Below are 143,201 nucleotides of genomic sequence, written 5' to 3'. Positions count from 1 at the left end.
AACGCAGAGCAGGCACAACAAAGGATCTGGCTGACAGCGCCGGGAAAAAAGAATAAGAGAGGGCCCAGGAAATGGCAACGCCGCATCTCAAGTCAGCCTTCCTGAAATCCGATAGGTAACAAAGACCAAGCCAGCGCTCCTGAGATGAGAACAAACACCAGGGATTGTATTTTAAACACACAAAGTGTGTAAAGGTCGATTATATCTCTATATCCTCTTGATACTCAACTTTCCTTTAATTTAAAAAAAAAAAAAGACGATTCTGGCCATCAAGGTGTGCTTCCTGGATAAACATTCCCACCCTTTAGCTACTACTAACGCACTTGCCAATTATTTTCATTTCACGGAGTTAAACATTAAGTGCTGTGCTTCTCACATTTTATACTCCTCTTTTAAAATAGCAGCTCCCCTAGCAGGCTGCAGCTGAAACCGGCCTCTTAGGCTTCTCTCTGCTTCACTCAAACCTGACAATCTTCGCTTCTCTTGAGAAGAAAACTCTGCGGAACAAAGTCAGGCCTACTCTCTTCCTGCACTATATGCAGTCTCTTTATCTTTCTTGAAAAGGAGAAAAGTGATAAGGGCATGAACTTTTCTCTTAAAAAAAAAAAAGAAAACCCCTTTCTTCTCTGGCCCAGAAATCCAAAAGTATATAATGATTTCTCTTTTCCATACATACTTCTCCATAAAGCTCTAACAACGTTGCCCCTTTCTTCCACCAGAACGTTGCTTCTTCAGTGAGTTACTTCCCTCTCTGCCTTTTTGTTGGTGGTGTTACTGTCCTCTCTGAGTTGCTGCTGATCCCCTCGTAAAGCGAGCAGCAAAAGTTAATATGCTGGGGGTTCACAGTGAGGGCTCAGTAGAAACTGAGAAACAAGCATATGTCTTGCAGATAAGCTTCTTGTCCTTCTCAGGTTCTGTAGAACCTTGGTATGTCCTTTGCTTCCATAAGAAAAGCTAGGTACAGAATTCAAGTAAGATCTGTAGCATTCATGGAGAAGGCAATGGCACCCCACTCCAGTACTCTTGCCTGGAAAATCCCATGGATGGAGGAGCCTGGTAGGCTGCAGTCCATGGGGTCGCTAAGTTGGACATGACTGAGCAACTTCACTTTCACTTTTCACTTTCACGCATTGGAGAAGGAAATGGCAACCCACTCCAATGTTCTTGCCTGGAGAATCCCAGGGACGGCGAGCCTGGTGGGCTGCCATCTATGGGACCTCACAGAGTCGGACATGACTGAAGCGACTTAGCAGCAGCAGCAGCAGCAGCTGTAGCATTCATGAATGGATTCCTCCAATACTTGATGCTAAGTTGCTTCAGTCATGTCGGACTCTTTGCGACCCTATGGACAGTAGCCTGCCAGGCTCCTCTGTCCATGGGATTTTCCAAACAAGAATACTGGAGTGGGTTGCCATTTCCTTCTACACCAACATTTGATAGATTGCCAGAAAGAGGTATTGCTTTAAAAGAGAAAGTTTTTCACACCCAGAAATAATAAAAATCACAAACAACTAGTCTTGTGTCTGCATGGAACACAGGAAGGAGGAAGGAAGAGACAAAAAGAAGTCTGATGCCTCCCTTTAGAAAGCTCTCCAAAACCCCATCCAATGACCTCTGCTTACATCTCCCTTGTGAAGACTGGGACATATGTCTTTATCCCTAGCCACAAGGAAGGCTGAGAAGGTGATTCTTTTACTCTGGGAATATTGCCACTCTAAACAAAAGCCAGGGTTCATTAGTGAGGAAGAAGAACAAATACTGAGTAGGAGACTGTCAGTTTTGGCTACCCCTGGGGTAAATCCACTCAGTTTCCCGAGTTTCAACTTTCTCTTTTGTAAAATGACTGATGTTGAACTAAACGGTCTCTAACCTACCTCTTCGTGGTCTTAGTGCTAATAATATCTCCCATTTAAGGATCCCTTTGCCACCTGGCAGCACTAGCTGCTCCTCTTTTCCCCGAAAAATACTGCTGTTATAAAAGATCTGTCCACCCAATCACTTGCTACTAGGAAATACTTCAGGCACAATATGCTTAACAGTTGCCTGAATTCCGCCTACAAGACCAAGATGGGACTGGGGGCAAGGGTCTTAGAATCAGCTGCTGTAGAGGCAGGGAGTGAAACTGTCCATGAGAGTCTAGATAGGTGTCCACAAGTTGAACACTGAGCATTTACGTATTCAGATGCTTGGTGGTATTTACCGCTCTTTATTTAGTCCGTGTGTGACCAGCACTATGGAGCATTAAGAACTTTTCAAAGATGTGCTGTGTGCTTAGTCGCTCAGTCGTGTCTGACTCTGTGTGACCCCATGGACTATAGCCCACCCGGCTGAACCCAGGTCTCCTGCATTGCAGGCAGATTCATTACCATCTGAGCCATCAGGGAAGCCCTTTCACAGATGAGGGGCATACAAAGTGAAAACAGCATTAACACTTCCCGACGTTCTCTGTACGGACTTCTAAGACACAGGGTCAGGCACCCAACAAAACTTGCTTTATTATTTCTCTTACTTCTAAGAAGACAGTAAGATTAGTATACAAAGTAATATCTAACTTCATTCCCCAGAGAAACCAAAATTAAGAAAAAATTGAATTCACATTTTTCGAAAATAATAAAGGTAACAAGGCAGGTGCTGCTTCACCTAAAAGGAAGGTATTTAATAGAGGGATTACGTGATGTGTGAATTTTTCACACTGAGAAGTCTGGCAATATCGAGGAGTCCCTCGCTGTGGGAAATCTAATTGCCAGTTTCCATCTAATGGACATAACTTTTCACTATAAAGGCTTGACTGCCATGTGGATTACTGAAATAATTGTAACCTATAGAGAGCCACGGGCTTCCCAGGTGGCACTAGTAGTAAAGAACCTGCCTGCCAGTTCAGGAGACATAAGAGACACAGGTTTGGTCCTTGGGTTGGGAAGATCCCCTGGAGCCAGGCATGGTAACCCACTCCAGTGTTCTTGCCTGGAGAATCCTGAAGCAACTTAGCACGTGTAGAGAGCCACAACTTTTAGCTTCGTTTTCACCCAAGACACCCTATTTTCTTTTCCTTGTAGTACACAACATAATACAATTGTTTTAACAAATAATACAAAAAATACCCATTCCAATTTTTTTATGGCTGTGGACACAAATAAATAATTGTACAAGTTTAGAAGCTGAAATCTATGATGATGAATGTTTAGCAGTTTAAGACTTAGAGACTGGAATTAGGGATATAAACATATCTTGGCTTTAATAAACTTGCATATTTACTTCAGCAGTCTTTGAGTATAAACATATTATAAAATATAGCTTTCTGACACAAATGCATCAAGCACCTATACCCAGAAAGGTCATTTAAAAAACAATTTTTAACAGCTTTATGGAGGTATAATTTACATACCATAAAACCCACCAATTATAAGGGTATAATTTAGTAATTTTTATTAAATTATGGAGTTATTCAGGTATCTCATAGTCTATTTCTAAAACATAGGAATAGCTCTCCATTTATTGAGATTTTCTCTAATTTCTCTAGCTGTGCTCTATAGCTGTTAGTGTTCAGATATATTGCACTGCTTTTGTTAAATGCATTGCAAAGTATCTTATTATTGTGAAAGAAATTGATTTCTTAATTTCATTTGGGGTTATTTGTTTGTACATAGAAATGCAACTAATAATTGCATGGTAGACTGTATTTTGCAATATTGTAAAATTCATTAATTCATAATTAGAAAAAGTTTTCCTTTTTCCTTTCCAGTTTTTATACCTTGATTTTTCTTGCCTTATCGCTCTAGTTAGAACCTCTATTATAATACTGAATAAAAGTGGCAAGAATTGACATCCCTGCCAATTCCTAATGGTAGGGGAGAAGCACTCTATCTTAACCATAAATATTGGTTTAGCTGCATTCCATAAATTTTAGGATACTGTGGGTTTGTTTTACTCATTTAGAAACAATCTTGGATTTCCCTGGTGGTCAGTGGTTAAGAATTCGCTTGCCAAGGCAGGGGACATGGGTTTGATCCCTGGTCTGGAAGATCCCACATGCCATGGGCACTAAGCCTGTGTGCCACAACCGCTGAAGCCCCCTCGCCCTAGAGCCCTGCTCCCCAAGAAGAGGGAGCACCCCGCTGAGAGGCCCCGGGCACCGCAGCAAAGGGTTGCCCGTCACCAAGACTAGAGAAAGCCTGTGCACAGTAACGAGCACCCATCTCAGGCAAAAGTAAAAATACATACATGTTTTTAGAGAAATGTTTTTTAATTGCCCCTTTTTCACAGGCTATTTAGAAATATATTGCTTAATTTCCAAATTATTCCAAATTTCTAAATAATTTAGATTTCCCATATTTCTTTCTGTTGATTTCTCATCTAATTTGAACAAAAATCATTTAAAAAAATGATTTCAGTGTTTTTTAAATATATTAAGGCTGAGGAGAAATTGGAAACCTAGTATATAGCTGGCGGAAGTAGAAAACGATGCAGTGAGAAACAGTTCAGTGGTCCCTCGAAAAGTTAAACATAAAATTACCAGCAATTCCACCTCTCAGAAGAACTGAAAGCAGGACTCAGGAGATACTTGCTTGCACACAAGTACTCACTGCTGCATTTTTAACAGTAACCAAATGATATAAACAACCCAAATGTTGATCAACATATGACTGGATAAACAAAATATAGTATAATAGATACATATAATGAAATATTATTTGTCTATAATATGGAAGGAACTTCTGATATATGTTTACAATATGGACAGACCTTAAAGACATTAGGCTAAGTGAAATAAGCTCAACACAGAAGGACAAATACTGTGTAATTTCACTTATACAAAATGTCTACAATAAACAAATTCATAGGAACAGAAAGTAGATTGAAAAATTAGGTGCCTGGCTCTTGGGTTGTAGTTTACAGTCTCCTAAAATATTATGTTTTGGGTAATATTCCATTTAAGCTAAAAAGGCAAGTGCATTCCGCTGTTGGGTAGAGAATTCCGTGTCTCAGATCTTCGTTCTTCCTCTCTTCCTCCTTTACTGTATTCTTTTGTGGTTAATATTTTTTTAATGAACCTATTTCATTCTTCTGTTGATTTTTAACAATTCCTATTTCTTAATAGTTACTTTAAGAGTTATGACATAAACATTACCTGTCACAATCTACTTTAGGTTAACAGTGACTTAATACCAGTAAAATATAGCAGCTTAAGAAGGTAGTTCCAATTCTCCCCCCCAATTGCCATATATATTATGTATGTATAACACCTATGTATGTTATAAACTCAAGAATACATCCTTATAATTAGCACTTTACACAGTCTAACATTGCAGTCTAAGATTGCTAAAGAAATTGAGTTTAAAAACATATGCACACAATTTGTTTACTCACAATTCATCATTTCTGGTACTCATCATTTTCTGCTATCTGTAGTCATTTCCTTTCATTCTGAAAAACTCCTTTAGTATATTTGCAAGACAGTGTGATAGCAATGAATTTCTTCAATCATTTAATCTGTAAATCCAAAATAATCACAATAAAAGTACTCTCAGGATTTTCCAGGAATTTGCCAAGTTAATTATAAAATTAATTCAAAAGAGAAACACACAAGATTTTAGTCAAGACAATTTATAAAAGAACAATGCTGTAGCAAATACAAAAACGAAGCCATAATAATTAGAACAACTGGTATAAGAATAGTAAGTAGATCAATAAGACAGAATAGAAAAATCTAGATTAAAATTTGTGATTAGATTTTACATGATTTATATTTATTTTCTAAGTAATACAGGCGATACTTCAAATCAGTGCTGAAAGGGTGGAGAGCAAGGTGATGGAACAGGAGGATGCAGAGCTCACCTGCCCCTGCGGACACATCAAAAATACAGTTACATGTGGAACAATTCACACTGAAACTAACTGGAGACTGGCAAGAAGACGGCCATACAACCAAGGCGGTTTGAAAGATACATGCAGCACAATCAGGTGGGAAAGGAAGGGAAACAGTCAGGTTGGGACCTGCGGTCCTGGGAGAGTGTCAGAGGCAAACGGGTGGAGATTCGCCCTGGAAGTGAGTCATTCAGGCACAAACTGGCACCCTAGCCCTGAGGTCCAACATGGGGAGGACAAGCCCCTGTGCTGGTGGGGCTAACAGGAGGCCTGCAGAAAGCCAGGACTCCACTTGTGATGAGGACATGGTCACCAGCCTGCTCCCGAAGCAAGGCAGAGACGGTGGATCGAGACGGCACACCGCTGCCCCCCAGCCTGCCCCAGCCTGAGACAGGTGAGAGCTTCAGCGGCTTGCATCACAACCAGCTCTACACCGGGCTGGGGGCTGCCAAGGCTCAGGGAGAAGGCTCAGCAGAGAGACCACATGTGACTCAGGCCTGATGTGACATCCGAGCAGGGCAGGGGCAGCCGTCACTGGTTCTTCCATAGGCAGCACGTCGGAAAGCAGCCTGGGTCTCTGACCCCAGCCAGACTGCTACAGGCCATGCCCCAACTCACGCCAAGGGCCCACACCAGCCCTCCTTGTCCAGCACTGCCTCCCCATAGGGTGAGGGGAATGGTGCCGGGGTGGGCAGGAGAACACACTAACAGGGGATGAAACCAGCTCAGACCCAGTCCTCAAGGCTTCAGCTCCAGTAACCTGGGACCCAAGCCGGCCCCTGACTGGGTGATGATGGCCACGGGAAAGACAGGAAGACCTAGCTCACACCAGGCTCCAGCCCGAACCCCTCCAACTCAAGCGCACCTCCTACCAAGCCGACAGCTGCCAGCACAACCCTGGGGAAGATGTGACTCAGGACCACAGCAGATTCAGCTCTCTTGCCAAAGCCACTGGGCACTCACCAAATGAGGATGCTCCCATATAAGGACACTCCTTCAAGACCACAATGGGTAACTGTCTCACATAATTTCAGAGAGACAAAGTCAAACAAAATGAGAAGGCAGAGGAATCTGTCCCAATTGAAAGAGAAAAAGAAAACCCCTTTGGGAAAAAAATGAAATAAACAATTTACCAGGCAAAGAATTCAAAGAATTAGTAATATCAATGTTAACTGAGGTACATTTTTCATGAAAGAAAAATATCTCTTTAGTAGAAGCCACTGATCTCATTCTAGAGGGCTCCATTCTTATGACCTAATCACCTCCCAAGGAAATCAGTCCTGGGTATTCATTGGAGGGACTGATGTTGAAGCTGAAACTCCAATACTTTGGCCACCTGATGCAAAGAGCTGACTCATTTGAAAAGACCCTGATGCTGGGAAAGATTGAAGGCAGGAGGAGAAGGGGACCACAGAGGATGAGATGGTTGGAAGGCATCATCGACTCAATGGACATGGGTTTGGGTGGACTCCAGGAGTTGGTGATGGACAGGGAGGCCTGACGTGCTGCGGTTTGTGGGGTTGCAAAGAGTTGGACACGACTGAGCGACTGAACTGAACTGAATCACCTCCCAAAGATCTTACCTTCTAATACCATCACAATAGGGGTTGGGATTTCCACATAAGCGCTCTGGAGGGAACACTCACATTCGGTCTAAGGCTGAAGGCTGTCTGTCTGTCTTGTTTCTGGTCACACTGTTGAGCTCTGTTATTATTTCTAATAGTTTGCTAGTTGGGTCTCCTGGAATAAAAAAAAAACATTATATTATCTGAATACACATAGCTCACTTTTCCTATTCTTTGCCAATAGAGAATTTTTTACCCATTTTGTTACACTTTTCATTATAATGTTGGCTAGCAGAAATTTAAGTCATTCTGGACTTATTTCTGATTTTAATGGAAACCTTCCAAATAGTTCATCTTTGTAGTTGAGGATTTGGGGGGTTAAGCATTAGAGGTTAATAATATCCTTGATTGGGGTAAGAAAGTTTTTTCTATTCCTACTATGCTAAAAAGAATTTTTTATTAGATATACATGTTGAAATTAATTGAATTCTTTCATGAGGCATCTGTTTACATGACTGTAGGCTTTCCATTTTTAATCTAGTAACAGAGTGAATTATGTTAATTTTTTTCCAGTGTCGAATCTCTTCTGGGATAAGTCCTGCTTGGTTATGATATATAAATCTATCAATACATTACTGATGTACCAACATGTTCTTCAGCATTTTTGCTTCAATGTCCATATTTGTCTCATTTGATCACTTTCTGGGGGCCTAGGATTCTTCCTGTTCCTTGTATGCGCCCTGAGTCAGTAGCACATTTGAAGTCATTTCCATTTTTAGCTTAGTAGCTTTTCTCTGTTAACATTATTCCATCTGCTTTGCATATGTCTCAGGATCCCTTATAATAATTTCTGGCCGGCCCAGTGTATCAATTCCTGTTTCCTAGTACTGCTATGAATTTTTTAAAAAGCAAAGCAGATCTGTCGTTTCCAGGAACCTGAAATGGAAGGAACAGAGGTCTTTGCATGGCTCTGTTTTCCATCTTCCTCAAAATCCAAGGTTGATGCCATTTTAGACTCTTGCTGGAATCTAATAATTTCGAGTATTCTCTGATCAGTTTAACTATCACCAGAAGCTAAACACATCTACCTAGTAACATTTTCTTCTCTTTCTAATGTGGTTTTTGGTTAAATTCCATAAAATGTTAGCTGTTAGGAATAAAGGTAGTCATACATTGGCCAAAGTTTTCTGTTACAGAGATAAGTCACAATTTGCCTTCCCCAGAAGACTTTTAAACACTCAGTTGGGACAAATTCTTAGACTTCCTTAGAATGAACCGGCTTGATCAGCTACCAATCTTTTTTCCCTTCTGCATCAGAATAAGGATTTTTTTCCCCCCCAAATGAAATGTTAGTTACCTCAGCAACATTAAGAAGAGCTTTCTTTTTAAGTCCCCTTTCCCTTGAGGTGAAAAGGATATTGTATTTTCTAACAGTTTCTTTTCTTCAGAAGTCTATCACAGATAATCTTTGGCCCAAATTGGGTAGCAAACTGCTTTGGGGTTGTTTGTTGAAAGACAGAGGATAAATTCTTGTCTCAGAGTTTCCCAGACTACGAAGTTGGAACTGTGTGCACATATCCTAAATTCATCCTCAGTCTCGGAGGACACAGTTGTTTCTCAAGCAAGTAAGACTGGGCCCAGAAGGAAGCCTGGAATGGCCAGTTCCAGCTATCTTAGGAGCCTGAGGTCCCATCAACCAAGCTGCCGAGCATAGAGACTTGAATGCCTGCATTCCGTGTCCATTCACTGAGTCCCAATAAGTATACCAACAACATTCATTCATTCATTCATCAAATATGACTGACCACCTACTGTGCGACCAGCAGTGTTCTGGCAGTGCAGATTCAGCAGTGAACAAGATAAGCAAGACTCTTAAAATATAAATGCCCTTTCAATACCATGCTGTGCTTTAGAAACTTCAATTTTGTATTAGACTTTTTGATGCTGAAGGTAATATGATCTGGCGGGGAGGGCAGAACTTTTTTTTCCTGCAAGGTACACTGTGAAATGATACACCGTTTCTTTCCTAGGAAATGGGATATGCAAAGAGGTCACTGGTTTGTTTGTCATTAGATATGGTAGAACTATATTAGATAACCAGGCTTCTTGCAACTAAGGTCCTGAAAACTAACCCCACACCCTCTCCCCAGCCCATTCACACTGGGACATAATTCTTTGGGGGATGGATGACACCTTCTATAAGTACGGGGAAGGTAGGGTTAAGAGAGGAAGCTGCCTCTGATCAATACAGCTGCGGCATCATCGTAAATAATTTAACCACATACTCCATTTTTGGTTTCTTTGCCCTTCTCCTCTCATCATGCCTGCTTGTGTTACTGCCACATAAGTTTGCTCTTTGCAAGGCTGAAGATTCTTCCCACAGGACCTCAGTCATTCTCTGGGGGCAAAGGTCCACTTTGTATTATTTCTTCTGCCTCACAGGTTAGCATCAGTGTTTTTTAACCATCCTGAAGAATCTTGAGTCCATTGATGCTTTGAGATGTTACAAGCCAGGGATAAAGGAAATTACTTAGTGCTGTAATAAACGGGCTGGCTCTAGACCATCCTCCTCTAATTCCTTGTCTATGGTAGAGGGTTGTTTCTTTTGTGAGAATCATGGGAGGGAAGACATGGGAGGAAGGAGAAGGGGTCATTTTCAGGATTCAGATCTGGTATCAGTTTTAGCAGCAGTGAGTGAGGAGATGGGGTTGTATTCAAAGAAAGAAATTAGTGTAAGATTATCACATAGCAGAATTCATTGGCTTTGGTAAAAGCGATACGTGTGTCTATTGTTTTCTTTTGCGACAAAACATATTTTTAAAACTATGTTTGTTTCTTCTTGTGCCACTGTAACATATTTTAAAAATCTTCTTGTGCCACTGTTCCTCAACAAAGAACACAGATCATATCTCCATTAATTTGAAGTTAAAAATGTCAACATCAATGTCGGCCACCAATTTACTGGTTAATCCAAGTACTGATATTTGATAGGGCTTCAAGTAGTGGTGTTCTATTATAGAGGGGAGAAATATCTGGGGAGAGATTTACAGAGTAGAAAAATGGTACGAAAGAGGCTCTAAACATCATGCTATAAAACCAACATTGACTTTGAGCAGTAGGAAGGACAAGCTTTTGGTCAAGAAGCAGGCACATTTTCACTTACAATTAGCCAGCCAAGGCAGAGGTGAGCTATGGAGTATGTTCAAAATTTTAAAAATAGCACCTTTGTCTGAATAAGATTAAGGGCACATGGGAAAATGCATGAAACTTCTATTTATTAACCTACTTGCTGCTCTTTGGTAGCTCCCGCATTTACTCCCTTCTCAGGGAACACTCGGGGAAGGAAACGGCACCCCACTCCAGTGTTCTTGCCTTGAGAATCCCAGGGACTGGGGAGCCTGGTGGGCTGCCGTCTATGGGGTCGCAGAGAGTCGGACACGACTGAAGTGACCTAGCAGCGGGGAACACTCTCCTTCCGAGTTTGGCTATCCTTGCCACCTCACCTCTCCTCACTGACTCTACTTCATCTGCTTCTTATCTGAATCCAGAATTGAAATGCAGGGACCTGTGTCTTCTGTGAGGTGAAATAGATGACGCCCTCTTTTAAGGACTCCCCTCTCCTAACGCTCGCAGGTCGTCAGCCGCTCGCGAAGCTCCCAGGAGCGCCAAGGTTCCTCGCTGACCGCTGCCGCCTCCTGTACTCTGGCAGAGGAAAGTGAGGACGTCCAGGTTGGCTGGTTTGGCCAGTGTCAGAAGGTAATTACAATTAGTAACGAACTGAGAGTAAACCACAGTACCCCAACCTCGGGCTCTGACTCCGAACTCTCTCTTCATCTACCGAGCTGTGCACAATTTTGGATTCTATCAGGGGAAACATTATTATGACATTTCCCGTTACAAAGGATTCTACTATGATCTTCTTTGTAACATATTTCTGGAACACAGTGACACTAAAAGTATTTCCTTAGAGATGCAGCAATACAGCTACATTAATATAAATTTAAAAATATATACATGTGCTGCAAATGTTATCCATTTTAGAGTGCCCTCAGCTTGCTAGAGGGAAGTGTTGTATTTCACAAAGCCATTTCATATTATATTTACTGTTAAATAGGAAAATTGTTAATATTTATCTTCTAGCACTTTTCTAGTACAATATTCATCTTCTTTGCCATATAGCAAAACATGCATTGTGAATCATTACATATAAGGGTACTAGAAGATAAATATTAACAATTTTCCTATTTAAGAGTAAACAATATAATATGAAATGGCTTTGTGAAATACAACACTTCCCCCTAGCAAGCTGAGGGAACTCTAAAAAAAATAGATAACATTTGCAGCACATCAGTTAGAATTGGACATGGAACAACAGATTGGTTCCAAACAGGAAAAGGAGTACGTCAAGGCTGTATACTGTCACCCTGCTTATTTAACTTATATGCAGAGTACATCATGAGAAACACTGGGCTGGAGGAAGCAAAAGCTGGAATCAAGACTGCCGGGAGAAATATCAATAACCTCAGATATGCAGATGACACCACCCTTATGGCAGAAAGTGAAGAGGAACTAAAAAGCCTCTTGATGAAAGTGAAAGAGGAGAGTGAAAAAGTTGGCCTAAAGCTCAACATTCAGAAAACGAAGATCATGGCATCTGGTCCCATCACTTCATGGGAAATAGATGGGGAAACAGTAGAAACAGTGTCAGACTTTATTTTTTGGGGCTCCAAAATCACTGTAGATGGTGACTGCAGCCATGAAATTAAAAGAGGCTTACTCCTTAGAAGGAAAGTTATGACCAACCTAGATAGCATATTCAAAAGCAGAGACATTACTTTGCCAACAAAGGTCCATCTAGTCAGGCTATGGTTTTTCCTGTGGTCATGTATGGATGTGAGAGTCGGACTGTGAAGAAAGCTGAGCACCGAAGAATTGATGCTTTTGAACTGTGGTGTTGGAGAAGACTCTTGAGAGTCCCTTGGACTGCAAGGAGATCCAACCAGTCCATTCTAAAGGAGATCAGTCCTGAATGTTCATTGGAAGGACTGATGCTAAAGCTAAAACTCCAATACTTTGGCCACCTCATGCGAAGAGTTGACTCATTGGAAAAGACTCTGATGCTGGGAGGGACTGGGGGCAGGAGGAGAAGGGGACGACAGAGGATGAGATGGCTGGATGGCATCACGGACTCGATGGACGTGAGTCTGAGTGAACTCCGGGAGTTGGTGATGGACAGGGAGGCCTGGTGTGCTGCGATTCATGGGGTCACAAAAAGCCGGACACGACTGAGCGACTGAACTGAACTGAATGTGTACCTAGTTGAAATATTTGCATCTCATTCCAGAAGGAGTTTTGTTTCTTTTTTCGATATATCAAATTTGGTTTCCTTGTATGAAAAGAAATTTAACTGTAAAAGTACTGATTGAGTAACAAACTCCATAATTAATAATTACCCCATTATTTTGTTAACAGAGATAAAAATGACTATCATATATAAAGTATCCAACACCTAATAAGCCCACAAGTATATATTCAATGAATGAATGACTATATCTACTTTATCTCTGGAGAAACTGAGGTCAAAAGAAAGGTTTTTAGCTATAATTACGTATAACTCAGGAAATTCTCTGAAAATATGATTCAAATATTCTTTGCCTATATTTCCTTAAAAGATAAAGAAAGTTCTAATAATGGACATTTCCTCTTTGAAAGGGAAACCTGGGAGTAATGTTTTGCAGATAAAAAGCCTCAGATTAAAATTTCAGAATAAAAATAAGAAAATTATTTGATCTAAAATACCACTTCTGTGTTTCTTTTAATTATAAAAGTCTGAAAAAATAGTTTAAATACTATGAATTTACAGAGTCTCATCAATTATAACTTGAAATTGTGGATAAGAAAAACCTGGAAACCTTAGTAAAGTTATAACTTTTTAAAAAGTTGCATACACCATCTTGTTCGTATATTCCAAATGACTATTGCAAGTGGGAAATAAAACCAGAAATATAGCCATATAGTTACCTGCTATCAGCCCCACAGTTCTAATCTGAAAAGCTGTATTTTATGGCTGTTTTGCTGTTTAGTTGCTAAGTCATGTCTGACTCTTCTGAGATCCTATGGACTGTAGCCCACCAGGCTCCTCTTCCATGGGATTTTCCAGGCAAGAATACTGGAGTGGGCTGCTATTCTCCAGGGGATCTTCCCAACCCAGGAATGGAACCTGCGTCTCCTGCTTGGCAGACTTACCACTGTGCCACCTGCGAAGCCCGCATTTTGGGGCACTTAAGTCTCAAATTTATTTTTTCCTCCTTCTTTGTTATAGAACCTTGATCAATACACCCAGCATAGAGAAATAAAAACAAAACCCCAGTGGTCTTTGCAGCTAGAGGTAGTCAATGAGATGTCACCGGAAGTTGTTAGGTGCGGCTTCCAGGGAAGCCCTCTGCCCTCTCCTTTCTTCTCTCCTAACTGAAACACAGTTCTGATGCCTGGCACTCCAACATCCACCTCGGACTCCCGAGGACACCCTGAGGATAGAAGTCATTTATTAGGACGACTAGAGAAGAAAAAGAGATGAGTCCCGTTCTCTAGGAATCCTGGGGCTTCCGTTCTAGCCTTAGACAACCTACCCCACCACCCCCACCCCCGTCTTCTTTTACTGAAGAGAAAATTAAACTCTAACTTGTTTAAACTATGTTTTTTGGAGAAGGAAATGGCAACCCACCTCAGTACTCTTGCCTGGAAAATTCCATGGACAGAGGAGCCTGGTGGGTTATAGTCCATGGGGTTGCAAAGAGTCAGACAGGACTGAGCAACTTCACTTTCTTTCCTTTTTGAGTTTTCTGTTACATGCAACGAAATATAGTCCCAACTGATAGAACCACATCATAGCTATTTGGCCTTTAGTTGTTCATTTAACTTTCCTGTATCTCAGTTTACTCATCTGTAAAAATGGGCACAATAACAGTACTGGTTCAGAGAATTGTTATAAGGATTAAATGAGCTAATACATGTACAGTGACTAGAATTGTAACCAGAGCAGGCTGAATGCTCAAAGAATCCTGTCTGTCACTATTCTGCACTTGTACCATCCGTAATAGCATACTTGGAGTTTAAATGTGAAAGGAGAGTGTGTGTGAAGAGGCAAACTCATAGAATTTGTTTCTTGCTGCGTCCTTCAGAGTCAGAGACCTGGGCAAAGGGCCTAACAGAACCCTGATAATACAATAATGCATGCTTCTCCATTAAAATCACTTTAGAGATTCGCAAACACCTTCAGATAACCACGTTCCTCTAGGCCTTACCAGAGCGCTGAGATGAAGGTGAATGCTGAGGCTCGTTTGTGTTGGCAGGTCATGAGCTGACAGGCCCAGTAGCTGGAGCCCAAGTTCGCCGTTCCAGTGAGAGCCACCTGGCTGGTTCCATTCCACGGCCTTAGACTGTGCAGTGTACTTAACCCTGGTTAATTGCCCTCTGAGCAGGATTCCAAGTTTCAGTCGTGTGGGAGAAGACACGTGGGTGTGTAACTCAGCCATGCTGGAGAAACTGTCTGCCTTCTCCACCTGCAAGCAGGTGCACGTGGGTTGTAACAGGCTTTAAGTGATTTCCGGAATCTTTTTCAGAAATCTGACTTTTTTCCCATCTGGCTTATTTAGAAGGCTTCTGAGCCTGAGTTTATTTTAACTTTAGAGTGCCTCTCAGATTAGCTTCACTCCAATTTTAATATAAAAATGATGACAGTTGATATGTACTGAGGCACTCACTCTGAGTCAGCACCATTGTAAGTGCTAACTCATATCATCCCATTTGATCCCCACAAAACTCTGTAAGGCAGTTATTACCCTATCCACTATATCCAGAGAAGGCTGCCCTAAGCCACAAACAGTGGGGTGACTTGCCCAGCATCCGTGGGAGAAGCAGCGGCAGAGTAAGGAGAGAGCCCACGCTCTTAGCCTGCACACGGTATCTGTCTTGGTCATGAACTCTCTACTTCTGCCTCGACTCTTCAAGCCTCAGGTGGGCGGAGGTGTGATTCTTTGACCTAGTGCCTTTAATTGTAGTTCTATTTTTATGACTTGTAATTCCACTCTTCCTTTACTCACAAAGGATGATAAAATCTTTCAGGCAAGATCAAATACCAGGACCGTACTGTTTTTTGTGCTGGGGGCTTGTTGTCTTCGGTTGGTCCTTTATCTGAGTTCACTATCAAAAGCCCACAGGAACTTCTGGTCTGTGGCTCCAAGGCCACTTCTCTGGGGACACTTTTTCTAAGAGTCCATTCCTGCTAGTGATATCCAATTGAGGAGAATGATGTCTTGTAACATGTGCAAGAATATGGCCTATTTCCTTGATACTAACTGGCATTGTCAATGTATTAACAGCGTTCTGGCAGAGGCAGGGGGAGATAGGAAGTAAAAGCTTTTAAAAAGCAGAAAGCTATAAAAATGTATTTTACTTCTGTGATCTTCCTCCCCAAACCCATTGTTGTTGTTTAGTTGCTGAGTCATGTCCGACTCTTTTGTGACCCCACAGACTGTACCCCACCAGGCTCCTCTGTCCATGGGGATTCTCCAGGCAAGAATACTGGAGTGGGTTGCCATTTCCTTCTCCAAAGGATCCTCCCAACCTGAGGATTAAACTCGTGTCTCCTGCACTGGCAGGAAGATTCTTAACCAGTGAGCCACCAGAGAAGCCCCCCAAACCCCATAACCCCATCTAACAATGAGAAAAACATCAGACAAATCCCAACTGAATACATTCTACAAAATACCTGACCAGTACTCAGAACTGTCCAGGTTATGAAGAAAAGTCTGAAAAACTGTTACAGTCAAGAGAAGACATGATAACTAAATGTAATGTGGTATCCTGAATGGGATCCTGAGACAAAAAAAGAACACCAAGCAAAACCTAAGGAAAATCTGAATAGAGTTAATAATAAGAAGAATGCATTAATATTGGTTAAGTAATTGTAGCCAATATACCCTGCTAATGTAAGGGGTTAATAATATGGAAAACTGCATGAGGAGTGTTTGGGGACTCTCTGGACCATCTTTGCATTTTTCTGTAAATCTAAGACGTCTAAAAATGAAAAGCTTGTTAACTTGGAGCAAACATGGGCAATATCATCAAGTCCTAGCACACATGTGAGAATCTGCTGGGGTGGCTGACATACTGTTCTTTCATTTACAGAACTCAACACCCCTGTGGTCTGAAGAGCTGCGGGTAATTTATGAAGAGAGGCACCTTCGTTTTCATTATTTGGAGCTATCCATGAGGCACATTTTATGATCCCCGTGTTATGCAATCATGAGATCTTGCACAGGCATGGCTTGCTAAAGGTCACTGGGATGGGAGCCGAGCTGGGTGCGGAGCCCTGACTGCTAACCTCTCCTGGTACCCCTGCAGGCTAGGCGGGGAGACTGACGTCAACTAGCACCCACCAGTACTGGCCTTAAGCTGAATGATGTGCTCCCTGCTCAAAGGCTGCATGGTGCAGGTGGGGAAACAGAAATGTATCAACAGTTATTTTCAACACAAGAGCTAAGTGCCAAGGCAGAGAAGCGAAGAGCATGGAGGGAGTTGAGAGGAAGGCTTCCCCAGGAAGGAGGTGGCTATTTAGTCCTAGAAAACAAAATCTCAGCCTGAAGTGCAGGTGAGGCCTGCCTGGGGGAAATGTGTTTCTCGGTTCGTTAGGGGTCCTGCTGCGTCTGGCCTCTCAGCCCTCTTCAGGCCTCCTCTTAGGGTCACGTGGAGGCAGGGGTGGGACTGCAGCACTGAAGCCCGCTTTCTGGAAAGGCAGTGATCTTACAGTCAGTGACCCAGACCCCGTGAGAGCATGGAAGGGCTCCGACAGACACGAATAGCAAAACAGCAAAAGAAGCTACTGTCCAATTTGCTTGGCTTCCTCCTGTGTCTCTGAAGTATAAATGGAAAAGGGAAATCGTGCAGGATTTTCTGGACTGTGAGGTATGTTGGCACTCCCAGGAGAGTGTCGACAGCCTGAATTTTCTGTTTGTGCCTTTAGTGATTAGCTAGTCAGGACCACACAGACCAATGCGATTTTCTTACACCCTTTGCCAGCAGGGCACAGGCAGGTCTTCGTAGGCTGGGAACCTCTCCTTGGGCCGTTTCCTCCCTGTGGGAGATGCAAAGTCATGGTAACTCTGTGCTCCTCTCGGCCGTGGTCTGAGGTACTGCACAAAACCCATTTTGCAAATGCAAGAGATTTTTTTCTTTGTAATAGTGAGTCTCTGATTTAAAGAAGCAGTTCCCTAAATGGGAGGTCTCAAATCAGTTGTCTCTGCTAGTTTTATTCTATGTATTTTTGAAATTATTTGCTCCCTTCCCTCGTTCTCTGAACGTGGCAAGCAGCCAGCAAGTGGGCCCCTCTTCCATCCCTCCTTGGAGCCTTCTGCCACCACCAGCCCCTCTTGTGTGTCCTAGAAGTTCCTGCTCCCAAAGACAATGCCGCATCTTACCCCGAGAGAGCTAATACCCTTCCCTTCATGCTCATTTCCCTAAACCCAGAAGAGGAAAGAAACTCTATTTGCTGGCGCTGGCGCCGGTGTGGTCTCACGGGCTGTACTTCTTCGGTAAATTACCCCAATAATTGTTCAGCCTTTGGGGGAAATTGGTCTTTTATGACATCTTCTTTTTATGAGTCTTCCTAACAGTAAAATTTCTTTCACACCCAGAGCTGGATTTTAAAAATGGTGCATTTAAAAGGCTGGCTAAGGATGTACGTGGGGATATATACATAAATTTACAATACCCGGGGAAAAAAAAGGATACAATTTGAGAATGTGATTTTTAAAGTGAATGAAGACCAGCTAGGAATCAGGATTTTTTTTTTAGCATCTTTAAAGAAAAGTTAGTAATCAGTATATAGAGTTACACTGTTGAAAAATAAGCACTGAATGGTGGTTTACTAGACAGTAGTCATATCAGAAGATGTGTTCATCTATAACTTATTTGATATGATTTAATTTCTCTTGTAACAACTTTGTTACAGTTAAAATATATTAAATCATAAAAAGAGCATAACTGTACATCTGGCCTGAAGGATAAGAAATGGGGTACGTGCTAGCCTGCATTTCATGAAAACCAGCCACAAACAGAATTATTTTGAAATGACTTCTAAATATTATAGACATTACTGTTTTAGGGAAATAGCTTTCTTGTAAAAATGGCCAACAGGATTCACTGATTGATTTATCCAGTGAGCATGACTGTCACACCTACCACTATCCAAAGATGAGTAAACAAAGCTGCTGACACTGAGCATTCGCAGTCTGCTTGAGTAAACAGGTAATTACTGTCCGATCTGGGAAGTTCTTTAGCAGAGGCACATAATCAGAACTAGGGAGCAACAGGGCGGAAGCAAAAGTCTGAAACAGGCCAGCATCTTGCTCTGCCCAATTTAGCTGGGCGGGTGAAACCTGACTTTTAAGTTGACGGTTGAAGGGAGAGGAAGAGTTCAGAAGGGCAGATAAAGGGCGTCCTAGGCTGAGAGGCAGTCTATGCAAAGGAAAGAACAGAGAGAGCAGGGTGCCCTCTGGTATGAGGGGAGAGAAGGGAAGGATCAAGGCAGTGCTGCAAAGCGAGGCAGGCTTAGCTCACCAGGGCCTTATCCCGCTTGCTAAGGAGGCACACGGCTACCCCAGGGACTCCAGCCCTCAGACTTCAATGCTCACAAGACGTACTGGGGAGCTCGCTGAAACACACGCTGATTGCATGGGTCTGAGTGTCAGCTTTTCCAACAAGCACCAGGTGATGCTGCCGCTGCAGTATTTTTCAGGCCTCACTTGGGTAGCAAATAATCACCAATTCCAGTAGCTGGAATGGATCCCCTGTGTGCTAAGATATGCTACCGTTAATCCTTTGAGAACAAGGGTCTAGGGTAGGACGGGGGCCAACAGCCTGGTGGGTTACAGTCCACGGGGTTGAAGAGAGTCGCACATGACCGAGCAACCAGCACGGGGCAATAGAGCCTCTAGGATGTTGGATGCCACCCAAAAGCTGCCTCCTGGGCTGACTGAGTGCCTTACAAACAAAATCTCTTATGTGTTCTATGCTGTGAGGAAGGTGGAGAAACCCAACCGGCACAAACAAGCAGGTCTCGCTGTAAGAACCGCAATCTGGTTTTCTACTGAGAAACCACAGTGTTGCGACAAATAACCCGTTACCCTCAGCGGCTGATACTGGTTGTTGGCATGGCCCCAGGGCCTTCTCTCCTCAAGCATTAAGTGTCAGGAGATTGAAATTTTGCTTCCAGTTCACCTCTGCAGCAGACAGGTCATCCAGCCTGTGGTGGTGTCTGCAACAGCCCCACTTTACTGAGCTCAAAGTTGCCGCTACGCAGAGGCGGCAAAGGAGCCGAGGAAATGAAAAATTCAAGATCTTGTTCTACGACCTCCCAGTATACTATTGTTTAATTATTTTTATAAGTGATTTTAAGTCATTCCTTTGTCCTTTCTAAAAATATAACATAGATGATAAAACTGACCATTTTTTCTTACAAAATATCAATATTTCAATATAGTAAACATCAAATAAAAGAAAACTCGGGTTTCTGCTGAGCAGATTGGTCTTGAGGTCACCATCGTATATAAGCGTGTGGGTATAAACATTCACATGGATGTGGCTGTATCTGCAGGTCCATTTCTAGCAGTTGGACACGTGTTGCCTCTGCAGAAGGCTGCTGCAGGATGGGGGTCAGCGTGTCACCGTGGTCTTGCTTAAAATTTTTTTGATATGATCACTTACCTTTAAAAAAAGAGTAGAGAAGACAGAGGTCACCATGGTTGAAAAGCATGATGACATTTGCCACACCCTTTAGTCTGCTAGTTTGGGCAGTGACAATCATCTTGTCTTAAAGCTCTTCTTGTTCTATGTGTTTCAGGGGCAAAAAATGAAAGTCGTCAGGTCTCCTGAAGCTAAGTTACCCGGGCCTGAGTAATTTATTAAGGAAATAAATCTTTGAAATAAATTCCCTGTTAAGTCTGAATTTTTTCCAGCTGTGTCCTTGGTTGACAGTTTCTGCCTTCTCTTCAGACAACAGTGAAACAAAATCAAAATGAGACGTAAGGTTGCAAAATAAAAATGAGCTGGAGGGAAAGGCATGTTTTCTTTTTTAAACACAGGCTAACTTCATCACTGATGCACTTCCTACCACCTGTCTCCCCCACATATACTATCACAAAACTCTGGGGCAAAGCACATTCCAGGTAGATGCTACACGGTTAAAATTTAATGGATAATTTCCATTATGGTATTATATATTTATAAGCAGAGAAGAAGCTACTTCCATAGACACTATGAGTATTAAACATTCATAGACACTATGAGTATTAAACATGCAATAGTTATAATAACCCAGTTTGCAATCTCTGACTTAAATGAAATCTCCTTTTAGTGAATTGGAGTGAGCTCTCTGAAGCCATTTAGACACTAAAGTAAAGTTGGTACATGCCTGCTGTAGAAATAAAAGCTGGGATAATTCAGTCTGGAGCACTAAGTTCTGTAATCTGTGTTTGCTCTCCTTATAGGAGGTAGCACAATGTTTGAAAAAAAGTTAGCCGGGCAGTACTTCCTAAAACTCATTTGTCTACTTACATATTAATAGGTCCTCCACTTAGAAATTCTTCTTGCATTTTTTGGTTTCATCTGTGAGTGACTGAGCTAAAGTATTTTAATATAATAGCTAACATTGAGCCAAACCTCACTTCCTCAGTCTTTTCGATAAAAACATCTTCCATCTCCAGTGTTAGACATTAGCCTCCTACAGCTAGGTCTGACATAGAAAATCAAGAGCTACGAGTATCCTTTACCTGTATTTCCCCCTCTTCCAAATCTTCTGGCTTCTCGATACTGATGAACTTTCGGGGATGGGTGTGTGGGGCGGCGCAGGGGAGGTACACACACGCATTCTGACTGCCTCCTAAAGACCCCTGCTTGGAGCTTTTAAGATACATTTATCAGTCTGAAGTCACCTTAACATCATCTACAATCCAGGTTAAAATGACCTTTGAATCACTTAATATAAACTCCTAAACCTGGTTTCTCATCAGAATTACCTGTGGTATTTAAAGATTCCTGTCTACCATAACCTTCTGAATGAAAAAGCTTTGGAGGAGAGCCTCACTCTGGTTCTTTAAAAGTGCAGCTCTGAATTTATCAATCCAAATTCTCAGTGAATCTCTAAAATATGAGAAAAAAAGTTTGTATAACATAACCATATCACAATGAACAAAATTAACTTTAATATCACTAAATACCTAGTTCATATCAAATTTTCCTAGTCGTCTCAAAAATGTCTTTTGAAAGTTAGTTTGTTCAAATCAGGACCCAAACTCAAATTAGGCGCATGTGTTATGTCTCTCATGTCTTCTAATGGTCCACCTTAGCGCTTCCCCTCCATTTCTTCATGCCACTGGGTTCCTGAAGACCCCAGGTTCGTCTTTAGGATGTGGTACCTCTGACACAGCTGCCTCCTTCCTCATGGTCCATTTTCATGAGGTCCATTCCCCATTTCATTGGTGAGATCTAGGTGTCAGATCTAGCAGACTGAGTAGATCCAGCCTCGTCTTTGTCAAGGATGCTTTATTGCTAGTACAGAGTACCTCACAGGGCATCAGTCAGGAGGCTCTACTGTCTGGAACTACGTCCAAGGTCATAGCGGTGGCTGTGCAGCGCTGGAGCTGCAAGTGGCTGAGAGGAGCTACCCCACGTCCAAGGTAAGGTGCAGCAGCTGCGCTTTGCTGGAGCAGCCGTGAACAGATATCCCACGTCCAAGGTAAGAGAAACCCCAGTAAGGCAGTAGGCGCTGAGAGAGGGCATCAGAGGGCAGACAGACTGAAACCACAATCACAGAAAACTAGCCAATCTGATCACACGGACCACAGCCTTGTCTAACTCAATGAAACTAAGCCATGCCGTGTGGGGCTACCCAAGACGGGCAGGTCATGGTGGAGAAATCTGACAGAATGTGGTGCACTGAAGAAGGGAATGGCAAACCACTTCAGTATTCTTGCCTTGAGAACCCCATGAACAGTATGAAGAGGCAAAAAGATAGGACACTGAAAGATGAACTCCCCAGGTCAGCAGGTGCCCAACATGCTACTGGAGATAAGTGGAAAAGTAACTCCAGAAAGAATGAAGAGACGGAGCCAAAGCAAAAACAATACCCAGCTGTGGATGTGACTGGTGATAGAAACAAGGTCTGATGCTGTAAAGAGCAATATTGCATAGGAACCTGGAATGTCAGGTCCATGAATCAAGGCAAATTGGAAGTGGTCAAACAGGAGATGGCAAGAGTGAACGTCGACATTCTAGGAATCAGTGAACTAAAATGGACTGGAATGGGTGAATTTAACTCAGATGATCATTATATCTACTACTGTGGGCAAGACTCCCTTAGAAGAAATGGAGTAGCCATCATAGTCAACAAGAGTCTGAAATGCAGTACTTGGATGCAATCGCAAAAACGAGAATGATCTCTGTTTGTTTCCAAGGCAAACCATTCAATATCACAGTAATCCAAGTCTATACCCCAACCAGTAAGGCTGAAGAAGCTGAAGTTGAACCGTTCTATGAAGACCTACAAGACCTTCTAGAACTAACACCCAAAAAAGATGTCCTTTTCATTATAGGGGCTAAGTCGCTTCAGTCATGTCTGACTGTGTGTGACCCCACAGATAGCAGCCCACCAGGCTCCTCTGTCCCTGGGATTCTCCAAATAAGAATATTGGAGTGGGTTGCCATTTCCTTCTCCAACTATAGGGGACTGGAATGCAAAAGTAGGAAGTCAAGAAACACCTGGGTAACAGGCAAATTTGGCCTTGGAGTACAGAATGAAGCAGGGCAAAAGCTAATGGAGTTTTGCCAAGAAAATGCACTGGCCATAGCAAACACCCTCTTCCAACAACACAAGAGAAGACTCTACACATGGACATCACCAGATGGTCAACACCAAAATCAGATAGATTATATTCTTTGCAGCCAAAGATAGAGAAGCTCTATACAGTCAGCAAAAACAAGACTGGGAGCTGACTGTGGCTCAGATCATGAATTCCTGATTACCAAATTCAGACTTAAATTGAAGAAAGTAGGGAAAACCACCAGACCATTCAGGTATGACATAAATCAAATCCCTTACGATTATACAGTGAAAGTGACAAATAGATTTATGGAACTAGATCTGATAGTCAGAGTGCCTGATGAACTATGGATGGAGGTTCGTCACATTGTACAGGAGACAGGGATCAAGATCATCGCCAAGGGAAAAAAAAGCAAAAAAGCAAAATGGCTGTCAGAGGAGGCCTTACAAATAGCTGTGAAAATAAGAGGAGTGAAAAACAAAGGACAAAAGGAAAGATATACCCATTTGAATGCAGAGTTCCAAAGAACAGCAAGGAGAGATAAGAAAGCCTTCCTTAGCGATCAATGCAAAGAAATAGAGCAAAACAACAGAATGGGAAAGACTAAAGATCTCTTCAAGAAAATTAGAGATGCCAAGGGAACATTTCATGCAAAGATGGGCTTGATAAAGGACAGAAATGGTCTGGACCTAATAGAAGCAGAAGATATTAAGAAGAGGTAGCAAGAATACACAGAACTATACAAAAAAGATCTTCCTGACCCAGATAATCATGATGGTGTGATCACTCACCTAGAGCCACACATCCTAGAATGTGAAGTCAAGTGGGCCTTAGGAAGCATCACTATGAACAAAGCTAGTGGAGGTGATGGAATTCCAGTGGAGCTATTTCAAATCCTCAAAGATGATGCTGTGAAAGTGTTGCACTCAATATGCCAGCAAACTTGGAAAACTCAGCAGTGGCCACAGGACTGGAAAAGGTCAGTTTTCATCCCAATCCCAAAGAAAGGCAATGCCAAAGAATGCTCAAACTACTGCACAATTGCACTCATCTCACAAGCCTGGCTCCAAGCCAGGCTTCAGAAATATGTGAACCATGAACTTGCAGATGTTCAAGCTGGTTTTAGAAAAGGCAGAGGAACCAGAGATCAAATTGCCAACATCCACTGGATCATCAAAGAAGTAAGAGTTCCAGAAAAACATCTGTTTCTGATTTACTGACTATGCCAAAGCCTTTACTGTGTGGATCACAATAAACTGTGGAAAATTCTGAGAGATGGGAATACCAGACCACCTGACCTGCCTCTTGAGAAATCTGTATGAAAGTGAGGAAGCAACAGTTAGAACTGGACATGGAACAAAAGAGTGGTTCCAAATCAACAAAGGAGTACGTCAAGGCTGTATATTGTCACCCTGCTTATTTAACTTATATGCAGAGTACATCATGTGAAATGCTGGGGTGGATGAAGCACAAGCTGGAATCAAGATTGCTGGGAGAAATATCAATAACCTCAGATATGCAGATGACACCACCCTTATGGCAGAAAGTGAAGAAGAACGAAAGAGCCTCTTGATGAAAGTGAAAGAAGAGAGTGAGAAAGTTGGTTTACAGCTCAATATTCAGAAAATGAAGATCATGGCATCCAGTCCCATCACTTCATGGCAAATAGATGGGGAAACAATGGAAACAGTGGCTGACTTTATTTTGGGGGGCTCCAAAATCACTGCAGATGGTGACTGCAGCCATGAAATTAAGAAACAGTTGTTGCTTGGGAGAAAAATTACGACCAACCTAAACAGCATATTAAAAAGCAGAGACATTACTTTGCCAACAAAGGTCCATCTAGTCAAGGCTATGGTTTTTCCAGTAGTCATGTATGGACGTGACAGATGGACTATAAAGAAAGCTGAGCGCCGAAGAATTGATGCTTTTGAACTGTGGTGTTAGAGAAGACTCTTGAGAGTCCCTTGGACTGCAAGGAGATCCAACCAGTCCATCCTAAAGGAGATCAGTCCTGGGCGTTCATTGGAAGGACTGATGCTGAAATTGAAACTCCAGTACTTTGGCCACCTGATGTGAAGAGCTGACTCATTTGAAAAGACCCTGACGCTGGGAAAGATTGAAGGCAGAAGGGGACGACAGAGGGTGAGATGAGTTTGAGTGAACTCCGGGAGTTGGTGATGGACAGGGAGGCCTGGTGTGCTGTGGTCCATGGGGTCGTGAAGAGTCGGACACGACTGAGCGACTGACCTGAACTGTCTGATTATCCTCCTTTTAGAGATGGCGGGACTGACCAGTGGACTCAAGTGCAGGAAGTCTGAGCCTTCCATTTTATAGTTTCCCATCAATTTATCTCCTAATGGCTTCAGTATCCACTGATAATTTTTGCCTAGAATCCATGAGAATTTGTAAAATAGTTCTTTTCGACCACCACCCCCCACTTCTCCCATCATTCCTTTTAAATTGAGACTTTCTCTGAAAAGAGGAACTTTCCCACATCAATTAGGATTTGTTTACTCTGAAAATGCAGTTTGTTCAAGAACAGGCAATAGGAATGCTGACTTTAGAAATGGAGTCATGCTCTAAAATCATAGTATTTGTTTTCCTCTTTGACATTTTGCTGTCCAAACTGACCGTAATCTAAAAGCAAGTTTAGCCACGCACGGCCAGCCTGTGGTCCTCTGATCAGTTCCTGCCTTCCAGCTGAGCTTACCTTCTCTGGGGCGGGGAGCTGACTGGTTCCATTCCAGCTTCATGCAGCTCTGACGGTGCAAAGTTCTTTATCTTTCTCATGTAGTGACTCCTTTATCAATTCCATTATTCAGAAAATATTATTTGTTTTACATGTTTAAAGATTTGAGTGGTGCAGTTCCTGGTGGATCCAGATTGTGACAAACGAGGAGTATACACAAGGATTAACCCCCATTCCTCGCCTGCTCTCTGAAGCCAGCTCAAATAAACACAATAAACAACGTGTTCGGTGCCACGCAAATCAGCTTCAAGGAAGTCCTCTAGGCCTCACCTTCTTCCTGATGGCCACTCCCTAAGCCCCCACCAAACTCATTCTGGAGTTGGCAATGCATCTAAACCTTTCTCCACAGAATGGCTCTCAAGTATTTGAATGTGATATACACGGCCCATTTCTTCTCGTCCCCTGGAAGGCGTAATCTTCCCACTTGTAACCGTTTGGCTGTGTGGTCCTGTGAAACTGACAGAGCAGAGCGTGGTGGTGTCACCACCTCCTTGCTTTCAGCAGCCCTGCTTCTACCGAAGGGATGCTTCAATAGGCAGGGGCTAACTGAGCGACCTGGTGGTGTTTTCGCCTTTACATTTCCTGTTCCACCAGAGGCACTCATTTACCTTGAGAGGTTTAGCATATTACAGCAAGGAGAAAGGGAAGCAATAAACCACCTTAGAGTCTGCAGCAAAATAAAAATCATAAAGCCAGCCTCTGTCACTTGAGAATTTTCTAAATCAAACTCCAGTTAACATATCAAGGCAATGGTAGAGAGAAGTTGGGAAACAAACAAGTCCCTGCTACACACACAGATGAGAAATCGTCACTCTCAGCCCTGGGGAAGTGCAGAGGATGAGAGAGATGGAGTGAAGGTGTGTGGACGGCCTACTAGCAAGGTCTGGACGGGTGTGCAGGAAGAGAACAGAGGCTGGCGCTCTGTCGGTGCTGCCCTTAGATCTGGGCAAGGAGGCCCCACTGCAGCGCTCCCCGTAGGAGGCTGACGGGCCCCCTTTCTGGAGCATTCCCCCAGGTACCAAGGATCATGGAACTCCAACGGGAGCCCACTTTCCAGGGACTGTGCTGCTGGTGTGTGTGCACCCTGGGGCCCAAGGTGTGATGACAGAGCAGCTGCCTGGGGGAGCTGGAGGCAATAGGAATCTTGTCACAAGCATAAGGGAGCCAGCCCTTCAAGGTGTGGGAGGGTGCTTATGTTGGGGAGAGGGCTGGCCATGGGCTGTGATCCCTGAGGAGGCCAAGATTTCTAGATTTCAGCCTGTTTCCTTTGAGATGCTTGATAGGGTGGGTGGCATTGGTGGGTAAGGAGTCTGGACAGACGACGTGGGCAAAGATCACCTGGCTCAGACTGTGTCGAGTAACCTTGTGCTGGGATGGAAGAGGCGCAGGGGGACAGAGAAAGACCAAGTTTGGGGATGTGTGTGTGTGCAAGAGTCACCCCCTACACTCCCTCCAAGAACAAAAGAAAGTGGACGCGTATTCTGCTGATATTTCTAACCATGGAAGGGAGCCAGGGCTGGCAAGCCAGGGGATGCCTTTTCCCTTTGTCTGTCTGTTCCACTTGAAACGAGCAACAGTCATTGCCAAATCATGGCCTGGAGTAGAAAGTGAAATTAATCATGCACTTAAGCTATTCACAATTATTCTGCATCACTTGCTGTCCAACCCCTAATCTGTCATTATGATGCATTTGTTAGTTTGAAAAATGAAAGTTGCTCAGTTGTGTCCAACTCTTTGTGACCCCATGGACTGTCCCATGGAATTCTCCAGGCCAGAATACTGGACTGCATAGCCTTTCCCTTCTCCAGAGGATCTTCCCAACCCAAGGATCAAACCCAGGTCTCCCACATTGCAGGTAGATTCTTTACCAGCTGAGCCACAATAGAATGTAATTCCCTAGCATGAATTCCAACTCTTAAAATATGTACACATATAGTTTATGTGCTGGGCCTGTGACCTGAAGTCCCAGGAGAAAGTTTTCGCTTACCTCTACATCCAGGGTGGCTCAGGAACCCTGACGTGGGAGGGGAGGTTACTAGATATATGAAATGAAGACCAGGTTTCAGGAATAAAGACCCAGGAGTTTCTGCATAGGCTAGAGATGGGATGGTGTGTGTAGGGGACTTGTGGGTACAGAGAAGAGTCTCACTAAAATCAGCAAGACTGGTGGTGGCCTGGGATTAGAGCAAACAGGCCACAGCCCTGGGACTGTGTAACCAGAGGCAAACGGCACAAACCCACCCGAAAAGGCCATACTAGGCCAGGGGCAGACACTCAGTAGGCACCACATCAGGGCAGCAACCTGCAAGAGCTCCCCCAACTCCCCCCCAAGAACTGCCAGGGGGCACATACACACAGACGACAAGGAGCAGAAGGAAAAAACAAAACAAAACATTGATATCAGAGGAGTGAGATCTGTTAGCTGACAAATTTAAATGCTCCTGCTCCTTAACCTCCTCTACCCTTTCATAGCCAAAGACATGGGCAAATGAAGCCTGGGTCCATTTGAGAAAATTTGCATCTTCTTAGCACCGCTGAGCCTTCATTACATTTCAACCCTACTACCACAGACTAAGATCATACTAACCTTTTTAGGGTGGGAACAAAGATCACATTGTTGAATCACACTCGTTACCTAAAACTTTTTACAATTCAAATTTGCAAATAATTATGGGGTTCTTACCTTTTCCCTGGTGGCACAGAGGTTAAGGCGTCTGCCTGCAATGTGGGAGACCTGGGTTCGATCCCTGGGTCGGGAAGATCCCCTGGAGAAGGAAATGGCAACCCACTCCAGTATTCTTGCCTGGAGAATCCCATGGACGGAGGAGCTTGGTGGGCTACAGTCCACGGGTCGTAAAGAGTCGGACATGACTGAGCGACTTCACTTACCTTTTCCTCCTCCCAAGGTACTTTTTCTAAATCAGTGATTGGTTCTCAAATTTTGATGTGCACCAGAGCCACCTGGAGGGCTTTTAAGAGTTTTACAATTTTCTCCATACAGGTGTTGGACATTTTAAGTTTATAGATAGGTGGTTTCCGTTCGGTTTTTTTTTTTTTGTAATCATTAAGAGGAATCTTCTCTTTAAGCACACCTTCTAACCAGTTTAGGTTTATATGTAAAGTTTTTTATTCTTTTTAGTAGACATTTTTATTGAACTATAATTACAATACAGAAAAGTGCGCAAATCTTGAGTGTCCAGCTTGATGTTCATAAAGTGAACGCACCTGTATGACCAGCACCCAGATCATACACCAGAACATCACCAGCACCACAGGCTCTGCCCTGTGCTCTGCCAGGCCCTGTGGGGCAACAGAAACCAGAGGGAAACCAATGCATCGGTTATGACTCCACTCAGAGAGAGCTCAAAAACTGATGGTGACTTAAGTCATGACGGTGCTGACATTTGAGAAGGGAGGCAGTGACTAAACAAGGGCACTGATTCCTGACACCGTTCACGATTAATTCTGCCCATTTTGAACTTCGTCTAAATGGCATCAGAGCATGCACTCCTCTATGCCTGGTGAAAGCTACTGATATTTACGTATTAGCTGTGTGCAACTGCTACTTCACTAAGCTCTCATAGCTTTTCAACAAATTCCTTTAGGCTTTCCAGATTTAAAATCAAATTTGCAGATAGTTTCCCTCTACCTTTTCAGTTCACATTTCTTTCAGCTAATATCATAGACTAAAACCCCCAACACAAAATAAAGCAGTAGAGGAGGAAGTAGGCCTTGTTGCTGACTTTAGTTGGAAAGCCTCTCATATCAACATCAACATGCTGGCTTCTGGGGAGAAGTACAACGTAAAATGAATTACTCAACAGTTTCTGCTTATTGAGTATACTTTTAACATAAATGAATGCTCCATTCTGTCAAATATCTTTTCTGCAAAAATGGAGGTTATCATTCTTTTTCTCCTTAACTCTTTAACATGCTAATATTATTCTTGCATTCCTATAAGAAACCCAAATTAATCATGACTTAATAGTGCTTTTGAATTATTTGCTAATGTATCAGCACAATACATGCACTGATATATTCTTGTAGGAGCGGTCTGTAATTTTCTCTTTGGTATAATCTTTGTTAGGTTTAAAAAAACAACTCCATCATGTTCACTTTACAAAATGAATTTAGAAGTCTTTTTTGGTTTGTATTTTCTTACCCTTTGGGGTTCAAGAGTCTCTTAATAGCCCCTGAAATTGTTTAAACAATATTAGGATTATTTCATGACAGTCTGGTAGAAATACCCTTGAAACAATCTGGGCCTGATATTGTTTTGGTAAAAAGCCCATTTGTTTTCAAATTTCTGTATCAAGTAGGGTAATCTCGGCAATTGGCATTTTTCTAAGAAGTTATTATTTTCTAATTTATCACATAAAATTGCATAGTATTGTAATTTTGAAAAATTTCCTGGTCTATGGTTATTTCTCTTGCTTCTGAAACTTTTCCTTTTGTTGTTAGAAAATCTGGCTGTTTGTCTTATCACGTCTTCCTCCTTCCCCGTTTCTATTAATCCCTTCCTTCTACTTCTTTGGGTTTGCTTTTTCCTCCAGTTTTTAAGACTTGAGTATGTAATTTTAGCTTTTCCCATTTTTACTGGTCTTGTTCTGAAACTAGACATTTCCTGTCGTAATGGTTTTCCAGTCTCGTGGTCACGTCCTTCTGGTGTGCTTTCTCTGTCTGAGGGGACGCTGGACTCTCCTCTTGTTCCTTGAGACAGTTTTGAATAGGACTTGACGGTAATCCTTCTCAGGTTTTGTTTTTGGCAAAGTGAGTTTTCCTGTACTTTCATGGGGAAGCGGTGCCCTAGGACGCCTTTTCTTTGTTCTTTGGCCCTGTAAGTTCCCATTTCACTTTCACAAAGTGATCATCTATGTCCACGTATCGGGTCTATGTATGCTGACCTTTCTTCCTATATACCTGACCTTTCTCTCTCTTCTCTTTGTCCTGTGGTACCTATCCGGTCCACTTTGGAGTCTAACTCGAGCGGGGCTTTGTCTCATTAGGTTTAAGATGCAAACAGGACAGGGCCCAGGCTGCTCCCGCACAACGATCAGACCACACTATACTGATCTAACACTTACGTGCACGTGGGGACCTATACGACCCCTTCCAGTTCCAGCTTTTGCTCTCCGACTGGCCCGCTGCACTTTCTAGTGAGGAAACTGTGGGCAGTGTTATAGCTCTGTTCTCAAGGCGGACAGAAACCAGCTGCCTGCCTTTCACTTCCTCCCACACAGATGCTGAAACTACGCTGGTCAGTGGGTTGTGCAACACTGCATTTTGAAGTTCATGGGGACGCCCTGTCATCTGGCTTTGTAGGATGGGGTCTGTGGTGATCCTAGTTACTCGGGTCGAATGGGAAGACTCAGAAACTACCCTGCTGCCATCATCTTCCTGGAGTTTAAATTCTGTGGGATCTCTATTGTAGAAATGAGACGTTTTAAAAACAATTTGAAGATGGTTGTAAAAGAAATTATAACTAGGAGTTTACTGTATTCAGGTAGTATGCTAAATACTCAATAAGTATTATCTCATCTGACCTTCTGGAGAAGGAAATGGCAACCCACTCCAGTATTCTTGCCTAGAGAATCCCCTGGACAGAGGAGGCTGGCGGGCTACAGTGCATGAGGGTCACAGAGTTGGACACAACCGAAGCGACTTAGAAACCCTTTACAGATCCCCTCACCTCCCTTTATCACAGGGGAGGTTAGGGTCCAGATTGATACTGGTGAGCTGGCAGGTGTGGGACTTAAACCCCACTCATCCGACTCCAGAGCGCCTCTTTACGATAATGCACTCAAATACCATCAGACCCAACAAACCACAGTTCCAAACGATGCACCCCTGTTGGAAAAAAGTTCTATTTGAGTTTAAATATTTATAAATTATTATTTAAAGATCTAATTAAAATGTACACATATTATAGGTCAAATCTAAAAGCACTTGTAGATGATGAACAGGTTGAATTGTGTTGTAACGACCTGATCAACCTTGTTTTCATGCAGCTGTCCAAAACATCCTACCACAGTTTTAAAAAGTACCATACTGGAGGTGGGGAAAGAACATAGGGAACAGACTGCCTGAGGCTTCATAATCCCCCTTCTCGTTCTATTACCGCTGCTAAAGATCAAGTATACATATGAAATAGTGCTTATAATTTATTTTATTCATACTTTCCTGTAAGTAACTATTCAGAAAAAGTTTGGCATAGCTTCTTCACAATTCACAATGGCCTGGTGGTTTTTTTGGTCAATACACTGCTGTGGAATTCAACATTCACTGGCCAACAGGTTCTTAAGAATGCCTCTCAAAAGCACACTAATTAGAATCACACTGAAATATATAATGTTATGTTATTAAACTACACAAGGAGTTAGAAAATATTTAGCAGTTTATGAAATACTTTGACCTTGGAATTCTACGTCATACGAATACAGATACTAACTTATTTATGCTTCCAACCACTAATGGCAATTCAGGAAAAAAAAAAATTGGGGCTTTTTATATACTTCTAAAACCATTACATATATGTCATTTTAACTCCTGATGTCTAAGAAATGTCTTAGTTTGAGATGCAGGTGTCTAAATCTGTCAGGATTTAAACCAGTGCAAACTGGAATAACTCATGGAAGGATGACATCTATTGCTAGGTTTATCTTTTTCCCCACCATCAGTTCTCTGATTTTATTTCTATTGAAAAAAAAAAAAAAAAAAGAGTTGACTTTGGCAAACTGAGGTTTAAACTAAGCATTTGAATAATAAATGAATCATTTTGTCATGTACATACTAGGTTTCCCCTGGGATCATTATTTAAGAGTACTTTTTTTCCAACACTAAAAAATAAAAATTTAGATATTACAATATCTAAACAGTGATACTAGTAATTTAGTTTTTATCTTGATACTTTACTTGTAAACCTAAAAACTCCAACATTTATTTTCACCAAGATTTTAACTTAAACCTTGTCTCTCTGGTGAAGTGATTTCCTTCTCCGTTTCAGAACTACTCTCATAACTTTGCCACTGAGCAAACGGTGATGGGTGTGATTCACTGATAAACTGATTACTAATAAAGGTAAGTTTTTACACCACTCCTTTACAATTCAGGTATGTCACAGAATGAAGAAAACAGAACAATGAAAAGCAAACCCCAGTCCTTAACCTCTAAGGCATACATTACCTTCCCACTTACCTGAAAATATTACAAAAATATTATGACTGTGAATGGAGCTATACCATTAAATTTAATTGAGAGGCGATATTTTTTTTCACTTAAATGTTTACTTATTTAACTTCAAAAAATAAGAAAATTATCAGTTTGAAATCAGAAAAGCTAAAACACTGGAAGCAACAACAACAAAAAAACCAAATGGCTAAAAATAATTCAGTTATAAAAATACAGTTTAAAATTTATCTCAGAAGAAGAAACAAAACCACTAAACGTTTTTCCCTCTAGGTAAGACGGCTTTCCCTGGAGAAAGGAGAAAAAAAAAAAGCGACTAATGATTCGAGATTAACATCAAACATAACTGTTATTTACCCCAGCAACATCTAAAATAGATGACCCACACAGCACAAAACTTTCCCATTCACAATCACATACAGTTAAATTACTTTCTTCTCAGTTACACAATAGTCTTTTTATAACAATCTCCCTTTAGGAAATTACTGTATTAGTTAAGCCTATTCATTCTTGCTATGAAGTTAATTTCATTTGTATAGGCCACAAAAGTTTAATTGGCACATTTTACTTAAGAATAAGACAAAATAAGTCACTCTTTTTTAAAAAATTATGGGATCATCTGTTTTCAAAGAATAACCCCAGATACTTAATTCATTAAAGCAATGTTCCACCATAAGCAGTCAAGCTTTTTAAATGATCACTAAGTGCTCACCCGAAGATTACCAATGCTATGTGAACTATAAACTTCTTTTGAAGATTTGTGTCCATTTTATAATATGATACAATTCTGTACTGAAGTTTGTTTTTTTTTTAAGATAACCTACATACATACAGTTAATTTGCCTCAAAGAACTTAGAAATACAGTATAAACATTTAAGAACCATGACGAAGTCCACTGTGGTTCAAACTTCAACAAAGATTTTCTTGAAACCTAGCACAAGGGTTACTGGCTCAAGAGCATATCCCAAAGTGACATCGGCACAAGATTCGATTGTAAGACTACCTCTTAAAAAAAGAGCACACTTGGTTATCCATGGCTTTAAACCTTGAGCTACAGTTAGGCTACAAACCCTCCCCACCGCCCCCCAGTCTAAAGTTAGTCACGTGGAGATGTGTACATTCTCTGAGCACTCTTTAGAGTCCTTGGTTTTCCAGCTCTGATGGAGATCTCGAAGGCGCTCAGAAGTCCGTGTGCTTACGTTCAGGGCCGGATGAACCTTACAAATGCCACTTTCCTCCATTAGTGACAGGCCACAAATTCCAAAGTATGCATGCAAAGCGTCTGAAAATAAGACATTTTTTTAAATCACAACAAGCATTATTATTTGTACAAAATATTTAGCTACTTATCAGCCCATCACTACATTAAAAATAAATTTAGAAAAATACTAAAGAGTTTTGAAATATTTGCTTTCTCAAAGTCTCAAACCTCAAACTTTTAAAAACTAGATGATCAAAATCAGATGATATTCAAGAAAATATCACTAACAAGGAAAACAGTTCCTAGCTTAAGAAGTGAGTCCACCAACATCTTCTGTGACTGAAGAATAAACAGGAAGAGTACCAGCAAAGACTCTTCACTCTAATGGGTTTTCTCTTTTGCTGACAACAGAATATGGAAACAAAGATGTTTCTATCATAAAAGGAAATTTCTTCTTAAAAATGAAAATAAACAAACCTCAGAATCTAAGTAGCACAGCATTCCTTGGTAAGTTTTACCTCTGACAACTCCTAAACCACACAATGCCAACTCTGTGTTAAATCAAAGAAGACTGAGCAAAATAACTCATTCTGGAATGCTGTACTATATTTAATTTTCCTATTTCAAGTAATGTCAGTCGCTCTAAAAATATCCGACCTGATAACAAAAACAAACTCAGACATTCTGTTTGGTTGTAATAATGCTACTGTTCACACCAGAACGATTCTGCACTGACCTTACTACAGTTTCCCATCTTCCGGGGCAGTAACTTTCTTCCATTAAATGACCACTGAAATCACATGGCCGTTGTCTGCATGACAGCCTTATATGGAGTCCTAAAAGTGCTCAGAGTTCCGCCGTTATGGGAACACTTACAAAAAATAGATTTTGTACTGGTCAAAATTTTTTTCTATTTTTGAGTTGGTCATTATTTATAGCTTCATGGGCTATTAAGGTTCAAAACAAGTCAAAGTGTATCAAAAGAATTAAAGAGAAAGGTTGACTTACATAAATATCATTTAGTTTTCATAAAAGGAATGACAGATAGTTGTACTTATTCAGTGTTATTTGTGAAAAAGTTATTTCACCAGTTAGGCCCAAGTTAATCCCCTTTTATATTTTTTTCAGAGAATGCTTAAGACTTCTTCTAGCTCACTTTCCTCTAATTTTCACACCAAAAAAATTTTTTTTGATTTTTCCTATTCTATTTTTCTTGCAGTTATGTTAAATTACAAAAGGCACAAAGCAACATTAAATTTTATTGTCTAGAAACGAGAAAACTTTTCTAGGAAAAAAATGCAACAGCAAATACACTCATAATAATGTAAAACAGGATCTTACGCGTTCCAGGTAATGTAAAATTTTTATTCCTCAAAAGGATTGTTTATAAAAGCTAATGAAATAGAAGTTAAACATTTCAAATCTTAAAAATAAATAATAATCTCATCTGTAAGTGGTGATGTATTCGAGCACTTTAAATGTAGAAATATACATTTTCTTCAAAGTAAAACTTAATTCCTTTAATAAATTTTTCCTGTTAATGTATATAAAATCTCTTTGTGTTAAATGTGTCAATAGATTGATTTATTAGAACCAAGCATAGGCTAATTTTAAAAAATCCTATTAAAATAATTTTTATAACAGCTCTGGAAACAAATCTTTTCCACATAAAGTCAATTTATCATACAATGATTTCTATGCTTTATAATGTATAGAATCGGAAGACATTGCAACACACCTAAAAAGAATATTACAACCAAGTATTTACACAAATATTAAACTTAGCAATTGACCTCTCTACAAAAAAGCTCCAAGAACTAACTTTTTAAAAAGCTATTGTAAAAAATCAAAATGTATCTCAATATGTTTACATAAGAAATGCTTTTCAAGAATGTCATTTCTCTATTCTCATTATTTGTTAAAATAGTACCATGTACTGGTTGAAAACAATGGAATCGATACCAAAACAATTGTTTTCTTGAGGGACTTTTAAAACATATTTACAGCTATGGGTTACAGATGCCAAAAATTTCTAAATATTCTCAGGTGGCACTAGTAGTAAAAAATCTACCTGCCAATGCCGGAGATTCAAGAGACATGGGTTTGATCCCTGACTTGGGACGATCCTCTGGAGTAGGAAATGGCAATCCACTCAAGTATTCTTGCCTGGAAAATCCCATGGACAGAGAAGCCTGGTGGGCTACATAGTCCACGGGGTCGCAAAAAGTTGGACGTGACTGAGCAACTAACACTTTCTAACACTTAGAAATAAAAAGCATTGTACCATTTTTTTAAAAAAAAGAAGCATATTTTGCATGAAAAAACAAGTAAATATGGATATAAGGAAATATTCCTGCTTTCTTCAGGTACAAAAATATGATTCCATGAGCCCTTTATTTGTATTTCAATTCAGGTACATATTCTGACCATAACAGTTCTATGACAAGAGATGAGGGAAAGAGATTCTAGGCTAACAATAAAAACCATGATATTATTGCAATGTTGTAAAAGCAATCATTTCTTGAATCTAGTTTCGTGTATTTATAGCTAATACTTTGTCATTCTGCTTATCAAAAGCATCAGCATTCTGACTTATTTTTAACAAACTCTTGAATTGAGATTTTGGAGGCTGTAAATAGATCATTTTACTGGAGGTGAAACCTAAGAGGGAGGGGGAAGTAGCTTGGAGAATGACTTCTGCAAAGAATAAGAATTAGTTATCTTTTGGATTTAAGAGTAATTTAATCTACACATAGCTCAAGTGACAGCTAATACTCCTAAAGATTTTGGATGAACCAAATTATTCTATTTTGAATTGGGACCATTCAGACCACCTGTCTTATTGTCTGCAATAAAATAATACATTGCTAAGTGAAATATTTGGGAAAAAAGGCAAACTATACCAGTATCTTGATAATCAAACCCTTCCTTTACACCCTGAAGATCCTAAATCTACTGTAAATTTAAACAATTTACCTTCTTAAAAACCTTACTTAAAGGAAGTTTATAACTGTGGCTATATTTTCTATCATATACCCTTTCTGACAAACGCTTAAAGATCTATTTAATAAATAAAACAAAGGTTGCTCTGGATTTACACAAAAAATAAACTACCTGGATGACTATCTGGCCACTTGGCAAATCCCCCAACGAGGCGATCTTGAGTTGATAAGATGTAATTTCTATTTTTCTCAAAGTTAGTATACTGGAAAATTTTCAGAAGCTGAAACGACAGTAACAAATATAAATTTATTGACATAAAACCTTCATATCAACCTGTGGCTCAATTTTCAGATATATATAATTTAAAAATGCTTTTCTCTAGTTAAGGCTCTCAAAGCAAGCCTAAGGGACTTGAACATTTAAAATTATCAACCACATTAACTTTTTAAAAATCATCTACTCTCATTTTCGTGACCCATTCACTATTTCTTTCTTTTGAAACAGATCCAAATGACTTCTCTGCAACAAATTCAAAACACAACTTGCCAATGTGTTCAATTTCACCAGTTATTTTTACTAGGGCAATTTTATTTACCCATATTCTAAGTCTTATAATAGATTTCTGAACTGTTAGTTATTAACTATAGTAATGATAAGTAAAAATATTTCAAAAAAAGGACAATAAAAATTTAATCACATGCTAAAGACAATTTTGAGAATAGTAAAAAATTAAAGCTCTTTAATTAAGAAAGACAAAAGGTTAGACAAATACAATTTTAGCATAAAAGATTAAGTAGCTTAGAGATTCAGGACATGTATTGTTCTTTTTCCCAAGATCCTATTAATAGAAAAAACAAAGGATAAATCATATCAGGGTCAGGGGATAGTGAGCACGTAAGAAAGCTCAAGTGTCACAAAGCAGCTGAAGTGCGCTAATAATATTAACCAGAGAGCCACAGAAAGTATTAAAGACTAACAAAGCAGCATCATGTCTCAAAAAGCAAAATAAAACTAATTAGAAAGTTATGGTACTAATAAGAAGCAAACTTATTCATTCATTTTTATTTAATTAATAGAATATAAGCAGAGACTCTTTAGACTCCTGATACTAGAAACGCTTTCTAGTATAAGTAGCACATGGGTCATTACATAGAGAGAAGAAACTATAATTATACTTGGTTAAGCAATAAAGAATATTTACATGATTCTAGTAAGTGGTTATTAGTTTTCAAATTTTAAAATCAACCTACAGGCAAAGCATAAAATATTTGATCATTGTTACTGAGCAAAATACCAATGTTACCTAACTTGACATTATACAAAAAAGGTAAACTGACAGATTTAGAAGGAAGAGGAAGAGAAAAGGTTCAGAACTTAAAAAAACCAAAAAACAAAAAACTCAATAACAATTTGCTGGAAAAAAGGGAGACCAAATCTTCATTTTTCACAGCTGGGAATCAACGATAATGTCTAAATGTGTTAAGTCAAGCAATTAGCATGTTTAAAGTTATTTAAAGTTATCCATAAGAATTAAAATTTTTAAAAGCTGCCTCTAGAAAGTTGTCAAAGGCCACCAAAATCATACAAAAAGACTCAAGAACGAACTTGAAGGGGCTCATACTGGTTAGAGATGGGACAAACTGAGCATTAACAAGAACAATGTAATGGACTAAAACAGATAGCACATATTAAAATCTATGAGTCCACAAGGGCGCTCAAAGTGTAAAAAAGAAAAAAACCCTAAAATTATTTTATTGGAAAACTGTAGAGGATGCTAGAGAACCAACTTAATGGATGGAATGAACATTATTAAAATTAAAATAAATAATCATCTGTCTTTCTCTGCACAACCACATCTTCAGTTAAAGTGAAGTTCTTTACAAAAGGATACTAGTTAGTAAATTTACAGGGAATGATAGAATATCACCAATTAACAACCCCCAATGACACAATGGATCTAAGAAACGATGCCTCAATGGCTGCTAAAACCATTCTGTAAGATGAAGCTTTTACACACCAAAAACAAACAATCCAAAAGGAAACTAAGAAAGCAGTTCTACTCATAATGGCTTCTAAAAGAAGCCACTAAATACTTGAGAATACATTTATCCAAGGAGGTAAAAGCTTTGTATGCAAAATACTATAAAACACTGGTGAATGAGATTAAAGACCTAAATAAATGGAAAAGCATCCCCTCATTATGGATAGGAAGACACTGTTAAGATGTCAACACTACCCAAAGCAATCTGTAGATTCAATGCAATCTCCACACAAATGTGAACAGCCTTTTTCCTAAGAAATGGGAAAGCCAATCCTAAAATTCATGTGAAATTGCAAAAACAACCGTTAAAAAGAAAAATGTTCAGGACTCATACTTCTTGATAATGAAACTTACAATGCTACAGTAATTAAAATAGTAAGGACTGATGCAATAGAATGGAGTGCCCAGAAATAAGCTCTCACATACAATATCAGATGACTTTACAAAGGTGCCAAGACCACTTAATGGGTAAAGAACTGTCTTTACAATAAACAGTACTAGGAAAGCTGGATATCCACATGTAAAAAGATGAAGCTGAAGTCCTTGATTTACACCATTACAAAAATTAACTCGAAGTGGATCAAAGACCTAAACTTAAGAGTTAATACTAAAAATTGTTGTAATAAAACATTGGGGGAAATCTTCATAACATTGGATTTGGCAATGATTTCATGGAATAACAACCAAAAGCCCTGGCAACAAAAGAAAAAATAGACAAATCAGACATTTCTCCAAAGAAGAGATACAGATGGTCAGTAAGCACATCAAAAGATGCTTGATATCACTCATTATTCAGTTCAGTTCAGTCGCTCAGTCGTGTCCGACTCTTTGCAACCCCATGGACTGCAGCATGCCAGGCTTCCCTGTCCTTCATCATCTCCCAGAACTTGCTCAAATTCATGTCCATACCCATCAGGATGGCTATTATAAAAAAACGGAAGAAAGAAGCATTGGTGAAGATGTGGAGAAACTGGAGCCCTTATACATCACCAGGGGGAAGGTAAAATGGTGCAGCCATTGTGAAAAACTGTTGGTGCCTCAAAAGGTCGAACACATAACTACCATATAATCCAGCAATTCCACTCCTAGTTAATTACCTGGAAAAAGTGAAAGGAGGGACTTGAACAGATATTTTACACCAATGCTTACAACCACCTTATTCACAATAGCCAAAAGGTGGAAATAATCCAAGTGTCCACCAGCAGACGAACAGCTAAATATAATGTGGTATGTCCCTACAGTACAATATTACTCAACCATAAAAAGGAATAAAATTGTGACAGACATGACAATAGTGATGGATCTTGAGAAATATAAGCCAGACAAGGGACACATATTACCTAATTCTACCTATATGATGTACCTAGAATAAGCAAATTCATAGAGACAGAAAGCAGAAAAGAGGTTACCAGGGGCTGGGGGAATGGAAGAAAGGGGAGCTATTGTTTAATGAGCAGAGTTTATGTTTAGGGTGATGAAAATGTTTGGGGTATAGATAATGGTAATGATTACACAACACTGATCTGTACACTTATAAATAGTTAAACTGATAAATATTACATTACATATATTTTACCACCATAAAAAAAAGTGAAGAAAAACAGGTTGATGGGGAACTTTATAACGGATAAATCAGCTCTGACAACTCTGGAGCCCTTAGATCAAAAAGGAGAGACAACCAGAGACTGATTATATTATCTTCCTCTTGATGTGATGCAATAGGAAATATACATCGTTTTGAATTGATATTTAATGATAATGAGGAGTTATGGCTGAATTTTTAGAAGACAGAATATTACATCTCCATGCTTTGAAAAGCTATCTTTATTTAATGATTATACTGAAGAATTTCCAGATAAAGTAAAAAGGGGTTATCTAGGAATTGCTTTAAAATAATACAGTGAGGAGGAAAGTGTGTAGCTGTATGAATGAATGAAGGCTGGCTTTGAGATGAGAACTGCTGAAATTGGCTACTGCACATATTAAGTGTTCATTATACAACAGATGGTGAAACAGTGGAAACAGTGTCAGACTATGTTTTTGGGCTCCAAAATCACTGCAGATGGTGACTGCAGCCATGAAATTAAAAGAGGCTTACTCCCTGCAAGAAAAGTTATGACCACCCTAGACAGCAGAGGCATTACTTTGCCGACTAAGGTCCGTCTAGTCAAGGCTATGGTTTTTCCTGTGGTCACATATGGATGTGAGAGTTGGACTGTGAAGAAGGCTGAGCACCGAAGAATTGACGCTTTTGAACTGTGGTGTTGGAGAAGACTCTTGAGAGTCCTTGGACTGCAAGGAGATCCAGCCAGTCCATTCTGAAGGAGATCAGCCCTGGGATTTCTTTGGAAAGAACAATGCTGAAGCTGAAACTCCAGTACTTTGGCCACCTCACGCGAAGAGTTGACTCACTGGAAAAGACTTTGATGCTAAGAGGGACTGGGGGCAGGAGAAGAAGGGGACGACAGAGGGTGAGATGGCTGGATGGCATCACGGACTCGATGGACGTGAGTCTGAGTGAACTCCGGGAGATGGTGATGGACAGGGAGGCCTGGCGTGCCTCATGGGGTCGCAAAGAGTCAGACACGACTGAGCAACTGAACTGAACTGAACTGATACACCATTTTCTCTTTTCACTATGTTTGAAATTTTCCATAATTAAAAAAATTAAAATGGTGTACCAGATAAATGGTAGTAGAAGCGAGGAGACTAGAAAAAACATTCTATTTTATTTACTTCAACCACATGTATACATTTTAAGAGAAAAAAATTAACATGTTACATAGATGATGAATATACTTTTGTTAGATTCCAAAATATCAGGCCTAGGTGATATTTGCAATTTTAGGATATAGAAAACTTGTGGGTACTCAATGGCTAATAATCTTATGGATTTACACATATCAAAAGGTAGCAGAGATGGGGAAAATGTATGATCATATTAATGAATACATTTCAGAAGGCTTATACAAATGAATAAAAAACAGAAAACTTTAAATGGTTTTTAAAGGAATTACCCATGGTTTGTCTTTCAAGGTATTTTCCCATAAATCCTTTACTGGTATGTTCAGACGGATCTTCCATCTAGGTGGACTACTGGGAAGTTTCAGTTACAAGCTTTTTATAACACTACACCTAGTTTCTTACATAGGTTTTGGACACTAGAATTCTGTAAGAATAAAAATTTTTAAGTAGTAGAACAGTAACTGAATTCTGTGGAAAAACCATACAGAGACCAGCTTTGCCAGAGCAACAGGAAAAACTTTTTGGCTTTAACCTAACAATATTTAATGAACATTAAAAAGACCAAACCCTTTAAGCACAGTTTTTATTAACAAACAGTAAAAGTTTCTCATTTTTATTATTTCTCTTACCTTTAGAGTTGCTCCAACCCAAAAAGAGTAACAGGTGTCAACAGGCTTATTAGGCCTTCCATGATAACCATTCTGTTGTCTCATTATACACCACCTTTTTATCCGGTTCAATTCTTTTTCTGAAAAAACTTCTTCTAGTTTACCCATCAGGCACAGTGATGCAATGCCACAAAAAGTTGATCCTCCTGTTAATTAAAACCACACAGTACTTTAAACTTATTAGATGTCTAGGAAAGTAATATGAAATGACTGAAGAAAAAAAAATGGTTAAGTAATTCTAGAAAGCAGTGAAAGAAAGGTAAAATTAAAAGAAATATAATTTTACTTTTATATTACTATTTTATTTACTTATATTTCACTATTTAAAATAACCACTAGGCACTGAGGTCTTCAATATGAACTTGATGAAACAGAAAAAATTTTAAAATAATTTAAAAGTATAAGAATCATTTTTTAAAATGAAAAATGTAAGATTTAGAAAGTAGTTCAAAATTTTATGGTTAATGGGAGAGCTGAAACTAAAGTCTAGGACTGCTATTTCCTGTCCACCACTCTTAAACACCTGAGTCTGATTTTAATTCCCTTAAAAATGACAGTGCACTGTTTATGAACTAAGGTCCCATCTGCCTAAGCTACAGACTAATTTTTACATATAACATAAACTAGAGGCTTATATGCAGTCAGCTTCAGAAATTTAAGGAAGAAAAAGTGAAAGTGAAAGTTGCTCAGTCATGTTCGATTCTTTGCAACCCCATGGACTATACAGTCCATGAAATTCTCCAGGCCAGAATACCGGAGTGGGTAGCCTTTCCCTTCTCCAGGGGATCTTCCCAACCCAGGGATCAAACCCAGGTCTCCCACATTGCAGGCGGATTCTTTACTAGCTGAGCCACAGGGGAAGCCCTTAGACTTTGTCTTAAGGGAAGCCTTAAGTTATCTTAAGGAAGAAAAGTTCCTTAAGCAAAGGAATAGAAGAGGGAGAGGAAAGAGTGCGTGTGTTGGGGGTGGAGAAGAAAACTGTATCTGGAAGTAGATGCACAGTACGTGTCCATGCTCACTATGCTAGACTGAACAATGCCCCGCCCCACCCCACCTTCCACCGCTGCCCAGTGATAGCCAGGGCCTGGTCCCTGGAACACAGGCATGTTTCCTTATATGCCAAAATGGACTATGAAAGCGTGATGGAAGTTAAGGATTTGAGATGGGGATATTATCCTGGGTGGGAGACACCCTAAATGCAACCAGTGTCGCTGTAAGAGAGGGACAGAGAGAGACTAAACTACAATCAAAAAGGAGGCAATGGAAGTGGAGACTCAAGCGATGTGACGGCAAACCAAAGAATGTGAGCAGTCCCCAGAGGCTGAAAAAGGCAAAGGGACAGACCTCCTGGCACCTCCAGAAAGAACCCGCCCTGCTGACATCTTCATCTGAAGCCCTGTAAGATGCAACTCAGACTTCTGGCCTCTGGAGCTATGAGAACAAATTTGCATTGTCTTACACCCCTAAGTTTATTAAAATGTTATAGCATCAAAGGAAACACTATAGTCACAAAGGAAACTACTTTCCTCAGGAAATGAAAAGCCAGTATTTCTCCACATAGGAAAAAACCAACGAACAAATTCCACCACTTTCCACTGGCACTATCTGTTGTCAACTCCAAACAATCTGAAAATACTCCATATTTCCAATTTATTACAACTTCATCTACAGATTTTTATTAATTCTAGCTCTTTAAATAGATTGTTCCTAACATGCATCATTTTGCAATTCTCTTTTTGGTGTTACAAATCTTGGTTATATTCCCTGGCAAAGGAAAAGTGAGCATTCGTTCTAGGAAATATAAGACAGCTATCACACTAAAATGGTCACTGTCAAAAAATAAAAACAAACAAACAAATAAATAAATAAAGGGTCACTGTAAGAACTATTTAGTCTTCAGATTTTTTTCCCAATGGAAAAAAAAAGAGAAGATCTATGTTAGCAATAAAACAGAAGTAAAACAAATATATCATAACCTTTTAATTTCTATTCAGCAACTATCAATCTTATTCCTCTTTCAATGACCTACTAGTTTCAATTTCTCTTTTATGAAGCTGCCCATGACTTCAAGTATTACACATCATTAAATATAAAGCCTCTAACAGAAAGTACATAATTTTTAAAACTAACTACACCAAGAAATAAAGAAGTACTTAATTGCTGCTGCTGCTGCTAAGTCGCTTCAGTCATGTCCGACTCTGTGTGACCCCACAGACGGCTGCCCACCAGGCTCCCCCGTCCCTGGGATTCTCCAGGCAAGAACACTGGAGTGGGTTGCCATTTCCTTCTCCAATGCATGAAAGTGAAAAGTGAAAGTGAAGTCGCTTAGTCGTGTCCGACTCCTAGCGACCCCATGGACTGCAGCCCACCAGGCCCCTCCGTCCACGGGATTTTCCAGCCAAGAGTACTGGAGTGGGGTGCCATTGCCTTCTCCATTATTGCTACTTTCCAAAATAATTGTTGGAATTTTTTAAAGCAAGCCAGAACAATTCAAAATAAAAATACTCTTTACTTTGCCCAAACAACCAGATTTTGAAAATAACAATTTCTGAAGTAAGCTTGGACTCTGAAGAGCCAAACAGTTATTACAAAGTCTGTGCATTAAGCTTAAACTCACTTATGAACATTTATTCCTAAGAGGTTTCTATCTAAACAATTCTAAAAAACCAGTTCTAAAAACCCGGATTAAAAGTAGCATGGTAGAAGAGTGTAAGAGGCAGACACGGAAACACCAAAAGACAGGAAGCATTCTGACAGTAAGCATATTAAAAACATTACTAAAGAGCAGGCTAAATACTAACAGGATTAGGTCAGTGATTCCTACAAGCTTCAAAAAATCTTGAGAACATCCCATCATTATATTAAATTACAATTTAAGAAATGCTTCTCATAATAATGATCCAAATTCTAACCTTTGTTCATTATGCCTGAGTGGAAGAAGGTTATGTAAATAAATAACCTTCTTTATCGAAGGCAGTAAGAGAAGGCACATACAAATAAGAGAAAGATTTCCAGATAGAGACTGGGATATGTATATATGGTTGGTTTGCAATTCAAAAAATGAGCTGTGTTTGTTGTTGGTTTGCAATTTTAAATAGGGGGCTTATCCAAAAATATCGTTTGAGCCAATACCTGGAGGATGTGACGTGAAGACTGGGGTGGCAATAGCAACTGTGTCACTGGCCATCTCCACTTAGTAAGCGGAATACACTCACAGTTGCACAAAGAGGAAGTCTGGCACCTGTAAAAACGTCTGAGAAGACGTAAAGGATGTTAGTGGGCACCCTGGCTGAGGAGATGCTTAGCAGTGCAGGAGACTTGTGGAACAGACACCAGAAAATGAGACTACGTTCTCTGGGATGTGGAGGAGAGAGGGCCGCTCAAATCTGATACTCTCTGATGGAAAGAGAGGAGAACACACACAACGTCGCAGCAGAGTGCCCGAACTGCAGTGCTCGTTTTTGGAAAGAGGTCTCTCTTGCCAGTGTAGATAGGGATAAGACAAGGAAGGGAGGCTATACCAAAGCCTTCCAGAACAGTACTTCTCAGCCTGTCTAACCTCACAGCACAGAAGAACATTAAAACATCTGATATTTGTAGGACACTCAGTGGTGACCTGAGGAGCTCTAGACACCCAGGTCTTGGCTGCCCCAAACGCTGAGTGAGCGAGGAGCAAGTGAGCAATAGCTTGGCAGGCCTATAACCCTTCTCCAGCGTATCCTGTACCTTGGCAAGCCCTCCCCTCTACAGCTTTAGTCCTGAAACCTACCAACCCAAAAAGAGAGGTAAAAGGAAGATGCAAGCTTTTAGGCATGAACCACAGTCCATCAACGATGGTCTTGTTGGGTGACAGCCTACTTGAGTCAAATGGACTCAAAATCACTACTTGTGTGACTCAGCAAGACTCTTTTTTCCCATCAGAGAGTATCAGGTTTGAGCAGCCCTCTCTGCTTCACATTCCAGAGAACGCAATACCATTTTCTGGTGTCTGTTCCCCAAGTCTCCTGCACTGCTAAGTATCTCCTCAGCCAGGGTGCTACTAACATCCTTTAGCAGAGAGCTCAGACCTCGTCTTCTCAGACATTTTTACAGATGCCAGATTTCCTCTTTGTGCAACTGTAAGCATATTCCTCCTTACCAAGGGGTGATGACCAGTGACACGATTGCTACTGCCACCCCAGTCTCATAGAGACTCAGGCACACACAAGAATTAAGATGTCCTCATCACAGGATGGCTTCAGAGGAAAATCCCAGACAGTGTTCTGTATGCCCCTCAGTGACACGTGCTCTACAAATACCACTGAGGAGGGCATCAGAGCGTGAGAGAGGAGGAGCGACCCGAGAGGCTGGGCCCTAGAGGAAGCACAAGCATTACATCTAAAAAACTTTCATACCTGTTCTATGGTTTACAAACCAGTTGCCCTCTTATCTCTAACAAAGAAAGAAGAACGCCTCTGAGCCACTCAGTGAGGAGCCTAAGCTGCACAGCTAGTGTTAGGGCTGAGACCTGAATACGGATGTGTTCTGTCCACTCCATCGTGCTAGCAGAGGGATGGACACGCCAAGGGAGCACAAAAACACAGCTGTGAGAAAGAGGAAATACGGCGTTCATTCAGAAAGCCTCCCTGATCTGAGCTCTTTTTTTTTTTTTTTTTGAGGAGCATGAAAGTATATTTTCTTCCACATGAAAATTTTCCACTTGAAGAGTTCAGGCTATTGATTTGCTGACAGACTGACTACTGCTCACTCTTCTGGTTCTGCCAAAATTGAGGGAAAATATGAGAGGGACTTATATTTGTGTGTGTAGTGAACATATGCCATACACAAAAATGTTTTATCACTGTGACTTAGTACAATTACATTAAAGAAGGTAAAAAAATTTTTTTTTCACAAATTCATTGATTCATGTTCAATATTCTGTATCTAGCTTTTTAGTGAAAGTGAAAGTGAAGTTGCTCAGTCATGCCCAACTCTTTGCGACCCCATGGATAGTAGCCTGCACCAAGCTCCTCCGTCCATGTGATTTTCAAGGCAAAAGTACTGGAGTGGGTTGCCATTTCCTTCTCCAGGGAATCTTCCCAACCCAGGGATCGAACCCACGTCTCTGACATTGTAGATAGATGCTTTACCATCTGAACCACGAGGGAAGTCCTTTAGTATTACACTAAATAGTAAGAAGCTTTTTAGTATTACGCCAAAAAAGAAAACTTGCTGTTTTCTAACAATTTCTTAAATCCTCCCAAGATGCTTTCATGCAGCTAACAGTTGAAAAGATTACTAGAAAATACTGTCTGAACATTCTGGTTTGAATAATCTCTGAATGATTACTGACCTAGAAGAGGCTCAAATTGGCACAACAGTGTCAACAGGGAGAAGTAGGTAGGAAAGAAGATAATCAGGCTGCTTCAAGAGTTGAGACAAACTTCTGAGGTCCTACATGTTGAAGATACCATGATGTTATTTAAAGACAAAAGAAACCACACACCCACTTATTTTAAGATGCCTTACCATGAGATTCAAGTCCTGCTCCCTGCGCCAACCCATTGTCATAGGACTGAAAAAGAGAAACATATTCAGTTAATACTGAAATAATAATAAATAAATATGCTGTCATGATGCTAAATTTTCTTCTTGGTCTAATTTTCTCTCTCTTTTATCTTTCAAAATATTTATTCTTTCCCACAATAAAATACATCTAGGCATTTTCAAATACCTAATCTTGTCTTATTCACCAAGCTGAATCAGTAAATGTATACACTAGGCACATTCTGAGAATAGACTGTTCAAATATGGCACTTAACATATTTAATCTTTACTCAATAAAAAACCTCAACCTTTATTCCGCTCCCACTTGCGAGAGGTATGAGTTTAAGGAAAACATAAGGATTTCATACCCATATATATAACATTATAAATACAAAACAAATCTGTTGAGGCTTTTGGTTAGCTGAGGATAATGGTGTCCTACCTAAAATTTGAATTTCCCCACATATCCCACAAAATCAAAACAGGATAAGAATAATACAATTAAGCAATTATCCTTCAATTAAAAATAAATAATTATTTTTTAAAAAAGAATAATACAATTACATAGAACTGAAACTCTATCAAAGCTAGAAGACATGCTGAAGCTTCAAATTACCTGTCTACAGAAAAAGAAACATCAAATCTCACACTCCTGATACACATTTGCAGAGAGCAAGGGCAATTCAAGAAAAATCGTGAGGACGAGAGAGGAGAGGGGCTGTCTAAGACTACCTAAAATTACTGGCTCAAAAGGAAAGGCCTCCTTAAGTGTGAAATTATAGGAAATCCTTGTTTTGCATTCTTCCAATATACACAAATTCCAATAACACAGTATGCCTCACATTTCAGTAACAGTATAGTATTCAGACTAGTATAGAATTCAGTAACAGTATAGTAACTATGAGCAATTACAAAAAGTACAAACTTGCTGCTAGGTCCTCAGTCCACAAATGACTACATAAATAGCAGACGTGTATCATGAGCTGTGAACATTCACATCGCCTTCTTCACAGTCTCTGTGTAACTGGTCACTGCTCGTTACTCAGCACAGCAACGTATGGGGTTGTGCTGTTCCTTTGTATTTTACTGAATAACTAACGTGATGTTTGCAAAAAGTCAAAACCAAGGAAGAGACTGGCCACCAAAGATAGAAGTGCAGTAAAGAAATGAAAAGCAGTAGCACTGAAAGTGAAACTGAGATCAAGCAGAGTAATAGAGGAAATAGTTATCATGATAGTGCTGGCTGTTTGAGACTAGATATGAAGTCAGAAAAATGAGGTGAAGGTGAAATATCTACATGAATGAAGAAAGTGGCTATCACGAAAAGGAAGATGTTCTAGAGAAGTGATGTTGGCACAAACTTCACATAAAAGGAATTCTCAGGTATTTCACAATGACAATGCAAAGGACGAAATGCTGGATGTTGACACAATCTTAGAAAAGAGAATAATCATTTACCAAGATAGAAAAGATGCCTTCTCCATACTGTAAGTTATATAATGAGAAGACAAAGAAGGCTGTTCAAACTACTCCTTATGAATTTTCTAAACTTTTTCAATATTGCTAATGTTTTAAATTACAGTGTACTAACAAATATTGGTTTACCGTTAAAATTTCTCTATACATTTATAACTGACAGTAGCATTAATAATTTTAAATGTTCTGGCAAAAAATTTATAAAGGTCACAGAACAAGTGTCATTTTTCCCACTGGTGATTAAGATCACTTTGCTTGGTTTCAGCCAGCACAACCATCATTATAGTCTGGGGCCACCAGTCAAAGCGAGAATGCCTGTACAAGAGGAGTTCTGGTAGTACTGAGCACTCACCACAGCAAAGGGGCTGAGGAGGGCATGCAAGTCAAGGTGGCAGCATTTTAAGTACATAACTCTGGTGAAGACAGAAGAAGAAAGGGAAGAAAGAAGGGCCCTTTGAAGATCAGATAATAAAGCAAAACTCTAAGGAGCAAACTTTAAAAACCCAGGAAACAAAAAAGAACTCTCTCTTAGCAGAAAATCATAGAACTCACTACCCTTCCCCAATCACTATACAAACAAAAACACACTCTAACTTAAAAAAATCATACTTTGTTTCTCTGCACTGAAAAGATGGCACTCTTACTTAACTAGGAATTCTTGAAAGAAAAAACAAATCCACTAATGACTAAACAGAAAAAGACAAATCTACACAAAAGAACTCTGAGTCTCTGAGATGGAAACACGGCAATCAGAATGAAAATATCTCTGTATAGGAAAATCTGCCTTCACCTCCAAAGTATGGTGAAAAGCAAAAGAAAACTACAGTAAAGCACCCCAAACTCAACTGTATACCCTCAAAGAGCACTTGGGAAATGAAAAGAGATTTAAAGTTAAAAAATGAAAAGGATAAACAGTAGGAAGAAATAAAGAAAATTAAATGATTTCAGGAAAAGACATTAAGGGGCATGTAAGAAAGGCTGAAAACAACCAAGAGAATAAAAATGAGATAAAGAAGTAAAAGGAGTTGAAGAGAAAGTGGCTGAAATGAAAGATGAGCAAAGAAAGAAAATTACACAAAATTGCAATATCTAAAGAAAAAGGAAAAACAGTGGACTACAAGTAGGGGTCAGCAATCTGGAGCCTGCAGGCTAAACCTGGCCTGAGGCTGGTTTTCTGTAGCCCTGAAGTTAAGACAACAGTCAATCTCAATCCTAATAAAATGACACAAATTTGGAAATACACCAAGGTATCATTTTTCACCCACCAGATTGGGAAAAAAAAAAAAATACTGCAGCAGCATTCTATTGGTGAGTCTGTGTAGACAGAGGCACTCTCACACACTGGTGGGAATATACACTGGTTCATAATTTTGGAGTGAAAATGAAAATTTGTGTATGCATATACTTTTTGATCAAGCAATTCCACTTCTAGGAATTTATGTTGAAAATACATTCCCAACAATACATAACCATACATGCAGAAAGGATTAGTTTCAACACTGTTCACCTTAGGAAAATACATACCCTATATATAGAATAGCCAAAAAAAACTATGACGTGCACATAATGGAGTACTACAAAACTACAAAAAAAGAAAAACAAGGAATGAGGAAAATTTTTTTGACTTGATACAGGGTGGTTTTTCACTTTCAAGCGAAAAAAGCAAAATGCAAAAACGTACTCTTTTGAGTGAGAGAGGAGGATGAACCAGAAACTAATGAGAACATTTACCTACAGAGTGAATGGCAACAAGGCGCCAAACATGGTAGTTAGGCGGAGGAAGGAGGCAGAAGATAAGGGAAGCCCTTGTGAGTTACACAGTTTTGAACCTAAATTCTGCGTTTCAAAAGCAAGTTAATATATCACATATTAAGGAAATAAAATCAACAAAGTTGGGCGGGGGGAGGGGGGTGATCCTAAAGTAGAATCCAAACAAACAACTCTATTTCAAGTAAATGACAGACATACTAAAGGTTGGGGGTAAGGTGGTGGTGGAGGGAATTAAAAAAAAAAAAAACCCAAGTGTTTTTTAACATTCTGACAATATACCTGTGGGCTCTAAGCAAAAAGAACCAATGCATTCTGGATAATAGGAGTCAGGCTTGTCACTGTCCAAGAAGGCAGTTACAAATGAAAAGAGGAAGATTAAAATGAACTGAATGGAGTTAAAAAACAAAGATCTTGGCATCCGGTCCATCACTTCATGGCAAATAGAAGGGGGAAAAGTAAAAGCTGTGACAGATTTTCTTTTCTTGGGCCCACAAGAATCACTGAGGATGGTTACTGCAGCCACAAAATTAAAACACGCTTGCTCCTTGGAAGAAAAGCTAATGACAAACCTAGATAAGTATGTAAAAGAGCAGAGACCTCACTTTGCCTACAAAGGTCTGTATAATCAAAGCTATGCGTTTTCCAGGAGTCATGTAAGGATGTGAGAGTTGGACCATAAACAAGGCTGAATGCCAAGGAATTGATGTTTTTGAACTGTGGCGCTGGAGAAGACTCTTGAGAGTCCCTTAGAATGCAAGGAGATCAAACCAGTCAATCCTAAAGAATATCAACCCTGAATATTTGTTGGAAAGACTCATGTTGAAGCTGAAGCTACATTATTTTGGCCACCTGATGAGAAAAGTGGACTCATTGGAAAAGATTCTGATACTGGGAAATATTGAAGGCAAAAGAAGAGGGCAGCAGAGAATGAGATGGTTAGACAGCATCACTGGCTCAATGGATATGAATCTGAGCAAACTCTGGGTGATACTGGAGGACAGAGGAACCTGGCATGTACAGTCCATGGGGTCGCAAAGAGTCAGCGACTGAACAAATGGTGTTGGATTAAAATTAGTATGAACTCGGGCTTCCCTGGTGGCTCAGACGGTCAAGAATCTATCTGCAATGCAGGGGACCTGGGTTCAAGTCCTGGGTGGGGAAAATCTCCTGGAGAAGGGAATGGCTACCCACTGCTGTTTTCTTGCCTGGAGAATTCCATGGACAGATGAGCCTGGCAGGCTGCAGCCTATGGGATCAGAAAGAGTCAGACATGACTAAGCGACTTTCATTGTTTCATTAGCATAAATTCATGGTTTTTGATAAACAGATATAAATGTGTGGATGTGTGTCAGGGGGATGTCTGTGTATGCATACATACATTTCCTACCTCTCGGAGAGGGGCTAGAAGCAATGACAACCTAGTACCAATGAGCACATTTTGTGCCCAAATCCTGGTTTCTAAACACCACCCTTGAAAAAGAAGAACCAGAACTTCTTGAAGAAATGACCAATTTTAGAAATGAAGCTGGGAAATTAAACTATGAACCCGGAATAATTTGTGCCACAGAACAAGGATGTGCTCAAAAATGAACAGGACGTGTCAAAAGGGCATAAGAGCCTTCATGAAGGGGTTTTTGCTGGCTCAATCTGGGACAGCATCAAAATAAATGATCAGTTCAGTTCAGTCACTCAGTCGTGTCCAACTCTTTGTGACCCCATGAACCACAGCACGCCAGGCCTCCCTGCCCGGAGCCAGCAAGGGGAATCCCACCCGTGACAAAGGTCATGAGGAAGGGCGCCTGACAAACGCAAAGGCGGGATCAGGCCTCAGGGGTCCCCCCGGATTTTCTCAAACATCTACTCCTAAAATCAGAGTCTACCTGCTTTACTGTGTTATGCTTTCCACCTACTCTTCTAACATTAACAGGGGGCTTACAGGGGGCTCTCCCCCAACCACCTTTTTCTGGAAAAAGTTAATTTAGAGCTTTTAGATAATAAGTCTCCTGGGCATAATAAGAGTGTTTCAATCCAAAAACCCCTCTGATGGCTTTCTAGCCTGCCTGACAGGTTTGTCGGGACTCTTACAGCTGCGCATGTGATTGTTTGCACCCCCCCCCCACCCAGAGGCACAGGAAGCTTAAAACATCCTAGGAATGAAGGGGCTTCCGAGGAGTCAAAATCATTAGAATAGGACTGATTAAGGGTTTCATTGTTAAGCCAATACTTGCTGCCAAGTTTTCATATCTTTTATTTGTAGATATAGCTGGTATGAGTCTGAGTGAACTCTGGGAGCTGGTGATGGACAGGGAGGCCTGGCGTGCTGCAATTCATGGGGTCGCAAAGAGTCGGACACGACTGAGCAACTGAACTGAACTGAATAGTTGGTATGTAGAAAAACCAGGTAGTAGCCCTGGTATTAGTAACATTAGATCTTCAAGTTACGTACTTTCTTTGTTATAACCCACTGTGCCTTTGTTCTACAGGAATGTAACTTTATTTAGTACTTTGAGGGTGATGCAGATTAAAGAAAAAACACTTCAAGGGAAAATGAGTTTTCTGGTTGATAGACATTTATCTAGGAAGAGAGCCATAAAAATGTTAACAGGCCCCCTGGCCAGAAGATGATGTAAAACCACCTGAGACCTTTTGTATACGGGAAGGTATGCAAAAAGAAAGCCTGGTCTCAATAAGGGTCAGGACTGCTGCCCCTGCATAACTCTGCATATTCCATTATTTCTTTATGTACAACTTGGGGTATATAAGCTGCTTTTGAAAAATAAGTTGTGGGTCTGGCACTGATGCTTGGCTCCCCCATGTCGTTCTTTTCTCCCTTTACAGGCTGAATTCCCGTCTGGAACACAGAGGCTCTCCGTGTCTACTTATTTGCCCTGGCTTCTAAGACCCACATGAGAGGGAGCCCAAGGTGGAGCACCCTCCACTATTCAAGCAGGCGCCAGTGGCCTACGTAGACGGTGCAAGCTCCTTGTCTTGGAGCTTTATTGGTCTCCTGTGTAAACCAAGTTATTCAGCCTCTTTTCACCAGTAATTTTCCTACTACACTATTCTTTCCTAATCTCTCTTTATATTTCTAAATAAATAAATTTCTCCTCGCCGACTCCATCCTGCTTCGAATTCCCTGGATCCACCGGGGCTGGACCCTGGCACCTCCCTGTCCATGACCAACTCCCAGAGTCCACCCAAACCCAAGTCCATTGAGTCGGTGATGCCATCCAACCATCTCATCCTCTGTTGTCCCCTTCTCCTCCTGCCCTCAGTCTTTTCCAGGATCAGGGTCTTTTTAAATGAGTGATAGTTACAGATAATAACCCATTTAATCAAACAAGAACCTAGAGTTCCTGTTGAAATTAAATAAATAGATAAAGGTGAAAGGAAAGCTTTTTTTAACAGCAGAATTTTAACTGATAATTACAGAATGAATGGTAGAGCTGGAAAATCATCAATGCATGCTAACACCAGAGGATAAAAGTTTGATGAGGAACAGGAAATTTACATAGTCTCCAAGTATCTCACCATGAGATACTAAATATAATCACAAAGGGAAAAAATGCTAACTTTACCGAGAAACATCTGGCATACACCACCTTAACCAAGTGATCAAAGTTAATATCACCAATAATGAGGCATATCAACAAGTTGTACCTCCAAATACAATGCACTAAGAAGAAAGGAGAAGGAAATGGCAACCCACTGCAGTACTCTTGCCCAGAGAATCCCAAGGACGGAGGAGCCTGGTAGGCTACAGTCCATGGGGTCGCAAAGAGTCGGACACGACTAAGCGACTTCACTCAAGAAGAACGTGGCATTATTTCTGCAATAATCATGCCACAATGTCTATCACTGTTAGGGAAATAGGGTAAAGTCTTGTTCAGGCTTCAGAAGCAGGAGAGCAGCCCTCTGATCTGCTCTGACCTGCGTGGACACTGCCTGGATTCCATGCCTGCGGGCAAGCACAGCAAGTCAGGCAGCACTTCACATTAGAAAGAGAATTAGTCTTGAAATTCTTGAGCCCCTGATGATCTGGGCAACCCCTGCTCCCTCTCTGGAGGGTTTAATGAAATTCTATAACTCATAAGGTGAAGCAAATCTTTCCACGTTGTAGAAAGATTAAAGTAAAACCATACCCGCATTTTTGCACACAAACTGATGCAAACTGATGATGATATCAGTTTGTGGCCTAGGATTACGAGCAGAAGCCCCTGAAACTGTGATTTGAAGTCTCACTGGTGGGTGGATGCATCTCCCCTGGACTCTTCTCAACTGGGCCTCCAGATTGCTGTTAACAAGGGACTCCCTAGCGCTGTTCAAGTCTGGAGGTAGCTCAGCCCAATTTGGTGATGTATACACTGTTACTTCTATTTTTTATATTTCTTTTCAAATTATCTTCCTTCCATAAAAAATAGAAATTGTTTATGTGTGTAACAATGGTTTCTTTGGCTAACGAATCCTTTGAATTGAAAACAAAAGTAAAACTTTTGGCAAAACAATCACCCACCTTGTCTATAATATCAAACTCCTTTTGTCTTAAAACTTCTTTAAAGGTTTGTTCTTTCTGCCTCCCGAGGCTTTTAAAAATTTGTGCTATTGTATATTCCGCAAATTCTGATTTATATATTTAATTAAAAATAACTCTATTCCTCTAAAGACTTACATTTCTGCTCTGAAATATGGACTAGTAAAAGCTGAGCTACAGCCTAAAATATTTTAATCTATAAAATAAAAATTTCATATTTAGTAAGTAAAATAAACCTGGGAAGCAGCACTTCTATTGCTGTGATTTTATATGAAAGACTAAAAAGAAGAGCAAATGATATTCTGGCTGAGACTAAGGTTTCCTTACTATTGTTGATAAAAAAAGAAAGACTAACTATATTGTGTGAAAGAAACATTTCTACTTGATACTCTCCTTAAACCTTAGATTAAAAAAAAGAAAAAAGAACCCACACATAAAACTGTTTACAAACCAAAAGTGATCCAAAAACCTACTGTCAGCCCAATCTTGCTATTTAAAATGGCTTAAGGAACATCTCACACCCAATATATAGGAATAATCTCACCAAGGGCACCACAATTCTCCTTTAAGTTTGGCTGTTACTTCTCAAGGACCCCTACTAGGACAGGCTATCAACATTTACTTTGAGATTTTACATTTTTTTGCTTCCAAGGCTGACCAATTTCTTTCCACGAAAGATATTGTTTCTTTGGATACAATCAGATTATATTTAAAATTTAATGGCTAAAGAGTCAATCTGTCCTTACACAGCTATTCTGGCTAAATATATGGCTATTATTTTACATGGCTATATGACGTACCTAGAAAGCAATCTAATTACCCTATTTCCAAATTACTGCTATTAATAGAAGAGATGAGGCATGCCTCAGCTCTCATCAGTCGTGTCTGACTTTTTGTGATCCCATGGACTGCAGCACATCAGGCTTCCCTGTCCATCACCAATTTCTGATGCATGTTCAAACTCATGTCCATCGAGTCAGTGGTGCCATCCAACCACCTCATCCTCTGTTGGCCCATTATCCTCCCAGCTCTCCTATATCAGCAATAATAACTAAAAGTGAGAGTCACTATCAACATAACTCACCATACTTCTTCTAATATAGTTGATAGCCTTTTTCATATCCATGCCAGACCAGTTGTTGAGCATATAGCAGATACAGGAAGCACAGTACACAAATCGCATGTCATTTTCACTGCCTTCAGGTACTGCACAAAAACTGAAAGTGAGAACAATATGATTTACTGTACCGTAATTTATTTGTACAGGGGGCCGTTTAGAAACAGCCACTTCATGTTTTCACTCACAGAAAAGCCTATCACTAATAATGGATTTAAAAATCATATACTACTTGTATTATTCAGTAAAGAACAGGACTATTAACTTGAATGATATAAAACTGCCCCTAAATCATCACTCTGCTCCAAAGTTCTGGAGTCTGGGTAGCTTAACCCATGACTGCAGCTTCTCCTCTCCAGACACCACCACTCCAGAGTAAGTTCATCCACTCTCAGCCACGGAAAGCTGTGGCACAGTGGTCTGAGAATCCATGAGAGAAACAGGAGCAGGTGAAACCTGGGAACTGTTGGTTTTGCCTATGTAAAATTTCTTCTCAATGTACATATAGATAACCAGTATGATAACTGATCATATTGTTTTAATTTTCACCTATAATTAGTTTTCAGTAAGTAAGGTCACTCAGTGGTATCCAACTCTTTGTGACCCCGTGGACTGCAGAGAAGTATGTAAGAGTGTTCGATGCCTATTATTTTATTTATAAACAAGGGCAGGGCAGCAGCAGCCAAAGACTACAGTGAAATACTGAGAAATCAGTGACAGGTACTTGGTGCGTTAAGTATTTAGTTTTATAGTATTTCCAATCAATGCCAATTATCTTGCATGTTTCCATTAATTTTCCCCTCATCAAGAGCAGTTTTTTAAAAATAATGACAGGAAAACAGAGACAACAGTAGACAGAACACAGATATAGTATGGTGGGATTTGTTTGCCAAGTTCCCTCTTTAGACAGAATCACTACTGCTTTATTATTTCCAAGACTTAAAAAAATGCTTCACCTTCAAACTCTTTTTTGTTAGACCCATGACTCAAATCATCAAATACTAATGAACTAACTTCTTTTTCTAACCTTTAAAAATATCACAGAAACTACCTATACTAGAATATAATATTCAACATTCATCCCTTTTTCCCCCTATAACTACCTTAAGGAATAAAAGTTTAGACTCAATAAACTTTTAAAACATTGAGACTAAATTTATGTCTGCTTCAAAATGTTAATTTTTTACCTGGAAGGTAAATTAAAGTAGATCCTAATCCTGAAACTATTAAACCACTTATTTATGGATCAGTTACTGTCTTCTTAAAAAAACAAAAGAAATAAAAATGGAGTTCTATTATTGTGATTACTTTTATTTTCACTCACATAAGAAATATTTCATTGATCAGGCATTTAAACCATATTATACAGTGAACTTTTAGGTGGTTGGAATAAGAATTTATGACAAATTCTATAGGTCTACTATAGTACTATATTAATTTTTAGTTTCAAAAGATTTTTCTTTAAAAAAAAACAAACAGGAGAGAGAGAGAGACAAGTAACAAAAAATGACCTGTACCTTCCATCTTCTAGCTGAAGGGCTCTCAAGCCTGCTAAGCAAGCTTCTTTATTTACCCGGCTTAGGTCATCTCCAAGAATAACTAGGCATGAAAGGCCAGTGTAGGTCATTGCTATGTGGCCACTGTCGTAAGGATGAGCAGTTCCAGGATTCTAGATTCAAAATTAATATAATGTTAATTAGAAAACTGAAATGAAATCTTACTCCATTATACAATTTGACAAGAAGTTTCAGTAAACAGTAAAATCAAATGTTGTTTTTACTGACTTGTATAGACATCTGGTAGAGAAAAATAAAACTCAATTTCATGTATGTCTCAACATATGTATTACTGCATACTATCCAGGCACTTAGTTTTAAAATTTATCCTAAAGCTTTATGGAAGTAGATCTGATAGTCAAGTAAGCCAAATTATTTAAACTTTCTATTTGATCAAGCAGATCAATTATAATTTAAGCCTTATAAAGTTAGAAAAGCACCTAGAAATAACTGTTTTATGCCATACAAATTCAAATTAAGTACCACAGTACTAATTACCATTTAAAAATAATATAAAACAATATAGTTGAAAAATCTTTTCCTATTTTCATATAGTTGAATTATTTTACTTTCTAATAACATTAACACTTAGAATAGTAAATAACAAAAAAATACAAAGGCTTAAGATACTAACATTGAAAAATTCTCTGAATAAAATAATCTAACTTTTAAAGTTTAGATCTCAAATGAGTATTGACTGTAAAGTGTTTTGTGAAGACTGTTAGACTAGTAATTGCCCAGGCAGAGCTGGGGAGTCAAACTAGGAAACTCGTATTACCAAAATACTAGCTGAATTAGTTTCACTGATTTGATGGTTCCAAGAGAACTACAAAAGTTATCAAAACTCTCTTAAGGTTTATAAAATATGCAACTCCTTGTAGGAAACCCTGTAGACTCCAGTTGGCACAGACATAGATAAAATTAACTGAAAAACTTTTTAAAATAAAAGTAAAAATGTAAAGCCAAGTAACTTAAGACTGCACATTACACAAAGCACTTAAAGTTTTATAATTATTTTCAAATAACCAATCCTATTAACTAGTTATTTTAAAAAGCTAATTTCACTTAAAAACATGTAAAATTTCACATTGTACTAATTTATCTCTCTGTTAAGAAAGTTCTGATTTTGACAGACTAAGAGCACATTTTAAATTCATCTTTCTCATAGGCTTTCTTTCTGTTTTAGTTGGGCTCATCAATAACTGCTTCAAATACCTGAATAACTGCTCAAAATACTACAAAGTTAAAATGAATCTTATACAAAGATTTTGGTTAAAATAGACTCCACTGCTTTCTACAATAAATGTTAACCTCTACACTACTGAAAGGCATCAAATCCTGGCTCTATTACTCACTGGCTTGCCTCATTCTGAAAAATGAAGATATTAGTATCCACTTCACAGAGTTACTGTGAAGATTAAAGTTACTGCCTATACAGATGCTTTAGTTATCTTACTGATGATGATGCAAGTGCAAGGCAAATATCAAAAGGGCCACCACTTCTTTGGAGTCATGACCCAAGGGCGTTAGAACCACTTCATCAGAATACTTACCTGCATCAGAACCCTTAACTGACCTTCTGCAGTTCTTTACAGAATAAGTTTGTAAGGTGTTCAAATTTCCGCTAAATCTGAACTCGCCCCACCTATCCAGTCTTACATATACAATTCCGTATATGGTCTCACAAATATGACAAGCAAATCTTCATTGTGGTATCTCTTTCATTCTGAGTTCCTCCTTAGAACTTAAGCTCTAATATGCCTGGATATTCTATTCCACATTTATAACTGACTTCTTAGAATTCTTTTTTGGTTGTTGTTGTTGTTCACCTGCCAAGTCGTGTCTGACTCTCTGAGACCCCACAAACTGCAAGATGCCAGGCTTCCCTGTCCTTCACCATCTCCTGGAGTTTGCTCAAACTCATGCCCACGAGTCAGTGATGCCATCTCATCCTGTCGCCCCCTTCTCCTCTTGCCCTCAATCTTTCCCAGCATCAGGGTCTTTTCCAATGAACCGGCTCTTTGCATCAGTTGGCCAAAGTATTAGAACTTACTTAAACTAAGTATCAGCTATGTTAAAAGCACTGTGGCGAATCCAAACATAAATCAAACGTGTACCTTAATCTTGAAGGAAGAAGAGAGGTCTATTTGAATAAGTACAGTACTAAACAGGATGCGATAAGTGCCATGGTGGAAATACAGTATGCATGGATAAAGATTTTTTCTGCACGATGAGACTTGGTCAGGCACAGTGAAGAGGGGGCTTTAGGTAGGAGGGAAAGTAAAAGTAAAGCTGAGAAGGAAAACTCCTGGCTATGCAGTATGTCTTAAGGACAGTACATGGTTTCAAAGAGAATACAGGATCTGTTGGAAGAAAAACTGAGAAAACGGGGTTGAGAGGATCCATCAGTGTTTCTCAAAATGTATTCTGTGGCCACTTGCAGCCCTGAGCATTTTTCAGGTAAGTCAATGGCCTACAGGTGGTTTTAGAAGAAAAACTGATGATGGTATTTTATTTATATACTATATTAGAAAATCTTATTGCTCCCTCAGGTTCTCTTGGTTTCACCCCTCTCCTGGATTCTCAGCCACCACACTAACAGACAACTCCTCATGGGCCCATATGATTCCACCAGAGCCTCTAGCTCCTTCTATCATTCAACATTCAGATTAATGCAACACAGAATGGAGTGGGACCCAGCTTCCCCAGAAAATGCCTAGATCTTGATGAATTAGGGCCATAAATGGGTTTCAGGAGACCCTGTGAACCAAAGGCAAAAAAGGTTTCTTTTTAAACTTTATTTTTGTTATTTTAAATATGCTTTGGGAGAGGGGTGAGGGGAAAAAGGTCCTTAAAGTAATGTTATCAAAGAACTGTTTTACTCCAACAAGTGTAGGTATACATCTGTAGAGGGTATAGTGCTGTGTAACGGTCATTACCATCAGGGTCATGACTTATAGATATCCTGTCCATTATGACTAAATGCAGAGCTATCTCCATTTAGCACTGGCTTAAGTTGCAAAGTATTTTATGCATCAGATAAAAAGAACAATTTTTACGGATCTTTTTTTCTAGATTCTCTAATAAAAGCAATGGGCATACGTGATTGGAGATACTTTAGCAAAGTCATATAACTCACATAGGCATGCCTGTCTACAGCTTAAGGCAAAGGAAGAAAGCTGAAGTGGTGCCTCTGTCAAATCATGTCACCTCCTCCAAAATCACTATTTATTCCAAATTTTTGAAGCAGAGTATGGAAAAACTGGTAGCATGCCATTTACCTTCAGTTTGGAACCAGATACAAATCTTGATGTACTCAGTGTAACCAGATACTGGCTTGTAACCATTATATAAGCAGGCTGATCCCATCTAGGAAAAAGGTTCTATTTTGTGAGGTCTTCCACAAAATGATAAAGCTTTTCTCTGCTTTCTATTGTAGAAAAATACTTTGTACATAGAAAAAATACCTACAAAAGCTTGTTTGCAGTCTACCTCTTTGAAGAAGGAAAAAAGCTTCTGTCAGGACTCACAGATTTTCTGCACCTGCATGTACTAGTACCAAAGTCCTGCCTGAACCCTTGGAGACAGCCTGCCTTTGTCATGAAGGTCATCATAATTCATCACTACTTGGGCCTCGAATCGGCACCTTAGCAAGAACATTTTCATTCATTCCTAAGAAATGTGAACCAAATATAAAGTCCTACTATAACACATGGAAGGTTTCTTAGAGAACAAATGTACTCGAGTACTTTATTTCCATTTTCTCCAAGAAATCACCAATAATTTGTACATACACACACACGCAGGTGCAATAGCAACAAAAACATAATTTTTGTAACAATAGGAATTCCTGTGGGTTTATATACTATGCATTATTTCAGAAAGTAAAGTGGGTATAGCTTTCCCTTAAAGAGTTACAGTTCATAAAATGCATTTATTTAGGTACACTAAAACTTGGAAACCTGGTTCTTCCTATATACTTTCTTAGTTTTCTTACTAAAATATCTACACTCCCCCCTCCTCTTTCCTCCTAATCCAAACAGAACTAACCTTTGATGGATTGAATGGAATACCCAGGTAGGAAGAGCCTCGGAAACCACAGCGATTTAGATTTGATCCTGGAAAATAAAATCATGTACTTTTAAAGTGTACCTTATTTTCACACAGATTCTAATGCAGTTTAATTATACAGTCTTTCAGAAAAAGCATATTTTAGTACCAAAGCTTTGTCACTATCTCCATTTTCATGCTACCTAATGCTGAATGTCTGCTCTAGGAGCTTTACGTGGATTTCTTCATTTAATTTCCAAACCAGTCCAAACCAAAACATGACTTCCTACCAGATACTTTTAATTTCAGCCTATGTCACTGAGTCAAAAATGTTTTCCTACCTTTTCTAAATGATGATTTTTCATGTAATCAACCTATTCAACCTCTCATGCTAAAGAACTGAAAGCAGATGTGCTGATAATAAGTGACATGTTCACAGTAATAGCTGGTTAGCAATACAAATAGTCCCGTCCAGTATCTTTTAACACTAACTCACAGCTTCTTCACAGGGGAGAAAGGTTTAGGCATAAATTGTTCCACAGTTGCAGAAAATAAATGTACTTTCCATTTTAGTATAAGATAGTCCTTCATTCTAAGTACAATACTTAGCACAAAGAACACTGAAGTTAGAACCTGGTATCTGCTTATTCATAGCATGTTTAATCACACAGATATTTTTCCTACCTAAAATTTTTCATTTTTCAAGATATCAATGGAATATAACTGGGAACCTAAGAAAGAAAATAGCTACACCCATGAAAAGGAATTCTTGTGCACTACTGATGGGAATGTAAACTGCTGTAGCCACTGAAAACATTAAGACTAGAACCACCATGTGATCCAGCAATTTCACTTTTGGGTATATACATTAAAAAAATGGCGTCATTACATCAAACAGATTATCTGTAGTCCCATGTTCACTGCATTATCCACAATACCCCAGACGTGGAAACAACCTAAGTGTCCAACTATGGAGGAATGGGTAGAAAGCATGTGAGGCATCTATAGACAAACATGTATGTCACACACACACACACGCGCACACACATACGCGCGCGCGCGCGTATGACTCAGCCATCAAAAGGTGGAAATTATGCTTCTTGCAACAATATGGATGAGCCTAATTGGCATTCAGTTCAGTTCAGTTCAGTCGCTCAGGCGTGTCTGGCTCTTTGCGACCACATGGACTGCAGCATGCCAGGCTTCCCTGTCTATCACCAACTCCCGGAGTTTACTCAAACTCATGCCCAGTGATGCCATCCAACCATCTCATCCTCCGTTGTCCCCTTCTCCTCCCACCTTCAGTCTTTCCCAGCATCACAGTCTTTTCAAAGGAGTCAGCTCTTCACATCAGGTGGCCAAAGTATTGGAGTTTCAGCTTTAGCATCAGTCTTTTCAATGAATATTCAGGACTGATCTCCTTTAGGATGGAGTGGTTGGATCTCCTTGCAGTCCAAGGGACTCTCAAGAGTCTTCAACACCACATTTCGAAAGCATTCAGCGCTCAGCTTTCTTTATAGTCCAACTCTCACATCCATACATGACCACTGGAAAAACCATAGCCTTGACTAGACGGACCTTGTTGGCAAAGTAATGCCTTGAGAACCCCATGGACAGCATGAAAAGGGCATCACACTAAGTGAAATAAACCATACAGAGAAAGACATACAGCGCATGTTACTTACATTTAGTAATCCAAACAAGCTGAACTCAGAGAGAGGAAAATAGTAGTTGTCAAGGCTGGCAGGGAAGATGCTGGCCAAAGGGTACAAACTTTGAACTGTAAGGTGAATAGGATCTGGGGATCTCATGTATGTACAGCATGGTGATTGTACTGAACAATACTATACTGTATCCTTGTGAGTTAATATGACCTTAAATAGCAGAACTTAAACTTTATCACCACACACACACAAAGGTAATTCTGGGAGAGGAATGGAGCTGTTAACTAACCTTACTGTGGTAATCATTTCACAGTATATATGTACATCAAATAATCATGCTGTACACCTTAAACTTACATGTATGTCAGTAATGTTGGAAATAAATTCAAAAATATAAATTAAAAAAATGGTTATACCCACATTAAAAAGGTAAGTGTGGTTTTAAGAACTATTAGAAAATCAGCATGATAGAAACAGAAGGTAGGAATGTAGTACCAACAGACTGTATATGCATTGCTATTAAAAAAAAAATCAAGCCGACACACTATTTACAATAGCTAGAACATGGAAGCAACCTAGATATCCATCATCAGATGAATGGATAAAGAAGTTGTGGTACACATACACAATTGATTACTCAGCCCTAAAAAAGAACACATCTGAGTCGGTTCTAATGAGGTGGATGAATCTGGAGTCTATCATACGGAGTGAAGTAAGTCAGAAAGAGAAAAACAAATACTGTATATTAATGAATATATATGGAGTCTAGAAAGATGGTACTGATGAACCTATTTACTGGGCAACAATGAGATGCAGACATAGAGAAGAGACTTATGGACGTGGGCTGGGGGGAGGAGGAGAGGGTGGGGCGAACGGAGAGAGTAACATGGAAACACATACACTAGCACGTGTAACGTAGATAACCAACGGGAAAGTGCTGTATGACTCAGGGAACTCAAACCGGGGCTCTGTGACACTGGCGGGAAAGGGTGGGGAGGTGGGAGGAAGGTTCCAGAGGGAGGGGACACATGCATGCCTACGGCTGACTCATGCTGATGTACGGCAGACCAACACAATATTGTGAAGCAATTTTCCTTCAATTAAAAATAAGTAAGTTTTAAAAAAATAAGTAAGTTTGGGGAAAAAAATCAAGCTGACTTAAAAACTGGCTCTGAGGTGAGGAACTAGCTTCACATCCCTCCTGACTGGTGCACGACTAATCACGATTGGTTTCAGGCACTAGACACTGAGACAGGGCTTCCCTTGTGGCTCAGCATGTAAAGGGTCCGCCTACAGCGCAGTAGACCCGGCTCCATTCCTGGGTCGGGAAGATCTGCTGGAGAAGGGACAGGCTGGCCTGGAGAATCCCATGGACTATACAGTCCACGGGGTCGAAAAGAGTCAAGCACGACTGAGCTACCTTTCACACTATTCAGTTTTATATCTCCTGAAATACTCAGAATAGTAGCTTATACATTAACTCTCTGAGTAATTTAGGAAACTTCTTCCCTAAATTTGGTCCCATCACTTCATGGGAAATAGATGGGCAAACAGTAGAAACAGTGTCAGACTTTATTTTGGGGGGCTACAAAATCACTGCAGCCATGAAATTAAAAGACACGTACTCCTTGGAAGAAAAATTATGACCAACCTAGATAGCATATTGAAAAGCAGAGACATTACTTTGCCGACTAAGGTCCATCTAGCCAAGGCTATGGTTTTTCCAGTGGTCATGTATGGATGTGAGAGTTGGAAGAAAGCTGAAAGTGAAGAAGGCTGAGTGACGAAGAATTGATGCGTTTGAACTGTGGTGTTGGAGAAGACTCTTCAGAGTCCCTTGGACTGCAAGGAGATCCAACCAGTCCATTCTGAAGGAGATCAGCCCTGGGATTTCTTTGGAAGGAATGATGCTAAAGCTGAAACTCCAGTACTTTGGCCACCTCATGCGAAGAGTTGACTCATTGGAAAAGACTCTGATGCTGGGAGGGATTGGGGGCAGGAGAAGAAGGGAACGACAGAGGATGAGATGGCTGGATGGCATCACCGACTCGATGGATGTGAGTTTGAGTGAACTCCAGGAGTTGGTGATGGACAGGGAGGCCTGGCATGCTGCGATTCATGGGGTCGCAAAGAGTCGGACATGACTGAGCAACTGAACTGAACTCAACTTCCCTAAAGTTAAAACTCGGCACCAAGAATCTTCCCCCATTAACAACAAAAAGAATTACTTAAAAATGACTACCATCTAATGGTGATAATGATTTTGATGAACATGGTTCTCTTACTTTTGCTAAAAACTTTTAAATTGGTAGGGCTTCCCTTGTGGCTCAGCTGGTAAAGAATCTGCCTGCAGTGCGGGAGACCTGGGTTAGATCCCTGGGTTGGGAAGATCCCTTGGAGAAGGGAAAGGCTACCCACTCCAGTATTCTGGCCTGGAGAATTCTATGGACAGTCCATGTGGTCGCAAAGAGTTGGACACGACTGAGCGACTTTCACTTTAGATTGGTAAGCCATTTAAGACTTGCTAATGCATCGTGAGTCATAAAAAGGCTCGTACCCTTTGACTTGGTAATGATGCACGTGAATATCCACTCCAGTAACTTCAAATATGAGATGATCATATGCACAGAAACACTCAGGGTAGCATTTTGATGATAAAAATTTTGAAGTGACACAGAAGTCCAATTGGTTAAATATATAACATATTGCATCTACTCAAAGAAAAGCAATGTATCTACTCTATTAAAAGCAATGATTTGGGGAAACTGCATAGTAACACAAAGAAATACATATAATCAAGTTAACAGAAAAGCAGGATACAAAAATATAGGTGTATTAAGTTTATAATTAGGAAGTGTACTTATCATCAAAGCTTCAAAGGGAATAAATATAATATTTTATGGGACATGAATAAAGCTGAATTTTGTCTTTGTCACTGTTGTCATCACAAATTACCACAAACTTAGCAACTTAAAACAATGCTCATTTATTGTCCCACAGTTCTGTAAGGTCAGAAGGCCAAGGTAGGTCTCCCCAGGCTAAAATATCTGTTTTTACATTCCTTATTGGAGGTTCTGGGGAACAATCTGCCTCTGAGTTCATTTAAGGTTGTTTGGCAGAACCAAGTTCCTTGCAGTTGTAAGACTAAGGTCTCTATTCCCTTGCCAGGTCAGCTAGGGCACGCCCTTACCTCCCAGAGAGCACTCTTGCCATTTCCTGCTATGGGCCCTTGTATCTCAGAATACAGCAATGGGGTCCCAATCCTTCTCATGCTTAGACTCTCTCTAGCTTCCCCTTCTGCAGCATCTCTCTTTTGTCCTCCTTCCCCGCATTTTTCTCGTTTGTCTCCTATAATAAGGGCGTATGTGATTATACTGTGACTGTATGTGTAACAACCACAGATAACCTCCATATTTTAAGATTAGCTGATTAGTAACCTTAACTTCACCTGCAGCATCTGTAGTGCCCCGAGTAGTGCTTCACTGGAAAACCAGGGAACAGGAATTATGGGGGGAGAGGAGGTGACATCTTCAGAATTCTGCCTAATACTCTTTCCATACTCCAAACTGGATGTAACATTGTATTTTTCAAATTAAAAATGAATTGCCCCTTCCTTATCAAGCTACGAGTGCCTCTATCCTTTTAGTGTCATTTGTTTTCATCCATCTTGAATTGGGTGAGGGGTAATGCTAAACGATATACTTTCCTAGGTCTGATATTTTATCTGAACCCTAAAAAGTTTTACTATTATTACTTAAACTTTTGCAATCAGCTTTTCCTTTTTCCCCTTTGGATTGCCTTTTTAAAAGTTATCCTTTCAAGCTACTGATCTGCTGACAGTTCTCTATGAAAATCAAATCCTATTTCTACTTTTGATGAAAGAAAGCTCTGATTCCATGTTTCAGGTTTGAGTTTATACTTCCCTTAAGAAACCTTCTGAAGCCCCCACTAAGTCAGTTTCATATAGAGCTGATATATAGTAGGGGCTTAATAAAGGAAAGTTTCTTTAAAATAAAAATATCTTTTCTTCCATTTTCAAACGGGAGTACACATCATCATCTTAAAAAATTCGTCAGGCCATTCTTTCTGGTTCCTGTCAACATTTGTCTGCTACTATGAAGTCTTTTATAATGCTAGTAAGCTTACCTATTCATGATAACTATTCAAGTATAAATACGCAATTTATTACAAATTTACAACTGAATGCATATTCAGGATAAAGTTTAAACTTCTTTGGTAGGTGTTGCAACAGGGCATCAGAGGGCAGACACACTGAAACCATACTCACAGAAAACTAGTCAATCTAATCACACTAGGACCATGGCCTTGTCTAACTCAATGAAACTAAGCCATACCCGCAGGGCAACCCAAGACGGGCAGGTCATGGTGGAGAGGTCTGACAGAATGTGGTCCACTAGAGAAGGGACTGGCAAACCACTTCAGTATTCTTGCCTTGAGAACCCCATGAACAGTACGAAAAGGCAAAATGATAAGACACTGAAAGAGGAACTCCCAGGTCAGTAGGTGCCAATATGCTACTGGAGATCAGTGGAGAAATAACTCCAGAAAGAATGAAGGGATGGAGCCAAAGCAAAAACAATACGCAGCTGTGGATGTGACTGGTGACACGGGAGCAAGGTCCAATGCTGTAAGAGCAATACTGCATAGGAACCTGGAATGTCAGGTCCATGAATCAAGGCAAATTGGAAGTGGTCAAACAAGAGAGGGCAAGAGTGAATGTCGACATTCTAGGAATCAGCAAACTAAAATAGACTGGAATGGGTGAATTTAACTCAGATGACCATTATATCTACTACTGCGGGCAGGAATCCCTCAGAAGAAATGGAGTAGCCATCATGGTCAACAAGTGAGTCCAAAATGCAGTACTTGGATGCAATCTCAAAAATGACAGAATGATCTCTGTTCGTCTCCAAGGCAAACCATTCAATATCACAGTAATCCTGAAGAATCTAAGCTACTCCATTTTGTTAACAGAAAAACTCCATTTAGTAAGGTTCCGGGAAAAGAGCCTTTGGAAATCCCCTGACCTCACCCCACCACCCACGAGCCAATCGGACCCAGACCAGAATCTCCTGACTTAACGTTCAGGAACTTATGGTCTACCTAGGTAATAGGGACCAATCAAAAACCAACACACAATCCTTTGAAAGAAAGTGACCAATCAGACTTCCCGCAACCTAGAAATTTTTTCATGAACACTCCCTATATAAGCAATGTAACCCAAAACTCAGGGCTCCTCCCTATAGCTGCTGCATCGGTTAACGGTGGGAGCCCCAGCTCGAGCTTGGTAATAAAGACTCTCTTGCTTTTTGCATCATATATCGGCTCCCTGGTGGTCACTGGGAGATTTCGCGACTTGGGCATAACAATCCAAGTCTAGCCCCAACCAGTAATGCTGAAGAAGCTGAAGTGGAACGGTTCTATGAAGACCTACAAGACCTTTTAGAACTAACACCCAAAAAAGATGTCCTTTTCATTATAGGGGACTGGAATGCAAAAGTAGGAAGTCAAGAAACACCTGGAGTCACAGGAAAATTTGGCCTTGGAATGCGGAATGAAGCAGGGCAAAGACTAATAGAGTTTTGCCAAGAAAATGCACTGGTCATAGCAAACACCCTCTTCCAACAACACAAGAGAAGACTCTACACATGGACATCACCAGATGGTCAACACCGAAATCAGATTGATTATATTCTTTGCAGCCAAAGATGGAGAAGCTCTATACAGTCAACAAAAACAAGACCAGGAGCTGACTGTGGCTCAGATCATGAACTCCTTACTACCAAATTCAGACTTAAATTGAAGAAAGTAGGGAAAACCGCTAGACCATTCAGGTATGACCTAAATCAAATTCCTTGTGATTATACAGTGGAAGTGAGAAATAGATTTAAGGGCCTAGATCTGATAGATAGAGTGCCTGATGAACTATGGAATGAGGTTCGTGACACTATACAGGAGACAGGGATCAAGACCATCCCCATGGAAAAGAAAGGCAGAAAAGAAAAATGGCTGTCTGGGGAGGCCTTACAAATAGCTGTGAAAAGAAGAGAAGCAAAAAGCAAAGGAGAAAAAGAAAGATGTGAGCATCTGAATGCAGAATTCCAAAGAATAGCAAGAAGAGATAAGAAAGCCTTGTTCAGCGATCAGTGCAAAGAAATGGAGGAAAAGAACAGAATGGGAAAGACTAGAGATCTCTTCAAGAAAATTAGAGATACCAAGGGAACATTTCATGTAAAGATGGGTTCGATAAAGGACAGAAATGGTATGGACCTAACAGAAGCAGAAGATATTAAGAAGAGCTGACAAGAATACACGGAAGAACTGTACAAAAAAGATCTTCATGACCAAGATAATCATGATGGTGTGATCACTCATCTAGAGCCAGACATCCTGGAATGAGAAGTCAAGTGGGCCTTAGAAAGCATCACTACGAACAAAGCTAGTGGAGGTGATGGAATTCCAGTTGAGCTATTTCAAATTCTGAAAGATGCTGCTGTGAAAGTGCTGCACTCAATATGCCAGCAAACTGACAAAACTCAGCAGTGGCCACAGGACTGGAAAAGGTCAGTTTTCATTCCAATCCCAAAGAAAGGCAATGCCAAAGAATGCTCAAACTACCACACAATTGCACTCATCTCACATGCTAGTAAAGTAATGCTCAAAATTCTCCAAGCCAGGCTTCAGCAATACGTGAACTGTGAACTCCCTGATGTTCAAGCTGGTTTTAGAAAAGGCAGAGGAACCAGAGATCAAATTGCCAACATCCGCTGGATCATCAAATTGCCATCATCCGCTAGAAAAGCATCTATTTCTGCTTTATTGACTATGCCAAAGCCTTTGACTGTGTGGATCACAATAAACTGTGGAAACTTCTGCAAGAGATGGAATACCAGACCACCTAACCTGCCTTTTGAGAAATCTGTATGCAGGTCAGGAAGCAACAGTTAGAACTGGACATGGAACAACAGACTGGTTCCAAATAGGAAAAGGAGTACCTCAAGGCTGTATATTGTCACCCTGCTTATTTAACTTCTATGCAGAGTACGTCATGAGAAACGCTGGACTGGAAGAAACACAAGCTGGAATCAAGACTGCCAGGAGAAATATCAATAACCTCAGATATGCAGATGACACCACCCTTATGGCAGAAAGTGAAGACGAACTAAAAAGCATCTTGATGAAAGTGAAAGAGGAGAGTGAAAAAGCTGGCTTAAAGCTCAACATTCAGTAAATGAAGATCATGGCATCCGGCCCCATCACTTCATGGGAAATAGATGGGGAAACAGTAGAAACAGTGTCAGACTTTATTTTGGGGGGCCCCAAAATCACCGCAGATGGTGACTGCAGCCATGAAATTAAAAGACACTTACTCCTTGGAAGAAAAGTTATGACCAACCTAGATAGCATATTGAAAAGCAGAGACATTACTTTGCCAACAAAGGTCTGTCTAGTCAAGGCTATGGTTTTTCCAGTAGTCATGTATGGATGTGAGCTGGACTGTGAAGAAGGCTGAGTGCCGAAGAATTGATGCTTTTGAACTGTGAGGTTGGAGAAGACTCTTGAGAGTCCCTTGGACTGCAAGGAAATCCAACCAGTCCATTCTGAAGGAGATCAGCCCTGGGATTTCTTTGGAAGGAATGATGCTAAAGCTGAAACTCCAGTACTTTGGCCACCTCATGCGAAGAGTTGACTCATTGGAAAAGACTCTGATGCTGGGAGGGAAAGGGGGCAGGAGAAGAAGGGGACGACAGAGGATGAGATGGCTGGATGGCATCACTGACTCAATGGATGTGAATCTGAGTGAACTCTGGGAGTTGGTGATGGACAGGGAGGCCTGGTGTGCTGCGATTCATGGGGTTGCAAAGTGTTGGACACGACTCAGCAACTGAACTGAACTGAGATAGCACCCTCCAGTGTTCCTATTCAGTACTAGCAAATAAAATGTGGTCTGGCTGATGAACATTATCAAGTCCATTAGGAAAAATCTGGATGCTTTTGGGTCATAACCTTGGCCCACATCAAAACCCTCAAAGTAGGGCCTGAACTAATGTATATAAGAAAGAAAAATAATCCCTGCCTTATTACACAGTCAAAATTGAGAACCACTGATTTGGTGAACACATCCATAAAGTTAAACAAGTTTACCTCGTTATATGGAAGTAGCTTAAACAGCTATGCATCATAAAAACCCAGATTACTTAAAAAATGAAACTGGGTCAACAGAAAGAAAAAGGAGCAGCAGCAAAAATGGGCACATGAATGGGTGTAATATACATATGGGCATTTATGTGTGAGTATGTAGTTGTTGTCTAGTCACTGAGTCATGTCCAACTCTTGCGACCCCATGGATTGTAGCCCACCAGGCTCCTCTGTGCCTGGGATTCTCCAGGTGAGACTATTGGAGTGGGTTGTCCTTTCTTCCTTCAGGGAATCTTCCTGAGCCAGGGATCAAACCCATGTCTCCTGCACTGGCAGGTGGGTTCTTTACCACTCTGTCACCAAGGAAGGCCAAGTACGTAGAGAGATGTATTAAAGAGTAAAACATATTTAGCTATCAACCATAAAGGAAAACAATCCCTTTATCTGCATGCTTGCACATTAAAGATAAGTATTAAGCTACTAAGCTGACTTCTGCTTGATGACTGGGTCATATCTGACTTACAACTTAGGATTTGACTACTAAACTCAAAGAAACTCCAGCCATGCCAAGCATCATAAAGACAATGTATTTAGATATTCTCTAAAAAGCAAAGAAACTCACAGAATGTAAAACTTTAATGAGAGTTTTAAAAGATTTATTTTAGTCAGCAGAGTTACTTTGCTTTTCATAAGAAAATGCATTTGCCCTTGTAAGAGAAAATTTTATTGAGACAAAATAAAAATACATAAAATATTATATTTAAATGCTTCCAATAAAATATAACTCGAGGTAAAATATCACATTACTAGTGGTGGTGTGCTGCTTATATAATCCAAACTTGTTTTGGTTATGCTTTTAACATTCTAATTTTCATTTTCACAGTTAGGTTATTGCACTATGCAAAAAGAATTCAAGCGAATGTGGTTTTTTGTTTTTAAATGTAAAAGTAGACATTTACATTTTATGGCTATAGAAATAATTTCTCACAGGTCTCAAGAAACACAAGGTTTCCTAGTAAAAGAACATCTTATATGACTCCTGTTTCAGGATGTCAAGAAAGATCCCCACAAGGTAAATAAAATACTATATACCTTAAAAAACGTTTTTGTATCTATTTCCTAAATTCCACAGATTAGTTTTAGAATAGGACCTAGACCAGTTAAAGAGAAGGCAGGTAGGGGATTTTCTTTCATAGAGATTTGAAATTTAATAGCATTTCATCCAACAAAACAGTAAGTTGAGAATTTGGAACTGCAGGTGGGCTGTGAAAAGACTTGTGGCATAGCATACCAGATAAGCGACTAAGGGCCGCTGGGCACGTAAACCAACCCATGACCGGGACACTGTCTTTACATAAAATTCTTGATCTACAATGCCTCCCAAACAAGTGTTCTATAATTTCTAAAAGTTTTAATGCTCAGTTTAGCCACATGAAACTATACTTACATTTCCAGCATGTTGTTTAAAATAAAAAAAGGACGCAAACTCACTGAAAGTCTACTAAAAAATTGAAATCAATTAACATTTTACATTTTAATATTAAACCACTTTATCTACATTTCCAAACACTTAATTATAATTTTTATGAGCTCTATTAAGGAAGAGATATCAGATTTATTTTCCTTTAGACACATAAGACAGCCTCAGAGTTCTCATGAAAAAATCCATATCTCACAGAAAAATACACATGATAAAAAGAGCACTTGGTGCATGGGATCAGTATAGGGAAAAATGAAACTGAGAAACAGGAAGCTGCATTCTAACTCTGCTTCTAACATCAACTAGTTATATTACTGTGAGCAAATGATTACTCTCTCTGGATCTTAACATCTACTTGTAAACTGATGGACTATAATATTCCTTGTTTTGTTCTAGCTCCAAAATTGTCTGGTTGTGCCCCTGATCAGAGAGGGTAACAAAGTCCCCGGGGCTGATCCCTGGTGTTTCCTAAATACTTCCTGACATTGATGAGAAGGGCCCCAACCCTCCAATGGTCTGACCGCACTTATTACTAGGATACCACGGGGATCTTTACAATCCTAGGGGTTAATTATGATTAAATATTTACAATGTACTTAACTGCCACACAGAACAGTTTCCACAAGGGACTATATACTTTCCCAGTATAGCAGCATGGGGACCTGGAGTCAGAAGCCAGGGATTCCAGTCTGACTGTGTCACTGACATCTCTGTGTGACCTCGGGCAGGCCTCTCACTCACTCTTCCTTTCAATGTCTGCCCGACTTCTGGAAAAGGGAGACTGAGGGAAGAACAATGTGATGATGTATTTGAAAACTACAAAATATTAAATAATGCACTGAATTGTTCCTGCCAGTAGCAAAATGTCAATATTTGTGTATAATCATATAAATTGGCTTCGTTTTTATTTGTGTTGTGTTTTGAAGAGAGGCTGAGATAAAGATTTTTTAACTAAAATTTTTAAAATACAGAATATTTACTGTCAGCATTCAAACAATGCAGAAATACAGAATAAAACTAAAGTACCTTATCCAGCCATCCCCTACCTCTGTTCTCATCTACTTTCCCCTCGCCAAAGGCTGTCTACGCATGCTTTTGGAGATTTTCCTATACTCTGATGTTAACAGATTGTTAAAACAAAACACCCCTGTACACGTTGGTATTTTCCATTTAACCGCACTGATGAACAGTTTCATGTAAGTCCATGTACAGATCTACCACAGTCACCTTACTACAGGGCAGTACTCTTTACCGGCCACAGCTTATTCAACTGTTTCACTTTTGGTGGATACTTACTGTTTCTGACGTATTATTATAACAAACAATGCCAACACATCCCTCTACAGAGTTCTGTGCACATGTACTAGGTTCCTGAGGTTAGCAACAACTTACCACTAACCTGGCAGCTTTAAACAACAGAAATGTATTCTCTCATAGCTGTAGAGCCCAGGAGTTCAAAATCAAGTTGTCAGCAGGTTGGCTCCTTCCGAGGGCTCTGAGGGAAAGCCAAGTGTATACCTCCTCTGAGTTTCTGGTGGGCATTCCTGATGCTCTTTACCACGCGGACCCACCCCTGAGCTCTGCGTCTGTCTTCACATGGCCTGTCCTCCGTGAAGTACCTCCCTTCCATTCTCTCTGAAGGACACCAGTCACTCTTCTTGAGATCCTTACCCTAATTATGCTTGCCAAGACCCTCCTTCCAAATGTAGTCACCCTCTGAGGTTCTGGGTGCATATGCCTTTGGGGGACCATGATTTAACTAGATACAACACACACAAGGATAGGTGAGGGCTAAAAGTCACACTCCTAAAATGCCCTTCCAAAGGTTACAACAATTTTCACTTCCAACAACAGAATATTAAAGTGCTCTTTTCCCCACATTCTTACCAACTTTTAAAAACTTTTTGGTAACTTGATGTGCTAGGTAAAAAATAATGTTAATCTCTTGTTTCTACTGTATCTCCCTAATTTCTAATATCAGTCGGTCCTCTCTTCATGTATTTAGTGACTATATGTACTACTTTTGTGGAGTATCTATTCACAAGTTTTGTCATTTTCTAATGGCAATGTGTCATCTTTTCCTCAATCTTTTAACAACTTCTTACAGTTTTGATATTAATATTTTGTCTAGTATATACAGTGGCACAATTTCCTCCAAGTGTGTTATTTATCCAATTTTATCTTTCCCTATGTCACATTTAAAAATATTTATTTAATCAAATCTACCAAATTTTTATTTTATGGTCTCTGGGTTCTGTTTAACACTTTTAAGATTTTTAAGTCCCCTAGGATTTTATGTGATATCACAAAGTAGGACAAATAGAGAGCTAGGAGTTATAGAAAGCATTCTATTCAGCTTGCAAATGCCCTACAAATGTGAAAATATTTGAGGAGCCAGAGAATGCTGTAGGCTAAATGTGAAAATACAGAAAAGAAAAAAAATAGGAAAAGGCATAAGTAATTTACAGTGCAACAACTGCTGATACACAAGGATGCACTACACATGAAAAGAGAAAAAAAAAATCTAAGACAGGTTCATTCACTGCCCTCCAGAAGTCTACAATTCGGACATAAGCAAAAATATTTTAAGCAACAGTTAAGCAGCAATGACTGAAAAAGTAAAAAATTAGCAATGGGCTTCGATCTGTGAAGTACATGCAGCTGAAAGTACAATGGGAAAGAGAATTCTGAATGATCTCAAAAGAGATGGTAAATACACCCAAATTCAAAAAATTTTTAACTTTCATCAAAGTATAATAAACAGCTTAATGAACTTCTTCAAAGTAAACTTACCTGTATAACCAGCTCTCTGCTCAGGAAAAAGTACATGACCAGCACCCAAGAAGCCCGTCCTGCTTCCTTCTTGGCACTCCCCAAAGGCTCACATTGGCTTTACTGACATTTTTACTTTGTATTAATAGAGTAATATACTATATGTTTATCACAAATAGGTTTGTGACAGTCATCCAGATTTCTGTATGTAGGTCTAAACTGTCCTTTGCCATTACTGTGCAGTGATCCAGTGTGTGAATTCCGATACATCACTGATCTACAACACCAATGACGGGCAGTTTGCATATTCCTACCCTGGGCTCCTGTGAAAAATACTGCTATGAATGACCATTCTAGTACACATCTTTTGGAGAGTACATTTTTTCATTTCTGGTTGGGTATATACTAGGGAGTAGAATTACTGTCACAGAATGTACATTTGTTTGGTTTTAGTCAATGCTGCAAACAGTGGCTATAAAATAGCAGTTACACTTGTGCAGCATTCTCATCACCATTTGGTATTTCCCACCTCTCTCATTTTGGTCATTCTAGTGAGTGCACAGCTAACACAATTATCAGGGATAACGTGACAGTTTCAGATGACAATTGGCAAGGCTCTTGCAACAGAAGATCAAATAATGAGAAAAGTAAGAAGCCTTCAAAACGAATATGGTATTAATTAGCTCAATCATGAAGCCAGTAAACTGTCCTTAAAGGCAGATAAAAATACAAAAGAAAGTAGGAAGCACAATGAAAAAAAATGACTAGTGCTCTGATAACTGTATATAGCATGGGTTTCCTACATTTCTAGAGGGACCATAGCTATTTTATTCCAAGGAAATGAGTATCTTAAGTAATGTCTAAAAGCAAAATATTTTAGCAAAAACTTCTTATAGAACAGCTTTGCTATATACCACAGTGTATAATTTCCTATCTGTACTATGTGAAATATACTTAGGAAACAACAATTTATAATTAGGACATGCATTGTTAGTAAACAAACAAAAATTACACATAATCTGTAACAAAACTACCTTACATCTGTTTATTTTTTATTTTTATTTTTTTTGTTATAGCACAACTTATATATTTCAAATGGACAAAAAATTAGTATCATTTAAAGTATCTTAAGATAAACTGCCTTTGAATGGGAGCTTTCTTTCCAGTACTTTGAGGTCTACAAGACGAATCTAGAAAATTTACTACTGTGGAAAATGAAGACTGCTTAAATCAAATGGGGGCAGGGGAGGGCCTGTGGTTTTTCTTTTTGATTAATTGCTGTAACATTGTCCTTCAGGCGGCTGAGGAAGTTTCATATTTTCTTTAGCCATCATTAGGCGCCGAAGCTCTTGCAGGACAACTTTGATGCTATACGAATTCTGCCATTTTGCTAGCACTGATATAGCTCTTGGGTCCACCACTCCATTAGAACTATTAACTCCATTCATATTAATTTTTGTTACAAATCTTACAAAGGGGGGTGCTTCTGGGTATTTAGGTCCACATTCTATTTTAAGGCTGTATATTCGGTTTTCATAAATTGTTCCTGGAGGCCCAATTATCATCCCTGTCCATCTTGTAAGTGTCATGTCTTTGTCATCTTCTAGACCCCAGCTAACTGTGCCATCTCCTACTCCTTTCTGGCCTTCTTCGAGTTCTTCCAACAGTCGGAAATTTCGAGGGACTTTTACTCCCGAGCCTGTGGTGGCTGCCATCTTGCGTCGCTGTCGCTCCACATCTGTTTAATATTAATATCTAACTTTTTAAAAACTTCCAGACTTTCACTCAGACTAGTGAAAAAAAAAATCTGATTAAAAAGGAAATACAAATTACTTCCATTTTGCAGGTGACTAGAACTTAGCCTCACCTCAGCCACAAGCTCCTAGAGAACGAGAACCATATCTCATAATTTTCAACAGTCCTTCTGTTCAAGTTTAGCAGAGTATTCTTTGCAGAACATTCAATAAATACTACTCAGCAACATGTGGAATCTATAACTACTCATCAGTATATCACATATGCTGTTTCAAGTCATTGGTGAAAAATGATTAGATTTTATATTAGAATTCTGAAAGATCCAAAACTGCCCAACCATTTTTTAACAAGAATTCAATAATAGGCAAAGACTTTTTAAAATTATAAACAAATACTACAAACTTCAAGAATAATAAGATAGAAAGCTCACACTATGTCCAATGGTATCTGCTAACAGATCAAAGCTCTTTCTTTCTAAATAAAGCTTTGGTGTATTATTTCCCCAAAGCTTACCTGGGTGAGATTACTCCAACCAATGAACCGTATCATTAAATTATAAATGCTGACTCATAAAAGAAAGGTAAGCAGTGAGCACATATAAGAAGTACATGACTTTCTGGGAGTTTATTTGGGCTTGATCTAATTCAACTCAATGTTAGAATTTCTAACATTTATAAGTTAAATCAATATTTGGTATTTTAAACTTAATGGAGTGAACAACAGAGTTTATAAAACTTATGTGTATTTAACTGATCAGTAATTTATGAATTCTGAGAATTTATTTAATTGATCAAAATATATAAAGTTTTAAGAACCATAAAAATGACTGAAGTATAACCAAGAGTTCTAAGAAACCATTAAAGAAACACTAACGGAACATTAGCGGGGAACATGGTTAAGAGGCCGGAATGAAACTTTTTGATGGCAAGGAGTTTTTCAGTGAAGAGACAAAAAGAATGGCTGAGAATGAAAAACAGAGTGAATGCTACAAAACTAACCAAACATGAACGTGGATACAAGTTGTCAAGCAGCGGCTGTCAGGGTGGACGTGCACAGCAGCAATGGCGCACAGCTGCGAATCCCCGCTCAACCTCAGAGCAGCCTCTCAAGGCACATGCCTACCTTGGCCAGCACCTTGCTCAAACAGAAAGGGAGCGCCGCATCACAAGGAAAACGCAGATGAATGAAATACTGGGTTGGCCGAAAAGTTTGTTCGTGTTTTTCTGTAAGATGTCACGAAAAACCCGAACGAACTTTTCAGCCAACCCAATATGATAATGGTTTGTGAATACACGAAGATTTCCAAGTCCAACACACGTGTTACACTAGGTACAGCTAGTCACACTAAAAATAAAATGCTAAAAACTCACTCACTGTCTTCTGTGGGAAGGACCTGCAGGGAGTAAATCCACTCTATTATATCATCCTTGTTCACCACATCTAAGGAGTCCAACATATCCAGCCCAGAAAGTGCGAAAAATGCAATAGTCAACCTAAAAAGAAAAAAATATAAAATTCCATCTTATCAAACCAATGAAGTCTTTCTGTTTCAGAAAAATAATAAACTCATTTTAACTTTACAATAATTTAAACAATAGCTCCAACTTGTGAAATCAGAAAAACCCAATTTAGCCTTATAATTTAATAATATCAATCAAATCTTTGTTTTAATGTCTAATAAAGGGACGTTTAAGGCCTAAGAACTCATCTTACTCATCTGAAGTATACATGAATTTACTGAAGCCAGGTTATGAGCAACCTAAAGGCTAAAAGTAGAATTGAGAAAGAATTCCATGCACCTAGTCAGTATATATAAGGCCAAAAGGATGGAAAATATATACAAATCTCAATTTTCACTGATTCACCAAGAGCAATTTATCAGTTCAGTTGCTCAGTCATGTCTGATTCTTTGCCACCCCATGGACTGCAGCATGCCAGGCTTCCCTGTCCATCACTCCAGAGCTTACTCAAACTCATGTCCATTGAGTCGGTGATCCCACCCAACCATCTCATCCTCTGTCAACCCCTTCCTCTCCTGCCTTCAATCTTTCCCAGTATCAGGGTCTTTGCCAAGGAGTCAGTTTTTTGCATCAGGTGGCCAAAGTATTGGAGTTTCAGCTTCAGCATCAGTCCTTCCAATGAATATTCAAGACTGATTTCCTTTATGATTGACTGGTTCGATCTCCTTGAAATCCAAGGGACTCTCAAGTGTCTTCTCCAACACCACAGTTCAAAAGCATCAGTTTTCAGTGCTCAGCTTTCTTTATAGCCCTGCTCTCACATCTATACATGACTACTGGAAAAACCATAGCTTTGACTGCTGCTGCTGCTGCTAAGTCGTTTCAGTCATGTCTGATTCTGTGCGATCCCACAGACGGCAGCCCACCAGGCTCCCCTGTCCCTGGGATTCTCCAGGCAAGAACACTGGAGTGGGTTGCCATTTCCTTCTCCAATGCATGAAAGTGAAAAGTCAAAGTGAAGTCGCTCAGTCGTGTCCGACTCTTAGCGACCCCATGGACTGCAGCCTATCAGGCTCCTCTGTCCACAGGATTTTCCAGGCAAGAGGACTGGAGTGGGGTGCCATTGCCTTCTCCTAGATGGACCTTTGTTGGCAAAGTAATGTCTCTGCTTTTGAATATGCTGTCTAGGTTGGTCATAACTTTCCTTCCAAGGAGTAAGCATCGTTTAATTTCATGGCTGCAGTCACCATCTGCAGTTATGCTTATACCTGGTGCTTAATTTTCAAGGATGTTAGAATACATCTATCATTATTCAAATTTGTTTATAAATAATGTAACTCCTTGGGAAAAAAGGGGGAACAAGGAACACTAAAAATGCAAATGCATTTTAACTCCCATTTCCTAGAAATGAACAGTCTTTGATGAAATACAACACTCTAAAGCAAAATCCTTCCCCTCCAAGACTGTGCACTAAGTCAGAAAGCTAAGCCTGTGTTCTTATATAAAAACTGGTCCCCGCAGTGGTTGCTTATTACAAGAAGAGTTTGTTACATATATAGTTCCTTTCCTGTTGAGATGCATTCTATGGTGTTGTCTGATTGAACATGGTTATCTCAGTTCCACATTCTAATAATTCCTATGACTAATACTGACAAACTAGTACCTCAAATTATCTGGTCTAGTCTTCTCACAGAACCACTAAATGCATTCTATAACCTTTTAAATAGAGATCCCAAGAGAAAATTAAGACTTAATGCACTAAGGTAATCACTATATATAATTAACTTCTCTTCTCTTCATTTAGAATAGTATTACCAACTTTAGGAGAAATGGAAAAATACTCATTCATTTTTTTAAAGGGTATAATTCTCTCTCTAATCCCTGGTTGAAAAGGCTGGCATCCATTAGATAACAGGAGGAGAAATCAGAGAGCAATTTAATTCCAACCAAAGCTTAAAGGCAAAAATTAAAACTAGTGAGATACTGGTATACTCAAGAAGACATCCTGGGAGTCTTATGTTATCAAGAGATTGGCAAGTGGAAAGTGAAAGTCGCTCAGTTGTGTCTGACTCTTTGCGAACCCGTGGACTATACAGTTCATGGAATTCTCCAGGTCAGAATACTGGAGTGGGTAGTTTATCCCTTCTCCAGGGGATCTTCCCAACCCAGACTTGAACCCAGGTCTCCCGCATTGCAGGTGGGTTCTTTACCAGCCAAGCCACATGGGAAGCCCATTGAGAGATTATTATCATGTATTAGGCACTGACCTGGAGAAGGAAATGGCAACCCACTCCAGTATTCTTGCCTGCAGAGTCCCAGGGACAGAGGAGTCTGGTGGATTGCCGTCTATGGGGTCGCACAGAGTCGGACACAACTGAAGCGACTTAGCATGCATGCATGCATTGGAGAAGGAAATGGCAACCCCCTCCAGTGTTCTTGCCTGGAGAATCCCAGGGACAGAGGAGCCTGGTGGGCTGCCGTCTATGGGGTCGCACAGAGTCGGACACAACTAAACTGACTTAGCAGCAGCAGCAGGCGCTGACCTAGAAAATTTCTCATTTATTATCTCAGTTTAATGCCAACAAGTCACTGAAATTCAATTGAATTAGAGAGGTGATTTATCTGAGTAAGATCAGGAATAAATGAAGGGGAGTGACACCCCTTTACGTGGGAAGCGGTAGTTGAGAGCTCAGATCTGCAGTCAAACGAGCTAGCTTCAAATCCTCGGTTGGCCAATTTCTATCCATCTGTAATCTGCTAAGTTACCTAACCCTTTCTAAGTCTTTTCTAAGCCAGCTTCCTTACCTGTAAATCATTATCCTTCACCCAGTTATTGTGCTTGCCTGCTCACAAGCAAGCACTAAATAAATTGAAGCTATTACTATTGGTATTTCCTGATTTGAAGCAACAGCACTAACATTCACCGTCTTAACACTACAGGCCTTTTCACTGGTTGGCAATCTCCACCATCCCCCTACCCCCAACCACTCTTCTCTAAAATAAAATGCTTTAGACATGGGGAAATTTCTACCTAACAGTACCCACATTTGAAAGTCACTTCTCTTGATGAAAATTATGTTTCATGAGATAAAGTCTGCCTTGTGCATGGTATGCAGTCAAATAATTTACAGAATTAACTAACAAATAACCCTCCTGGAGAGCTATCACTGGGTTCAGTTTTGCTGAAATCTATAAAGTGAATGACTGTAGTCAGGTAAAATAAGGCATCTATTAAATCGTTACTGTGTGCTCAGTCTCTTCAGTCATGTCCAACTCTGTGACCCCATGGACTATACAGCCTTCCAGGCTCCTCTGTCCATGGGATTCTCCAGGCAAGAATACTGGAGCAGGTTGCTGTACTCTCCTCCAGGGGATCTTCCAGACCCAGGGGCTGATCCTGCCTAGCCCGCATTGCTGGCGGAATCTTTAAGCAAAATGAAGAGAAATACAAGTGAGAGACAACATGAAGACGCTGAGAAAACAATGATCTTCCCATTACTAAAATATGTTACAGAAAAACATAAACAAGGGGCTGTAAACATAAGTAGGTATTATTTTTTAAATTAAAAGCAGAAGTCATCCAGTCTATCTCTTTAGTTTTCTAGCTCAAGATAATAAAATCCAAAGAACTCAAGTAACTTACTTCAGATTTCAATGCTAGATAACCAAGGGAAACTACCGAAGGGGCTCTGAGTCAAAGGGCTATTTCTCAAGCATGGCACAATTAGAATCGGCTTAAAGACAAACAATACACCACCAGCAAAACCTGGAGGCCAAGACCTCACTACGGAGCAAAGAGATCAGAAATTCTAGATGGAAGGCAGGGTCTGGAACCTGGGGTTTGGGTGAGTGGGGATGGGAAGTAGTGAGCTTCTCAGGTGATTCTAGTGGGCAGCAAGGCTTACTGAAGCATAGTGATGTTCCACTGGGGCAATACTGCTCCCAAGTGGCCATTATGAAGACAATTTTGGTTTTCCTCATTAGAGAAGGGTGCTCCTTGCTATCTAGTTGGTATAAGTGAGGTATGCTGCTATGATGTACTAGTCAGCACCACTCAGAAGTATCTGGACCAAAATGTCAAAAGTGCTGAGGTCTAGAAACTGCTCTTAAGTCTTACTGTTATCTTCATGCAAGTGTTAACTGAATGATCTTTTTAAAAATTATACTTGTACTATGGTATGGAAATCAGTCATCTGATGGTAAACTATTTTAAAACCTTGTATACTTATTAAAGGCTTCTTAAAGTCCAGCATTTTCAACCCATAGAACTCTAGACTAAGGTTTATAGGATTAACAGCACTATAGTGAAAAGACTGTTTATCAAATTTAGCATCCAGCAGTGGCTGGCAGAATAGAACCAAGAAGCCTTTGGAGCAAACATCCAGCCTTCCTCTAAGATAAGATAATAAGAAAAGATTCTTTTTTGGACCACACTAGAGTTCTCAAGTAGTCCTAAAACTCTGAGAGCAAGAGAATTAAACAATTCCTAAAGAATAAAAAGGAATTCTGGGCTGGGAGCCTCTGGGAGAAATAACGTGGGGTTTTATGGTGCCTGGGGTAGAGACTGTCAGGCAACCTGCCTTGGTGCCGTCTTCTAGAGGGGTGACTGTGCCAGTACATGCTTCTAAGACGAGGCCAGTGAAGTGACCTTTACTTTATTACTTCTTCAGAGTGCATCTGTCTGTTTCTTCCTTTCTTCTTTCCCCCAGAATTGAACTCTGAGTCTGTAGCCTGAAAAACCAAAGTAAGCCATGTCTTCCTGCCCGTTCTCCGACTCTGAACATTACATATAAAAAGTTTATCTTACATGGATGAAGAAGTAACATCTCCACCCCACTCCCCCTGAGCCCAATGAAGTTCCTTCACCAGCAGATCAATTTGCAGGTAAGAGACATAAACTAAATGATGCTTCCAAAAGGCCTCAACTTTTTAGACTTATGAACAACTGGTTTCAGGCTTAGAAAACAGCACAAAAGAAGTAAGAATCAAAGAGAACCAAAAGAAAAAAGGGAAAACATTCTGTGCAGTGGGGGGGGGGGGGGAATCTAGCCATACTATAGTATGACTCTTGAATACAAACTTGAACTGCATGGGTTCACTTATAGGCTGATTTTTTTCCCAGTAAATACGTACTACAGTGTACTACACACAATCTGAAGTTGTGGAACCTATGATAAGGAGAGCCTGACCTCTGATATTCCACCGCACACCCTGGGCCCCGAGCCCCAAGTTGCTCAAGGATCAGCTGTGATATGATTTTCCTATGCTACTATCTGAGTATATTGTACCATCAGGTCTGCTGCTGCTGCTACTAAGTGCTTCAGTCGTGTCCGACTCTGTGCAACCCCAAAGACAGCAGCCCACGAGGCTCCCCCGTCCCTGGAATCCTCCAGGCAAGAACACTGGAGTGGGTTGCCATTTCCTTTTCCAATGCATGAAAGTGAAAAGTGAAAGTGAAGTCATGTCCGACTCTGCGAACGCATGGACTGCAGCCCACCAGGCTCCTCCGTCCACGGGACTTCCCAGGCAAGAGTACTGGAGTGGGTTGCTATTGCCTTCTCCACCATCAGGTCAGAGCAAGTGAATGATCATTTGGGGTATACCAACACTGACTTATGGGAGTTAGGGATCAGGGCTTCCCTAATAACTCAGTTGGTAAAGAATCCGCCTGCAATACAGGAGACCCTGGTTCTATTCCTGGGTCAGGAAGATCTGCTGGAGAAGGGATTGGCTACCCACTCCAGTATTCTTGGGCTTTACTTGTGGCTCAGCTGGTAAAGAATCCACCTGCAATGTGGAAGATCTGGATTCGACCCCTGGTTGGGAAAGATCTCCTGGAGGAGGCAAAGACTACCCATTCCAGTATTCTGACCTGGAGAATTTCATGGACTATATAGTCCACAGGTTTGCAAAGAGTTGGACATGACTGAGCGACTTTCACTTTCTTTTCATGGGAGTTGACTAGATTCTCAAATTTTGGGTCACTTGCTCTGCTACTTTTTAGTACAAATTTCTTTACTGATATCTACCAGCATCTTCAGCAATAGATGGCATTCCTGCCTAGATCTAAGGTGGGGCTATCGCCAAACCAGGGCTTTCCTGGTGGCTCAGTGGTAAAGAACCTGCCTGCCAATACAGGAGACTCAGGTTCAATCCCTGGGTCGGGGAAGATCCCTTGGGGAAGGAAATGGCAACCCATTCCAGTGTTCTTGCCTGGGAAACCCCATGGACAGAGGCGCCTGACAGGCAGGAGTCCATGGGGTCGCAAAAGAGTCAGACACAAATTAGTGAGGACGACAACCTGGCCAAAATCATGCTGCCAAAGAGTTCTAAAATTATAAACAAGTAGTTACATCAAGAAACAGAAGCACAGCTGCTGATAAAATTAACAGTGGAAATGGAGAGTCTGGTAGTATACATTAGAAAGAATCATCAAGTTAAAATACATAGTACATAGAAGCACCAATAAACAATTTGGAATGAATGGTGGAAAAATTCATGATTTCCAGAATTTTAAGCCTATTCTTCGTTCATAATATCTTGAAACAGCTGACTCAGCCTATAAATACTTTCAAGAACAGTCACACATTTTTGGAATTATTTAACATGCAAAATAAAATTTCTCCTGCAAACTAATTTTTAATAAGAAATGTTTACTGAATATCTACTACAGACTAGAAGTGAAATTCGTGTCTGACTCTTTCCGACTCCACGGACTATATATACAGTCCATGAAATTCTCCAGGCCAGAATACTGGAATGGGTAGCCGTTCCCTTCTTCAGGGGGATATTCCTAACCTAGGGATTGAACCCAGGTCTCCCGCATTGCAGGCAGATTCTTTACCACTACAGACTAGATGTCATGACAAAAATAAATAAGACAAACATCCTAAACTTAAGCAGGTGAAATTTGCGGGGAAAACTACTAAGCAGCTATATCCTTCTGCCTCTTGTTCTCTAGTTGGCAGTTTCAACCCTAGAATTCTGGGATTCCTCCTTCCTTCTTCATCCTCTCCTTTCTATTTCTGCTATCCCAGGACCTGGCTCCTGGATGACTGCAACAGCTTCAGTCACTACTGATGACTCTGGTTTCTGGTCTTGTCTCACTTAATATAATAACCTATCTAAAGTCTAGTGATCACTCTGAAATGCTTATCTAACCAGGAAGACCCACTGCTTGGCAACTTCCCATCACTCACATGATATTTAGTTCCCAGTTTCTTGACATGGCAAAGTCCACGCCTACCCCTCCATACTAAATTCCGACCACATCTGCCTAACATTTTGAACCACTGTGAAGAGAACTGACTGACGACACTCTGCTCAACACTCGCCTATCCATCTTTATTGCCTTTATTGTCCTTTCGCCTATTATCCACCCACCGACATGAAAACTCAACACAGTTTAATATTTAGCTCCAGGGTTACTTTTTCCCAAGAAGCCTCAGACTAGACTCTTCTCTGAGTCTCTCTTTGGGTGGAATTACACAGGTGCTTCCAGAATGCCCTGTGACGATCACAGCCTTTGTGCAAACAAACTCACAGTGGGGCAGCAGGGGTCGGCAGCCTCAGCCTCACCTGGGAGCCTGTCACAACCGCAGCATCTCAGACCCCGCCCAGACCTACACCCTGAGAATCTGCATGTTGACAAGACGCCCAGGTGAGTCACATGCACGTTAGAGTTGGGGTGCACTGCTGTAATCATCTGTACTTTTGTTTCTCCTGTTAGGCAAACTGTCTCAAATTTTAGTGGGCATGAGAGCCACCTGGGATGCTTCCTATGCTGCTAGACTCCCAAGCCCATAAGAAAGTCCGATGCAGCAGATCTGGGGAGGGGCCTCGGGTATGTGTATTTCTATAAGCACCCCGTTATCACTGACTGAGAGACACACTGTCAGACTGTGATATACTTCAGATAAGGGAGGAAACCAAAGGACAGAGAAGTTGCTAGCTGGTAGGGGGCTAAGTGGTGACATCACAGGATACACAAGGGATATGGAGGACACAAGAATAGAAAGACTTTGTAAACGTCTTAGAAACAAAACAAATTGTCTAAACCTTCTAGATGAGCTGGATCATTAAAAATAACAGAATATGGTCAATATTTGCTTCTCAATTTAAAAAGGCCTATTCTAATGCCCACTGCCTAAACACAAATGGCAACAATATCACATAACCGAAAAGCTCTCTAAACCATTCATGAAAAGAAACCTGCTCACTAATAAAGCTCACAATCCAAGGTCTATATTCAACTGAGTTAACTAGTAACTACCACTTTTCAGAAGATAAAAGAAAAACCTTGAGTGAACCTTTTACTTTTCATAAAACCACTATTAGAAAAATAAAATAAAAATAAAATTATTCTGTTGGTCAGGCTGAGAGAGAGAGAAATGCTTTTGCCAAACTGATGTGTCAGAAAATAAGAGTCTAAATGTCTAGTTCAACAGTAGCCTTCCTAGGAGTCAGCTACTTCATATCTATCAGTAAAAAATGAACACAGAACACCTGAATCACTACGTTCCGGGGGTCCCCAACCTCTAAGATCTAATGCCCGATGATGTGAGTTGAAGCTGATATCATAATAGGAATAAACTGCACAATAAATGTAATGTGCTCGAATTCTGCACCGAAACCCTCCCCACTCCTCTCCATCCATGGAAAATCATCTTCCATGAATCTGGTCCCTGGTGCCAAATAAGCTGGGTACTGCTGCTTTACACCATATCCTCATACCCAGACACATGGCAGCCCCTCAATAAATGCTTGTGGAATTTAACCACAATATCAGCTAACAGTTATGACTTAGTTAACATGCTGTTTCATCTTAAGTAAAAATTTTGTGACTGGTCACCTTTGCTTAAAAAGTTGAAGCTTCTTTCACAAGCATCTTAAAGTCAATTATGAATCGATACACCACAAAAGGATTTAATGCTGAACTAAGGAAAGTAAAAATTTGAATCAAGAAATACTGAAAAACTTCTAAAAAATCACTACAAAAACCAGTTTGTGCAGAGTATCTGAAATGTGGTTATTAACTGAGCCATTAAAAAAATCCAAAGTGATTAGGTTAACAAACATGAAGCATAAAAAGAATATAATTACTATTTCTTTACTAGCACAATATATTACATATCTGTTATCTAATATACAATGTCTGGTGTAAATTCTAAGGTTATACGGTTATTAAATCAATTGTTAATTATTTAATCAGAGAATTTTTGCTGCTTTACTTACGCTATGAGCAAGATTAGAGTTTACTGCCAACATACATTCGGAGAAGGCAATGGCACCCCACTCCAGGACTCTTGCCTGGAAAATCCCATGGACACAGGAGCCTGGTGGGCTACAGTCCATGGGGTCGCTAAGAGTTGGATACGACTAAGCGACTTCACTTTCACTTTTCACTTTCATGCACTGGAGAAGGAAATGGCAACCTACTCCAGTATTCTTGCCTGGAGAATCCCAGGGACGGGGGAGCCTGGCAGGTTGCTGTCTATGGGGTCGCACAGAATCGGACACGACTGAAGCGACTTAGCAGCAGCAGCCCAAGTACATTAGTCTATATGGTTTTGTCCTTGCTGAATTTTAAAGAGATCAAACACAGTGGCATTTTGAAAAAGCAACACAGACCTGTGGTAGCTACCAACAAAGTTCAACTGTTCAACAGTCAAAACACGATGATATTTTTAATTCAAATGCCTTAAATTCACATAAAATTAATCATCATAAACAATAAATGTGATTTACCAGTATATTTCTAAACATCCCATACCATCACAATCAATTGACTGAGTTTTGGAAATGCTAATTTAGGTCAAGACATAGGCTCTACTAGTCAAACAATGCACATGGACGGAGAAAGGACTATAAATGATGCTTCACTGCTTCTTTAGCAAAAATCTGCTCATCTTTCAGGGCTAAGCTCAGAATGATTACTCAACAAAATTATGTACTTATTGTCGGCCTTTATGCCAGGTTAGTCAAGGATCCAGTGCAATGCTGTCCAGCAGGATTTTTTGAAAAGACGGAAATGTTGAAACACAAACAAAAGCCACAGGCCAATGTGGTGACTGAGCACTTGAAGTGTGGTAGCTACTGCAAACAGAGGAAGTGATTCTTAAATTTTATTTAACTTTGATTCAAATTTAAATATCCAAATGTGGCTACCAAATTGGATGAAGCAGTCCAGGTGTTATAGAAGTAAACAAGAAAGACAAAAACTGTGCCTTCCTAACGTCTACAATCCTGTGTGAAAGATATTAAACAAATCAATCAATCAATATATAATTTCAGGTGGTGACTGGAAGTAGTCTCTTTTGGAAAGGGTGACTAGGGAAAGTTGAAGGAAATCTGGTTTAGGAACCTATTGAAAGCCCTACTGAAACTGTCTGAGTGTCTTGTTCAGCTGTCCTCCAGCACCTGTATAATATTTCTTGACCGTGTATGTAATCTATAAACCTTCCCAAACTGACCCACTCATGAAACGGTCAAACCGTTTAACCCCAGGCTCAGTTAAGAAAATACGGAAAGAGATCAGGGCAAAACCAATCTGCCTTCTCTTCCAAGCCAGTCCAAGGCATCTTTGGAATCTCACTTTGAAATACAGCAATGCAGAGCAAAGATCGCCTCCTCCTCTCGTTCTTCTCATTCCGACTTCTACTCTGAGTGGTTAATTAAGTTTCTTAGCTTCTGCCAGATCACAGTCCTCAGACAACCCCAACTCACAATGCTACTGCAAATAAAACTTTAACTGGTTGCTCCAACCAGCACTTTACCTTTTATGCCAATCCTTAAGACTTAGAATTCCTGCAAAGTTCTTATCTACGGAAACCTTAGAGGCTCTCTGCCGCGCCTATCCATTGAATGCCTTACAGACATTCAATGAAGAGTTAATGACCTTACGGAGGCAAGGGAAGCAATGGAGATTATTAGTTAGCTCTTTTTATACTCAGAAGTGAGACCAAGTGACTCACAGGCTCGGGGAAGCAGCTCAGAGTTGATACGAAAAAATGGTTGGGAAGTGAAAAAGGGCGGAACCTGAAGATTCCAAAAGCCCGCGACTTCCAGCTCGTCCCAGCCCTCTCGCCTTAGCTCGCGGGAGCAATGGGGACTGTACCACGGCCCGGGAGGCGAGGCAGTGCCCAGTGGGCGGCGGCGCAGCCCGCTGTGGGTGCCCACTAAGCCGTCAAGCTCCGCAGCGCCTTTCAGGGGGCCGGGCCCCGTGTCGGCCCCGCTGACTGTGAGCTACCAATTACCTGCTGGTCTCCAGAGAAGAGTAGCGCTCAGGCAAAACCTGGAGGCAGCGCTGGAAGAACCGCACGTGCCGGTCTCGCAGGAAATCCAACCGCTCTCCCTCTCCGCTCCCCGCCGGCCGCTCATCCTCCGTGGCCGCCATATTGCTACGGAAACGACGTCCGCGGCGACCCGGAAGCAGTTGGCGCGCGGTTTGAAGGAAACCGAGGGGCGACACCTGGGGGGCGTGCGTGAGGAGGGGGCGTGCGTGGGGAGGGGGCGTGCGTGGGGAGGGGGCGTGCGTGGGGAGGGGGCGTGCGTGGGGAGGGGGCGTGCGTGGGGAGGGGGCGTGCGTCCGCCCCCGCCCCAGTTGACGATTAAAACTACATGCTGTCAACCGAAAGCCTTACGTGGCAATTTCTCCCTCAGATTTACCCTTTGGTGGGGCACGATCTTGCCCTTTTGTACTCTAAGCCCAAAGCTTTGGAAACACCTCTTAAACCCTGTAAAATTCAGCCGACAAATCCTTCCAGAACTTTTATCTTCGTTCGATTTTGGGGAAGAAGTGCAAGGTCAATAGCTTCAAGGTCGTTTTGAAAAAAATTAGGGCCCTAACAGAGGATGAGATGGCTGGATGGCATCACGGACTCAGTGGACGTGAGTCTGAGTGAACTCCGGGAGTTGGTGATGGACAGGGAGGCCTGGCGTGCTGCGATTCATGGGGTCGCAAAGAGTCAGACACGACTGAACGACTGAACTAAACTGAAACAACATTAAGATGATATATACGAAAACTGAAATAAGTCAGTATAGAGTTGCCAACAGATTCATTTTTGGAGGGCCACAGTTTTAAGCTGAATGGAGAAAATCTACAAAACTAATACAGAGATAACTAAATGCTCATTAAACCATTATCGACGCTACACAAGAGATGTTTCTAGTCTTCTAGAATACCAGGAATTGCATGTGCGTGCGCGCGCGCACACACACACACCACTGTTGATTCCCATATACGGGTTTGTATCACAGACACACACACATCACTGTTGATTCGCATACGAGGGTTTGTGTCATTTTCTTTTAGGACACTAGAGATTTTACTCTTTAAGTCAGTGTGTCATCCAGCATCAATAATGCATCAATTTGCAACAGCAAATAAACGCTAGGTGTTCTCCAAATATGCATATGCTGCTGCTGCTGCTAAGTCTCTTCAGTCGTGTCCGACTCTGTGCAACCCCATGGACTGCAGCCCACCAGGCTCCTCCGTCCATGGGATTTTCCAGGCAAGAGTACTGGAGTGGGTTGTCATTGCATATGCTAGAAAGTGAAATAGCATAAGCTTCTTTTTAATTTTCTTCAAAAAGAGGGATTTCAGTTGCTTCAGCCATACATCCTTCCCTTTAAAAGTTTATGAGGTAGTCTTAGGGGAAAATATCCACGCAAGGACCTGGTCTGAACTCGATTTTTACAGTCAGCTGATACAAGTTTGGGCATAATTTTGTTAGCCTTCTTTTTAGAAAATGTATTTCTTAAAAAGCATACCATGTGGGCTGGAGTTTTCACCAACCCAAAGCACCCTGCATAATGTTCAGCTCAGTTCAGTCGCTCAGTCATGTCCGACTCTTTGCGACCCCATGAATCGCAGCACGTCAGGCCTCCCTGTCCATCACCAACTCCTGGAGTTCACTCAGACTCACGTCCATTGAGTCAGTGATGCCATCCAGCCATCTTATCCTCGGTCGTCCCCTTCTTCTGCTCCCAATCCCTCCCAGCATCAGAGTCTTTTCCAGTGAGTCAACTCTTCTCATGAGGTGGCCAAAGTACTGGAGTTTCAGCTTTAGCATCATGCCTTCCAAAGAAATCCCAGGGCCGATCTCCTTCAGAATGGACTGGTTGGATCTCCTTGCAGTCCAAGGGACTCTCAAGAGTCTTCTCCAACACCACAGTTCAAAATTCTTTGGCGCTCAGCTTTCTTCACTGTCCAACTCTCACATCCATACATGACCACTGGAAAAACCATAGCCTTGACTAGACGGACCTTTGTTGGCAAAGTAATGTCTCTGCTTTTGAATATGCTATCTAGGTTGGTCATAACTTTTCTTCCAAGGAGTAAGCGTCTTTTAATTTCATGGCTGCAGTCACCATCTGCAGTGATTTTGGAGCCCAAAAAAATAAAGTCTGACACTGTTTCCACTGTTTCCCCACCTATTTCCCATGAAGTGATGGGACCGGATGCCATGATCTTCGTTTTCTGAATGTTAGGTACTAGTAACTAATTATTCTAGGTATTCCTACATGTCTTTAACAAATACTGCATTAACAAACTGCCAGGTATGGGAAGAGAGCTGTCCTTGGTGCTTCTGTACAAACATGGAGGCCAAAAGTCACTGTCCATAGGTATGTCCAGTCTAGAGGAGTTTTCATTCCATGATTACAATGAAGATTTTTCTCACTTGCACAGATACACCACCAAATGGCTGAAGCTATTCAAAGCTCAGACAGAATGACAGTCTATTCAACCTGGCTCTTAGCGAGAAGCAAAATATTTCATCTGATTTTCAGCTCAAGAACTACTAATATGATCCAAATGGAGAAAATATTTCTATGGTGGATTCACTGAGAGAGAATATACTTCCTAGGTAAGTAATCATCCACCTTTTCATGGGTGATTCTGACCTACATGTGACAGAATCTAACCCTTCACATAGAATGTCACTGCACATTATTAGCTAGAAAATGTAGACCACAAGTCTTCAAAGTATAGGAATGACAGAGTATCTATAAAACTGAATATTTAGCTATTAAATGATAATGTTTGAATTATATAGAAACATAGAAAAACTGTATGTGATGTAATGCTAAGTGATAATAGTATAGTATCTAAAATGTACTCTAAGAATAGCTACTTAAAATATGTAGGTATATTTTCAGGAGAAGTTACCTTTAGAGTAGTAGAATTGTGGGTGCTTTATAACATTTTTCCTTTAGTGTTTTTTCCCTCAATTTCTTAATCCAGTATAAGAAATGTTTATTTGACATCTTTTCCATGAGCCTGTAACTGAAGACATTATGTTTCCTCTACATCCTTTATACAAAGGATCCATATGATAAATTCCTTATTTACTTCAGATACAACTACAAGGACAAGTTTCTTCAAAATACTATACTTTCTTTTATTAAAAAAAAAAATTAAGTAAAAACTGTAAGAATTACCTCACCCAATACAATAGGCTTACCTTAAATTCGGGAAACAGAAAGCTGTATTTGTGTACAACAAAAAAGCAACATGTTAGAAAGCAATGCATAAGAAACCTTTACTTTGCTCTATCTTGTTGTTATTCAATTCTGTTTTTAAATACTCTTGTCCTGTTATTTGTATTTTATTTCTAAGCCACCTCAAATCATTTTAAAAAGTTATGGAGAACAAGTGCAACAAATAAAATGGGCATTCCTGAGAAATCGTGTTTTATATTAATTCTCTCTTTTTGAACCAAGAATTGTATAAATAGAATTCAGTTTCCAAAATCTGGAAGCCATCTACTTTGAATATTAACTGTGAAATAAGAAAAGGTTTTAAACACTACTCCTAGTAAATTTGTATCTAAGTCATTTGACCTAAATGATCAAATTGTAATTAACATACTCTGAGATAAAAGTTATAAGAAATGAAGTTTCTTATATTTATCATGTATGTGATGCCCTTCCTGTATGGTGGGAACTACTTGAAGTTAGGAACTAAGATTTAAAAAAATTTTTTTCATAAAATCGAGTCGAATGAAGTGAAATTGTGTTTTCATTTATAAAAGTTTGGAAATTTTAAAACTGACTCTTTTGACCAAATGTATTAGTCTACCAATTTAAAAATTTTAAATACCACTAAGAAATATCACAGTCCTTTAAAGTCAGCTTACTTCCGATGCTGTTAAAAACAAAACTTTGGTAATCTTGAGGCAAACAAAGCACCAAAGAAAACTGCATCAGCCGAGAAGATAAGAAGGACACAGGTTTATAAACGTGTGGGCCCAGGAAGAAGATGAGAAGGACACAGGTTTATAAACGTGTGGGCCCAGGGAGAAGATGTGAAGGACACAGGTTTATAAACGTGTGGGCCCAGGAAGGCTGAACGGAGACGTGAAACAGCTGAAGGAGACCAGTAAGATTGTGTATCAATAATGCAAATAACAGAATATATAGGAGGTGAGAAGTGTATTTTTAAAATAAATATTTTCCTTATAAAACAAAGCATGCTTCAAACAAATACAAAATATTTGTTACACAAAAATGTAGTAACTGACAAATTACCAATTTGTTAAACTTAGAAAAAGTTCTAACTTATTTCATAACTCAAAAGAAAAAACTTAAAATTTTTGTTACTCAAGTTAATTTAGTTCCAAGTTATAAATGGTACAAAATCTTGGTTTAAAAATGTCACTGTATGATTGTCTCAATTTATTTTGCCATGCCATGACAAAAAAAAAATCTTTCAAATGTTTTAAGTATTTAAATAAAATACTGTTTCTAACATAAACTTATTCAAAGAACTTTGACATCAGCAGGCCAACATATATTAATTACCCTCTTAGTATAAACAAGAAATACTAACGACAATGCATTGTAGAACTTAATACCTGCCAATTCACATGCAACACAATAATCAATCTGAAGAGGCTAATAAAATTTTACGGACATGGTCATTCCCTCCTCCTATAACTCCATATGCTAACATTCTCATCAACTGAATGCCAATTTCATGATCCCATATTTTCTAAACTCCTTGTCTCCAGGTTGGAATAGCCCTAAGGAGAAGAAAAGAGAGTATAAATATATAGGGTATTTTTTAAAAGTCTTGATTAAATGTTAACTTTTAAAAAGTATATAGATTTGTTTTATCTATACACTCTTTAAAAAGTTTATAGTAAACTTTATTATACAATATACATAAATTACATAGAATATATACAGTTCATATACAGTTTATTAGCTTATAGAGTGAACACCCATTCTAACTCCTTCTTTACCTATGTGGGATATGTAGAAGTGGCCCAGAGCCTGTTGGTCCTATCTTTTTGGTCCGTTCTTCCCAACCTTTGGTAGGTTTGTAAAGTCTAGAGGGATCTCTACTAACATTGTTTTCAACCTGTAATCGGAAGGAAAATGAGTGCCAGTTAATTTATATGAACTATTCAGTTTGTACTTGTAAGATCCTTAGTAACAGAAAGCAGGTTTAAGAAAAATACTTGATATTCCCTAGACAGATATAAAACTGTTAATAACCTCTTCAGTAATCTTCTAATTGTGCTCATACAGCTAAAATAAAATTTGGATTACATCAATTTACTAATAAAATGTTAATTTATTTTTTCTAGTTACTTTATTCTACTTCCGCTGTTATTTTTTTGTATTTCTCTCATGAGGGAAGTCGGAGAAGGCAATGGCACCCCACTCCAGTACTCTTGCCTGGAAAATCCCATGGACAGAGGAGCATGGGGGGCTGCAAGTTGGACACGACTAAGCGACTTCACTTTTCACTTTCATGCATTGGAGAAAGAAATGGCAACCCACTCCAGTGTTCTTGCCTGGAGAATCCCAGGGACAGGGGAGCCTGGTGGGCTTGCTGTCTATGGGGTTGCCCAGAGTCGGACACAACTGATGCAACTTAGCAGCAGCAGCAGCAGCAGCATGAGGGAAATATAACTCAGCAAACTATGACGGACAATAAATTTAAGATGATAACCACCAGTAAGTAGTCCTTTGTTTCATCTGTGAGAGTCACTAGTATCTTTATCACCAATGAAATTAAACAATGCTCACAGCTGCTATAGATCTAAAATACAGGCTCATATAGGAAGAATGGGGGCTTCTTCTCTGGTGGCTCAGACAATAAAGTAGCCGCCTGCGATGCAGAAGACCTGGGTTCGATCTCTGGGTTGGGAAGATCCCCTGGAGAAGGGAAAGGCTATCTACTCCAGTATTCTGGCCTGGAGAATTCCATGAACAAAGGAGCCTTGTGGGCCACAGCCCATGGGGTTGCAAAGAGTTATACATAAATGAGCAATTAACACTTTCACTTTTTTTCACATAGGAAGAATGAAGAAAAGAACGAAGAGCAGGAAGAGAGAAGGAATTCAGGGTACAAGAAAACGAGGTGCTTATAATGTGAAATGGTAGAATTAAAACAGTTGCTTTGTAATTGGTAAATAAGTAAGTATGAAATAAAGGAGATGGAGATAAAAGAGAATTGGACTTTATGTTTGTACCCTTACAAATAAAAGAATTATGATAACAATGAAAATAAATTAATCTCAGTGTAGAGTACCTTTTCTTTTAATTTTGCCAGTTTTCTTTGTTTTTGTGCCTTCTCATCTTCCTTTAATTGTCTATTCAGAATTTTCAATTCAAGTTTATGTAAATCCTAAAAGACATATACCAACAAAAAAGATAACATTAAGAAGTAAAATTAACTAGAATTTGTTTCAAAGTTTAGTTGCTTGCATGTAAAATTAAATTACCTTAAACAGCAATATACCTTTAATATCAGGTTTTTCCAAAAAGAGAAAACCTAAGAGCTTTATTTTCTCTGAATATCAATATAACACATGCACATCCTTTCTGAATCACTTTCTTTCAACTGTTTATTTTATGGGTCAATCTAAAAGTTCCTTTCTTTTAATGGGTAAAATTTTCAGTTATCAATACAGAGATATCTGGTTTTAGATCTCTTGCATTATACTTTCTGTATAATACAAGGTTTTCTTTTTTTCTAAGTCTTTTATTATGTGACTTGCTTGCCTTTTTGGGGAATGGATCTTTGGTTGTTTAGGGAGATTTTTATTTTTATATATGAGCCCAAAGAAATACCATTAGTAATGTGTTAGGCCTATTATTTTTTATTATTTTTCTTTGTACTTCCCTTATGTTTTGCTTTATGAGTGTTGCCCATATTTGCATGTATATTTTGATGCAATTCTTAAGTTATCTCTCATTTGTACTCTTTTTCATTTTAAAGTACCCTTCCTTGTCTTTAATATATTTGGACTGAATTCCACCCTATCTGATGAGACTGCAACTTCTTTCTTTGATTAGGAGTTTTCTTGTATACATTTGTTTAAAATCACTATAATCCTACCTCTCAGCAATAACCTTGATTCCTTTGAGTATATACTGGGTATCATGTGCTAGACCCTAGGGTAAAGCATGAACGAAAAAGACAAAACCTCTGCCTTCATGGAGCTTACACTGTGGTAGGAAGCTGGACAGTGACCAAGGAAGCAAATCGCCTGCGGGGAAATCCCAGCCAGTCTGGCAGAGCAGACAAGACCTTCCTGGCCTGGGCTGTGGCTGCCTTTCCAGTCTCGCCTCCTGCCGGCTTCCGTCTCCCCCTAAGAATACTGAAGTGTTTACAGTCCCCCACAAGCTAGCGCTACGCTCCTCCAAGCTGCCCACTCATGCTGCTCCCTCCGCTAGGAAGCGAGCTCCCCTTTCCTTCCCTTTCTCCTCTTTCAAGACTCAAGCGTCGCCTCCTGTCTCACGCAGCTGTGGTGAGCTTCCCTCCGTGCACTCCACCTCCCCAAGCGGTCTGTCCGCACCTCAAGCGCCACACTGTGTACCAGATCACAGCGAAGTCCCCTATTTGCACACCAGTCATTCCCACTAGACTATAACCTACTAGAAAACAGAGAGCATAGCCTACTTCTTTTGGAGTACTAACGCTAGGTCCAGGCCAGACACCTAAGAAGCATTCAATTAATTTTCGCTGAACTGAGCCTGGAAGTAATACCTCCATGTGTATCGCTGAAAAATTATTCAGGAAATGTATTTACTCACTCTTTCTTGAAACCTGGAAATTTCATCAGCAGCAGTTTTCCTTTTTTCTGCCTTTTCTGTCTTTTCCCGTATCTCCTTTTCAAGTCTCAAAAATTCTTCCTGTTCTTTCTTCTGTTGGGTGTAAGTCTCCAGCAGCAATTTTAGTTTACACTGGCGCTGACGCTCTCTCTGCTGCTTTTTCTCTTTCTCTTCCTCCTCTTTTAACTGGGAAGCATTTTTCATTGACATTTCTATACTTCTCTGCTTTTTCCAAGCTTCAATGGCCAATTTTTGCTTCTTTCTTTGTTCTTCTTTTTGTTTTTGATTATCTTCCTGTTTACTATGAGAAAGTACTTGTATGCTGTCTTTTTCCTTTAATTTGAAAATTTCCTCCTTTTTTTGCTGCTTTTTGGTTTTCCAATGCTGAATAGACTATGTGGTTAAAAAACAATAGCAAGAAAAAATTTTTTTTAATAACCAAAAGCATTTTATGTTTTATTTTTATTTGGCTGCACCGCGAAGCATGTGGCATCTTAGTTCCCCAACCAGTGACCAAACCTGGGCCTCGACAGTGAAAGCACCAAGTCTTCACCACTGGATTGCCAGGGAATTCCCGCCAAAAGCATTTTAAAATACAACCTCAAATCTGTATCTCTTTCTACATAGTGACTGCAGTATGCTTGTTGCTTAGGTTTGAAAAGTGGTTTTTTAAACCAATGCAATTTTTTTCTACTTCTCTTTGTAAAAAATTTAATGTATCTTTTAAAACACTAAATAATGGCCTTTCCATTGGCCTTTCTCTTCCTCTTTGAATCACCAGGTACACAAGGACTGCACCTCATGAAGTCTCCTCCTCCCCTTTACCTCCTTCCTTGATGTTCAGGGGGAAACAGTCCTTTCCTCTGATCATTTCACTTCTGTTTCCAAATTCTCTTTCTAGGCTTATAATCCCTTCTGAGTGACCCATCTCTGGTCAAATTCAGAAAAGGAGTTAAAGTGAGGTAAGTGAGGATATGTGCTCTGAAGCCAGGTATCTGGGACCAAATCCTGGCTTTGCCATTTACTAGGTGTAACCTTGGATGAGTCGTTACATGTTTCTGTCCTCATTTTGCTCATCTGTAAGTGGTAGGTAGCATTTCTCAAACAGGGTTGTTCTAAAGTTTAAATGAGTCAGTGCCTGGCACATAGTGCTTCAAAAGTGCAAAAAAAAAAAAAAAAAAAGGAAAATAGCTTCATATCTTTATATGTGGATATGTAAAGATTATTCAAAATTCTAGCGGCCTTTTCTATGCCATAAAGGAAACTGAATTACTTTCGCCTGAAGTTCCTCATGATATGTCATCCACTTTCATGAAATACATGCTTATGCTGCGTGTACGATGCGCAAGACACTGTGAATAGGAGCCACAGGTGCTTACACAATACCAAATGCCAACTAGGCCAGTGCCACTCAGAGTCCCAGTCCACAGCAGTATCAGGAATTCGTGCCAGAAGGCAAATCAACGCACTGCGTCTTTCAACGAGGGAGTTTTCTATGAAAAAACAGTCAATTGAACTAAATAACATGCTTGCGGCTGCTGCTGCTAAGTCATGTCAGTTGTGTTCCACTCTGTGCGACCCCACAGACAGCAGCCCACCAGGCTCCCCCGTCCCTGGGATTCTCCAGGCAAGAACACTGGAGTGGGTTGCCATTTCCTTCTCCAATGCATGAAAGTGAAGAGTGAAAGTGAAGTCACTCAGTCGTGTCCAGCTCTTTGCGACCCCATGGACTGCAGCCCACCAGGCTCCTGTGTCCATGGGATTTTCCAGGCAAGAGTACTGGAGTGGGGTGCCATTGCCTTCTCCAAAATAGCATGCTTACTAGGTAGCTGATTCTTGTATAATCACAATAACTCATTGAAGACCAGAAATAGTTTGCAAACTAACATCCAGTCCATGGACCAAGTTTGACCAGCACTGCTCTAGGTGAGATAAGACATGCGCATAAATACTAGAACATATTTTAGAACACGCCATCGCATATCACACAAGACATATAAACAAGTGCTAGTGAAATTCTGAGGGGTGAGCAGGCAAAAGGAAGCAGCATATGGTCTGGGCAGATGTAGGTGAGTTAGCAGTGGAGGGTGGAAGAAAGAAGGAGGTTCCAGAAAGTGAGAACAAGATCAGCAAGAGGACGTGGACCAGAAAGTTCATGGAGCGTCTGAAAAGAAGTATGTTCATTTAGGCAAAACGTAGGATATGTTAAAGGAAGTGGAAGAGAAGAATGGTAAATTTTCTACTCAACCTTCTCAACTCAACAGATTTAAAATGCATTTCTGGACTTGCCTGGCCACCCAGTGGTTAAGACTCCATGCTTTCACCGCAGGGGGCATGGGTTTGATCCCTGCTCAGGGAACTTAATATCCTGCATGCCGCAGGGTGTGGCCAAAAAAACCCCAAAATACAAAACTGCATTCCTGATACTATACTCCCAAACTTCCCATTTCTCCTCAAACATGTCCTGCTTTAGTAAATGACATCTCTTCTTTCACACTCTTTCCTATATCCCCCCGACATTCAATCAGTCATTAGGGATCAGGACACAGAATGGCTGGGAACAAGAAGAGAAAGCCAGAATCTAGGTGGTTTACCTTTATTACAAGCAGCACAGTTAAGCAACACTGTCTGTTCCTTTACCCTAGACAGGTGGTTCTGGAACTTGAGCTTGTTAACAGAATAACCTAGAGGCTTTATTTAAACTCAGATTTTGGGGCCCCACTCCCTGAGTTCAGACTAGGTCTGGGGTTGGACCCTGCTAAATTCTAACAAGTTCCCAGGTGATGCTGACTTTGCTAGTCCTCAGACCACTTTGCTGGCCCCTGGAAAAAAATCCCAAATAATTCTTGTGTGTGAAGTCACTCAGTAGTGTCCAACTCTTTGTGACCCCATGGACTGTAGCCTACCAGGTTCCTCCATCCATGGGATTTTCCAGGCAAGAATACTGGACTGAGTAGCCACTTCCTTCCCAACCCAGGGATTGAACCCGGGTCTCCCACCTTGCAGGCAGACGCTTTACCGTCTGAGCCACCAGAGAAGTCCAAATAATTATTAGATCGTTATTTTTCTTAATGACTTATGCTTCAAAATGTTTTCTTAAGGTTTTAACTGTCAACCTTATGAACATTCAACTTATTTTGGAGAGAAACAATAGCAACAACAAACCACCAGCTATTTCCTCTTAATACTTTATATGTAGAATCAAGTATTTCTTTAATGCTCCTTTTTGGGTATGTTGTCTGCTATCCGTCATACCTTTCTTGTCAAACCAAACTGAATTAAAATTTATTGCGCTCAAGTCTACAAAAACAACAACAACAACAACTTAGGACTATCTAAGCCTATGGTTCTTGACCAGGGGCAATTTCTACCCTCCAGAGGACATCTAGTAATGTCTACAGATATTTTGATCACCATATTTAAGGTGGTGCTACCAGCATCTCCTGGGTGGAGGTCAAGGATGGTGCTAACCACCCTACAGTGCACAAGACAGCCCTCACAGTAAAGAACTATCCAGTCCAAACAGTCACGAATGCCAGTGTTGAGGAATCCTAATCTAAACCAGAGCCACAGTAACATTTTTGTGAAAATGGGACCTTTCAGGTATTTGCTACAATTAAGAGTTACTTTGTACTCCACAGTAACATTTTTGTGAAAATGGGACCTTTCAGGTATTTGCTACAATTAAGAGTTACTTTGTACTCGGGGGTTGCCAAAACTTTGAGTCTTTTAAAATAAGTAGTGCAACTAAAGTTCCAAAACTATTTAGAAACTTTTGAGTCAAAGAATTTTTTTTCCCTACTGCCCTCTTTATTTTCTGTTGAAAATAATGTGGACTTCACCAGTATGATGACTTTTATCAAAAGCCTGGTTAAATCTGAATTTCCTATTTCCAGTTGACAGAGAATGTTGACCACTGTCAGATGTTTTCTGACTCACTGTATTATTTCTTAGAGTAGATTATGCTGGATGTTGAGTATGTCAACTATTAAGTGAAGTGAAGTCACTCAGTCGTGTCCAGCTCTTTGTGACCCCATGGACTGTAGCCTACCAGGCTCCTCCCTCCATGGGATTCTCCAGGCAAGAGTACTGGAGTGGGTTGCCATTTCCTTCTCCAGGGGATTTTCCCAACCCAGGGATCAAACCCAGGTCTCCCGCATTCCAGGCAGACGCTTTAACCTCTGAGCCACCAGGGAAGTCCCAACTATGTCAACTATAGTTCCACTAAAATGACTTAACTTCTCAATGCCTCAGTTTCACCTGCTATGAGATGCGGGGAAACCGTTAACATATTCCATAGGGTTGCACTAAAGTTAATAATATATGTTGAAGAGTGTAGCACAGTCCTAGAACACAGAAATATACAGTAAATAATAGCTATTACAATTCTTATTACCTCTTTTTTTCTTTCTTCTAGGGCCAGAAATTTTTGATACCATTTCTCATGCTGTTGAACTTCATCCTGCGTTCTTCCGGGAAGGTGCTCCAGAACTTCTCCCATGAACGCTGGTTTCCCTTTATGCTTGGTTCTCATCTTCACAAAGTTCTGGTGGTCATAATCATCCCAGCCCCCCTGGCGCCCTCCTGTCTGCTGGAGGAACGTTTCAAACTCTACCACTTCTTCTGGAAGAGCACTTGGTGTGACTTTGTCCACAGGAACTTTGCTCGATGCTGCACTGAAAGCCTTCTCTGTTTCTGAATTACCCAAAGCCCATGTGTCAATTTTTCTTGATATGGCACTCAACTCATTATTAGTTGTTTTCTCTTCTTTAATAAGCTCTTCATATCTAAAATTTTAAAAATAAAAGTTTGAAAAATAAGATACAAACCAATCCATGTTAGCCCTTTGTTTTCCTTCAAATTTTATTATTCCCAACTCATTTGATATCTTCTCCACTTCACATTATTAACATTTATAAATCTAAGCCTTCAAAGAGTTTCCTCAGAGGAAAAAACAATCTTTCAAACTCTTGAGAGTTTATAGACTCCAAATATAAATGAAAATTCACTTTAAACATGAAAAGCAGTCTAAAACCTAAAGCAAAAGAGAGGTATTATATTGCTTTTGTGTAAGACTAGTATTAAATTTGTAACAATAAAATAGTTTACATACAACTACCTAGTAAAGAGTTATTGAAAAATAAAGGTAAATAATTTTAAATTAAAATGTGTTTAAAACATACATCCACCTCTGCTCTTCCTTAAAAGTGTTAATTGCATTTTCAATTTCCTCCATCATTTCTCTGAGCTTTTCAACAACTGTAAAAAAAAAAAAAAACAAGGGAAAAATTATGTCATATTTTATTATGACTAAGAAGTAAAAATTAGGAAGAAAATTGGAATGTTCTCTTAATTAAAAAACATTTCTCAGCCTAAAAGATAAGAAAAAAATGTTCTTTTAAAAAGTAAATTTTTATGATTGAGATTTTATCTCAGATTTTTTCCTAAGCATACATACCTTAAATATTATTTTTTTCCAAAAAACTTCTATATCACATGTTTTCTCTGACTTGTACTTTTTCCTTAACAATATGTTGTAATTAACTTTCCATATCAACATACATATGGTACTTCACTCTTTGTATGGCTACATGGCATTTTGTTGTCTAATGCTACCCTAAATCATTAATTCTCCAACTGACGAACCTTTCAATAGATGCAATGCTATAGTAACTATCTTTGCATATTTTTGGATGCTCAAATAAGTGTTTTTATTTTTTAATTTTCATTTTATATTAGACTATCATCGATTAACACTATTGTGCTGCTTTCAGGTGTACAACAAAGTGATTCAGTTACAAATATACATGTATCTATTCTTTCTCGGTGCTTCCCTGGTGGCTTAGAGGTTAAAGCGGCTGCCTCCAATGCGGGAGACCCAGCTTCGATCCCTGGGTCGGGAAGATCCCCTGGAGAAGGAAATGGCAATCCACTCCAGTATTCTTGCCTGGGGAATCCCATGGACAGAGAAGCCTAGTAGGTCACAGTCCATGGGGTCGCAAAGAGTCGGACACGACTGAGCGACTTCACCTCACCTCACCTCATTCTTTTTCAAATTCTTTTCATATTCAGGTTATCATATAATATCAAGCAGAGTTCCCTGTGCTATACAGCAGGTCCCTGTTGCCTATTTATTTTGCAGTACGTACATGTCAATGCCCAACTCCCAATCTATCCCTCCCCCTCAAATAAGTATTTTTAGAGGATAACTGATTGCTATAAAAAGTATGCCCACTTTACAGTATGTAAAATACTGTCACATTGTCCTTCAAAGAGGCTCGAGCTATTTACAGCTCCTGAGAGTGCTCCGTCTCATGCAATTCCAGCCATTTCCAAAATAATGAAAAATTTATTATCATTGACTTAACTGACATTTTTATAATAATTACTAAGCCTGAGCACTTTTCCATATGTGTTTTGCGTTTCTTTGGCTATAATATGCAACTTATAATCTTTGCCCATTCTCTTGCTCGAATTTGTAGACACTCTTTACACATTATGGATATTAGCTTTTTAAGTTATATATATATTGCTAATATTATCCTAATTTGTATTTCAACTTTTCTGATAGGTTTGCGGTATTTTTGAATAGTCAATTACGTCCACTTTTTTCTTTATGACTTCTGACTTTTGTCATTCTTATAAATTATAATATAATCATAAAAATAGTAATCCATGTTCTTTCCTAATATTTTTAATGGTTTCGGATATTTACTATTTCTAGTGATTATGCTATAAGCAGTGCATAAGCACTCTACGTGCAGTCTCACTTCATTCCCACAACTCTGAGTTAGGCTGTATGATTATCTCCATTTCAAAGCTCAGTAAGTGAAAGCTCAAACAGATTGAGTAACTTGCCTAAAGCCACTTACCTGACAGTTCAAGGATTTGACCCAGCATGTGCCTGATTCTCAAGCCCACACATCTTGAGCACTTTACTTCTTTGAGCACTTGACTGTACTGCTTTGATCTCTCAGGAATGAATGTTGGTATAAGGAAAGAGGTAAGGACACTACTCTGTCTTTCACAAATGACTACAATTTGCCCAAATACTACTTAGCCATTCCCTCAGGTATGTGAAATGCCTCTGAAAGGCAGTAATTTCAATTAGCAAATGATGGGAACAGTAGGCAAATAATCAAGAATCTTTTCCTCTTTATCACCTGAACCTGAATCTTTGCATACCACAGATTCCTCACCTGAAGCTGCTGCTGCTGCTAAGTCCCTCAGTCGTGTCTGACTCTGTGCAACTGCAGGGACTCCAGTCCACCAGGCTCCTCTGTCCATGGGATACTCCAGGCAAGAATACTGGAGTGGGTTGCCATACCCTCTCCCAAGGGATCTTCTCCATTCAGGGATCAAACCTGTATCTCTTATGTCTCCTGTATTGGCAGGCAGGTTCTTTACCACTAGTGCCACCTGGGAAGCCCTATTCATCCTGTATATGACATTAATATTTGTTCTACTTCATAATTTGTAAGCATTTAATAGCATTTTAAAGACTAAAAAATATATAAACAGCAGATATTACAGTTTTCCAATGTTTCCTTATAAATCTCTAACGAAAAGTAGGGTTTAGCTCCTACATTAATGCCAAATAGAAAAACTTATTTAAAAATATATATTTTTCTAAGGAACAATAGAAAAAACTAATACATAAAAAAAACTGAAAATGTAAATTTACTTACAATCAGGTGTAGGCTTTGCATCTTTTAACTGATGCTGAAGTTTCTTTACATTGTTGTATATTTTGGCCAATTGTTGCTGGATTTTTGCTCCTGTAAGGAAGAAGGACATCACCAGATGGTCATCACCAAAATCAGATTGATTATATTCTTTGCAGCCAAAGATGGAAAAGCTCTATACAGTCAGCAAAAACAAGACTGGGAGCTGACTGTGGCTCACATCATGAACTCCTTATTGCCAAATTCAGACTGAAATTGAAGAAAGTAGGGAAAACCACTAGACCATTCAGGTATGACCTAAATCAAATCCCTTATGATTATACAGTGGAAGTGAGAAATAGATTTAAGGGCCTAGATCTGATAGGTAGAGTGCCTGATGAACAATGAATGGAGGTTCATAATGTTGTACAGGAGGCAGGGATCAAGACCATCCCCATGGAAAAGAAATACAAAAAAGCAAAATGGCTGTCAGAGGAGGCCTTACAAATAGCTGTGAAAAGAAGAGAAGTGAAAAGCAAAGAAGAAAAGGAAAGATATAAGCATCTGAATTCAGAGTTCCAAAGAATAGCAAGGAGAGATAAGAAAGCTTTCCTCAGTGATCACTGCAAAGCAACAGAGGAAAACAATAGAATGGGAAAGACTAGAGATCTCTTCAAGAAAATTAGAGATACCAAGGGAACATTTCATGCAAAGGTGGGCTCGATAAAGGACAGAAATGGTATGGACCTAACAGAAGCAGAGGTGGCAGGAATACACAGAAGAACTGTACAAAAAAGATCTTCATGACCAAGATAATCATGATGGTGTGATCACTCACCTAGAGCCAGATATCCTGGAATGTGAAGTCAAGCAGGCCTTAGAAAGCATCTCTACGAACAAAGCTAGTGGAGGTGATGGAATTCCAGTTGAGCTACTTCAAATCAAAGATGATGCTGTGAAAGTGCTGCCCTCAATATGCCAGCAAATTGGGAAAACTCAGCAGTGGCCACAGGACTGGAAAAGGTCAGTTTTCATTCCAATCCCAAAGAAAGGCAATGCCAAAGAATGCTCAAACTACTGCACAATTGCACTCATCTCACACACTAGTAAAGTAATGCTCAAAATTCTCCAAGCCAGGCTTCAGCAATACATGAACTGTGAACTTCCAGGTGTTCAATCTGGTTTTAGAAAAGGCAGAGGAACCACAGATTAAATTGCCAACATCCGCTGGATCATGGAAAAAGCAAGAGAGTTCCAGAAAAACATCTATTTCTGCTTTATTGACTATGCCAAAGCCTTTGACTGTGTGGATCACAATAAACTGTGGAAAATTCTGAAAGAGATGGGAATACCAGACCACCTGACCTGCCTCTTGAGAAACCTGTATGCAGGTCAGGAAGCAACAGTTAGAACTGGACATGGAACAACAGACTGGTTCCAAATAGGAAAAGGAGTACGTCAAGGCTGCATAGTGTCACCCTGCTTATTTAACTTCTATGCAGAGTACATCATGAGAAATGCTGGACTGGAAGAAACACAGCTGGAATCAAGATTGCTGGGAGAAATATCAATAACCTCAGATATGCAGATGACACCACCCTTATGGCAGAAAGTGAAAAGGAACTAAAGAGCCTCTTGATGAAAGTGAAAGAGGAGAGTGAAAAAGTTGGCTTACAGCTCCACATTCAGAAAACGAAGATCATGGCATCTGGTCCCATCACTTCATGGGAAATAGATGGGGAAACAGTGGAAACAGTGTCAGACTTTATGTTTTGGGGCTCCAAAATCACTGCAGATGGTGACCGCAACCATGAAATTAAAAGACGCTTACTCCTTGGAAGAAAAGTTATGACCAACCTAGATAGCATATTCAAAAGCAGAGACATTACTTTGCCGACAAAGGTCTGTCTAGTCAAGTCTATGGTTTTTCCAGTGGTCATGTATGGATGTGAGAGTTGGACTGTGAAGAAAGCTGAGCGCCGAAGAATTGATGCTTTTGAACTGTGGTGTTGGAGAAGACTCTTGAGAGTCCCTTGGACTGCAAGGAGATCCAACCAGTCCATCCTAAAGGAGATCAGTCCTCCATGTTCATTGGAAGGACTGATGCTGAAGCTGAAACTCCAATACCTTGGCAACCTCATGCAAAGAGTTGACTCATTGGAAAAGACCCTGATGCTGGGAGGGATTGGGGGCAGGAGGAGAATGGGACGACAGAGGATGAGATGGCTGGATGGCATCACCGACTTGATGGACGTGATTTTGGGTAGACTCCGGGAGTTGGTGATGGACAGGGAGGCCTGGCATGCTACGATTCATGGGGTCGCTAAGAATCGGACATGACTGAGCGACTAAACTGAACTGAACTGATTGAGGGAAGAAGGATGTACTTTATTTATTTATTTATTTATTTATTTTTTAAGGATGTACTTTAAAATAAGTCTATGACAAATGTGGTTACCAATTCAGGATTCTTCACACAAGACTGATCACCCTCACGTAGTAAATTATTGAAGAACAATTAAAGAACAAAACATGGTTTATGAGTGTTAAAATAGCCTGAACCAACTCTTGCTCTAAAGAAAGCATCTACTTTTGTCTAATATTTTAAGGCACAATAGGTTAAGTCTTATTATAACCTGTGCCAGGGAAATGTCCTTAGAAATATTTTTTTAACTCTGGAGACTGAGTTTTTGGACACTCCAATACATGGATCAGCAGCATAATTTTAGTCATGTTTTATTCTTTAACAGTTTTTTTCCTTTTTGCTATAATTTATGGACATACAGTTGATCTCAATTATTGTTAGAATATTAAAACTGTATTGCCAATACTAATGCTATGAATACTGACAAACTGCCCAGTGAGAATTAACTTTATCTAACCACACCATCTAAGACGGGCTGGTGACAGCCACTGGTATCACAGTCATGGCCTTAAGGAGACATCTCAGGTGCCATTTACTGGTGTCTATGCTATAGGTTTCCCTGTAGCTCAGATGGTAAAGAGTCTGCCTGCAATGCAGGAGACCTGGGTTCAGTCCCTGGGTCAGGAAGATCCTCTGGAGAAGGGGATGGCAATCCACTCTAGAATTCTTGCCTGCAAAATCCCATAGACAGAGGAGCCTGGTGGGCTACAGTTTGTGGGGTTGCAGAGTCAGACAGGTCTGAGAGACTCACACTGCTATTGCTATGCTACAGGTTGCCAAGTGCAGCCAAAGGACCAGTCTAAAGTAAGGTGTTAGGCCCACAATAAAAGCCTGAAGAGCAAAGCGTCTCAAAGCCATTTTCAGACGTTCTGTATCACCAGCAGGAAGACTGGATTCTTCTTTCATATCTCCCTTCTGAAGTAGTGGCCTTACTGTAACATTTACTTAAATTCCTAGGATAAAGTCGAATATTCATATTTGTATACATATTCATATACTAATATCTGATCATCATCTTTGGGTATTTTGCTTATGTACCTCCCCCCCTTTTTTTTTGCAACTCTTCCACAAATGAACATGAAACACCAAAAGGCTCTGTTCAAAAGTCCTTAAAAACAGTTATTTTTTTTTAAAGTTTATCTTTAGGCTGGAAGCCAGTGCTGATATTCAAAACAAACCCAAATATGCATATATGACTTCGGATTTTTCCATTTTTTATTAAAATTTCAGAGTTCTATAGAAGTAGAAACTTTACCCAATGTATTTTATAAGGTCTTACTCATTTTTGGAATTTTAGGTCAAGAAACTTCCCTAGTAATCAGGAAAGTGTTTTCTGTTGTTTTATACTGGCCATAGTTTGAATAGCTACAGTGATACCACTATAGGGAAAATGATCTTTTATTAATTCATTTGGAACTGACATTCTGCACTAAATAGGCAAAGCATTCAAGTACAACATTACATAAATACATGCTAAAATGTGACAGAATATTTGAGGTAAAGCATAGCTATTTAATGCTTCTGAGCTGAAACATGTGAAAGGGAAATTTCTATATTCTTATATTAATGCAATGCATTCCTTCTTCTCCAAGATAAGATAAACACAAAGTATGAATAAAGAGAAGCAAAATGGTAGACAAAGGGAAATTAGAAAATAAAAATAAAGTGCCTTAAAAGGGAGAAAATCAAGTGACTTAAAATGCACAGAATGGAGATACTCAATGGCATGATGGAGAGACAGAAAGATCAGCCTTTTTGTCTGTAAAAGCACTGAGGGATATTAAGAAACATTAATATTAAACAAGGGATGCTCAGATTCTTCTATGAATCAAAGAGGAGAACTGGAAATCTGGCATTTATGTTAGGTCTCATCATTCCAACAGAAGAGAGAGAATGATTCTTGCCACTGTCTGACAAAAGACGACTTTTTAAACTAGTGCAATCTTATATTCTGAAAGGAAAAACTTACTAAAAATTTCTTTTAATTAACTATAAAGGTGTCTCATGAACAGTATAATCTCTGTGTAATAAGTCTTCATATTTTATAAAGCTCAGTTGGTTGATAACCATTGCTGTGCTGTGCTGTGCTAAGTTGATTCAGTTGTGTGTGACTCTTTGTGACCCTATGGACCGTAACCTGCCAGGCTCCTCTATCCATGGGATTCTCCAAGCAAGAATACTGGAGTGGGTTGTCATACCCTCCTCCAGGGGCATCTTTCTGACCCAGGGATCAAACCCACATCTCTTATGTCTCCTGTATTGGCAGGTAGGTTCTTTACCACTAGCATCACCTGGGAAGCCCCTGAAAACCATTACTTTTCCTTTAATCAATGTTAAGACGTGTTTTTACTATAAAATAAGGACTTCACAGTTTAAAAAATCTACTCTACAAGAAAACAAGGTATTCTTGTAAAATTCTTTTTTAAGGCCAACGTTTAGTACAGTTAATAATTATTAATATTCATAACAAGCAGTAGAACATATTCACTGTACAGTCTCTAACACTTTCTTATATATTAGGTTGGCTAAAAGGTTCATTTGGGTTTTTCCATAACAACTTATGGAAAAACCTGAACGAAGCTTTGAGCCTACCCAATACTATTTCATCAGATGCACAGACAGCTCTCCTATGGTAGAAATGGCAGGTTTTATTAATATATCACAGACAAGTAAACTCAGGTTTAAGCCACAATGTGACTTGAGCGCTTTAACGGTCATACAGGTTCTGAATCTGTTGATGCTTACTGAGTCTGGGATTCAGTCAATAGGATCCTGGTGATGAGCTAAGATCAGACACCCAGTAGCAGTTTTCCTTTATTTTTTAAATTTGTTGTCCATAATCAAAGCTTTACTTAAAAACTGACACCAAAATACGAGAGCATTGTTGCAAACCTTGCAAAAAATTAAACATAATTACATTATCTTGGTAGATTAACTGGAATCACTGAACTGAAAAGGCTTTCTGTGACAGGACACAGATTCAGGAAACTGTGTGGATCATTAGTATTGCTTTCTTCTAAATGAACATCCTTCTGAGTCTGGCCTTTCCTCCTATTGGCTGGCACAACAGTTGAAAAACCTACACCAAACACCACTGTGTAAGCCTGGCTGTAAGTAATCTTGTAGCTACCTGGACATTTTACATACATAAAGTAAGAATTTGGACTTTGAGCCAGCTTTGTCTTTTTATGTTTCTTCTGTTCCTCTTCCAAGGAAGGCTACAGTACATTTCCAGCTAAAGGCCTGCTGATCCTTTTGCAAGCCCAGTCTATGCAGATCTTTAAGGCACCTTTCCTTTCCTTTAAAATAATGTAGTATCATTAACTGGTTTGACAACCAGAAAACAAAACTCTTTTTCCTATTAAGATGAGATATACACAGGAAACAATCCAGTTATAACAATCCAGGTATAAATATCCAGACTAAATAGTGACCGCCCCCCCCAAATAAATACATATCCTTAAAAGATAAACTCATTACACCCACTAGAACGTATCTTCATAGAGACTGTAACTGTCAATACACAAGGACAAAGCACAGGGCAAAACTATGACTTTATATCTCTCAATGGGTTTTGTTCATCATGAACTCAACTTACTTTCTGTTTTCCTGCTGTTAATCAGTTTATTTTCCAATTCCTCCAGCATACTATGTTCAATTCTGAAGTCACTTTTTTGGTTGTAGAAATGACTGTGTTTGTCTTTTTCTAGATTAATAACCCTTTAGGGAAAGAAACAAATAGTATAAATATGATTTAAGTACATTTTTAATTGTTTAAAATATGAATATACTTACAATCTGTACTTTGTATTAATTCATCAAAGGATTCAAAATAAAATTACTTGGATCAATAAGGCTATGGAACCAAAACAGTAGTTATTCAGTCATGTCCGACTCTGTGACCCCACAGACTGTAGCCTGCCAGGCTCCCCTCTGTCCATGGAATTCTCCAGGCAAGAATACTGGAGTGGGTTGCCATTCCCTTCTCCAGGGAATCTTCCCAAGCCAGAGATCAAACCTGGGTCTCTGGCATTGCAGGCAGATTCTTTACCATCTGAGCCACCAGGGAAGCAAACTGCACTATAGAAATGCAAGTTATTAATGCTAGTAAAACTAAAACTTCAAAAGGCAAGCAATCTATGAAGGCAGGGACTTCAGTGTTTTTACGGGATATGGTGTACATTTACTTCAGAGCTGCTCCATCTCACCCTTGCTCCTTGGCTTTACTCCATCTACCAGTAAGACTTCTAATGTTAGCTTGAACCCTGGAGTAAAACAAAACAGTTTACCATCAAGAAACTTTTTCGGTTGGACAAAGAAATTTATTTTCTCAACATCTATTTTCTTTCTCCCACAAGGTGGAAATTAATATAAATACGTCTCCACTAATCCTGAATTTAATGAGTGGTGGAGTATCTCTGGTCACTGATTGCCTTTCCTCTATCCTGAGGGGCAACTATATAAGGCAGAGTTTCCCAATCTTTTTCGCTTGCCACACGAAGAAAAGAATTTAATATATAAGGCACCCTGAGGTAAATAGATGAGAATGCCACAGGCCCTACCTGGCTGCCCCAAGGCTGAGGGAGTCAGAGCTTCAATCTATGTTGGGAGGAAGGAAGGGGGAGAACAGACATCAAAAAGCCTTTAGTCTGCAGGTCAGTCTAACAGGCTGAGGGCAGCTCCTGCAGCCCTGCACTGAGCGCCAGCCCGTCTCGACTCTGGCTGGGGTGGGGAAAGGCACTGCAAGCAGACAGAAATGCCCATCATGGACACAGGCTATGCTACGACAGTCAGTCATGCTTTGCTACTCCTGGATTTGAAATATTGACCTATTGCTATTGCTAAGTCACTTCAGTCGTGTCCGACTCTGTGCAACCCCATAGACGGCAGCCTGCCAGGCTTCCCCATCCCTGGGATTCTCCAGGCAAGAACACTGGAGTGGGTTGCCATTTCCTTCTCCAATGCATGAAAGCGAAAGGTGAAAGTGAAGTTGCTCAGTCATGTCCAACTTAGCGACCCCATGGAATGCAGCCTACCAGGCTCCTCCATCCATGGGATTTTCCAGGCAAGAGTACTGGAGTGGGGTGCCATTGCCTTCTCCAATATTGACCCATATAGGTATTCAAAATGTATAATGGAGATAAATTGCCAAAGAAAAAGAGATGCTCAATCTCTCTCGTAACATGAGAAAGGAAAACTGAAACTATACCATGGTAACATGGAGTATCTATCAGACTGGTGGGAAAAAACACACAAGTTTAATATATTCTGATGATAAAACTGTGGGGAAATGGGTCCTCTCATATATTGTTGGTGAAATCATAAATGGCCTATCAAGGACAATTTAGAAATTATTCATTATTCATTACAATCATGAATAATCAGAAACTATTCATTACAATCACAAATTCATATACCTTTGATCCAGCACTTCTATTTGTAGGAATTTTTCCTAAAGATACACTCATAGATGTGCAAAATGATATGAACCTCCATGGAGGCTCCAATTAATTAAGCATTTATCTACTATAACTTAACGTTTTCTGCAATCTAATGTCTATCACTGCTGCTGCTGCTAAGTCACTCCAGTCGTGTCCGACTCTGTGTGACCCCGTAGACGGCAGCCCACCAGGCTCCCCCATCCCTGGGATTCTCCACGGGGCAGATTAAATAAGTGATGGTATATGCATACAGTAGGATACAATGCAGTACCATGTTCTATGTACCGATAAGGAAAGATCGCCAAGATACTCTCCTTTTTAACAGAAGTTTTATATGTAAATGCTAAGACATACTAGAGACTGGTAAACTGATTCCCCTCATATCGTTTCGTATGATATATACCTCATATCACTCTAACTCAACAATTTTACCTGTCTTTTTCCTCTCTTTCATCTACCTTTTCTTATCTTTCCTCTTCCTTTTTTGCTTAAGTACTCTAAAGGAAATCCACTACATTATGTACTTCCACCCCAACAGACTTCAGTGTGCATTTCTAGAGATTATGAGTATTTGATTTGTCTAATACCATCATCATGCCTGAATAAAATCAGTCATTTCTTGGTATCTAGGATATACTCTTAAGTTAAAAATATAAAACAAGATGCACAACAACGTATATAGTATACCACCATTTATAAAAAAAAAAAGGAACCATCTGAATATGCATTTTTATGTCCTTAAAAAAACATATAAAATACCTGTGGAAGGATACATAAGAAACTAAAAATGGTTGTTTGGGGAAAAGGGAAATGGGTGATATGGGTCACAGGTGAAACAAAGACCTTCCACTGTGGATCCTTTGAATTAATTTTTGAATTATGTGAATATATAACCTATTCTGAAAATAAAAATATTACAAATGGTGTTCTTCTCTACATTCAATGAGAATTGTTGGATTCAATTTCAATGGATTTTTCTAATACTCTTTCAATGAGTTTTTCCAAAACCTTATAACAGATGAAGAAAGCCTAATCAGAGTTATAAAACCTATACACAGATAAGGTACCTATCTATACTGGCATAATGTAACTGGCTTGCTATATTTATGTACATTAATCATCTGGCAGATTATCTTGTCTAGAAAGAAACATAAACCAGAAATCTTAACCTAGAATCCAATTCTATCTAAGATAACGCATTTTATAAATTAAAAAAAAAACTGTAGTTTATCAAATTCTGAGTATTAAAAATGAGAATTAAACCAATACAGTCAGAATTCAGTCTCACAAGGCTGCACTATGGTATAACTTGTGAAAATTCAAACAGTATACTATTTATTGGTAGAATTTCTAAACAGACAACTGCCACTAATTCTGGTCCAGAGATCATTTCTTACAAAAGCCTCCTTTTCTCTTGGTTCTTCAGCAAATTGATACTGCATAAATTCAGAGCAGTGTTTTATAAAGCTTCCAACTATAGGAGAGGGTTAGCTGCCTGAGCTCTAGTTCTTTTCCCTTTACTCATTATATTTGTTAAATCATATGGTGCTACTAACAATGTTGAACATTGAACAGTGTAAATATCACTGGTTATTTAAAAAATACATAAATGCTAAAACTTAAATGCCACCTTCTCAATTCTTCTAGTCATAATGTACAGGGTGGATCTGAAAGAGGTAGAGACCAAGGAAGGGAGACCAATTAAAAGGCCAATTAAAAAAAAAAAAAACTCAAGAGTACAGTAGGACTCTTCATTAAAATTATTCACTCAAAAATATTTACCAAGTGCTTACTTTGCTAAGTCAAAATGTATTCAATCTGTTACTTGATATATGTGATCTTTTATTCTCCTTGATATACACTGATTCAAAATAGTGAAATTAAGATTTAAAGAAGTCTACTTAAAATTAACTTTATATTAAATAGTTTACTATCATGTGTATATTTCACATTTCTCACTGGTCCCTTGTTTTACATTTGAAAGACTAGTGACTAGTCTTTGGTATGGGATTAGATAGACTGGGGGAGAATTAACTTTATATTGTTCATAATAAAATGATGAATAATGTTCCTTGAAGATACTGTTCTTATACTTACTGATTTTTAAATTTTTCAGCTGTACGTATGAATTCTGCTTTCCTAGTTCGATTAACTTTCTGCTTCCAGTTTTGAAGCTGAAAAGGACGAATTCCACCTGAAGTACCAAGACAGCCATCATTCTGAAGAGAAAACAAAAACAAATTTATCCTCAATAATAAAAATGGTGGGAGATGAACGTGGAATTTTTTTTCAGAGTGTGTGCTGTCCTTAGTTGCTCAGTGGTGTCCGACTCTGTGACCCCATGGACTGTAGCCCACCAGGCTCCTCTGCTCACGAGGATTCTCCAGCCAAGAATTCTGCAGTGGGCTGCCATGCCTCCTCCAGGGCATCTTCCCAACAGAGGGATTGAACCCAGGGCTCCTGTATTGCAGGTGGATTCTTTACTGTCTGAGCCACCAGGGAAGCCCTTTTTTCAGAGATAAAACATCAATAATGGAGTTTCTCAGGGGATAATTTTGGGGCCAATCTTATTTACTTTTTAAAAATACAGCTTGTGGAAGAAGGAATATGTGTTTTAAAATGCTAAATTAGTGAGAAATGTAAAGTCTTCAGGGAGTTTTAGAAAAATCTTTCATTCATTCATTCATTTACCAATATGCATTGAACACTTATGATGGGACAGGTGCTGGCCTAGACACTAGGGAAACAAAGATGGTACACGGTAACATGTGTGCGCTGCATGCTAAGTTGCTTCGGTTGTGTCCAACTCTTTGTGACCCTAGGGACCACAGCCCGCCACGCTCCTCTGTGCATGGGATTCTCCAGGTAAGACTACTGGAGTGGGTTGCCATGCCCTTCTCCAGGGGATCTTCTGAACCCAGAGGATTGAGAAATCGAGCCCATATTTCTTATGTCTCCTGCATTGGTAGGCGAGTTCTTTACCACTAGTGCCACTGGAGAACCCCCATGATAATAGGGCCTCTGCCTTAAAATCTAGAGAGGAAAACAGACTTAAGAAAAGAGTAAATAAGCAATACATTTTTTTAAAAAAACCCAACACTGTAAGGGCTATTAAGGAAATAAAGAGTGCTGAGATGAAGATAAAGGGGACAAGGGATTGTTTTTTTGTTTTTTCTTTTCAGTTAGAATGGCCACAGAGGTCTATTTGAGGGGATGATGTTTAAGGAAGAACGGAGCAGGCCAGGCCAAAAGCTGCAAGGAAAGGTGTGCCAGGCAGAGGGACCAGGGTGTCCAAAAGCCCTCCAGCAGGAAAAAAGCTTGGCTGCTTCAAGCAGAGCAAAGGCAATTGTGACATAAGATGAGTGAAGTGCAGAGCTTTGTAGGAGCTGAGGTATAGAGTCAGGCAAGTGGCATACCACACCAGCATTTTAAGTCACTACAGGAGTCTGAATTTTACTGAAGGGTTTAGGGTAGGAGAATGCCATGATACATTTAGGTTTTAAAGAAAATCTTTCTATTTTTTAAAGAACAAATTCAGGGAGGTGGAGGAAGAGGCGAGGCAAGGCTGGAAACAGGAGAATCAAAGAGACAGGTGAAGCAGCAACAAGACTAGGAATGATGGCATCCAGGTCTACCAGGGTGATGGTGGAGGCCAAAAGTAAGGAGCCTAGATGCATCTTGGAGGCATAACCAAGAGGAACTGCTGACAGCCTGAGAGATTAGAAAAATAATAATAAAGGAACCAAGCCGTCAAATTTCAAGGAATGAGCAAACAAGAATAAAGTAATGATTTTAGGTTACTACTTCTAAAATTGAGATTTACTTCACATACCATAGAATGTGCACATAAAGTTTACAATTCAGTGTTTTTTACTATATTCACAAAGTCATGCAATCATCAACACTATCTGCTGCTGCTGCTGCTGCTAAGTCGCGTCAGTCATGTCCGACTCTGTGCAACCCCATAGACGGCAGCCCACCAGGCTCCTCTGTCCCTGGGATTCTCCAGGCAAGAACACTGGAGTGGGGTGCCACTGCCTTCTCCGCAACGCTACCTAGTACCCGAATATTTCCATTATACCCAAAAGAAAGCTCACACTCATTAAGCAGTCACTTCCCATACCCTTTTCCCGCCCAATTCCTGGTAATCACTAATCTACGTTCTGATTCTATGGATTTGCCTATTCTGAACAATTAACATGAACAGGGTCATACAATATACAACCTTCTGTGTCTGGCTTCTTTCACTGAGTATAATATTTTAAAGATTCATTCACATTGTACCATGAATCTGTACTTCATTCCTTTTCATGCTTAAGTAATAGTCCACATGACTAACATATTTTGTTTGACCTGCAAATATTTTTCCCCAATTCAGAGTTCTTTTCACTTTCCTGATAATATCCTTTGAAGCACAGAAGTTTTGAACTTTTGAAGAGCTATCCAACTGTTTTCCACAGTGGCTGCATCATTATATAATTTTACATTGCCATCAGCATGCTACGGGAGTTCCAGTTTCTTCACATCCTCACCAACATTTGTTATTGTCTGTCTCTTTTACTATAATCATCCTACTGGATGTGAAGTAGTATCTCACAGTGGTTTTGATTAGTCCATAATGACTAATGATGCTGAGCATCTTTTCATGTACTTATTGGCTATTTCATTGAAGGAATACCTACTTATACATTTTCCAATTTTAAAAACTGGGGTGTCTTTTTGAGTTTTAAGAATTTATATTTTTAGATATGTCCTTACCAAAATATGATTTGCAAATGTTTCTCTCCCATTCAGTAGGTCATCTTTTCATTTTGCTGATATTCCCTTTACTGTGCAGAATCTTTTCAGTTTGATGTAGCCTCCTTCATTTTTAGATAATTATTTTGTTGGACACAGAATTCTTGGTCAACAGTCCTTTTCTTTTAGCATTTTGACTATGTCTGTTATCCCATGAGGCTTCCCAGGAGGGGCTAGTGGTAAAGAATCCACCTGCCAATGCAGGAGACATAGACATACACTTGCTTCCTGGGTCTGGAAGATCCCCTGGAAGAGGGCACAACAACACACTCCAGTATTCCTGCCTGGAGAATCCCATGGACAAAGGAGCCTGGTAGGCTACAGTCCATAGCATTGCAAAAAGTTGGGCACAACTGAAACAACTTAGCATGCATGCATATTATCCCATACTTTTGAAGTCCAAGGTTTCTGTTGAGAAATCAGTTGTTAATCTTATTGAGAATGCCTAATATGTATTGAACTGATTTCTTTGTTGGTACTTTCAGAATTTTCTTTTTGTCTCTTTTTTACAGTTTGATTATGACATGTCTAGGTATGGATCTTGAAGTTCACTAAATTCCAGGAATGTGTAGATCAATACTACAGCCATCGTTTCTTCAAAATTTCTTTCCCCACTTTTCCCTCTCTCCTGGGACTCTGATTAGCTGTGACATCTGATGGTGTCTCACAGGTCTTTAACACTCTGTTTACTTTTCTTCATTCTTTCTTTCTTTAGATTCCTCATTCTGGATAATCTAAATTGACCTACCTTCTTCGGCCAGCCCAAACATAGTGTTGAGTCTCTCTAGTGAATTTTTCATTTGCATTTTTGTACTTTTTAGCTCCAAATTTTCTATTCCATTCTTTTGCTATAACTTCTCTCTTTATCAGTTCGGTTCAGTTCAGTCGCTCAGTCGTATATGGCTCTTTGCCATCTCATGGACTGCAGCAAGCCAGGCTTCCCTGTCCACCACCAACTCCCAGAGTTTACTCAAACTCATGTCCATTGAGTTGGTAATGTCATCTAACCATCTCATCCTCTGTTGTCCCCTTCTCCTCCTGCCTTCAATCTTTCCCAGCATCAGAGCTTTTCAAATGAGTCAGTTCTTTGCATCAGGTAGCCAAAGTATTGGAGTTTCTGCTTCAGCATCAGTCCTTCTAATGAATATTCAGGACTGATTTCCTTTGGGATGGGCTGGCTGTATCTCCTTGCTGTCCAAGGGACTCTTAAGAGTCTTCTTCAACACCACAGTTCAAAAGCATCAATTCTTCGGTGCTCAGCTTTCTCTACAGTCCAACTCTCACATCCATACATGACTACTAGAAGAACAATAGCTTTGACTAGACGGACCTTTGTTGGCAAAGTAATGTCTCTGTTTTTTAATATGCTGTCTAGGTTGGTCATAGCTTTTCTTCCAACGAGCAAGCGTCTTTTAATTTCATGGCTGCAGTCATGGCTGCAGTCACCATCTGCAGTGATTTTGGAGCCCCCCAAAAATAAGTCTCTCACTGTCACCCCATCTATTTGCCATGAAGTGATGGGACCAGATGCCATAATCTTCATTTTCTGAATGCTGAATTTTAAGCCAGCTTTTCACTCTCCTCTTTCACTTTCTTTAAGAGGCTCTGTAGTTCTTCTTCATTTTCTGTCATAAGGGTGGTGTCATCTGCACATCTGAGGTTATTGATATTTCTCCCAGCAATCTTGATTCCAACTTGTGCTTCATCTAGCCCAGCATTTCTCATGATGTACTCTGCATATAAGTTAAATAAGCAGGGTGACAATATACAGCCTTGATGTACTCCTTTCCCGATTTGGAACCAGTCTGTTGTTCCATGTCCAGTTCTAATTGTTGCTTCCTGAACTGCATACAAATTTTTCAGGAGACAGGTCAGGAGTCTGGTATTCTCATCTCTTTGAGAATTTTCCACAGTGTGTTGTGATTCACACAGTCAAAGACTTTGGCATAGTCAATAAAGCAGAAATAGATGCTTTTCTGGAACTCTCTTGCTTTTTTGATGATCCAGTGGATGTTGGCAATTTGATCTCTGGTTCCTCTGCCTTTTCTAAAACCAGCTTGAACACCTGGAAGTTCACGGTTTACATACTGTTGAAGCCTGGCTTAGAGAATTTTGAGCATTACTTTGCTAGTGTGTGAGATAAGTACAATTGTGCAGTAGCTTGAGCATTCTTTGGCATTGCCTTTCTTTGGGATTGGATTGAAAGCTCACCTTTTCCAGTCTCTTTTTATAGGTGTTTTCTATTTGGTGAGATACCATTCTCATACTTTTATTTCTTCAGAGCTGGTTTTCTTTAGCTTTTTGAACATGTTTAAATCAATAATTTAAAATCTTTGTCTATTATCTCCCACATTTGGTCATCTTAAGGGACAGTTTCTTTTTACTATTCTTTTTTTTAAAAATTCTTCTGTGTGTGGACCATATTTTCTTATTTCTTTGCATATCTCATAATTTGTCAGCAACTCAACACTTTAAATAATATATAATGTGGCAACACTAAAAATGAGATTTTTTTTCCTCTTTCCAAGGTCTGCTGTTGTTGCTGGGTTTTTTTCAGTCATTTCTCTGAACTAATTCAGTAAAGTCTGGATTCTTTGTTTGTGTGGCACTGAAATCTCTGCTTTGTTAGCTTAGTTGTCAGTGAATGATTGGTTGGTCAAAGATTTTCTTAGATGTCTTGAACCTATAAGTCCCCACACTTTGCTGAGGGGTCTGTGTGCAAGCTGGAACATGGCATCAGTACTGGGGCAAGCAGTTTACAACTCCACTTTAGCCTTCATTTCCTGTTGCACAGTTTCAAGGTCAGCCAAAGATGAGAGCTCAGGCCTTCTTAGGCTTTCTCTGGTTGCATTCATTTCCTATCACTACTACAACAAACTTACCAAAAAAATCAGTTCACCACAAACTTAAGAGACTTAAACAACACAAAGCTATTCTTTTACTGTTTTTGAGGTCAAGTCTAAAATTAAGGTGTTGAAAAGACTGCATTCTTTTTGGAGACCCAGAGAATTTACTCCCTTACCTTTTTTCAGCTTTTAGTGGCCACCTTCATTCCTTGGCTCATGGCCGCTTCCTCATATCGCATCGCCCTCTTGCTTTCACTATTACATCTCCTCTTGGTTCTAATCCTCCTGCTTCCCTCTTACAAGGACTCTTGTGAATACATTGGAAAGTAAAGTGAAGTTGCTCAGTCATGTCTGACTCTTTGCGACCTCATGAACTGTAGCCTACCAGGCTCCTCTGTCCATGGGATTTTCCAGGCAATAGTACTGGAGTGGATTCCCATTTCCTTCTCCATGAATACATTGGCCCACCCAGATAATCCCGCATAAACTCCCTGCCTCAAGAGCCTCAACTTAATCATATTTGCAAAATTCCTTTTATCACATGAGGTCACATGTTCACAGGTGTTGGGGGTTAGGATGTGACTATCCTTGAGGTAACATAGTGATACAGCGAGGATGCACACTGACTTACAATCCACTGTGTCTGAGGCAGATGGAAATGACTGACTGACATGGAGTAGAGAAGAGACAGACTGTCCAAGCCGCTGTCTGGGGCAGGCTTGCTTGTAAAAATATATTAATAACAAAAGATTCCCCCTCCCCTATTTGTGTTTATTGTGTATTATTTGTGTTTGTTGTATTAAAAACATTAAGGGAAATGTCAAAAGAAGACCAAAAAGGTGTTTGGGGGAGGGGGGGAAATTCTTCACTCTGCCACACCTGGATATACACACAGCCCTATTCATTTGTGTGATCTTCTAGAGGAAATCCATTTTGAGTAATTATGTAAAGTCAGAAAAGTAACGTGGTTATTACTGAAGGACCACTCCAGTCAGCCGAATGCCGTTAAATACAGGTCATCACAGAGAGGGCACTAGAGACAAAGAGAGGGCACAGCCCTACTCTGGAGCAAAACCGCGACATACACTCGTGTGATGCAGCCAGAGATACTTCAAAAAAGTCAAAATTAAACGTGCTAAAAAGATCAAGAGGGAGATGGCATCTAAGAGGAGAATCAAGAAATGTGTAGTCTTTGGTCTTGAAAAGCAATGGCTGAGAGGAATTATGAACAAATAATATACAAACATTAAAATACATAGATAGGGTACATTATTACTTTTCCTAATGATGAATGAGAAGATTTCACACTCTCTGGAGGCTATAAAATAAAATATAAAATAGTTCTAAAACTTCAAAGATAATTGTTCCAAAATAATTTAAGGGAACTGTTATAGACTGAATTACCACTCCCCTAATTCACATGTGGAGGCCCTAGATTTGGAGGTGGTGCCTTTAAGGAAGTAATTAAGGTTAAATAAGCTCATAAGGATAGGGTCCTAATCCATCAGGACTGGTGTCCTTTTAAGAAGAGGAACACCAGAGAACTCTCTCTCTGCATGTACACAAAGGGCCATGTGAGGACACAGCAAGACGGCAACTGTTTACAAGCCAAAAACCAACCCCGACAGCTCCCTCATCTTGCACAAGATTTCAGCTGGATCTTTGCAGCCTCCCAGAGTGTAAAAATATATATATATATATTTCTGTAATCTAAATCACTCAGTCTGTGGTATTTTGTCATGGAAGCCTGGGCAGGCTAATCTAGGAACCTTAGTATTTTGGCAGATACCTCTAATATCATGAGGCTGTCACGAGGAAAATGATCTCTTCTCAGAAACACGTTAGCTGTTTCACTGTCAGGGTCATAGATTCACAAATTCCTATGACAAGTTTTCAAGTCCAGGGCTGGGCTACAGAATCTGAGTCTATAACGTGCATGTGTTTGTATATATATATGTGTATGTGTGTGTGTGTGTGTGTATGTGATATGTTGCGGGGGTACAAAGAAGGATAACACATAAACTCCTCAAAAGTCACAATCTGCTAGAGATTCTAATTCTTTTTTAAAACCCAAACACCCTTGAGAAATTCTACCTCACTACTACCACAACACCCAACCATGAGGCTCTGCCTTCTCTAAATTGGTGAGAGCATATAAAATTGGGTGTCTCAACCTCAGCCCTACTGATATTTTGAACCAGGGGACTTTTTGTTGTGGGGGACTGTCCCTCAGCCTGTGCCGGGTAGATGCCAGTAGCACACACAGCCTTCTCCACAGTCCACCTGCAGTTGTGACAACCCAAACTGTCTCCAGACACTGCTAAATGTGAGGGGCTGAAGGGACAGTTGAAACAGCTCCATAGGTGATTCTGATCCAACACTGAGGAAGGCAAACCTCTGAGAACCACTGTAGTGGGCAGGAGTGTGCATCAGTAACAATATTAAGCAACTTGTGAGAAATGCAAACCAGGATGAAGTGGAATTTCTGGAAATACATAAAGATATTGTATCTCCTTAGAGGAAGAAAATGATGGAAGCTGTCCTCAGCTCATAACAGCCTTCCTTCAGGTTTGGACTAATCCACAAACATTTAGGGAGTGTCTACTATGTTTCTGGACTAAAGCAGCACAGTTTTTGGTGCTGGGGATGTAACAGTGAATAAAATTTCCAAAAGTTTCTTCCCTCATAGAGGGCAGGGTTTACATTCCTAGATGGAGAGGAGAAAGACAATACACAAAAAATGAATATAAAATATGTAGTATATTATAGGGTAGTAAGTGTTATGCTGCTGCTGCTAAGTCGCTTCAGTCGGATATAGAAAAAACCTAAAAAGAGAACGGTGTGCTAGGTAAGGGGATTCAGTTTGGGGAGGTCAAAGAAAGAACCACTGAGCTGATTGCATTTGAACAAAGATATCTGAAGGTGGAGATGGTGCTGGCCATGAGACCAGGAAGGAAGAGCATTCCAAGCAGAGGGAACAACAACTGCAAAGCTCCTGAGGCAGGAGTGTGCTCGCCTGTCTGAAGGACCACAGGAACCCAGTATGACTGCAGCAGACCCAGAGCAGGGGACTGGAGATGAGGTGACAGGGAGATCTTGGGGGCAGCTCAGAGGCCCTGTAGAGTCTAAGGTGTGGACCATGGTGAAAACGTTTGCTTTCACTCTGAGGGATCTGGGCAGACAAGTGTCATTCCTGAATGGTCTGGTTGTTGTGAATATGTCAGGAAGGCAAGAGTGGATGAATAGAAACCAACTAAGAAAGTGTTTCTGCTAAGGGAGAAATGATGGTGTGGACATGGGTAGTAGTGCTTGAAGTGGGATTCTTGACTTATTCTGAAGGTAGGGCAGACAGGAATTGCCTGTGCTTTGGGTGTGGGCTGTGAGAGAATGCGGAGGAGTCGAGATCTTTGACAAGAGCTGCTGGCTCCAACGATTCTTTTCCGGGAATCTCCTAATCCTTACTGCAGAGAAAGGGGTCCCAAGGAGATCTCTGGAAACACATCTGCCTCGGAGACCATCCCAGTTTGATTCCTCCTTGTGTTCCCAGCGCTGACACAATAATAGAGAAGCCATCAGTCACTGGGCACTGACTCTCTCTCCAACCAAGCACTGTACCAGGGGCTTCCCAGACAAGGTGCAGGGTTCAGGAAGGTGCGTATGATCAGATCCAACGCTTAGAGAAGAAACGGAGTCACGAGAGGTTAAGTGTGTTCCTATCACAGAGGCAGAGCCAGGGTTTCCACCCAGACTTTCTTCCACTCCCAAACCACCAGGGAGGGGGCTCCGTAACAGCAGTTAAAAATGCACGAGCGAACAAAGCACAAGGCTGGCAAGCGCCAGGCCCCGAGCGAAGGGAGGCTAACGGCCGCGGCTCCCGCCTCCCGGCCGCGCTGCAGAGGACACCTGTTCAGCCGGGGACCCGTCCCGCGCCTCCGGCGCCAGCAGCCCCCTCAGGCCCACCTCTGCCTCCTCCATTTATTTACCTGTTGCGGCACCGCGGCTCCCACGCTGGTTCCCGGGGCCGCGCCCGCCCCCGCCACAGCCCCGGCTACGGCGGTGGCCGCCGCCGCCACCACGACCGTCGTCAGGGCGGCCATCTTTTCACGCCGCGCCGCGCGCTCCAGAGGCGGCCACCCGGGTCTGGAGTGGCGGGCTTCGGTCGTGCGGAGATCCGGGCTCTGCCGGGGCGGCGGGGCTCCTCCACAGGGATGCAGAGCGCGACGGAGATGCGAGGCGGAGCCGGGCCGAGGGGCGAGGCGGGGCGGGTTCGGAACCAGGGCGGGGCCGGGGCGGGGGAGGGGCGGGGCCGGAGCGCAGGGCGGGGCCGGAGCGCGGGGCGGGCCCGGAGCGCGGGACGGAGGCTGGGGCGGGGCGGGGCGGGGCCGGGGCGCGGGACGGAGGCTGGGGCGGGGCGGGGCCGGAGAGCGGAACAGGGGCGAGGGCGGAGCGCGGGGCAGGGACGGGGCCGGAGCGAGGCGGGGCCGGGTCGGAGCGCGGGGCGGGGCCGGGGCGGGGCCGGAACCGGGGCGGGGCGCGGGGGCCGGCGGCCTGGGGCCTGGGACCCGGGGCCGGGGGCCGGGGGCCGGGGGCCTGGGGCGGGGGGTGGGGACCGGGTCGCGGGGTGGGCTGTGCCGTGCTGTGTGGCGCGGTAGTATTGATATATCACCGTCCATGTATCTACTCTTACTCGGCAAAAATATTTCTCCTCGCCCCCGGTTCCCTAACTGCCAGGAAAATTCACTGTCTTTCACTGTCATACTTAAATTTATTCATGTCATATATATATTATATATATAGGTATCGATATATTCATAGATATAGGTACTTTGGGCTTCCCTGGTAGCTCAGACGGTAAAGCGTCTGCCTGCAATGTGGGAGACCTGGGTTCAATCCCTGGGTCAGGAAGATTACCCTGGAGAAGGAAATTGCAACCCACTCCAGTACTCTTGCCTGGAAAATTCCATGGATGGAGGAGCCTGGTAGGCTGCAGTCCACGGGATCGCAGAGTCAGACACCACTGAGCAACTTCACAAAAAAACAAAGATAGATACTTTACATAATAGAACTTTTTTCTAGGTTTCCGTTAAGTTCTGGTGAAACAGTATAAAATGAAAAAAACATGATTGATGAGCCTAAACAATAAACGATATTTCACATTTTCAAACAAACAAAACAGAGCATGCCCCACCCCATCAGATATCAGAAGCAGGAATGGCCCACTCCAAGGACTTGGCCAAAGAGAAGAGAAATTCCAAAGATACAGTGTTGGGAAGTGGCAGGGGGAAAGGCAGAGATGACTTCTCCAGTCAAGGCATGTGCAACCAGTCACAATTCAGCTAGTTTGTGCTATCTTGCATTTTCTTCCTTTAAAGGAATGGATTCATCCATTCATCAAATCATTCATTCAGTCAATATCCAGCTGCCAGCCCTGGAAAATTAACTGTTGAATCAGGTGAACACACAAGATTCCTTCTTTCCAAACTTCTAGCAGTGACTTCAAACAAGTAAACAGCATATTTACTGAACATTTACTTTGTGCCAGCACTGTTCTAAATAATCTAGAGAGTAGGTACTATCATCATTTTCATCTCACAGATATAGTTAAGTAACACAAGATCACACAGGTGGGAACTAGAATACAAGCTTGGGTGGCCTGACTCCAGAGACCATCTGGGTAGAAATGTTAAACAGGCAGATGGATAAATGCTGCTGGAGCCCTGGACAAAGACTGGAGCTAAAGATATGAATTTGGTCTTCATCTCCATGTAGAAAATATCATAAAAGACCTAATGAGGCTGCTCAGGAAGAGTACAAACTGGAGTCTGGAAAGTGAGGCCTAGAACTCTCCAACATATATGACGTGGAAGGTAGGAGAGGTCTGTAAGAAGGGGGGAGGTCCGCAATCCTATGGAAGGAAGTGTTTCAAGAAGGAGAGGATGATCAACTGTGCTCTGCTGCCCAGAGGCTGTGACATGACAACAGAACTGATGGTTAGATTTGACAATGGGGAGGCCACTGGACACTCGTAAGGGAATGTGGCAACAATATGCAAAATACCTGCTTTAAGATTTTTCCTGTTTTGTTAGGATGAAAAATTCCCCAAAACAAAACAGTTAAGAATCTCATAACCTTCATTATCTCCTCCACCATCTCAGCCAGGCTTTGATCCTGGTTCCTCAGCTCCTCCCTACTCAGAATGGGTTAATCTGTTCCACGCCTCTCTCCTACCATCTCTGGTTACCTGAAGTATTATTCCTGGGCTTGTGGAAACGTTACTCCAGTCGTCGCCTGTATGGTTGCATGGCCTTCTCTCCTGTATGCCTGTGTCTCTGTGTCCAAATTTCCCTCTTCTTATAAGGGCACCAGTCATTGGATTAGGGTTCTTTCTAATCCCATATGACCTGATGTTAACTTTATTACATCTGCAAAGACCTGGTTTCTAAATAAGGTCACATTCAGAGATACTGGGCATTAGGACTTCAGCATATCTCTTTAGAGGACACAGTTCCACTCTTAGCACATATATAATACTCTACACCTTACTCTTTTTAACTTAATATATCTTGTAACTCTAAAGAAAGCTGAGTGCCAAAGAATTGATGCATTTGAACTGTGGTATTGGAGAAGACTCTTGAGAGTCTCTTGGACTGGACAAGACCCTGATGCTGGGAAAGATTGAAGGCGGGAGGAGAAGGGGACGACAGAGGATGAGATGGTTGGATGGCATCACCAACTCGATGGACATGAGTTTGAGTAAGCTCCGGGAGTTGGTGATGGACAGGGAGGCCTGGCGTGCTGCAGTCCATGGGGTCACAGAGAGTCGGACATGACTGAGCGACTGAACTGACTGAACTGATTCTGTAACTCCTTGAAGTAAGTTCACAGAAATATTCCTTATTTTTTAAAAATGAATGCATAATACTCTTATTCTAGAAAAGATTGAAGGCAAAAGGAGAAGGGGGTGGCAGAGGAAGAGATGGTTAGATAGCATCGCCAACTCAATGGACATGAATTTGAGCCTGGAGTCACAAAGAGTCGGACACGACTTAGTGACTGAACGACAACCACAATGCTCGTATTTCACTCAGCTAGTCATCTATCTGGCTTCCCTGGTGGCTCAGACAGTAAAGAATCTGCCTTCAGTGCAGGAGCCCTGGGTTTGATTCTTGGGTTGGGAAGATCCCCTGGAGAAGCCAATGGCAACTCACTTCAGTATTGTTGCCTGGAAAATCCCATGGACAGAGGAGCCTGACGGGGTACAGTCCATGGGGTTGCAAAGAGCTGGACACAACTGAGGAACTACACTTTCACTTTCAGTCATTTATTGACACACTGAGGATAGGTTATTTCCTGTCTTTTGCAGTTACAGTGTTGGGGAAGAAATTTTTTTCCTCTGCCTTTCTAGGTTCTTCTTGTAGTCTAATAATTAAATTGACATGAGACAGATTAACAGAAAATGGTCAAATTTTAACTCCACACATATGGGAGTTCATGGAAATGTGAGGCTCAAAGAAATGACTAAAGCAGGCAGCCTTTATATTGTTTAGAAAAGAAACAATAGATTTCTTTGTGAAGAACTGACAAAGACACTTAGGCTTGGGTACTAATGAGTGAAGAAACAAAGCAGAGTCGTCTCTGTCTTGAATTTTCTATCCCTGGACATAAAGATGTCCCATGCCCTGGTGCTCAGAGGCTGCCTTTTGGATGGGAGATTTATTTCCTGATTTCAGGGGGAAGAGGGCAGGGTCAGAATGTCCTTCTTGCACTGGCTGTTTCTCAACTTGAATTCAAAACAATCAATATGTCAAAGTAGCATACTTTGGGTTGGCCTGCCCTGAACTCCATCACAAGTAATGATCATTAGTATTTCATATCTGGGGAAGTGTAGCTTCAGTGGAATTGCTGAGTCAAATGATAAATGCAAAGCCAATGTAGTTAGATATTGCTAAATTCCCTTCCATAGAAAGTTGTACCATTTTGCACTCCCACTAGCTTTGCCTAAGGGTACCTGTTTCCTTATTATTTGCCATCACAGTTCTTCAAATTTTTGTATTTTAGACAATCTCAATAGGTGAGAAATAGTATGTGTAAGTAATTTTAATATGCCTTTCTCTTGGTATGAATGAAGCTCTTTTTTGTAAGTTGAAGGACATCGGCTTTTTCTTTAAATTCTGTTCATATCTTTCCTCAATGGTATTTGGTCTTTCTCTTTCCAGTTTTTAAGAGCTCTTTATCACTTAAGTGATTGTGATTTTTTTGAGATAAATTACAAATATTTTCTTCTGGATTTTAATTTGATTAGTGACTTTTGCTTTTTTCCCCCTTTGCTTTGAAAAGTTTATTTTTATGGAGTCAAGTCTGTCAGTGTTTTAGTATTTTCTTTGGTGCTTCTGGATTGGTAATCATAGTTGGAAAGGTTTTTCTCACTTCCAGTTTATAAAGAAATGAATCTGTTTTCTTTTGCAGTTTTATTTTTTACATATAGATGTCTGGATTATTTGGATTTCATTCTGGTATCCAGGATGAAATATGGATTCAATTTTACTTTTCCCAAATGGCTATCTAGTTATGCCAAAAACATTTATTAAAAACAGTATATTTTCACCAGTGACTTGAGGTATCACTTTTCCCCTATAATTGTTCTATGTTAAATTTTTTATTCTAGTCTGTCATTCTGTATATCTAGTTATGTGTCAATGAAAGCGCCTTTTTAAATTTATAGGGCAATGATAAAATGTTTTAGTATCATACAGGGCTAGTTCCTCTCATTGTTCTTTATGGGATTTTTCTGCCTTTTCCTGACCCCCAAAGAACTTTAGAATCAAGAGTCTACTTTAAGAGAAGAATCTCAATATTCTTAATGGAATTACATTAAATGTTTTCTTAACTTGAGAAGAATTTACATATGTATGATGTAGACTTGCCCTACCCGTGAACAAAGGCCTTTCATTTGTTCAAGCCTACTTTTGCACCTGTGAGGAATGAGTATTTTAAGCTTATTCCTAGGTTTTAATAATTTTCTATTGCAACTATAGGTGTGATTTACCCTCCCTTAATATCCTCTAGTGTTATTCTTTGGATATATAAACACTCTTGATTTTTCTTTGTTAGTTTTTTATATTGCTACTTTAATCAATTCTGTTAATTTTGGTTGTACAATTAAGAATGATTTCTTAATTTCATATTTTTACATTAGAGTTTCTCTTTATACAATTACATTATCTGCAAATAGAGATAATTTCATCTGTTTCTTTCCAGTTCTCACACTTACTCCAGACAGGAAGACAGAAGAAGGCTGTCAGTTTGGGCTCCCCTTTCCAGGTGGGGCTAGTGATAAAGAACCTGCCTGCCAAAACAGGAAACATAAGAGACCTGGGTTCAATCCCTGGGTCAGGAAGATCCCCTGGAGGAGGGCATGACTAACCCCTCCAGTATTGTTGCCTGGAGAATCCCATGGAGAGAGGAGCATGGTGGGCTACACTCCATGGGGTCGCACAGAGTCAGACACAACTGAAGCAACAAGCACGAAGTCAGATTATGAAACAAGGACTTAGAAGAGGCAAATGTTTTGTCTTAATAATTATGTAGAGATCACTATTACATGATGAAACAGTTATGATCCATTCCAAAGTCACAGAATAATATGCTGAAAATGTGTGGAACTGCTCCAGACAGTTAAGCAAAATCACATATACTCTTATGCCTGGGTACCGGATTTATTCTTTTATATAAGGCTTAATTAATATCAAAATATTTGTATTATCTTCTTAAACACTAACAAATGGATAATTGTATGATGAGCTATAGAATTCATCAGTATAAACTGACAGGGCCAGAATAAGGTTGTCTCATATTGACTTCAGAAATTAGAATACAAGCTAACTGATGTTACCTATGTAGTGTTAGTTGCTCAGTCGTGTCCGACTCTGTGACCCAGTGGACTGTAGCCCACCAGGTTCCTCTGTCCATGGGATTTCCCAGGCAAGGATACTGGTGTGGGTTGCCATTCAAGATTCCTTCTCCAGGGGATCTTCCCAACCCAGGGATTGAACCCGGGTCTTCTGCACTGTGGGCAGATTCTTTACCACTGAGCCACCAGGCAAGCCCTATTACCTATGTAAAAGATGATAACTTCTCAACAATTTTCATTTCATTCTCAAATAAAAACAGCTGAATGCCTTCTACTAGCCATTAAATGACTATCCCCATGCAAAATGTTCAATTGTTTAAACAGCTATATTTCTAGAAACTGAAAAGAGAAAGTGATTTAAAGAGTTCCCAGTCTTTCAGCTCTTTTTTTATAGTTCTTTGGTAATATTAGAGTTCCTTAAACATATACTCTTCAACAGGCTGTCAGTTCCCTAGGGGTGGGCCAGAAATATTTACTGTTGAACAATAGCAACAACAACAGCCAAAGCAACAACAGTGGATTTTTACATCAAATGAAGCTGTTATGACAGTTTGAGAGTAGGTCTAGATAAAAGGGGGAAATGTGAATATTTACTTTAAAAATAATAATCCTCACTTTTGATGACCTATTGGTGCCAAACACTCTTATCAACACACATAACTACTCTTTGCTATAAATAAATGAAGTTTGAGAATCTTAGTCAATAAACTTTCTGAGATAATATAGCTAGAATATGGCAGAGCCAAGCATCAAGCCTGGATCTGACTTGGATCTAACTTAATAGTTAAAATTTATTTTCCTAAAGCAAAAACAAAAGCAAACAAAAAAACCTCTAAGTCTCTTTTCTTCTTTTGAAAAATATTTTTTTTCCCCTGGGAAAAAGGTAAAAATAAAGAAGAGAATCACTTGTGTTTGAATGGATGTTGGTTATTTTTGTTCGGGTGGTCCTAGGTTTACATCTTTCAAATCAGCCTTAGGAAATGAAAAACCTTTAGTATGGTTGACAGTTTTATGACTACACCCCTTAATCCCAATAGAGCAATTTTCCCTGAAAATTCAAACCCATCTGATGAACATGAACCTACCATTAAAAATTAATTTCAGAATATGTTGCAGGGTCATTCTTCTACAGTTGGATAGAAAATTAAACTCATGTATCATACATATATATTCCCTTGGATTTATACCAAAAAATGTCAGGAACTCCTGGCTCATAGGAACATAATAAATTTTCAATGACTTATTTACTCTTACTTGAGAATTTTAAATCAAAAACATTTCTTTATATAAATGTGAAAGTTCATAAATTGTACATCAAGAAAATGATACAGAAAATATTACTCAATGGTTGGGACTTCTGTAATGTTTGAGGTTTATTTACAATTATATATATTAATTTGAGCAGCTATATACTGGCTACCTCTGGGCTTCTTTTTATGTGAGAAAAATAACTATTTTTTAAACCAGTGTTTTTTGAATTTTTGTTACACATAGACTGAGATAATCTTAACATTTTAATACCAGCTGGTGCTTATGTCACTTCAGTTATGTCTGACTCTTTGCAACTCCATGGACCACAGCCCACCAGGCTCCTCTGGCTATGGAATCTTCCTGGCAAGAATACTGGAGTGAGTTGCCATGCCCTCCTCCAGGGGATCTTCTTGACCCAGGGATTGAACCTATGTCTTCTGTGTCTCCTGCACTGCAGGTGAATTCTTTACTGCTGAGCCACAGGGGAGGCCCCAGATGGTGCTTCTGCACGCATGCCGGATCAGTGGTGTTGGACTCTTTGCAGCCCCATGGACTGTCAGGCTCCTCTGTCCATGGGAGTCTTCAGGCAAGAATACTGGAGTGGGTTGACATTTCCTTCTACAGTGCTTGTAACATATAACAGAAAGGAAATGTCTAGTGATAGGCATAATTTGGAGCACAAAGACACTATATGACTTGCTCACATTGGAAGAAAAATCAGTAAGTGTTAGGGCCATTATCAGTGAAAGACTATAGATATCAAACCAGGTTTCCAAGGACAGGAAAATACAAGGAAGTGGACAGCCCACCCTGACTTGGGCAGCACTGAAAGATTGCTCAGAGGGTGATACAGACCTGTCTGCAGGAAGTACTTGGTGGAAACCTTAGTGGAATCAAGAGAGAAAGAAAGAAAGAAAGAAAAAAAGGAAAGGTTTTGGTTTTGAACAAATATGTACAGCCAAGTGCATGCTTGACTTGGCTATTGGTCAGTGTAAATGAATAAGATTTGCTTCCTCTGTCTGTCAATATTTCTGCAAAGGCTAGTCCTTACCTTGGGAGGCAGGGGTGCTCAATTACTTGGCAGAGCTTGGGACTGTAGCTATCAGACATCTATCGCAGAATTGTTTTCCTTCTTTAAGGCTGTCAGGCCATGGGGAGACTATATGAAGAAGGGCACAGACAGGAGCTTTCAATATGGAGTAGATTAGATGATAGATTGATAAGATAATTCCAATTGACATATCCTGAAATGTATTCATTGGAAGCATAGATTATACTTTTTTTTTAACACTCATGAAGTGGGTCATTTTTGTCACAAAAACGACCATATATTTAGGCCACCAAAACCTCAATAAACGTCAAAAAGCAGAAACAATGCAGATATAATCCTCTGATCACACACCCACATACACAAAACTGAAAAGACATAAAGACTCTATTACATAAATATTTAAGACTCCCAAGTCAAAGAAAATATGAAAACTAAAACTGCAATCTAATTAAAATACATTGGTAACACTACAAACCAACATCCATGGAATACAGCTAAATCCATCCTCAGAAGAAAATAAGCAATTTCAGTAGTTATATTAGTAAATAAGGAAGAATAAAAATAAATGAACTAACCATTCAACTCAAGAAGATGGGGAAAAAATCAATAATCAGAACAGGAAAAAAGGAGAAATGAATTAAGAAATATAAAAGAAAAAATAAAATAAAAAACAGGGAAATGACAATTCTAATGAATAAATTTAACCAGTTAAGACAGATAAATCACTAGCTAACATGATCAAGAATTAAAATCAAGAAAGACCCACTAAACATACATAAGAAAAATGAAAGAAAAAAAAAAAAGAATCACAGGAGGCAACTTTGCTCACAATTGTCTGCAAATAAATTTGAAAATCCAGATGAAATGGATCATTTCTCTAAGAAAATACAACTTACTAAAGTTGGAAAATTAAAAATCTAAATTAAATATTAAAAACCTAAAAAAAAAGAAAAAATATTAAAATGGTAGGCTCCCAAAGAGTACCAGGCCCAGAGGACTTCATAGACTAATATTATGAAACTTAACAGAACAAACAGCCTCTAATGCATTTTAAATTGTTCCAGAGCAGAGATAAAGAGTGGAAAACTTCCAAATTCTAATAGCAGCATATGTTTGTTACCAAAAACTGACAGCAATAGCACAAAAAAGAAATTAGTTATGAATATTGATGCAGAAAGTGTTTACCAAGTTTCAGCAAACAGAATCCAGTAACATATTGGAAGAATTAAAAGAAAACTACTTTGTCTCCACCCAGTATCATAAGAGCGTTTCAGTATAATTTCCCGTTATGCAGTGGTTGGGTACCACCCGCTGGCTCACTCAGCATCTATTTCAGCTTCTTTTGGTGTGCCATCTATACTGCAGAGACGGAAAAGCTCCGAATCCTCATTTCCCAGGCTCCCTTGTAGTTAGGGTTTGCAATGTAAAATCTATTCTGCTAATCAGATGCATTTGTGTGAAATTCCATTTCAGAACTCAACTGAGTAGGGGAAGACACATTGGTGAGGCACATTTTTCCGGGACACGTCACAGCAGACGCAGTAAAACCCTGCAGTTGCCAATTCTAGCATCAGTTTCCTTATTCAGAGGTATGAGAGAGAAGAAGGTATGTTCCTGCAGGTAAGAATTCTGGTAGCAACTTCTTGTTCCCAGACCACATGAAGACAGTGTGCTCTTGGAGCTAAGAGTGCAGGCGTGACCTCCTACTATGGCAGGGGGACCGGGTCTCCTGGTGGGTCAGGTCTACAGTGTGGATTTGGGCGATATTCCCAGAGGAGCTTGCACCTCCAGCTCTCCACTGATTCAGAAGCAGTTTATTCCCTGTATTAAGTCTCCTTCAATCCCTTTCACTTTTCTGCAGGTGAATTCTGGCTGATAAAATAGGTTAAAAGGGAGAAAAAGTATACAATTTTCTTCAAATATGCTGGAAAGGCATTTGATGAATTTCAACATCCATAATTAATTTTTTAAGTCTTCACAACATAGGAAAGATAAATATTTCTTAAAAGCCAGTATCTATGTTTAATGAGGAAACACTAGAAGTATTCCCATTAAAATCAACAATAAGACAATTATGTCCACAGTCACCACTATTATTTAGCATAACTCTAGAGGCTTAACCAATGCAATTAGACAAGAGAAATATATAAGAGGTAACAACACTGGAAGAGTGGTACATTATTATTATTAATAGATAACTGTATACCAGCAAAACCCAATAAACTCAGTTAAAAATCTGTTGTAAACAATATGAGAACTTATGAGACGGATGGATACCAGATTAGTGTGCAAAAATGAATTGCCTTCATTTATACAAACAACCAGTCAGAAGACATCATGGATATGCAAGTTTAAAAAAAAGAAAAAAAAGACATGAACACCAAAATTGCAATAGCCAAAAAGGAAAATATCTAAAGTTAAACTGAAACACAGGGCCTAACAAAGATGACATTGAAATTAGTAACTCTTTTAGAGAGAACTTATATGAAAGGATAACTTTCTTACCTATGTATGTCTGAAAGTGCTTTTATTTTGCTCGTACCTGAAGGAGAGAGCCTGGCTCAGTAGAGTACTCTAGAGAAAGAAAGAAATTCTCCCTCAGAAACACTGAAGATATCGTTCTCTTTTCTGTTCTACCCAGTATTGCCACTGAGAAGTCCAGGAACAATCTGATTCTTTTCCATCTATAGCTAATCTCGTCATTTAACTTGGAAGCTCTTTAGAAAAGAAAAAACAAAAGCAAATCATCTTGCTATTTACTGTCAGAAATCTGAGCAGAACTCAAAGCCTGCCAAATCCAGGAGAGCATGTTCTCTCCTGGATTTGTTCTCTAGAGTGTTCTCTCCATTACATCTGACCCCAGGATGCCTATTTAATGTAGAAAATCGAACATCAAAAGTGTAAGCAAAATTAATCTTCAACCTGTTCAGTTCATATTCTTTAATGATTTCTTAGCAGTGAAATTTGAGAACCTCATCTTTGCTTCTCATTCCCAAACAGAAAACTGCATTTTCGTTTTTATCCACCAGATGGCACCTGAGAGACAATAATCAACAGTAGAGAGACTATGATTCTTAACAAAAAAAAATTTTATCTTTTATGCATGAAAATTAGAATGTTCTTCTTAGGATCTATCACCATTTAGGGTATGAAGGCACATACCAGTTAAAACCCAGGAAGGAAATTAAAAACATTTACTCTCATATTCAGATTCTCAAATACAGTCAACTGACATTCAGTCTCTCAAATAGATTTCACTTTCCCAAATTTTATACTAAATCTAAGAAGTCTTTTTAGTGAAAATTGTTAGAATAGTTTTTAATACTACTAATTTCTATATGATATAAACAGTTAAAAAAAACTCAACTACTTATTTCAGAATATAAACCAAAAGATTAGACACTTGTAACTTTGACGTTCACAAGTTAATGTTTACCAATAATTTTGTTCATCTTTGGTAGTCTCTTATTCCTTATTGTGTGCGACCAGACTCTTTAAATGACCTACAAATCCTGCATTTTGTGGCCCTGTCCATCTTCCTGTTTCCCTCTTCTTCTAAACAGAAAATTAGAACATATTTGGACACATATACTAAATGAGAACTAACTTTAGACAGTTACCAAATACAAGAGCAAATAAATGTCTTTTTTTTAACAACTATTTTTGTCCACTGGCCAAGTGGTATGTGGATAACAAAACCACTGGTCATTCATGAAGCAAATCTTAGGTGACATTACACTTATTTTTTTTTTCAGTAGGAATTTTTTTTTTATCACCTTCATTCACTCACTCAGGAATCAAGCACAGATACAACACTAAATCCTTTCATAGGTTTCTCTTCTTTCCTGGGGAAATTACTGGGCTTTGTCAGGTAGGACACTGCAGTGCAATTACCACCTCTTAGCTGGGTGCAAGGGTAGCTCTTCCAGTCAGGAAAGAGCTTGGATGGGGGACTTTCCCAAGCACTGCCACAGCATGGCACAGGGATCATGAATGGAATCATTCCATGAGTCATCCCATAAGTATTAATCACATATTCAGCAGCTGTTTTATTGAATAATCATTAAGTGCCAGTTACACTGACTTAAGCTGGGGCTACAATGCCAAATGAGACATGTCCTTGCCCCTAAAATGCTTACGATCCTTTAGGGAAGACAGATGTTCAAGGAAAACCAACCAGTGAAGTCCAGCGTGGCCCACATAAGTACGATGTACAGCATATTATGGGAATACCCAACCCAGTGTAAATTAAATTTGGGATCAGAGGTCCTCAAGACAGTTTTCTTAAAGAGGAGACACCCAAGCTTAGTTTTCAAGGAAAAAAACAGGGCAAACAACTTTTTAGAAGAGAAAATAATCTGAGAGAGGGCACAGAGAAATGAGACCCAATGGCTCATTTAGGGAACTAGAAGACAGTTAACTAGAAGCTAGTTAATCTCTCCATTGCCACTCTCACAACCCAACCCCACCCAGTAAATAATTCCCTTCTTGTGTGTGTGTGTGTGTGTTATGCTCCGAGCCCGTATTTCCGAACCGACCGAGAGAGCAAGTCCACCACAGTAATGCAAAAACAAGAAGGGAGTTTATCTCTAGCGCGCTAGGGCTCAAGTCTCATCCCACACAAGGGAATCCGACAAGAGCCGCGAACAAAGGAGTATGGCGGCTTATATACAGGCAGTTCTTTGTCTCAGTTACAGGAGTAGCTGGCGTTACATGATTGGCCAGGCAGGATGAGTGCATATCCTGTCTCTTTCTCGTAAACATGACTCAGGTCCTAGAGACCGTCGTTTGGTCCCTAACATTTTGCACATGAGAAAAAAAATAGAGATAATAGAAAAGTTTCAAAATGAGTGACAGTTATAGGAAACACAGGTTTACAAATCAGCACAAGCTGCTATTACCAGTTTTCTAGAGAAAATAATTGACTCTAGTGAGACTCTAATTGACTATATTGCATCTGCAAGAGATGCTCTTGTAGGCTGGGTTGCAAGAAGCCTACAGGAAAAGCTGATGAGCTGCCACTTTCTAAGGAGAAGCCATGTCAGGAAAGCGACAGTGAGGGGAAGTGTAGTGAGGGAGGCTGGAGTGTGCCTGTGGTTGGTAACACGTAGAGTTAAGCTCCGTCTCATGGGATGTGTTCAGTAAGACCAGATAAGCTACTGCATCGCAAGGCAGCCAATCAGGGGAAGGGAAAGGGAAGGAATTGATCTGTTAGCTCTTTCCCACTCCTCATTTTCCCACTGGTCATGAGTCTGCCCCATAGAGCATTAACTACCCTGGCAAGGCATGACTCAGTCTCCCCAGGCATGGAGGGGAAGCTGAGGTCATACTGCTTCACTGAAGCGGGCATTCGTCATGTTGTTTGGCTACTCATTACCTTTGGGCTCACTTCGTATTTGGAGAATGTACTAATTTAAGAGTCTGCTCTCCAGAGAAGTCATAAACTCTTTTGGCACCTTAGATTTGAGGATGTCGGGTCCAGATTCTGCCAATCAGACCCACCTGACTGAGAACTCCATGGGGAAGTGAGCACGGTATCTTACAGACGCCATCATGACAGGCAGACGGAGAAGCAGCGCCTTCTAGAGGCCATGGCCAGGGGTCCTAGCAGGAGCCTTTCGTTTCTAGCACTGGGGTGGGAGACGGGCTGTCTGGACCCTGGGAGACAGGGACAGCAAGGTATCCTCTAGAGTCATCCTCCTATGTAACCTGCACGTGGCTCCTGGTCTCAGAGCATCCATGGTTGATTCTCTTGTCCTCACTAAGATTCTGAGAACTACTTAAAACCTTTAATAAAACTTTTTTTTTTTTTTTTTTTGCTTAAACTAACCAGAGTATGTGTTTTTTTAACTCAGGAACCTTGAAAGATTGATGTAGCCTAAAAACAAATTTGGAGTTGTCTTTAAATCATGACATTCTTTTAATCTTAGATCTGCTCATTTATGTGAAACATGTCACATTAATTTCAATTCCATATCCTATAATTGAAGAGTCTTAGGCATAGAAGGATCCTTTCAGAGACATTTTATCACTTACCGTTGGCTTTGAGCAGATCTTCATATCATACCCGCACTCATTTGAGGGAACCAAGTTTCTCCTGAAACAAACTAAAGGTAATTTTTACTAGTTCAAATGTTTTTGTCAGCCATCCAATGAGCAGGGCTGAGAGGCCACTCTTGGGAAATTTTATTTATCTGAGAGACAGGTGAAGGGCCTACAGGCTGTAACCTAATTTAGTCAAACACTTCTGGTAGAAAAAAAAGCAGTGACCTATAAATCAATAATTTTACTGTAATATCTAGAGAAACCAGGTCACTATTTCCAGCCCTAAGTTTGTCCCCTGGTCTCTTAGCATTTAACTATGTCATGAATTTCCTTTTGATAAGGTTTATTAACAAACTTAAAAGAAGAATCAAAAATTTAAGGCAAAACCCACAGTGAAGATCCACAGTGGAAAACAAAAGCGCTGGGACAAAATATCTTTGACCAGCATTGTTAAAACAAGCCTGCCAAATGCCCGGAGTTTATCCAGGGGACTTGCAGAGTTCACTTTAGGGAAATAGTCAAACGGCCCATAACACTGTCTTGATTCAAATTCAAGTTCACCAGATATTTCTCAACTGAGAGAGGTCCCAGTGAAGCAGTTGAGGGTTTATGGACTCTTGCTTATGTACGTGCATGCTAAGTTGCTTCAGTCATGGCCAACTCTGTGGGACCCTATGGACTGTAGCCCACCAGGCTCCTCTATCCATGGGATTTTCCAGCCAAGAACACTGGAGTGGGTTGCCGTGCCCTCCTCCAGGATGGACTCTTGAGTCAGACCTAAATTCAAACCTAGATTCTCCCATTGACCCACTAGCTGTGCAAACCTTGGGCAAGTTACTTAACTGTTTCTGGTCATTTTCTTTGCGTGTCTGTGTGGGTTGTTTGTGAGGTTTAAATAAGGTGATTGTTTAAATAAGGTTGTAGAGCCGTCTGCACCCTGGCAGAGCCCAGCAAGAGCCCCAGAGCCTCAGGCCCTGTTTTCCTGCACATGCTCTCTCAGAGGAGCACTCTGTGGAAGAAGCGAAATGGGTGGTTCCAGGAAAGACTGGCCTTTCTAAGCCACTAAATAGATGAAAAGCTTTCTTTTGTTTTATAAACTCCATTTAGAAAATATATTTTGTTACATGATTAGAGCAAATACCCAATATTTAATTTACTTCAGTAAAATCAGGGGCCAATCCTCTTTCAGTTCATTAAAAATAAAATCCTACTGGAAGACACACTTCTCATCTATCCCACTTTGAAATTCTCAGTCAAATCTGTATCTATGAGAAATTCAGAATTCTTGCTAGAGTTAATATTCCTTAAGTCTGTTCAGACCAACATTCAATAATTTACATGAAGAATATTAAAGCTTGGTCAAGACTATAACATTTTCAGATCATTTGTTTGACATTTAAAACTTCCAGACTTAAATATGGAATTGAATTTATTTGTGTGTTTTTTTTTTAGATAATTGTTTAGTATGTAAGTTCTGTGTGTTTTTTTTTTTTTTTGGATAATTATCTGTCTCTCTTCACCAGTATATAAGTTCTATTCTAAAATCTTACCTGGCACATAGTAGGAACTTAATAAGTCACTGTTGAGTGAATGAATGGTGAATGAACCGGTAAGCTTTTTGCCACACTTTTTGCCATCTGGGCTAGAAAATAAGATCTGTACTAGGGTAAGCTTCTTTCATCTAAATACACAGAATATTACATGTAGTTTTTCTTTTCATTAAATTATTTTAAACTCTTCCCTGTTTTTGATCTCTCAAGTTTGTCTAGAGCTTTTCACGTGTATGAACTGTGTACATTTTACCTTGTATGCAGATTTAAACACATTTCAGTGACAATATCCATGTACTATTGACAAATGACTTAGCCATGTTTGGTCCTAAGAGACATGCCTGAAGAACAGATGGCTGCTTTCACCGTAGCCTTGGTTTGCCAGTATAGATAATTTAAGGGGCTGTTTAGATCTCACATTCTGTGTGGAATATTTGTCTAATTTTGGTAATAATGCAAAAGAACTTACGGTTGAGGTCTTTCCAATAGTTAATGACATCATTTCTTCCATATGACAAACCCAGTTTTAGTTTTTGTGAAAATACGAGAGAACTACTCTGGCATACGTAGCTTCCTAGGTGGCACAGACTCTGCCTGTCAATGTAGGAGATGCAAGAGATGTGGGTTTGGTACCTGGGTCAGGACGATCCTCTGGAGTAGGAAATGGCAACGCACTCTGGTATTCTTGTCAAGAAAATTCCATGGACAGAGGGACCTACAGTCCATGGGGTCACAAAGTGTCAGACATGACTGAGAGAAGGAGCACGCACTCTCACATACAACATGATTTTCCTTAATGGGCTTTTATATGTTAATAACATTTTACGTTGTTTTTTTTTTTTTAACTGGAAATGGAACCATTAACCAAAAGTTCAAAAGTGTTTATAAGTGATTCTTGTTCTCTTCTGAAAGAGGGACTTGATTGACCTTTTGACCACGTTGCTAGAGGAAAAACTACCTGAAAGGAAAAAATTACCTGCAGACAT

At 40.0% G+C, this 143,201-nt stretch overlaps 3 protein-coding genes and 1 pseudogene across 5 annotated transcripts; all 4 read right to left on the bottom strand.

Annotated features, from left to right (window-relative positions):
- Positions 1-32,464: 32,464 nt before the first annotated feature.
- Positions 32,465-91,556, bottom strand: PGGT1B (protein geranylgeranyltransferase type I subunit beta). The gene is made up of 9 exons (XM_068964766.1): positions 91,417-91,556; positions 80,076-80,194; positions 62,871-62,938; positions 58,782-58,933; positions 57,232-57,364; positions 48,353-48,398; positions 42,806-42,990; positions 37,562-37,670; positions 32,465-34,528 (listed from the first exon to the last, which is right to left on the bottom strand). Exons 1-9 carry the CDS (start codon positions 91,554-91,556, stop codon positions 34,347-34,349), a joined length of 1,134 nt encoding a protein of 377 aa, XP_068820867.1. The 3' UTR covers positions 32,465-34,346.
- On the bottom strand, positions 78,023-78,661 carry LOC138073402 (ubiquitin-conjugating enzyme E2 variant 1-like). Of its 2 annotated transcripts, XM_068965090.1 has the most exons (2): positions 78,492-78,661; positions 78,023-78,365 (listed from the first exon to the last, which is right to left on the bottom strand). In XM_068965090.1, exons 1-2 carry the CDS (start codon positions 78,659-78,661, stop codon positions 78,218-78,220), a joined length of 318 nt encoding a protein of 105 aa, XP_068821191.1. In that variant the 3' UTR covers positions 78,023-78,217. The 2 variants fall into 2 exon arrangements, with proteins under 2 accessions (XP_068821191.1, XP_068821190.1); XM_068965089.1 differs by having other exon boundaries at positions 78,023-78,661.
- A 4,434-nt stretch (positions 91,557-95,990) lies between the features above and the next one.
- Positions 95,991-126,505, bottom strand: CCDC112 (coiled-coil domain containing 112). Of its 2 annotated transcripts, XM_068966017.1 has the most exons (10): positions 126,392-126,505; positions 116,863-116,984; positions 112,923-113,044; positions 106,924-107,013; positions 104,419-104,494; positions 103,632-104,022; positions 99,218-99,628; positions 97,710-97,805; positions 96,412-96,530; positions 95,991-96,189 (listed from the first exon to the last, which is right to left on the bottom strand). In XM_068966017.1, the coding sequence occupies exons 1-10, from the start codon at positions 126,503-126,505 to the stop codon at positions 96,159-96,161; spliced, it is 1,572 nt and encodes a 523-aa protein (XP_068822118.1). In that variant the 3' UTR covers positions 95,991-96,158. The 2 variants fall into 2 exon arrangements, with proteins under 2 accessions (XP_068822118.1, XP_068822119.1); XM_068966018.1 differs by lacking the exon at positions 97,710-97,805.
- Positions 112,325-112,473, bottom strand: LOC138074214 (small ribosomal subunit protein eS27-like; annotated as a pseudogene).
- Positions 126,506-143,201: the final 16,696 nt, after the last annotated feature.

Source organism: Capricornis sumatraensis, chromosome 2 (assembly GCF_032405125.1).
Source record: "Capricornis sumatraensis isolate serow.1 chromosome 2, serow.2, whole genome shotgun sequence".
NCBI lineage: Eukaryota > Metazoa > Chordata > Mammalia > Artiodactyla > Bovidae > Capricornis > Capricornis sumatraensis.
Note: the sequence above shows the minus strand (reverse complement) of the source record. Positions and strands in the feature narration are given on the sequence as shown.

What these genes read in the sequence shown, in the direction of transcription:
- LOC138073402 (XM_068965089.1), bottom strand. Translation starts at nt 78,661, where the DNA reads ATGGCAGCCACCACAGGCTCGGGAGTAAAAGTCCCTCGAAATTTCCGA.
- PGGT1B (XM_068964766.1), bottom strand. Translation starts at nt 91,556, where the DNA reads ATGGCGGCCACGGAGGATGAGCGGCCGGCGGGGAGCGGAGAGGGAGAG. An exon ending in TCTTCTCTGGAGACCAGCAG is followed by an intron (nt 80,195 to 91,416) that starts GTAATTGGTAGC and finishes TTTTCTTTTTAG; the next exon opens with GTTGACTATTGCATTTTTCG. An exon ending in GTGGCCAGATAGTCATCCAG is followed by an intron (nt 34,529 to 37,561) that starts GTAGTTTATTTT and finishes TCTTATTTTCAG; the next exon opens with ACGCTTTGCATGCATACTTT.
- CCDC112 (XM_068966017.1), bottom strand. Translation starts at nt 126,505, where the DNA reads ATGGCCGCCCTGACGACGGTCGTGGTGGCGGCGGCGGCCACCGCCGTA. An exon ending in TAGAAGAAAGAAAAAAAGAG is followed by an intron (nt 99,629 to 103,631) that starts GTAATAAGAATT and finishes TTAACCACATAG; the next exon opens with TCTATTCAGCATTGGAAAAC. An exon ending in CTTCTACATATCCCACATAG is followed by an intron (nt 96,190 to 96,411) that starts GTAAAGAAGGAG and finishes TCTTCTCCTTAG; the next exon opens with GGCTATTCCAACCTGGAGAC.